The following is a 144179-nucleotide window of genomic DNA, read 5'->3' as shown; positions in this document are numbered from 1 at the left end:
TGTCATTGCCATTCCACTGGGGTCACAGCTCTGCCGCTGCGTACCCACTGCTAATGCCTCCCCCTTGTCCCTAGGGCTATCTGAATTCATGTGCAGCTGTTTGAGATGGGCTGTAAGTTGTTCTGCTTTTGCAGGTCACACTGTCATCTGGACACCTCTGCTCTGCCCTGGTGCTCTCATTGCTCTTGAGACTGTGGAAACCATTCCCATGCATAACTAGTTTAAAGTCCTCCTCACTATTTTAGCAAGCTCATTTGCAAAGACATTCCAGCCCTGCTTTGTCAGGCTTATCCCAGCCCTGCTTAGCAGCTCTTGCTCCTCAAAGAGGGTCCTGTAGCCAATAGATGCCAAAGTCCTGCCTGCAAAACCAGCCATGCGGCAAGTTGCTGACACAACTGATGAGCCTGCTTCTACTCAAGCATTTTTGCTTTGCTGGCAGCATCAAGGAAACACCACCTGGGCCCTTCACGCTTGCCCCCAGAACTTTCTAATCACTTTAGATGTTCTCCAGGCCTTCCATGGCAGTATCACTGATGCCCATGTGGAAGAGTAGCAATATAATAGTCTGAAGGTCAGGCAAGCCTTGGCAGTCTCTCTGTGGCATCCTGGATCATGGCCCCGAGCAGACACCAACCTCCCAAGGTATCGGGTCATGTCAGTAGATAGGTGCCTCCATACCCTGCAGGACGAAGTCTCCCACCACTGCTGCTTGCCTTTCCCCTTTTTGCAGATGCGAGGTGCAGTCTCAGCTGGCTCCGATGCACCCTTTGCTGAGTGTGGCACTGCGCCTATTCTGCAGTTGCAGATCTACAGGTGGAGCAGAAGCCTTCCCACTGTTGCCAAAAGCCAGGGCACTTGCACTGCTGGTGGCTGACAGCATGCCTTGCACCATACTGAGACCATCACATCGCAGTCTCCAAGCAGCCCCACATCAACCCCAGCAGCACACATATGCCCCTCTGCACCCTGCAGTTCTACTGTGACCATCAACACCATGTGCTGGCACCCTGCTTCTGGGGCCTGACCCTCCCTCACCAGGTGGCACACACCTCAGAACCAAAGTCCAGCTATCAGCAAAGGCATTTTCAAGAACTTTTCCAGATGGAGACAGGCAGCACAGATGAAGCAGTGACATGCAAACAGAGCTGCTGTGGTGTCTGAAGCAAGGAAGACAAGACAAAGAACATCGGACTCATTAACAGTTCTATCAACTCTATCTGCCAGTATTACAGCTGAACTTTGCTACTCCCACTGAAGGTTCAGCACTAGCTAAACAGTCCCAGGCAAGATGCCAGCTTGTACTAATGCTTCTTTCCACTCCTGAAATGCTAGGAAGAAATAAACTTTTTAATCCTTTTTTAATGCAGAGGAGTTTTTGTTCCAATGCCTGGAGCACCTCCTCCTCTCCTCCTTCTCTGACCCTGGTGTTCACAAGGCTGTTTCTCACACTTTTTTCCTCACTCCTCACACTGCCCTGTGATATTTTGCCCTTTATTAAATATATTTTCATAGAAGTGCCACCGTCTTGGCTGATGGGCTCAGCTGTGTCCTGCAGTGGGCCCCCTTAGAGCCAGCTGGAACCATCTGTGTCGTCTTCTCACAGAGGCCAGCCCTGCAGCCCACCTTTGCCAACACTTGGACACAGGCACCCAGTACAGCAGAAAATACCAGAATTTTTGCACAAAAGCCTGAATTAATAATGTCTTCTCTTAGTACTGCAAGGTAGAAGGAAAATGCAAACTTCCAAAAACACAGCCATCCTTGTTGCTTTCTCACTTTCTCTGGTATGAGCAAACACAGTGGTACTTTCTGCTTTTGAAAAATAACAGCTACCACAAGATGGTAGCACAGACAGCATTAATCAGCAGCAGGTGTGAAACATCACCTCTGTAATAAAAGACATTCCGTGAGGCACTGGTGTGGTTACTACCCAAAACTGTCTACCACCCATTTTATAGGAGTTTGCTGGATTGACAGCACTTTCTTTTCCTTTCAATCTTTGGACCTAGAACAACAGCTGTATGTTGCTTTCATAAGAGCACCATAAGTCCAATTATTTTCATGTGTGTAGTTTAAAAACAAGCAAGTTGTTGTATTAGGAAGTTGTGCTGTAACTAGAAATAACATAATCATTCAAGGTATTTGGAATTATTAGGAAGCATCCTAAATATCACTCATGGGTTTCATGTCTGTGTCCTCAGAGAGAGAGAAGTTAATTATTTGAAAAAAACACAGTGTGCATCTTGGGGAAATTTCAGTTAAACAGATGCATTCAGACAAAGCTTGCCAGTCACACTGGGAAATTTTGGAGAGCTTCACTGCAGTTTAAAGTATACATTGTAAATGTGGCTGCAATGGAGTTCCAGTGTCCCTAAGAGCCCTGGAAGAGTGGGTGTGTGACAGCAAAAAGCTTCGTACAAGGCTTTGGAGATTACCTTTAAAATGTTGCATAATTGCCAGTTGTAGTATACGTTTGTTAATTCTCCTGACTGGTATTTTAAATACTGTCCTTTCCTAGTTGGTAAGATCTCATTCTATTGCAATAGTCCAACTAACTATGGCTTGTGGAGATCCCAAGTGTTTTCCTCTGTGCCAAGTTAATATCTTCTTAGGATCAGATTTAAAAAAATGTTACGCCATGCCCATCACATCCCATTGCATAATACTGGTAAATACATTTTGCTGGTACCTTTTCAGAGAAAGTGATTGCTAACCTTTCAGAATATTTGTGCAATTCATACTGTGGATGACAGTACTCAACACAGGAAATGTTCATATTCTGAATTATCAATCCAGATGTGCAGGACACTTCTTAACCACAGAAGAAGTTGATGGTTCTCTACCCACAATTTGCAGCCTGAAGAAATAAGAAGACAGACATCATAGGACAGCAGATGACACAGAATATGGAGGAAGCTTTTGGTACGAAAGCACGATATTTATAAATTCTTGGGCTTTGCTCAATATTAAAAACACAGATTTCATCCTCATACTACCAGTGGCTAAATCCTCTCAACTTCTTCTACAGCCATCTCATCCAGTAACTCTGAGTCTTCCCAATTAGATGAGAATTTCAATCTTCAGATAAGGCACAATAATACCTGGTGAAAGAGAATGACTCCGTGATATCTTTTCTTTTGTCTCCTGCAAATATGGGCTGCTTGAAGGCTTTAAATAAGCAAAGATCGATCTGCACCAAAAAACTGTTTCAGAGAGAGGGACAAACATAAGATTTTAGATTTTCTAGGTTTCCAAACACATAGAAATCACATAGAAACTCTAGCACGGTTCTTTTTTCTAAAAATTGCTTGCCAGCTCTGCCTTGCTTTTGTAACATATTTTTGCAGGGAATTCAAGGGAATATCAACACCATTGTACAGTTTATTATCCCTAGAAAGATAAGAGTGTGCCACAGCTTTTAACCTCATTTCGGTCACCTGAACATTTAGGGAGATGTTGCTTCTACTTCAACAGCCCAACCTTTTCTTCCCCTCTATTCCTGGTAATTTCAAAAGAATTAAAAGAATTTGCTTTTATGACTGGCATAGTTTTTCAACAACTTCTATTAATTTGGGATGCACTTTGGACTCTAATTAAAGTTGTCTTCAGGAAAAAGACTGAAAATCAGATTTTTTAGATCCATACAAAACCAGTTTATGCAAAGTATATGCCTATAGATATTAGCAAGGTTTAATCTTGACAGATGTCACTTTGAATTCTATTACAACAGACAAAATATAACTAGTTAGGTTATTATTACTCTGCTTATTCTCAACTTCACACTGCATCTTCAGTTTTACTGCTATAAAATATATAGACAGTGGAAGAGAATTTTACAGCAGTAGAGCAATTAAGCTGTTTTTCTGAAATATCTGTATACTTCAATATAGAAGAAAAAGGAAAATAAACTGCCTGAGCAAGCTGATGGAGAGAAACTACATTCAGAAGTGAATGAGCAATGCATGGACACACTTAAATTAAAGCAGGAAAGGAACTGGGAAAACAGGGAAGAGAAACTTGCACTGGCTGTGCAGAACAGTTCACCGTTATGGAGGCATTTGTTTCCCCAGCCATTTTCGTCAAGGGCTGCACAGACAATGAGCAACTTGGGCTGACACAAAACAGTTCTTGTCACAATATTCCAACTTCTCCTGTTAGAGCAGTGCTAAGCAGCACCGGCAATATAATACTTCAGGACCTGGAACTGGAGCAGCACCCAGCCAGACTGAAGGCTGGCAGCACAAAGCTCAAGTAGCTGGAAGCTGAACTAGTTTGCATCCCCACGGAGTACTGGCCAGCAGCAAGAGCAGGTTGCTCGGCAGGGGAGCCGGGAGCCCGGGCACAGGGAAGACCCAGAGGGGCTGAGCTGATGCACAGTTCCCAAGCAATGGGAAGGCCCCCAGCACAGCCCTTGGCACCTCTGCTTGCAGCAGCCCGAACCCAGGCTACATGGCTGCACCATGCCAGAGCCAGCCACCAGCACAGTCAGCCAATTCCCAGGGAGAGGGCTGGAGTGGGGTACCCTCAGGGTCCTGACATCAACTTCACATGATTCATGCTCTGCCCATATTGCCCTATCTGGTCAGATATCTGAGATGTTCAGGGCACATACAGAAAAAAGGACAGGTGCTAAAAGGAGAAAAGGATGAAGAAAGAAGAGCGGAGGAGACCTGCCAGCTCTAGAGCTGTTAGGCATTTTGTAGAGATGAAATTTATGATTTATGAGCTTCTTTATGATGTTTCAACAGGCAGGAAGATGCTCCATGCAAAACCTCTGCTGTCCCTTCAGGCACACCTTAGCTAAGTGTAAACAAATGCATCTATATAACTGCATGTAGGTTTTGCCAAATATTATTTTTTGAATATCAAATGGTATGGCCTCCTTGCTGACATTTGTTTAGATTGGAAAAAATAGGCATTCCTGTTTCTCCAAGGCTGTGTTCATCACAGGACAAGAAAAGGAGAGTGGACCAGTGCGAAGACTTTCTCAGTGTCTCACTGACTGTGGGTGACACTGGATATTTGCAATGTTGTTGCTGCTGTGGAAACTGCTGTCCAATTCAGAGGAACATCGTATGCCTGTCAGGAAGCATGCATAGCTGAGATTGGATGCAACGTCAGCTCTGGCAGGGTCACCACAGCATCTCAACCAGTAGAAGAAAGCTGATTCTTCCTGGTCCCAGGGACAGATAATCCTACAGTCTCAGACAGTGGCTGGATGGATGTGTCACACTGCCTGAATCATGACCTTCACAGAAAAGAAATCTGTCAAATGCTATTAAAAACAAACAGCCCAGGCGGGTGATGTGCATACAACAGTTACTCAGCTATTTCTGTTTCATAACTCTGGCTTGGGATGTTCTTGTGCTAGATACCCAGGATACCATAAACTTTCTTCATTCTTGCATTATTCTCAGCTAATCAATTCTGGTTTAGTATCCAGGGAGACTAGGTAACCACTCTGGGGAACTGTCACAGCTTAGATTATGAACTATCATTTTATGTTTTTAAGATCACCATTAAGCACTCTAAGGACATGGACCTTGCAGAAGAGCCCATGATCTCCTGGCAAGAAGCGGGGCTTAGCTGCTGGTCTCCATTCTTTATCTGAAACTCCGGGATGCAGAAAGATGGCTTCACACTCCCAAACTGTAACAAGTCACTTCATGTAATGAAGAACCCCAGATCTTCTAAGATACGTATATAACTTCCACTCAGCTGAAAGCCTAGACACCTATATCCATCTAGGATCACACTAAACAGCACAATACTCATGTGATGACCACTCAAACAGGGGAAATAAAGGCAAAAGCAGGCAGTTAAATACAAGGCCATCATTCATCCTAAATCCACCTAAACTTATAAAACCTTGGCTCTCTAGGCCATCTTTTTAAGGAAAAAAAGGTACCCAAATTCATCTAGTTGTCCCATGGTGTGCATAAGGAAAGAAAAGTTCCTTCTTAGATCTACATCCTCTATATACCCACACCTGATCCAGATTCACTCCAGACAAGACATACCTTCTTCAGGTTTAGAAATCCAGCAGCCTGAGGACATGGGGCAAGGAGGAAGCACATCCAGAAAGTATGCTAAAGATGGCAAGGGATCTGGTTAAGCATGATTACCCAGAACAACTGAGTTGCTGTCACAGAGTAGTTCTTCATGGGAAAAGGTTGACCTTCTTTTTCTAAATTACATTAATATCGCTGGAGGAACTGTATATGGAAGTGGCACTGATAATGATAATCTCTAATTGGTGACAAGGTGGCATTGCTATAAGAAACTATCTCACTGGCATCAGTGGTTACAACATGGATAATATGCTGCATACTATTTCAACACGTCTGTTCAGTGCTGTGTGGGAGATGGCATCATTATTCTCCTGTTTCACCTATATGACATGGTATGGGTATTTTGTGACATTGATTTTTCTCTGGCAGTCTTCATTGTGGTGCCAGCTGTTAGCATCTGAATAAGGCTGGGGGTTTATGTATTGTATACTAGTATTGTTTTCCGCCACTGCCCTGTAGCAATCAGCAATCCTGTGCAAAAAGAGAGCAACAGTGCAATTAACTTCTGACAATAGTATAAATTTTGGCTTGTTAAAACAAGGATTATTAATATTCCCAGGGATAATCACCCCAACCCAGTTTAGCTAACTGTAAAGTATAATAAAATACAGCCATGTAAATCTGATAGCAAATATTAAAGCTCACATAAAGCAATAGAAAATTTGGAATGAAAATATAATAGATTGATGGTCTTTAATCATACTTCAGAGTGCTGGAATTTTTGCATTAATTTTAAAGCCAGCAAGAGCACCTAGTGTGTAATGATGATCGTAATCTCCCACACTCTGAAATCGAGATGCCAGCACAAAAGAACTTGCCATTAAACAACATGAGGTTCTGCTTTGTGGCTGAACTCTTTAACTTCATAGCTTTATTTTCTCCCCTTTTTTTTGGCTGGAAGGGACAATTTAATCTAATTCTTTACTATGACCCACTCCATAGCAAAAGCCAAAGAGCCTTACCTAGTTATTCTTGCATCAAACTTATAATTTGCCATGAAAAATGAACTGTAGAGATTTCCTTTTTTGTTCTTGAAAAAAATAATACAAAGGGATTGCTAAAATCTCTTTCCACCCATTAATGCCTCAGCCCAAAATTACTGGTTTCTTCTGTAATGATCCTGGTGATGTGGCTTGGAGCACAGCTGGCCCCCATGAAAAAACATCTATGGCTACAGGTGAAGCAGTAGAGATCACCTGTACAGTACCAAAACACAGCCTGATCACTAGCTTGTGATGATCCCTTGTATTTAATTTTCTGTGTGATTCCTGCAGAGTTTTAACCTGCGCCAATTCAAGCAGGAGTGCTGGAAATTACCAGTCATAAAGGAACAGCACCTGAGAAAAAGAAGGAGAAAAAAGAGACAAACAGTTCAATACAAGCTTCATAATGACCACATATTTTGAGATCCAGCAGGCTCCTCCTTGGTCCGTGCAGGAAAATGACGAATACTGTTTAACATTTTGCTTGAACAATTTTTCCTTTCAGAAAACTATTTGCAATACAATAATGAGAAAAGCAGAGCTGTGAAGAGAAGCATTTTATAAGGCTGATTACCTTTCTAGGGCATATCATTTGATACACACTTTGTTTATCCAGAGTGAATTCAGTGGTTAAAAAGATTAATTGAGCTTATTTTATGTTACTTGTACATGCTCTCACAGAGAAAGTGGCTTGTGTTTTTTCTTATTGACTCATGCCCAAGAGCCTGTGATACACCAGCAACGGCAAAATGACTTTTCTAAATTTAGCAGTTCATAAATCTTACAAGATGCCAGCCCATCCAGTGTATTTTTTTTTTTCCTCCTTTCTTTTCAGGTCTTTCTCACATGTCAAAAAAACAAATGTGCATGCAGGAGACGCACAGTATCTGCCTTTGCTTTTCTGCTCTGGTCTTCCAGAGTACAACATGCTCTCTCCCTCTCCCTCCCTCTCCCCATTAACAAATAATGTGCACAGGTGTGCAAGCACATGCATACATACGTACATATGTAGGTACATTTTTTTCTGCTTCAGCTAGTGGTGGAGAAGAAATTAACACAATTCAAGGCACAAAGCCCTGTGGTTTGAAGGAGTTGTGTGATCTTTTTCATGTAGGTAGCCAAGGATCAAACTGTTATTATCCCAACTACACTCACCAGGTGAATGATCTTAAAAAAAGTTATTTCACAGCTCTACATCTCTTTGCCCCTATGCACTTAATTTTCATCTCAATGCCTTGGACAGCAGCTTGTTACTTAGTTTAGGCTTGTTCTGTATGCAACATAATGGATACCTAATCTCTAAGGGCTACAGGTTTTCAAAGATAAATAGTAATATTGCCACACATACTGGTTCACATGTTTTTGATGAGCGGGCAGCCGTATTATTCATCGGGATTGAAGACTAACTTAGTTGTGCACTGGTTCACTCTACACCTCATGCAAACAATTCCCTAGACCCAAGCATTTAACAGCATCCCAAGGAGGGGGACATTTCCTCTGCTTTCCATCGGCCTTTGCTCATCCAGAAGACTTGCCTCAGTTAATTTAGTTCCTCTTTTGGAGAACACTGAAAATGTACCTAGGTGAGCAGGTTACCTAGATAGTCTCGGGTCATTTCCAGGTCCTCTGTCACTCCATGGCAAAGGCTGTGAAACCTATTGAACTGCAAACAGCCCCAGCCTGCTGGAAAGCGAGACTTGAAAGGGAGGCACCGAGTATCTCTGACACTGCCAATCACTGATCTACCAACTAATAAAATGTTCAACAGATATATGCACTAGCAGCACTGGTATTTTCTGCGGCCAGCCTTTGGATGCCAGTCCAGTTTTGAGGCAGGAATGTACACTGCAACATGCTTCTTCCCCAGAGAGTTTCTCTACAATATGAAAAATGTGCCCATGGAATGTCCCTTTGTCCCTAAGTACTCATTTGAAGCACAGCAGGTGGATGCTAAAGGGGCAGAGCCCTTTGCAGTGCAGCCTGGATTATTATCTATTCCCTACAAGACAGTCCTCAAACAAGATCCCAGTCCTGTATTGAAAGGCTCTGCATGCGTGCAGGGCAACAAATACCCTCAGTGGATTCATCTGCACACATGACTCTCCTGAGATTTCAAGGTACCCCAGGTCTGGCAGATAAGACACCTTTTTTCTCAAAAGGCACCTGGAAGCCAGGCAGAATATCCAGGGAATCTCAAATGGCCCCAGGTAATGTTATGTGGGCCACTAAATCTAGCACCACTGCCAGCAGAAGTCTTCTTGCCTAAGCCTACAAAATTATGCCAGGTGAACCTGCAAGAGGTGTAATGAGTCTCATTCCTACTCAGAGCCAATTAACGCAGCCCGGTTCTCTTCAGCAGAAGTAGGTTGCTTAATAGCAGCTGATGCCATGGACTGGCTTGCTTATTCACGCTTTGCAGGCGGGTGCAGTGGGAGTGTTGAGCTGGCTTACCCAAAGCAGCACTGGAAAGCCATGGTTGTCTGTCGCAGAATTCTGATTTCCTAAGCTGAGCACACTGCCCTAGACACGGAAAAAAATCCTTTGCATTTTAATGCTAATTGCCTAATAACACATGTTATGAAAAACAACCCCATGAAGTTTCCCACGGTGTAAATGTCTCTCTGAAATACCGATAATGCTTCTGACAGGCTGCTCTTTTCTAGTGTTTGCAGCACATCCCATGCAGCATGCAGCTCCCTGCATCACCGAGCTGTACAGGGCACCATTGCTGCTAGCAGCAGGGCACTGGCTCTGCTCTGAGTGTGCAAGGCCTCCCAGCTGGGGCTGCTCAGCCTTGTTCTGCCGTGGAGCAGGGCTTTCGCTGGGATTACCTGCCAAAAGCACTGGCAGGCGCAGCCCTGGTTTTACGTGGAGCGGCACCAAGCCACAGTGCTATGTACCAAGGCCATACTGAGCAGCGTGGGCTGGCAGGGGAGCAGAGCCCTGAGACGTGGGGGCAGAGGGCGAGGAGTGGAGGCGGCCAGGCAGGCCTGGGGTGATGAGCAATGGGGCGCAGGCTGGCCCTGGAGACCCCCTGCCTGCAAACACCTCCCCCGGGACCAGCCGCTGGGACGCAGCCCTGGAGCTGAGCAGAACCCCCCCTCAGGGGGAGAAACAAAGAAACGGCACCTGGGCTACACGGAAGGAGCCGTCAGCTTTAGCATCCCACCCCCGCCCCCAGCAAAGAGCTGCGTGGTTGTACCCCAGCTCCCTCCAGATGCCCCACCGACCCCCAGCTGCAATGGACACCGGAGGGGGCAGGCGGGCGCAGCACTGAAGGCAGCCCGGGTGGCGACAGCAAGGCCACCCGCACCGTTAGTGACACCAAGACTCCTCCTGTGGTCTTTATTCCTTTATTTTCTTTCTCCAGTAAGTAGGCTGAGGCGACTAAGGAGAGCCTCTTGGTCCACTTCAGCCCCCACTTCACCAGCCCCAGGTGAGGCCACCACTGAATGACATCACCGTCTACCACACAGTGGTATCACAATGGCCCATCTGCTACTGCAGAGCTCACCCAGGCAGTGATCCAGCCTGCTTCCAGGGAGGGACTGTTCTCACTGTAAAAAATTTCTTTCTTATGTCAAGATAAATCCTCTCCCAGTGCAATTGATACCCATTGTCCCATGTCTTGTCCATGTGGTTCCTTGTGAAGAGAGAGAATAGAATAGAATAGAATAGAATAGAATAGAATAGAATAGAATAGAATAGAATAGAATAGAATAGAATATTCAAGCTGGAAGGGACCTACAATGATCATCCAGTCCAACTGCCCAACCACTTCAAGGCTGACCAAAAGTTAAAGCATGTTATTAAAAGCATTGTCCAAATGCCTCTTAAATACTGACAGGCTTGGGCCATCAACCACCTCTCTAGGAAGCCTGTTCCAGTCTTTGACCACCCTCTCAGTAAAGAAATGCTTCCTAATGTCCAGTCTAAACCTCCCCTGATGCAGCTTTGAACCATTCCCACGTGTCCTATCACTGGATGCCAGGGAGAAGAGACCAGCACCTCCCTTTCCACTTTCCTTCTCAGGAAGCTACAGAGAGCAATGCGGTCGCCCCACAGCCTCCTTTTCTCCAAACTAGACAAACCCAAAGTCCTTAGCTGCTCCTCACAGGGCATTCCTTCCAGCCCCTTCACCAGCTGTGTTGTCCTCCTCTGGATGCATTCAAGGACCTTCACATCCTTCTTAAATTGTGGGGCCCAGAACTGCACACAGTACTCAAGGTGAGGCCACAGCAACACTGTGTACAGTGGGATAATCCCCTCTTTTGACAGGCTGGTTCTGCTGTGTTTGATGCACCTTAGGATGGGGTTTGCCCACTTGGCTGCCAGGGCACAATGCTGACTCATATCAAGCCTACTGTCAGCCAGCACCCCCAGATCCCTTTCTGCAGGGCTGCTCTCCAGCCACTCCTCTCCCAGTTTATACTTGTGTCTGGTGTTACTCCACCCCAGGTGCAGAATCTGGCACTTGGACTTTTTAAATTTCCTGTCACTGATTGCCCAATGCTCCAGTCTACCTAGATCTCTCTGCAAGGCCTCTCGTCCCTCAAGAGACAGTTAACAGCATCAGCACCTCCCAATTTGGTATCATCAGCAGACTTGCTAATGGTGCATTCAACTCCTGCATCCAGATCATTGATAAAAATATTGAACAGAACCAGCCCTAGAATTGTGCCCTGAGGAACACCACTGGTGACTGGTCACCAGCTAGATGTATCCCCATTCACTACAACCCTTTGACCCCAGCTGTCCAGCCAGTTCTTCACCCAGCACACTGTGTACTTGCTCATCCCACAGCTGGACAACTTGTCCAGAAAGAAGCTGTGAGGGACAGTGTCAAAAGCCTTACTAAAATCCAGAAAAACTACATCTACCATAACTTCTCTTTATTCAAGAGACAGGTGACCTTATCGTAGAAGGATGTCAAACTAGTTAAACAGGACTTTCCCTTTGTTCACTGTACCTGATGATTGCATTGTTCTTTAATTGCCTTTCAAAAGTAGCCAGTATCATTTTCTCCCTAATTTTTCCAGGAACTGAGCTTAGACTAACAGGTCTGTAGTTTTCCCAGGTCTTCCCTCACGCTCTTCTTGTAAATTTGAATAACTAGCTTTCAGTCAGCGGGGACCTCCCCAGACTCCCAAGACCTTTGGTTGATGATCAAGAGGGGTCCTGCCATAACATCCACTAACTCCTTCAGTACTCTAGGATGAATCCCATCAGGCCCCATGGACTTATGAACATTCAGCTGATACAGCCAATCCCTTACAATTTCAGCATCCACAAATGGAAAGTCACTGTTCCCGCACTCATAGTCCTCTGACTCAGAGGACCAGGCAGCCCAAGGTCTATCAGTATTATTAAAGACTGAGGAAAAAAAAACATTGAATGCTCCCACTTTATCTTCACCCCTATTAGTCAGGTGACCATCTTCAACAAGTATCAGTCCAATGCTTTCTTTACACCTCCTTTTGCTATTAACATATTTTAAAAAAAGCCCTTCTTGTTGTCAGATAGAGCACTGGCCAGCTTCAACTCTGAGTTTTGGCCTTTTGTGTCTTCTCCCCACATATATGAGCTCTGTAATCTTCCTGCAAAGCCTGACCTTGCTTCCAGAGTTCGCCCAATTTCTTTTTCCTCTTGAGCTCCACAAGGAGTTACCTGTTCAGCCAAGCTGGTCTTCTGGCCTGCTTGCTTGACTTTCGACACAGTGGAATTGCCTGCTCCTGTGCTTTTAAAAGGTGGTTCTTAAAAACTGACCAGCACTCGTGGACTCCTAAGCCCTCAAAAGCAGATTCCCAGGATGCTCTGCTAAGTAGCTCCCTGAAAAGCTACAAAGGGCCTCCAGCCTTTTTGTAGCCACCCTTTAAGTACTGGAATACTGTGATGAGGTCCCTGCTGAGCCTTCTCTTCTTCAGGGAGAAAAGACGTAGCTCCTTCAGTCTTTCCTCATAGGGCAGGTTCTCCAGCCCTTTGACCATCTTGGTGGCCCAGCTTTGGACCTTCCACTGTCTGTCCGCATCTTTCTTGAATCATGGGGACCAGAACTGGACACAGTGCTCCAGGTGCGGCCTGGCAAGCACTGACTAGAGTGGAATGATCACATCTCTATCTCTGCTAGTAATGCCACTGCAGATGCAGCCCAGGATCCGACCTGCCTTCATTGCTGCAGTGGCAGACTCAACGTTCACCTTGTTGTCCACCATGACCCCCAGGTCCCTGGCAGCAAGGCTGTTCCCCAGCCACACAGGTCCCAGCTTGTACTGGGCTCTGTGTTTATTCCAAGCCAAGTGCAGGACCTTGCACTTGTCACTCCAACTCCTCTGGGGGGTAACTTTGTCTTTCATTTTCTCTTTCTCCCTCTCTTTGTTTCTTGGCTGGCTCACTGTTTCCCAAAGGTCATGCCCATCACACCAACAGAGCAGACACAGCTCAAACTCTGTCGCTTCTGTGAACTGCCCAGTTTTTCCTCTGCCAGGTGTGCTGGTTTTGGCTGGACTGCGATAATTTTCTTCATAGTAGCTAGTATGGGGCTATGTTTTGGATTTGTGCTGGAAACAGTGTTGATAATACAGGGATGTTTTCATTATTGCTGAGCAGTGCTTACACAGAGTTGAGGCCTTTTCTGCTTCTCATACCACTCCACCAGTGAAAAGGCTGGAGGTGCACAAGAATTTGGGAAGGGACACAGCTGGGACAGCTGACCCCAACTGACCAAAGGGATATTCCATACCATATAATGTCATGCTCAGCAAGAAAAAGCTGGGGGAAGAAGAAAGACAGGGGAATGCTCAAAGTTATGGCGTTTGTCTTCCCAAGTAACAGTTACACATGTGATGGAGCCCTGCTTTCTGGAGATGGCTGAACACCTGCCTGCCGATGAGAAGTAGTGAATGAATTCCTTGTTTTCCTTTGAGCAGCTTTTGCTTTACCTATTAAACTGTCTTTATGTCAACACACGAGTTTTATCACTTTTGCCTTTCCAATTCTCTTCCCCATCCCACCAGAGAGGAGTGAGCAAGCAGCTGTGGGGTGCTTAGCTGTTAGCTGGGGTTAGACCACTACATCAGGTCTGAGCAAGCTCCTTGCCATGGCACTTCTGGCTGCAGGAATCAGTTTTGAAAACCAAAGCAGAGAGAGACACAGCAGATCTCTCCTCAAACAATGTCCACCCTCTCCACCCCTCCACAGGGAAAGGGACCCTGGGGATTGATGGCATTTCAATTTCTGTGAGCAGGCATGTGTCTGTAAACCCTTGCCACCTCCCTGTCCATCAGCACTTACCAGTCTGCCCGGCTGCCCCTCCGAGCGGTGCTGTGCGGGGGCTGCAGGGGAAACCCTGGGCAGAGCTGTCTGTGGGCAGTGATGAGCCAACAGGCAGCATTCTCTGCATGCTGCTCTTTACAGAAGGGAGCCCTCCTTTTTCCTCAGGGAATTTCTGTAACAAGTGGCAAAGAGCCATCCAGCTAAGGCTTGTCCTCTGCAGAGCTTGTATTTCAGAATAGGTGTGCCTTGTGTCTCAGGAATCCTTCCTCTTTAATTGGAGACTGCTTTTGTTTCCCCTCTCCCAACACCTTTTAGGAAACATTATACAAGGTTCTTAAATCAAATCCCCGGCTGTCTCCACTAAGTCTATTCCCACTCTTACAGCTTTGTAAAATACCGGTGGAGGAAGGTGGGGCCCGGGGAGAAAAGGCTTGTGTGTTTGGCAGGAGAAGTTGTTCCAGCCCCAAAGAAGAACCTGGCGGGCACCACGGGTGGCAACCTGGCCATTTCCTTCCTCAGCCATCAGGGTGAAAACTGCAGCTGCTTCCTCTCCTTTATAAATATGTCTTCATTCTGCATCGCTCCATCTTTTCTTTCATTTCTTCTTTCTTTGTCCTGATTGCTCCAATTGCTTCTCATGTGGGAGCCCCTTTTGCCTCCAGTGAGTTTTGCCACTGATCGTGTGTGACCTTCATTTTTCTTTTTTCCTTCTCTCCCCCTGCCCCCCCCCCCCCCTTTTCGTCTGGTTTAACAAGGTCTGACAGCAGGACAGCATGGACCGTATAACACTGCAGAGTCACTTTACCTCCCAGGCAAGATTGTCAAGTAGTCTGCCCAAAGGAGGGAGTCATGCTGTGCAGGACCTGTCCAAGCAGAGGGCATGCACATGGAGTGAAGAGCTGTCCTCTCCGATGCAGTCCAGCAGGCCCTTTTCTGCCCACCATTTCCCACAGACTTATCAGGGAGAGTTATGCTCCCATATCTGCCTTCCCATTTCTCCAGCAACAGAGGACTGCTGAGATGGAGGGACTGGAGAGTGCCCCATTGACCCCATGTCCTGGGTTCAGCTGGGGTAGAGTTAATTTTGATAGGAACCTGGGAAGGCGCACAGCCGGGACAGCTGACCTGAACTAGCCAAGGAGCTATTCCATACCATATGACATCATGCTCAGTATATAACTGGGGAGTGGGCTGGGGGGTCTCTCAGCTTTCGGTGGGGGAAGTGGCGGAGCGTCAGGTTCCAGGTGGTGAGCAGTTGCACCATGTGTCACTCGTTTTGTATATTCTTTTATTACTACCGTTGTTGTTGTTGTAACTTCTCTTTTTGTGTTGTCCAGTTAATTGGCCTTATCTCAACCCTCGAGGTTCCGGGTTTTTTTTTTCTTTTCTCCTTTCTGATTCTCCTCCCCATCCCACTGGAGGGGGGCGGGAGGAGTGAGTAAGTGGCTGCGTGGTCCTTTGTTACCGGCTGGGCTGAAACCACGACACCCCGCTATACCTATGTGTTAATCAGGCAGCGTGGTCTGCCTGAAATTGCCCTTTCCCAAATGAAATTCAAAGCCAAAGGAGGAATCCAGCTGGCAAGAAAAGCACAAAAGCTTTCCCCCAACGCTGCACTCAAGAGAGTGAAGGGTAGACTGCACTGGTATTCAGGCCACTTGCTGCTTTGCTAAAGAGTTGCAAGGCTGGCAAGTGGCACTGGCATCTTTAGGCTTCAAAGGTTACAACAGTCTGAGATAAATAGGCATGAGTCCACACCTGGATTTTTTTCTGTTTCAGAAATACAGCTGAATTGGGCAATCTCCTGACAAAGTCATGCTTGCACGTGCTTGTGGATACACTGTTCAGGGGGCAGGAACTGTTCTGCTGTTTGAGAGTGGGCAGTTGTTCTTTTAAAGGGAAGATGGAGATCTCGGGTTTGAAGGGCAAAGCCAAAATTCTGGGGAGGCAGCAGTAAGAAATAAAAAGGGTCTAAATGGCCTCCCCTGACATCTATTCTCAGGCTCCTAAGTGAACCAGTCCAACAGAGCCAAGACAGGCACTGAGGAAGGTGAAGCTTCCTCTGTGCAAATGGCAGCTCCCCTGGGCTCCACTTTGGCTGACTTGGCACCTCGCATACAGGCAGGGAGAGGGGAAAACCAGCAGAAAGCAATGCTTTCAGGAACATCAGTAGATATGAACCTGCTGCCCCAGAGCATCCCAGAACCAGCCCTCTGCGCCGAGCTGTCGGATAACCTCAACAAACAGTGCTGCAGTTTCTTCCTCTTTCTGAATCCTCTCTGTGGTCTCCAGTACAAAATCAGGTCTGAATTTAGACCAAAAGCACCAGCACACAGCCCTAGTAGTAGGGCCGCAGAGCATGAACTCTTTCCTGCCATCTCTGAGTCTGCTAGGAAGACACCCAGAAGGGAACCACAGTAGAGGGACTAGGCAAAGAGCTGTTGGACAGCCAGTTGGTCACCTTGCTCAGGATGGACACAGGGTCCAGGATGTTCAGGCTCTTCTCCTCTGCTGTGGTGGAAATGCTGGTGTACCACAACGTGCTGTCTTACGGGTGTGTGATGGCTTTCTCTGCTGCTTCTTTTGGCCCAGCCTTGTACCTGCACAGAGAAGACTGTGTCTGCTTCACATCACCTGCCCAAGGACAGACATCTGTCCCCGTCTCTCTCAGCCTGAAGAGCAAGGACTATACAATTGTCACAGAGGGGCTTCTCAGGGCATTTAATTCCAGTTGCATCCTGGGAGTGTGGAGTTTCACAGCCCACCAAATAACAAGGACTAAAAAGTGCCCACATGGGTGACTGGGAAGGAGGAGACACACTGCTGCTGCTGCTGCTGCTCTGCCCCTCAACACCTTATCTTTGTCAGCCCTGGAAGCCAGCCCTGAAGGAGAGTGGCTGGAAGTGTTGACCCTCAGCAAGCCATCCTGCCAGCCCCATCTGGAGGGTTACTGGTGCTGCCCACTCCCAAATTCTTTCGGGCTGCTGAAGCTTCTCAAAGGCTGCTGGAGCAGAACTGGGCACCTCTACACATCTAGCCCCAGGGAGCAGTTGCCCCTGGTTTACCAAGGAGCAGAATTTGACGATGATGAGGCACAGTGCCCCACTTCCTCAAGGAAACATGTCACGTTCTTTCCTTGAAAGGTGGTCCTCCTCTCTTCCTCCACTTGTCTGTCATTGGGCTAACATTGCTCAGAGAGCCCAAACTGACTCTTCTCCCTAGGGATACATAGGAGGGTGGACTGTAACACTGAGACTCATCCTTGCTCCTGCTTGCAGCTGCACAAGCGTAACCCCCGGCAGCAATTGCCTTTTGTTCACCTGGTGATGTGTTTGAATCTTAATGTGTCAATGGCTTTACTGGGGCACTCACTAGTGCTTCAGTGATGGGGCTCTCATCCCATTCACACATTTTGCATCCCATTGCAATTCAGGGGTGGAGCACAGACTCTCCAGGACCAGCAGGAGGGCGCACACACATTCAAGGACCAGAGGAGAAGGCAGTGCAGGCAGGCAAACTGTCCGGCTCTTTCCCAGGCCCCAGGGGACCTGACTTCCATGGTCTCCTAGGCCATGTTCCAGTGTTGGGATTGCTGTGCAAAAAGCTCTTTCACTGCAGCTGCTGTCCCATGCTCCTGCTCTCACAAGTAGGCATCAGCTCTTCAAAAAACTTCTTCTGTTTGCTTCACTCTTTCACTAGGCAATAAAGTCAGTCCCAAGGTTTGGATCTAGGACATCTTCCTGCAGCTGTCACCCAGGGGGATAACAAGGCTGATACAAACCACCTGAACTTCTGTCTTACTAAGAGCAGCTGATGGAGGCAGAGGAGCAGCATGGGCAGAGCACCGGGGAAACCAGAGGAAACACCTGCACTCACACACGCTTGGGTGCAATCCCACTCACACCCATCCTGGTGTGCGGGTCCCCAGCCAGCAGGACAGAGGCCCTGGAGAGGGTTCCTGAAGCAGGAGCATTCAGCCAAGGAGACACCCTTTGCCCTTGGACAGCTCATGGGCCACCAGCCTGCCTTCCTGCTGGAAGCTGCTGGGCCACCAGGCCAGTTGTCCTTTCTATCCAAAGAGCCGAGGTGAAAATGAAGTGTGTAGGTAGCAAAAAGATGCAGAGTGGTCAAAGAACTTTTTAAGATCATTCACCTGGCAAGCGTAGTTGCAAGAGATAATGGTTTGGTCCATGGCCACATATATGAACATGGTGCGCTTCCTGCCTGGGATGTGCAAATCCCTCTTCTGGGGCTGGGAAAGGCAGGGTGGTGGCCACACCCCACCCCAGGCCAGGTCTTGCTCCCTCCTGCTCCATCATCCTGGGGAGCTACAAAGCTCACCTCAGTCCATCCAGCAGCACAGACAGCAGCCATCTACGAGGACAGCACCTCCTCCATAATACTGGCAAGGTCCCCAATGGTGTAAGCTTAGGCCTGGGTATCAGGAATATTTTCCCCTCCCTCAGGTGTGGTGCCTCCAGTTCTACGCTCAGTGATTGGTAACGCTGGACAGACAGACCTTGGCAATGCAGAGCTTTGCACGCATCAGTCACAGTCTCTTCCTCTACCAGCCCCAAAGATTGATCTTCCACACCATCCTGACCTTCTGTGAGAACACTCATTCTCATGCGAATCCTTCCATCTCTGCCATTGCAGTGAATGGCTCAAAAACCTCTCAAAAAATCCCCCATGTTCCAGAGAGAATAGCACCCTTGGAAGGGAGGAAAACCTTAGAAGGTGTGGTGTCCCCTTGTTAATCCAGAATGGTTATGAAATCGCCGTCCCTTGCAGGGAATGAAGGAGACTGCAGCACATGTTCAGTAGCTTGCTGAAATGACTCTGTCATGGTTTAAGCCCAGCTGGTAACAAAGCACCATGCAGCCGCTTGCTCGCTCCTCCCTGCCAGCCCTGGTGGGATGAGGAAAAAATATGAAGAAACGCTCATGGGTCGAGACAAGGACAGGGAGGGATCACTCACCACTTATGGTCACGGGCAAAAAGCAGACTCAACTTGGGGAAAAAAAAAAGAGCACTTTAATTTACTACCAATCAAATCAAAACAAGGATAATGAGAAGTAAAATCAAATCTTAAAACAACTCCCCCTTCTTCTTCACTGACCTCGGTGTCTGCACAGGTGTATCTCTCACATCCCACTTCCCTCTCGGCTGCAGGTTTCCCCTTCTTAAATCTGTTCTCCCAGAGGCGCTACCACCGTCGCTGATGGGCTCGGCCTTGGCCAGCAGTGGTCCAACTTGGAGCCAGGGAAGCTTCTGGCAGCTTCTCACAGGAGCCACCCCTGCAGCCCCCTCCCCCAGTACCAAAACCCCGCCACACAAACCCAAAACAGACTCACTTTGGGATTTAGATACCGAGTCTTCACTGCTGCCAGATGTGCTCATCACTATCTTTGCACACACAATCAACTAACAGCTGACATGTGGGATCCATATCTGTCAAGCTAGGGTGTACTGGGTTTATGTGGCAAGGTTTTGGTAGCAAGGGGTGCTGCAGGGTGGCCTCTGTGAGAAGGGACCAGGGGCTGCCCTGTGCCAGACACAGATGGTTCCAGCTGGCTCCAAAACAGACCCAACACAGGACACAGCTGAGGCCATCAGCCATACTGGTGGTGCCTCTGTGAAAACGTATTTAAAACAGGGTAAAAAACGCTGCAGGCAGCTCTGAGAGGAGTGAGAAAAACATGAGCGAAACAGCCCTGCAGGTCAGAGAAGGAGGGGAGGAGGTGCTCCAGACTCCAGAGCAGAGATTCCCCTGCAGCTCCTGGAGACCAAGGTGACTTAGGCTGTCCCCCTGCAGCCCATGGGGAGACCACAGTGGGGCAGATATCCACCTGCAGCCTGTGGAAAAAGCCACACTGGAGCAGGTGAAGACGCCCTGAAGGAAGGTACAACCCATGGAGACGCCACACAGGAGCAGGCTCCTGGCAGGAGCTGCAGCCTGTGTTTAGGAGCCCACACGGGAACAGGTTTTCTGGCAGGACCTGTGACCCCGTGGGGGACCCCCACTGGAGCAGTCTGTTCCTGAAGGACTGAAAGCTCTAGGAAAGACCCATACTAGAGTGGAGGAACAGTGTAAGGAGGAAGGAGCAGCAGAAACAGTGTTATGGAGTGACCACAACCCTCATTCCCCATCCCCCTGCGCTGCTGGGGAGGGGAAGAGTCAGGAATGAAGGAGTGAAGTTGAGCCTGAGAAGAAGGGAGGGGAAGGTGGGTTTAGTTTTGTCCTTGTTTCTCATCATCCTACTAAATTTTTAATTGGCAATAAGTTAATTGTCCCTGAGCCTATTTGGCCTGTGACAGTAATTGTTAAGTGACCTCCCTGTCCTCATCTCAACCCACGAGCCTTCCCATCATATTTTCTCCCCCCCACCCTGTGGAGGAGGGGAAATGACAGAACACCTTGGTGTGCATCTGTCAGGCAACCAGCCAAGGTCAAACCCACCACTCATGGAGGCAGTAATACAGGAGAGACAGAAGGCAATTTCCTGGTTCAGCCCTGAGAGCTACTGCTGTACAGGCAGAGAAGGCCCAAACCTGGAGAACAAGACCCTGCCCGAGCCCTGTGCCTTGCATGTACATGCAGCAGGACATCTAGGGTGAACTAGGCTGGGTGAGTGTTGCCTAAAGCAAAGAGGTCAGGAGGAGCTGCTCTACTGCCAAGGCTACAGACAAGACAGATGTCTTCAAGTATGTAGTGGTAGGGCACACAGAAAAGGAAAACAGGCTCCTCGAGAGTTGCACAGCAACAGGATGTGAGGTAGAAGACATAGATTGCAACAAGGAAACATTAGAAGAGGTAGCACAGAAAGGCCATCCAGCCTTGGGAATATTCAAAACTGAGCAAATCCCGAGCAATCTGATCAAAGTTGTTCCTGCTTTCAGTGAAGGCTGGGACCTGATGATGTCCAGAGGTCCCTTTCAACCCAGAGTACTCCTGACAGCATGAACATCCCATGGTCTGTACTGGTAAGACACCCAAAACTGAAAGATAAATGTTCTGTTTGCAAAGTACACAGTCCACGCATTTAAATTCATTTTTAAAAAAAAAAAGTCTTATTGCTTTATTCAGATTTTGACATAGCTCACTTTTACGTTACTGGAAGTCCTGTTGAAGATCTATATAGAAATTGCTGACTACTTTTTAGCAGAGATCAGCTTAAACCAAATAGATTAAAATGATGGTAGAATTCAGCCTGAATAATTTCTTATGAACTAAGCAATTTTTCCTATGTCTAAGAGCAATCTTCATAAAATACATGTTCTGGCTTTTGGTTTGGGCTCCTTTTTTGTTATTGGTTTTAAACAAAACTTTGAAATATTCTGTGGATATATTTTACATACGACAAGAGTACAGGATGGCTTTATGAAATTAGAACTTCCAAAGTGTCTTCTGAGAAACTTTAAAAGTTAGGTACTAGCAATATTCTATCTTCTTTGACTTAAAAGTGCATACACATTCCAAGGTTTTACACATTTCCCAGACATCTTTTAATATACACAGATCATACCAGGTGTTTTTGTTCTCAAGGGGAAAAAAGTAGTTAAAACAAATTCACTATTTTATGAAGTGTTCCATGGAAAGAGTGCTACATTTTTTCTTCTGGGAAATCAAACCAAGAGGATCTGTTGACAAGACTCTTTGGCAGTCTTAGTATCAATGGTCGTCTCTCTGGACGCTCTAGGAAGGAAATCCTGGGGGAAGGCAGTTGACTGGAAGGCGCTGCTGGTGCTTCGTGAATGTAGCTGGTTACACTTTCTATGTGAGGGCTGTTACTGCTGGTGTCTGGTATGGTAAGACTCTGATCAGCTGTTGTTTCTTGAAGTTTGACATCAGCATTTCTAATGTCACCATCTAAGTCTCCCCTTCTGGTAGGAATACTGTAGCTTTTGGCTGCTCCTCCAGTTTTCTCGCCAACTCTGTAAACATCTCCATCTCCTGTCACTCCCAGAAAAGAAGAGGGAGACTCGTTTTCCCTCTCATTTATCCGAGTTGTGCCTGTCCAAGTAATACTGCTGTCACGTTCAGTACTTTCTGGCTCCTTGCTACTGTCACTATCAATTGTAATCACCACTGGAGAAGAATGTGCCGAGTTACTCATGTGATGTTTCCGGTGTTTCTTCTTATGCTTTTTCTTTTTCTTTTTAAGATGCCTTGTTGTGTCTGTTGCTTTTCCTTCATAGACTATCTCCACACTTGGACTCCTCATCTTTTTTTTCTTTTTCTTACGCTTTGTCTCACTGCTTGCTCGATTGTCTGAAAGGCTGTCTTCATTTTTGTAGCAGTCACTGAATTTTGAGACAGTTTTCTTGGGGTCATTTTCTCTTTCTAGACTTGTGCTCTCCATGAATGCATTCTCCAAGTGGCGAGTTTTGTACTTCCTTTTTCCACCAGGCTTTTCACTTTTCATTCTGTCAGTTCCTTCAGAAGGGGTCCTTGACCTGTTGCTTGATCGACTCCTTGACCTGCATCTTTCGTAACAGTAAAAGTGTCTCTCCTGGAGTCCCCTCTGGCTATGCGGATCTGTCCTTTCAATAAATGATCGTATCCTGTATTCTGGACTAGCAGATTGCCTTGAATAGAAAGCATTAGACTGTGTCCTCCTCCTGCTGGAGTATTCATAGCCATCTCCGAACACCTTTCGACTACAGAAAGCATAACCCCACTGGTATCTACTTTGGTAATGGTCTCTTGCATAATAACGATCACTGTCTCTGCTTCTTGATCTCCTTTTGCCATGGCCTTTGCTACGTGATCGTGATCTGCTTACTTCTCTGGATGAAGTGCTCTCACGACTTAAAGAGCCTCTCTGGCTTTTTAGAGAGGCTCTGGTGTCATGAGCCCTCGACCTCCTGCTGCTTCTTTTGCTCCTATGTTTGCTACTATCTCTGCTTCTTGATCGTCTCTTTTTAAGTTGGCTTTTGCTACGACGCTCCCTCCTAGACCGATAGCCATGACTACCTCGACTGTTTCGTGAACAGGATTGTGGACTCCTGGACTTTCCCTTTCTAGACAACCTGTGATTCCAAGGGGAGCATATTGTGTCACTCCCCGGAGAGGGGCTCCAGCTCAAGTGCTGTGGAGACAGATCTTTTACCTTATGTTTGTTTTTCTCATCATCTTTTGACTCTGTCTTCTCAACTGCAGGAGATAAGCAGCTTCTACAACTACGTACATCCTCCTTACATGTGGGGGAACGTGGCGAGAAGCTCCTGCTTGGTTCACTATCACTCCAGCTGCGACACTGGATTGGCTGCTGTTTCTTCACGTCTTCCCTCTTCTCTTCCCTGATGGGCTCCTCAGAGTCCGAGGACAGCTCAACCACTTCTGGTGTCCTCTCAGCTAATGGCTTAACATACCCAACAATAACACAATTGTCTGAGGAAGAGTCACTGTCTTTTAAGTCAGCATTAGCCTGTAACTGAGTTTGCAGTTTGGTTCTTTGACTCTTTGTAGCAGAGTCCTCATCAGAACTTTCTGCCATCTCCAGAGGAGAAGCTATGGTTGTACGAACCTCTTCTGAAATGGAATAGGAAGGCCCTGGAGTTTCGTCATCCCAGGGGGCCTGACCAAGACCAGTCACAGACAAACTGTTATCTGGCCCTTGAGAACATGCCGTATCTGGAGATATTGTAATAATTGACGAGTCCGAGTGGCTTCCTTCGTCATATGATGGCGCAGGACAGTCATAATTGGCGTGTTGATCATATGCTTCTAAGTTAAAAGGACAACGGGCAAAACTGATGAATTCATGTAAGAAGTGTTCAGTCCGGTTCAGCAAAAAAGGCTTTAAATCATCAGCAAAGGCCTGACTTTCCAGGTCATACCTAGTCACATTACTCATGATAATGTGCTGTACAATATTAACCAAAGATCCATGGGCACCAAACAGCACTGTAAGTTCTCGCTTCAACCAAGGAACCAACCTGTGAAGGCAAGCAGGGTTGCGGCGGAAAAACTCTGCTGAAATGTCTCGATAGCGGCCACCATCCTGAATACTACGAATACGCACACCAGTACGGTACAGAGCTCTGCGGAAGTTGATCATGTCCTCCTCCTGAATCTGCCGCAGAGATCTGCCCTCTGCGCTAGCCTGCCTCCTGGAGGCCAGCCTCCTTATCATCTGCTGAATCTCGCCATCTCTCTGCCGCACTGGTTCGCTCGACAACCCTTCAAACAATATCCCATTATCTGGAGGGGACAGCGTCCTTCGGGAAGGGGAACTGCCAGTGCGGCGTTCTCCTGTTAAGGTGGTACGGTAACGAAATCTCCGGCCATCAGGGCTGGCAAAAGAACTATTTTCTGAAGGGCTGATTATGTACTCCTTAAAGTCATCTTCAGCACGGATTGTATGGAAAATAGAAAAAAAGGATTGCTTGCAGAGGGGGCATTCTGCTTTGTTTTTTGACCACTCCTGGACACAGCGGAAACAGAACCTATGCAAGCAGCGATCTAGATATGCAACATTGTCAAACCTATCCAAACAGATGGGGCATTTAGAGTCAGGAGATGCATCTGTTAGCAGTTTGCTGGTGCTGGCTTTTGGCGAAAAGTTGCTATCTTCTGAAAACTCCTTATCTGCTGAAGTCATGTTCTACAAAAGAAAGAGACAAAAGATGATTGCTATCTCAGAGAGACAAAAACTTTAAAGTCTAGACACAGAAACCCATAACAGTGGCCTTTAAGGTTGGAAAACCCAGCATTAACACTGAGAGAACACGGAACAAAGAGGCAGCATGACCTAACTACTTTGCTTGGCTTCTCTTCACAGTGAGATCTGGCTCTTCAGAGTTGCAAATTTTAAACAGAGCTTGAATCACGCTGGCATGTATGAAGGTAACAGGCAGGACTCTTGTGTTCTTCTCCACTCATAAATAACTGCTCCAACATGGTCAGTAAGTTTATGATTAACACGGTGTCCTCCGAAACACACTTCCAAAAGAGACCAGCGTTTACATAGCAAAATAGCAGAACAGTTAGTTCTGTCTTTTAAGAAAAAAAGTCAAAACAAGCAATAATTGCACTCGAACTAAACGGCCTGTTTCCAAGTTCTGCTGGACCTGTCCTGTTCCTGCACCCTCTGCCCACGTTTTGCTGGGCACTCACGCTGGACCACACACGGCATGTTGGACTAGACACCTCCAGGGATGTGTTCCGGTCTAAATTAGTCTTTGTTTCGATGACTGAATCAGAAACAGCCAGGTGTCATTCCTACGCCCATCCCCAGGTACACGCTGCCTTTGCATCTAGTCAGGCCGTCGAGCACAGTTAGCAATAAATCCACCTATTTTAAAGTTATTTTAGGAAGCGGCGTTATCCTCAGGCATTACGGTTCGCCGGAAACCAGTTACCTCGCTACTTCGAAACTCACCCGCCCACCCTTTGCGGCGAGCTCACGGGCAGGACGCAGCCACCGGCGGGGCACGGGGCACGGCGTCTGCCGCGCAGACCGGCGAGACACGCACAAGACACGCACGAGACACGCGCACGGACACGCACCGACTGAGGGGCACGGACGCGCACGCGGGGGGTGTCACCAACGCGAGCGGCGGTGGCGGCCGCGGCGGGGGGGGTGTCACGCCACCTCCCCCCACTCCCCCACCCGCCCGCCCGCCCGCTGCGGGACGCCTCCCCGCCCAGCTCCCGCCTGCCCGAGCCTCCCGCCCGCGTCTCCGGCCTCCGACCCGGCGGCCTCCGCCAGCCCACCGGAAGGGTCCGGCGCCGCTCCCGGCCCCCTCGCCCGCGCTCACCGATGCCGGGCCCTCGCTGCCCGCGCGGGACGGGGCCGGGGCCGCGGCCGCCTTCAGCCTGTGGCGCGTCCGGCAGCGTCCGGAGCCGGGAACCTCCCGCCGCTCCTCCCCCGGCGGGCGGCGGCGGCGGCTGCCCTCCGCCAGGCGCCGTAACGGCTCTGCCATCGGCGGCGGCGGCGGAAGCGGCGTTGCCACGGGAACGGTTGCCCACCGCCACCAGCGGGGCAGCGCCGGGCCGCCGCGCTGCCTACCGGGAGCGGAACGCGGGCGCTATGGTCTGGCGTCACTTCCGCTGCCGGTGGCGACATCTTGCCGGCGGGCGTAGGCGCTGCTGGGCGGAGGCCGTGGAGAGGGCGAGGCCGGCATGGCTGTGCCGGGGCGGCGGGACCCGCGCCCCATCTGCCGCCTGGTGCGGGCCGGGGCCGGGGGTAACGGCGGCGGGGCGGCAGGCCCGGGCGTGCCAGGTCCGAGGCCGCCCGGCCTGCAGGGCAGGTTTACTGCCCGGGGCGGGCGGGGAGCGGGGCTGGGTGTACCTCTCGGTGGAGGCAGCGGATACCGGCACCTGGGCGGGTAACGGACGGGAGGGTCCCGGTGCTGCCACGGCCAGCGCGCAATGTTTTGTTCCGCAGGTGCTAGCTGCCGTGGTGTTGCTTTCCTGGGGCTTCGTCCTCTACGGGTCACGGGTGGCCGCCCAGCGGCAGCTGGAGAGCGGCCTCCTGGCCCAGGGGCTGCCCTAGGCGATGGCAAAGCCCGTGGGACACCGCCGGGAGCTTGGCATTGTCTCTGAGAGGACGGAGGAATCCATCTGAAGGCTGGAGGAGCCCTGTTGTCAGTTGGGTAAATAAAGCACAAACAGTTACCAGAAAAGAAAAAGATCTTTCCTTGCTGATCTGCACCAGTGCGTGCCTGCAAGAGACATACATAGCCATATGCATAAAAAAAAGAGACTGACATGGTCAGCTCTGCAGACTGCCACAGACCAAGTGCTGTCTTCCACAGCACCTGCATGTAGTACTACTACCAGAACTCGCATAAAACGTGAGCGCAGCCTGCCATGTCCCTTTTCTTCCTTATAGGCAGAAAGGATTGACGTTCACTAGTGGAAGCACACATGGGTTCACAGATCCCCCGAGTACCAGCACAGCCCTTCTGTCCATCTAGTAACCCTGCCCCGTATCCTGAGCCCTCTTACTCACTCCTACACACTGGCTGGTCCAGCTTCCTGCTTACGAGCAAACACGCATGCACTGACACGCTTAACCCAACAAGTGTTCCGCACCTGCAGATCTCCTCAGATACCAGCATGGGCCTATGCCTGATACCCTGCCTGGACCCAGGGCCTCCTACTTGCCACCTAGCCCACCTTGAAGTGTGCTGAGTTACATCCCCAAAGCCAACACTTTTTCCTGGTGTTTGGAGGAGGTGCAACCACTTTGGCTCCCCAGCAGGCAGCACCAGGCACGTGCGCTGCAACCCACAGTCCTCTGCGTGCTGGTGCCGAGACTCGCTCGCTTTACTCACCCTGGTTCCCCCAGTAGCTGCACTGGGGGCACACATACTGGTCCTGTCACAGTGACTGAAGCTGAGACTTTCACTGTCACCTGCTCCCTTTGCTGGCACCAAGACCCTTACGCACTCCCATCGCTGGCACGGTAGGAGCGATCAGTATCCAGAACGGTCCTACTCAGTCGACTTCCTAAATGCTGTGTGCATGTGTTGGCTCTTAGGTGAGGTGGGATCCACTTTGAGAGTCCATCTCTGGAACTCCCTGAGTCACCAAAATGGGAAGATGGAAGGTGCCCCAGGCTCTTCACAGGAGGATTTTCATTTATGAGCTGAAAAGAAGCAATTCTGGAAGTTAAATGGATCTGGTTTGGGGTGCTGGTTTTCCACACAGCTGGGAAGAGCAGAAGTCTTGTGGCTCCCCTCCCACAGCCCGCGCAGGCCAGCAGCACCTCATCCCACCCACAGACCTCTTGAAGCTGGGGAAGAGCCTTCCCCTGGGGAGGTCTGGCCCTGCTTCCTGGGCTGTCGGGTCCTCTGGAGTCCCTTGGTCAGTGAGTGGCAGGGGTTTTCCCCACCAGCAGCTTTGTGGGAGCGAGAGTGTAGGGGGGCCTTGGTCTCATGTCCTGAGCAGCAGCCACAGCACCGGCAATGCCCAAGCTGTTGACAGTGGGACCCACAGTCCCCAGGGAGGGGACAACCCCCAGCCCTCTCTCTGGCTCGCCCTGGCACCAAGGACAATGCCCTCTCGGGCACAGCAGCAACAGTTCCTCTGGAGGAAGGAGGTCAGCAGGAGGCTCAGGCTATTCAATTCCCAGGTTTTTTTAGCATCTCCCTTGTTAGCTGCATCACCCTGCGAATATATGACAACTGTCATAGACCCCAGCAGTGCCCCTACAAAGGCTTCTGTGCTGACAGAGAGGCTCTCTGCCTCTCCACTGACTTTATCTCTGAGCCAAAGCTGAGTGGCCAGACCGTCCTTTGCTGTCCACGCCGTAAGAACTTAGCTTTGGTGCACTGTTGTCCTCACTGTGGTGTTCAAGCACTCTCCCGGCACAGTTATCTTCTCCTTCCCCTGGCCAGCTGGCCACCTCCAGCAGCACGGTGCCAAGAGCAGGAGTGACGGGTGCTGGGCCGGCCGGCCCTGTTAGAAACAGTCTCTGACCACCAGCCTGCCCCACGTTGTGGCCTCTCACCGTTTGCTTCTCAGCCTTCGCTTCAGGTGCCACCGCAGGCACGCACCTGGGGCTGCAGGTGGGCAGGTGTCGGTCACTGCAGGGTTTCGGGTTACTCCGCTCTGCTGCAAACCTTCTAAGTGCCATTTTGCAGCCACCGCGGCGGAAATCGCCCATTCTAGCTTTGTTCCTTCTGGGTAGCGAGTGTTCGTGACCACGCAGAGCTGGTTTACCTGCGAGCTGCCACCAGATGGCAAAATACTCCCTCGCATCGCTCCCAAGCCTGCTTGCCAGCAGCGCGGGCTGGAGCCGTGCAGGGCTGCAGGGGAGCGGCAGCGCCGGCTGAATTTGTCTCCCCTCGGGTTAGCTGCTGCTCGGCGTGTTCAGGGGTGCCTCCCCAACAGCCTCCGGAGGGCCAAGACCTGCCCGTTGTCTCTGGTCCCTGGAAGTCCAAGGCAGAGCCTACGACTGCTCACAACAGAGATGAAACGACCGAAAACGTCCCTGCTGCTGACCAGGACTGTGCACAGTGACAGCAAGGAGGCAGAAAGAGAACTTGCTCTTTTTATGGCACAGTCCTTAGCTAACTGAGAAAACCGTGTGATGGTTCTGCAGATATTAAGAGAAATGAGAGACTCAAGAGCTTTTTCTTCTTTGCCCTGCCCTGACTATTCTCCCTCTTCTCTCTCCTGTGCTGCTATCGCAGCACCATGCCAGACTCAGTGTCAAGGGTCTAAGAAACATCCTCAGCTCCACATCCTGACATTTGCCTGAAGCCATGCCTGGATGATGGCAGCAGCAAGAAGCAACTTTTTTCTTCCGGGTAGCATGGGAGTGGGAACAAAACCCCCACAGAAGTTGGGAAATACCTCCTTCAAGTCTAGTGGGAAGCACACAGTTTGCAGCTTCTGTCTCTGCAGCTCACCCTTCTGCTTGCCTGTGCTGCTTGCCCAATAACAGTAGCTCTTTCAGGAAACCAAGAATTAAAATCATGTTCATCGCAAGGATTTGAAACTGCCACCTCAGCGAGAAAAGTCTCTGCATTGTGCCACTAAAATCATCATAACATGCACTGGAGAGCTCCAGGTAACCAGAGGAATCCTAGAAACTTGAGACTCAGCTCAGTTTCCCACATTGGAGTAAATCTTCACTCTGATTCTTCTGCCCAGAAGTTATGCATTGTCTTGAAGACAAGGTCGTAAGGATCATTGTCCAGGATCAAGCTCCTGAGACATGGATTGAAAGTAATTTAAAAAGATCTCCAGTAGATATCTAGTAATTAGAAATAAGAGAATATAAGCTCAGCATATCATCAATAGCAGTATTAAAAATTTACTTCCTATGCAGTTTTGATGCCAGTTGTCTCATTTCTTAATACTCTGAGCTACCTCTCTCTGAAGAAGCTGCCCATGAAGCTGCTCACTTACAGGGTTACCACCTGTTACATGTTCCACCTCCTCTTCCCTTTCAAACTCTCTGTTCACCTTGTGCTCATGTGCTTGCTCATGGAAGTCAAGAAGAACATACAAACCCCCTCAACTTGTTTCTGGGATGTCACAAGAAGGGCTTGGACCCACTGCTTAGCATCCATCATCCTCTCCTCACCCACAAATATGCAGTGCAGAGCAGAATGCATGTGTTTCCTGTCACATTCAAAATGGTACAGCAAATAACTGTTTAAGCAGCATTAACCATTCAGATGAGATCACCACAGATGCCTATCTTGCCAATGCTATCATCCCTAAAGGAATATATTCATAATGCTGATGAAATCCCCCTCAGATCTTTATTTTCTTTTCAGTCCTTTTTAATAAAGCATAGCTTATTTATCAGAGCAAGGCTGGTTTATTAGTCTTGAAGTGTTTTGTTTGTTTGTTTAGGTTTCAGGGGGTTGTTTGGAAAAATTATGATCAGCATGCTTTTGATTAGCATAGCTAAGAGGACTTTTGCTTAATGAAATGATTAATTGCTTCAGCCAGGTATGCAGCCACACTAACAGCTGCTTCAACACATACAAAAGATTCTCCTTCAAATACAATCTTGTCTTGCTAACACAAGACAGTACCCATGGATACATGTTAATTATAAGGTTGATAAGAATATGTAAGGATAGCTAATGTTGTGGCTGAATTATTTAATGAAGGTTATTGAAAACAATCAAAAATGGAAACAAAATCATTAGCCAGGCAACTGTGGGCTGGATTCGGCTTTAAATCACTTTAACATACTGATGATAATCAATTTCTCCCAAATTACACCAGCAAGGAAGCTGGAACGTAATTGCTTCATTCCTGCATTACATGCTGCCTGAAAATGGAGGAATTACGCAAGTTCTAGAGTCCTCTGCCTGCTTAATAATAATTACATGCTATCATTATCATCTCTATTATTTATGCAATACCACCTGTAACCTAAAAGCTGTATAAAACCAGATTTTTGGTAAATACACACAAGTTCATGGTAAATGGAAACCTAACAATCTTTTAAAATCCCAATGGTGACCAGACATAAAATGCATATATACCTAAAGACAGTACTTCAGACCACAAGTAGCTCCCAGGTCATCACAGAACAAGAAGCAAAAGCTACAAATTTTGTGGTGAAAGAGGAAAAAAGATGTATGCATGGTGTGAGACACAGAAGGAGAAGGGTAAGTGAGAGATGCAGGAAAGCAGAAGACAACACTCAGCCCAGAGGAGGGTGACATGTCAGAGGACCCTGTCCAAGGACATTACCAGTGCTTTGTGATTAGAAATACTGAACAGACTTAGGACTGGTTTGTCTGAGTTATGGTGCTACCAAAAATCCTGCAGGAGTTTGGACAGACAGGTTTCAGTTCCCTATCTGCAAATACAGGCTGGGAATTCTCCTGCTGCATGGCCGCTTCAGGTCTCCTCTATTGTTTGCTGCAGCCATCTGCCATCACTCATCTCATGCTGCGACCACTTCAAACATTTCTGTGGAAAGGAACACATGTATCTGAACAGAATTCAATGCTACACGACCTTGAGTGCCCATCGGAGTCTCCACAAATCTTTTTAACACATAAACACGAGCAACTAAAGCAAAGCAAAAGCATACAAAACCTTTGCAGAAGCTAGACGGCAGTGTTGGCACATGCTCTGAGGCACAGGCAAGCTACTGCTCGGATTTTGCACAGAGGGCTCGAATTATGGGTCCTCCGTTTACAGGAATCAGTTTCGGACCTCCTTTTTTGTCATCTGAAGAAAAAAATGGTTTAGCATCTCTGAAACTTCAGCCTCAAGACCAACAACCACAAAAGAGGTACTCAGAGTTCAGGGGGGAAAGCAACAGCCCAAAAGACTCAAGCAGAGTTCCCAAAGCAGAAGGAACGTAAAAAGTAAAACGCAGTAAAAAGGCATTTCCTCCCCCAATTCACATTTCTGCATGTCAGTAGATAGATTTAACAGTGACACACCACCAAATAAGCTTGTCACTAAAAGGAAGTGGCAGTTTTTGAAATGGCTATTTACAGTCAAATGAGATAAAAAGAGACGTGGCTCTGCCACAGATGCTGGAAGAGACGAATGGTGAAAAAGATAAAGACCTTCAAAGACCATATGTTGCCCCAAGCAGCCTTTAATGAATTTTATTGTGGTTCAGTGAGTCTGGTTTGCTTTTAACAGTTCATTTAGCAAGTTGTTGCTGCAGCAATTTCTAATAATAATGTCACAATAATCTTTTAACTGGGTACAGCTTTGTGACTATACAGGATTGTTCTGGAAATGATTTCTGGACTTGATAAGATGGAAAAAACATATGCAGTAAGTCCCTTTAGTTTCTTCCTCCGTGGCACACATCACACTGAAGGAGGACAACAGTCACTCCAAGGAAAAGCAAAAGGAATTCTATTCCACTCAGATGAGGATTATTTTGAAATGATAACAGCAGCTGAGAGCACAACATTGCCAGCAGATAGGGATAGCATTTACTTCCTTCACACTTTGGGTGTTACTGATTACAGCCAATACAACAACATATTTTTACCCAACATACTAGTTTCTTGGGAGAGTTATTTTCCTAGTCCTCTATTCCAAATGATATTTTGACTCTATCCTTGTGCTGATTCAAGTAGCAGAGTAATCAAAATTACTAACATAATGAAGTGATAGACTGTAATTAGGACTAAATATATATTGTTTTTCATTATGAACCAAAAGCTTAGTGCCAGCAATAGAGCCCAAACGGAAAAAAGATTCAAACCCAAACTATTGAAATAATTTGCTAGCTATGCAGCTTCATAACCATACCTTATCTTTTGTCATCAGCTGCAGTCACCCTGCTGTCACTCCACATTTCTACAGAGGTTCTCAAGCACAGGATAACACACTCTGTCTTCTCTATTGTCATTTTTCAGATGTAACTGTGGGTGGACAATACATTTAACAGCAGGTAGAAATGCCTAATCCAAGTAGAAATTTGTAGAGCTGGAAAAGGGGAAGGAATTGAAAAGGAGACTTCCCCTAGGAGGTTAAATCACAGATCATACAAACAACTCACCATGACTTGGGGCAAATAATCCTATCAAAGTCAATGAAAGCATGCAGTTTAAAAAATCATGCTCTGTGTAAACATCGGCAGTGGGCTTCAGATCAGTGGCAGACATGAAGCTTGCTACAACCTTGATAGTTGTTCCCAGTGATTTCAAGGGGACTATTCACATAGAAAAGCATATGCTGAACTTCCAGAAATGCAACGTAAAGCCAATTAATTGAGTCTAGCTACAAACAAGCTCCAGACTAAAATCCTTGCTGGGCTGCTATTTATTAATCAGTATTTGTGTATCCCTTTGTGGTACCTTCTAATCGGGTATCTTAAATTCACATACCATATCTTGTTTGCAGGATCAGACCATAGGGATGAGATTTACCCAAGTACTGTATCTCTCCAAGAAGGTCTAGTATTCTAACACACAGTACTGCACATAGCAGTGGGCCATGAGGTCCTGACAGTGTGCAGAGTTCCGCTGGTCTCTGCTTGCAGCAAACCCACTTCAAACTGTTTCTTTACAGTATTTGTGTTCCAAAGGCTTGTGGACCACATATTGTGTGAAATTTGCAGCTGGATGCATTTGCTCATTATCTACCCATCACTGATTACACTGATTAAAAGAAGGAAGTCCATGGCTTCAAATCAACAACCCCTGCCTTGGTAATGCTGAGGTTTCTTCTCCAAGGAGAAAAGCTGTTTGGTTATTTCACCTCGACAGAACTAAACTAAGCAATGTTAACATTTCAGTCCTTGTTTCCATTTCTGTACTGATAGATGGCACCTATTAGGAGTTATGTACCAATTCAAAAGGTAATTAAGCTACTATGCTTTGCTTCAGACATGCAGCATGCAGCTACAGCCTACAGATTTTACAGACTGCAACCAGGAGGGTTTTGCCTCAGTAAAGAACTGAGGGATTTGGTGTAGTGATAAAGGTGTCAGCTTAATAATAAGCCCTTCTTCAAATAATTGCAGCTCATTAGGCCTTGAACCAAAGCACGGTGCAGGTAATGACTTCAAGGAGGTCTGTCAGCACTGTTGTGTTGGGGGCATGTGTAACTGTAACACTGAGAGCCAAATTTTTGTGGGACTGTAAAAGATAGCATACATACCATGGAGCTTACAGTCTTATATAGAACTGTTGGGAAACGAACAAGTGAAGGGAAATACAGTTGTGCCTGTTACCCTGAGTGGGAGCTGAAGAGAGAAGTGCTGATAAGAAACTTGTCTGTGCTCACAAGCAAGCTGAGAGCTAGAAAACAACCGCAGTCTGCCTGAGGGTCTCATGCCAGAGCATCTTTCCAGGCCAGATAGGGTTTCAAAGAGCCTTTAAAAAAACAGTTAACATATACTTATTACTAAAGCCTTCTGAAAATCTTCTAAAACAGCCCAGCTGTGATGGGAATGGTGGGCTACAACTCGGCAGCAGTGGAGGAATGCAGAGACTAACAGAAAAAAACCCTGTAGTGTCACAGTGGACTGCCCCAGATTGAAAGGTTATGAGTATGATGTTTAAAAACCTGAGGCAATGGTTATTTGATGGCTACCACTGCAATAAACTGGAAGAGCAAAGAAGTAAATTTGTTCCCTTGAGATCTGCAGTCATCTGCCTCTTTCTGCAGAAGAGCTCTTTGCGTTACACTTGTCCAGGAGACAAATGCTCATGATCGCGCCATCCAGCTCTCACGGAAGTAGGCCCAACAGAAGTGGAGCAGGACCAGCTTATATCACAGCTTATGTAGGTTTTGCTCCTGAACCAACAATCTGTAGCAGGAGAGTCATCCTGCTGTCCCAAGACCAGTATAAGCATTTTCTCGAACCCACTGACAAATTTTTCCTTTTCCTCAAGATCATCTGCAGATTTTTTTACAACTGCCAGCTCACCTGCACTTCACGGAGAAAGGAGCAAATTTCATCTTTTGCAAATGCTTGTTCTGCATTCCTTTTAAGTAGTCCGTGAATCCTAGGTGGTTATTACAGCCACTGACATTTCTGTCAGTCCCTGGTCTCTGAGGTGCTCTCTCTGCGCCCACTGAGACTTTTCCTCTAACTTTTTCCTTGCCTTTCATTCTGAGCCTGGAGTATGCTGGAGAGCAAGACAGACAGAGGAACAATCCTGGTCTGAGGGGTAGGATAGGAGGGAAGACAACTCCACCCAGCAGGCAATGGCAAACTCCCTTCCTCAGGATGAAGCAGGTCAGCAGAGAAGGGTATTCTTCCATCCGCCGTAGGCTGCCCAGCACAAGTGACTGTGTGGGGACATCAGCCACTCACAGATGATTGATTTGCATCTTTCCTCACAGAGATTGTTTCCTTCTGAATGGTCCATTAATTCTTCCTTCTGGGGAGGAAAGAAAAAAAAAGGGGGGGGGGGAATACTACTGCACAGGGAATTTTGCTTCTGGATAAAAAGAAAGGTTTTGCAACAAATTTTAGCAAAGAGTTGAGAATTCAGAAACAACTATTTCATTACTTTTGCAGATACAACAGGGTATATTAATATGTATTAGCACAATGTCTATGTACAGATATGTAATTTAATACGCTTTACAAAGTGATTGTATCTCAGATCACTAACTCTTCATTTGAATGGATAAGAATATGATTTTCAATTTTGTCAAAATAGTAGAAGCTCAGAAAAACACAATTTCTTAACACAGATCTCAGTAGACTTTGGTATAAACTCCTGGTTGTGTTTTCTGTGCCAGATCCATCCACAGTTAGTCTGTGAGTAAGTATATTGATTGTTCTGTCAATTTTTCTTTAGATAAATTCAGATTAGGAAGTCTTTATCCAACAGGAAGAGATACATAACTACCTCTCAAAACTACTTTGCTCATACTGCAATCTGTCATTGGCCAACATATCTCTCAGCCACATTAATGTTGATAATAAATACTAACTGGCTCCTTCTGGGAGAAGAGTACCCAATACTCATTTGAAGAATGCATACTTCTAGTTTGGGAAGCAATTTTAGAGATAGCTTAGTAGGATTCCTCTATTACTGCTTAATAAGCATATGTTCTTTTATTGCTTCTTTTGAGTTAAACATAGCTCACCTATGTTGTTCCTTGCTGTTGAAGTCAGATAATGAAACTGTAAGTGACGCTTTAGAAACCTGTATAAAACTCCAGTGCTAAATTAAATGGACAATGTCAAATGCTAAATAAAAGTGGGTTACAATTAGTTTTAAAAGAGAGCAACCTATGCCTGCAGCCTGCTGATAATTTATGTTTTCACAATCACATTTTTCACTAAAAGAAATGCTTCTTTCCCTGCTAGTGTTGTGTGAAAGGCCCAAATGAAGAAACAGTAAGACTGATGGTATGCATACGAATGTAGAGAACTGTCAGCATTAAACCAGACGTGTCTCCCTGTCCCTGCCAGGGGACAAAGTGCACCAGTAGCAACTTCTGAAACCACTTGCCCCTGAGAAAATGAGGCCATCTCTGCCAGCTAAAGTTTAACTGTCTTTCCTGACATGATCAGCTGAGCACACACAAAGTCACGCATTTGAAAAGAATTAGAAAAAAACCTGTTCCTTACTTTGCTGCATTTATGATAAGTGTAAGCATATCTTAGAATCATAGAATCGTAGAATCATTTAGGTTGGAAAAGACCTTCAAGATCATCAAGTCCAACCATCATCCATGCCTGCTAAACCATGTTACTAAACCATGTTATGGAGTACCCCATCTACGCACTTTTTGAATACTTCCAGGGATGGTGATTCAACCACTTCCCTGGGCAGCCTGTTCCAATGCTTGACAACCCTTTCAGTAAAAAAATTTTTCCTAATATCTAACCTAAATCTCCCTTGCCTCAATTTGAGGCCATTTCCTCTCGTTCTATCTCCAGCCACCTGACAGAAGAGACCAGCACCCACCTCACTACAATCTCCTTTCAGGTAGTTGTAGAGAGCGATAAGGTCTCCCCTCAGCCTCCTCTTTTCTAGACTGAACAGCCCCAGCTCCCTCAGCCGCTCCTCATAAGACTTGTGCTCCAGGCCCCTCACCAGCTTGGTTGCCCTTCTCTGGACACGCTCCAGCACCTCAATGTCTTTCCTGTAGTGAGGGGCCCAAAACTGAACACAGCACTCGAGGTGCGGCCTCACCAGCGCCGAGTACAGGGGGACAATCACCTCCCTACTCCTGCTGGCCACACTATTTCTGATATAGGCCAGGATGCCGTTGGCCTTCTTGGCCACCTGGGCACACTGCTGGCTCATATTCAGCCGGCTGTCAACCAGCACCCCCAGGTCTTTCTCTGCCGGGCAGCTTTCCAGCCACTCTTCCCCAAGCCTGTAGCGCTGCATGGGGTTGCTGTGACCCAAGCGCAGGACCTGGCACTGAGCCTTGTTGAACCTCATACAATTGGCCTTGGCCCATCGATCCAGGCTGTCCAGATCCCTCTGTAGAGCCTCCCTACTCTCGAGCAGATTGACCCTGCCTCCCACCTTGGTGTCATCTGCAAACTTGGTGAGGGTGCACTCAATCCCCTCATCCAAATCATCGATAAAGATATTAAACAGAACGGGGCCCAACAAATTCAAATTGAAAAACTCAAATTGAAGTCAGGTTTTTGCTAAGTTCACACAATATTCCTTTGAAAATAGTAAAGTAAAAGTTTTGAAGTGCAAGTAAGAAGGACAGAGGCCACAAACTCTTACTCTACAGTGTAGCTAGCAGTCATTATATTTATCTCACTCTCAGCAAAGGTGATGATGTCTTTTACTGCTATTAAAAGCCTTGAATGAAGCATTCAAGCAGCACACAGAGCTAACACAGCAATTAAAAGTCACGAGATAGCACCTATTTTATACTCCATGTTTACAAATCTTTAACTATTTAAATACCTCATTCTCCTCTCACACCTGCATGGATAAGTTGAATTACTCTGGTATGAAACTGATTAGGCCAACATATGAGAACCAAGGCAGGCATTATGTCTCATAACATAAGCAATCCAAGAGTTAGCTATCTAGCTTAAATGAGCCAGCTAGGTTTCCCACCACATCCCAGGCCATCTAATTTTTACTGGATGATCTGGTGTCTTGGTGTACACCCATGAGCCAGCCTCAGCAAGCTTATGGCAGGCAGCTCAATGGATTATTGCTTTCTTCTCTAATTTCTTGGGAGTGCCTTAAAAATGTGAATCAGGCATAAATCATTTGTGCATTTATGCCTGCATGAGAGTACAGACATCCAAGGGCAAGAGTTATAAAGGGATCTCGCTACACTAGAGCAATGCTAACTCTAAAATGCTATCAGTGATTTCAGTTTAAGCAGTGGTGGGAAAATATTTGTTAATTTGGGACATAATCTGTACGTTTTCTCTCTGAAATTGCCCACCATTGCACATACAGAAGCTGCAAGAGGGTTGTATTGTGACAGGCAAAGATCATGGACTTCTCCTTGCACAGGCTCAGTGTGGAGGTTTTATGTCTTCTAAGACAAAAGTTCTACCAAAAAAGCAATTTGAATTAATTACTTTTTCAGAAGGAACATAAGGCAGAGAGATGCCACTGGGATGGGCAACCTCAAAGCCAGAAATAGAAAGTGGCATCTCATCTGTTTGCTGCTCTTCATCTTTCCATGGCTTCCAAGATGTGTGAAACTATTTAACCTTAAACAATGGCCTTCATTAAACAGAATATGTGAAGAGGAAGCGACCAACATAGAATTTAACCTGTGCATGGTGTGAGAGTACAGATATTTTTCCTGTTCGTGTCTAATGCCTTTTGTTTTTCAGAACATTTGACATATGAAATATAATCAACAACTTAGCTCTCCAGTTTGCCTTCTTGACTCACCCTAATTGTTATGCATCAATGTACTTCGTGTCCTCCTACTGACCTTAAAAAAAGGCAACTGGCAACAAAACTGTCTAAATGTTCCAAAATTATCAGGTGTCGTGGTTTCAGCCCAGCCGGTAACAAAGGACCACGCAGCCGCTCGCTCACTCCTCCCGCCCCCCTCCGGTGGGATGGGGAGGAGACGGAGGAGAGAAAATTAAAAAAAAAAAACTGGAACCTCGAGGGTTGAGACAAGGGCAGTTTACTGGGACAACACAAAAAAAAAAGGTTACAACAACAACAGCGGTACTAATGAAAGAATATACAAAACGAGTGATGCACAGTGCAACTGCTCACCACCCGGAACCCAACGCTCCGCCACCGAAAGTCGAGAGCCCTCCCCCCGGCCCGCTCCCCATTTATATACTGAGCATGATGTCACATGGTATGGAATAGCTCCTTGGCTACTTCAGGTCGGCTGCCCCGGCTATGCCCCCCCACCTCCCAGGTTCCTGTAAAAATTAACTCTATCCCAGCTGAACCCAGGACATCAGGTAAGCTTCATTGTTCAAAGACAAACTCATCAACTACTTTATAATGAGAGCAAAGGTAACAAAGAATCAAGAAGGTATTTTTTAGCACTAACCAAGCCCAACATATTCCAACATGCTAAAGTACCTGCACAGGCATATTTATAAAACATGTTCAATTTCCTGAACAGAGTCTGAACTGACAGTGCAGAAATCAACCCCCTTGCTTTTTTTACCCTCTCATCAGGGTCTGCTGATGCTATAGCAGGACTGTAAGTTGAAGAAAAAGGCATGTCCTTAGCTTCTTGGTCTTGTCCCACACCTCTCTTTACCAACACTGACTGCAGCTCCCTCCGATCCCAAAACCTCCTGTGCACATGAAAGGTGCCATGTTTGGCTTTTCCTCTGTAAGGACAGAGCTAGCCTAAGAAGGAAATATCAGGAGTGCTTATCTGCAATGAGTTGCATTTGCCACTAACCATTCGCAAGGGACAGCTGGCATGTGAATTTTGTGTATCTAAATAAAACTTCTGAGCACACAGGAGTGAGGAGATGGGCAAACTCCATGTGAGGTGGGTTTTTCTGCTCTGTTTTTTTCACCCAGAGGAGACCAACACTGTAACAAACTCAGATTTTCTTTGTCTCTGAAGACTGGGCAGCATCCCCATACACCCTCATGAATTATAGAAAGAATGAATGTATTAGTACTTAAGTAGCAGGTAGAACCACATCTCTGCTTAAGAAAAGGTGCTTTCCAATGGCTTAACCTTGCTTGCTGAGCTGATCTTCCAGGCTGCACAGTCTGCCAGACCAGGCAACATGACTTCTAACAATGAGATCCAGTCATGCAGTGAAAAGATTAATCCACATCAGTTGTAAATACCTATTGAAGCAACTCATTATATCAGCCAGGTTGTGGGATCCGGCGCACCTTATGGGCTTAATCTAATGTCTCACCCTGGCCCTGGGGTTATCAGTGGGCAGCTGTAACTATAAGTGATTGAAAAGATGTTTTCCCAGGGGAGTTTCTGTTTCCTGAACTCAGACATTGCTGGTTATTTTCCCTGTGTTGCCCATTCCAATCTTTCCTTTCTAATCTTCTTATCTCCTAGAGGGCCTATGCACCTTTTTAGTAGCTTGAAATCAAGGTATGAAATCAGCAATATCCTGATTACAGGCAAGCTCTGAAGGCAGCACATGTGGGCTTATAATGGCACCACATTAGCACTATCGATCTACAAATCTGGTATTGCCTCTGCAAGCATAGGAGCTGATTCATCTAAGAGGTCAAATTTTGCTTCCTTATTCCTGCAAAGCCTTGAAGTGTGTTACACTTGGAAGACGTAAGGACTTTCAGGAATGCCAAACTAATGCATTTTTGCAGAAATTATAGACTTCTTTAAACATGAGTCTTTTTCAAATAAAATTGAGCCACCAGTACACATCTTTAAGCTAACTAAAACCACCCAGCACCCACCACATTTTAAGATTACCATTTGGCTCATCAGGTCACCCCTGCTGAGAAGCACCTTGGAAGATGAGTAACATCCTGACCTGTGAAGGATGGGGTGAGTTCACTCACTGAGATAAGGATGGTCTCCAGGTAGAGGTCGCCATGTGTGCGTCTCCCATCTCTGTTCTTGGCACTCATCTGAGGGTGCGCACAGGGTCCCAAACTGCAGGACAAATTAGAGGGGCTTTTTTTGTTTTGTTTTCCTTTGGTTTCCCTTCAGCCTTGAGGACTGGACTTGAACCACCATCTCATTTTGATGGGAGCTGCAGGCAGCTGTCAGATGGCAACATTGCTCACTAATATATGAATGGGAATTGAGTCAGCAACTTGGAAAATAAAGCTTTCACTTCTATAACTGCTCCCTTAAGCCACCCAGTCCCTAGAATCTAGTGAGCTATTTTACCTTTATAAATAATCATGTTCTGCGGGGGAAAGGATAAAATGAAATGGATTTAGAAATAGAATTATTCTTTAACTTTAAAAATTATTGTTCTCTAAGCAAAACCACACAGGTTCAGTCTCCTGGACATGAAAGGACGTATACAGTCTAAACCAGCATCACAATCAAAAAGACAAGATGTGTACAGAATGCAGTCACTTACAGAAGGGATTGAATGTTTGCAAAATTACGTGCTGGCCTTGAGGAGTTCTCTGGGTAACAACCGGAAGGGAAGATACAGACAAATACCTTTCAGCATGATAGTATCTGCAGAGTTTTATTTCTGGACATGGAGTAATATTTAATATTCCCTGGCACTGGCTCTCCTATGCAAATCCTTCAGGCTCTCTGAGATCAGCCGCCTTCTATCAGTAAGATGTACATCCTCCTGTCATTCCTCATGCTGCTGTAGAGACGCACATGCACTGGCTAAACAGTGCCCACATTAGCAACCTGCTGCCTTAAACATATTCAACACCTGCCCTTTGGCTGGCTGATCGCAAAGAAGCTATGGAAACTGGAAAGGTCAAGCGGAAATCACTGAACAGAGTGACCCATACAGCAGACACCAAGTAAAGCAGGCAATGAGTTCTCAAGCCCTGGAAAAACTGGGTCAAATGGGTCTGAAACAGAAGCTGTTAAGCAAAGTGAGAAACCGGGGTTGTTATTTCAAAGCTGCTGCATGAGGCAATATTGCTCTGTGGCCACGATGTGCTTTGCTTTTGATTGTGCTCTGCTCAAGACCGAAGGCAGTTTTGAATTGCAAGACAGCAGGGATTGTATAAAGTAGACACAAGCTGCATCAGGAGCAGCAGCCATATACAAAAGCAGGAAGGGAAGGAGGAAACAGCAGGAGCAACTAACCTGGTAAGGGGAAGAAATTAAATCACATGCTTTCAAAGATAGGCAAGGACAGCAGTGAAAACCTTCCACACCCACTAATAGGTAAAACCACACATATAGAACTTTTCACCTTCCAAGAATTTCATGCAGATTGTCCTTTTAGGTCACAACATCTCAGCTTCCAGCCTATCCACACAATGACTGTGCCTAGTGCCTCAGAAGGAGAGGAATAAAACCAGAGATGACTCCATACTGCTCAGAGAGAGATGCTAGCAGGATGGTACTTACAAGGCTCCTTGAAATACCCTTTCAGAGGCATTTTGCAACTTACAAGGCATCTCTGTGTGTGATCCTGGGCAGCATCAGGTGCTTGAATGCAATGTGTTCAGAGTGCATAGCCCTAAGTGCAGAAACAGAGGGCCTTGGAATAGGACCTGCATGGCAGGTGTGAACACCACTGAGACACCCATGCTTTCCCTGGTGGGGTGAAGTCAGAAAAAGCATCCCATCCCTGGGACTGCAGGAACTGGAGTAAGATCCTGAGGCAAAAGCAGAACTCTGCATGGAAGAATTTACCTGGAAATTTGAACAGAAATACAAAGGGTGCAATGATTTTACCAGAAGCCTTAGCCAGAGTCATCCTAAAATTATCTGTCTTTATGTCTTGATTATCTCACAGCAAAAAAACCCCAACCAGCAACAGTGAAATAACACCTGTGAACAGGGATTGAAGTGACACCCTACTGTAATAGCAGCTCCTTATAGAGAGGAAGCACCAGGGTCCAGCAGAGACCACAGGGTAGAGAATAACAAAAGTGTGTGGCCACTCGCATCCTCTCTCGCTTCCATGACAGTTGAGCCCTGTGCACAGCAAGGCTTTTGGGGCTCCCCCCCGGCTCCTTGTATGCAGTGGAAATGCAGATTTTTGTATATGTCACCTCATTACATTGCAGCTGGAGAAAGTAAAAAATAAGGCCTTTTCTTACCTATCTGTGAACAGTTAGACTATGACAGAAATAAATTGCAGTAAATTATGATGTCCCACTCCAACCGCAGCTCTCTATCAGCACAGAGTATCTCCAGGTAAGCAGCAGAGATCTGCCACCTGCCCAATTATTTGTTTGGTTGGTTGGTTGCTTGGTTGGGTTTTTTAAAGGAAATATACTTTAGACATCTAAACAGCTAATTTGGAACAGTGCAGTTTTGGGAGCCAGCATGTTCTGCAACTGTGGCAAGTTCTCAGAGTCAGGCTGACGCTGCAAGGCATGAACTGTGTTGATTATATATGTTTAAGTTATGTAAGTGATTTTCACTGGAGAATATAGTAAATGCCCAAATCTCGTTCCATGCCTTATGTTCCTCTGCCTCAGAATTTGAGCACCCAAGAAAAAAACGGCTGCAAAAAATGAGTTTTTCAGTCATACCAGTACAATCCACAGGCTTTGAGCTTTAAACATTTGAGAAGCTAAGAAGGTCTTTCAACGTGACATGTGGGGACTTAAGAAGGTTTCAAACTTCAATTTTTATTTCATTTCAAATTTTAACTTCAGAATTCCTGGATTTTGGAAAGTTAGGTGTCCAGCTGGATCCCACAGTGTTAGACTTTTTTTAATTCTCAGGCAAAAATAACTTATTTTGACATTCACAACAATGCGGTTTACAAAGAGTTTTGAAGCTCCATGTGCTTCGCATTGGAAGTGCTGGACCTTCAGTGCCTACAACAGACGTCATTAAACTGGCTGCCAGCACAATGGCTGGTAAATGCTGAGAAGGTTTGCAATCAGCCTGCAAGATAAAACAAACTACAGCCCCCCCGCCAAATTTATATGCCAAAGTACTACATGAAAGGCTACCATTATCATTGAGCAGAAAAGCAACCACCTGCAATAAATGCAGTAAATATTTGCTTATCCAGCCATTAAATAAGGAAAATACAATCTAGATTGAGAGAGGCAAAAATGGAGAGTCCTTTTTTTTTCTTATGATACAAACTATTATCAGGCTCTTGCTTAAAAAAGCCATGCGAACAAGACAAACTTACAATGCACTGAGAGTGGAGCACAAGCACGCTCATGTTGTACCACACCAAATTCATACTGTCGTAAAGCAAGTGATCTCACTTCTTGAGGCATTTGTGAAAGCAGAAGGAGAAAAAATAGATGAGGGTGGGGGAAGAATGGAATTTGAAATGCAGAAACAGAACAAAACCCCATACTGTCCTTAAATTTCTCAGCATCCTATTTGCATATGCATATCTGAAAATGCAAGTTTCCTCCTATCCATTTTAGAAACAGCATTGTTACAAGTTTGTAGTGGGGCCACAGTCTGAACAGACACAACCTGGAGTCCAAGCTATCTCTGAAGCACTGGCAGGATAAGACTTGTGCAGGGACACAACAGCCAAGATCAGGACACAGCAGCGGGTCAGACCTCCTCAACTTGGTCTGAGGTGCCTGTAGTTCAGAGAGGCTAAAAATAGAAAGTGGCATGTTTTTAAGAAAGTATCAGCCTTCTGTAGTGCTGCAGGTCAATGATATTCTTTTAAAGCCATATGGATCTTTGTCATGCAGATGCTAAGGAGAAGAGGACAGAGGGATGAAGAAAACTGAGACAAAAGAGTGGGAAAGCTGAGAAAGAGGATGAGGGGAGCTGCACCTCCACTGGACTCTTGTGACTATTGCACAGAGTGGGGGGAAGTCATCCTGAAAATGGCAATTTTATATCCCCACACCATTGGCCTAGGGGCAAAGACTGGTTCCAGTGTCTGCTCCCAACAGGGATTCCCTGTCTGGCACAAGGTAAAGAGTAAATGAAGCTCTAGCTGAGCAGCCTGTAACCCAAAACTAAGCTCTCAGTAGCTCCTCTGGGCACCATCCAACTTCTGTGGCCAGAGAGCTGCCAGCTCCTGGCATCAACCCCAAGCACCAGGGTACTGCAGCATCAGGTCCTTATGCCCCTTTCTCCTTTGCAGAAGAAGACCCCAGTGGCTACCCGTGCTGGGGCAGGTGCTGGTGTGTGGAAGAGCCCAGCAGGCATAGCCTCACAGCCCTCCTTTAATGAGATGCACACCCTTTTGGAGGTACTAGGTAAGACCAGCAACTCGGCTCAGGTGGGGCACCCCCTCTGAAAAGGTTTGAAGTCATGTGCAAAACTTTGTCATCATTTATGCAGGCATCTAACAGCGAGGTGAAAAGGTCAGCCTACGTGCTGGTTTTGACTGGGATACAGTTAATTTTCTCCATAGTAGCTAGTATGGTGCTATGTTTTGCATTTGCACTGAAAACAGTGTCAATAATACAGGAATGTTTTTGTTATTGCTGAGCAGTGCTTACACAGTCAAGGCCTTTTCTGCTTCTCAGCCCACCCCACCAGCGAGTAGGCTGGGGGTGCACAAGTTGGGAGGGGACACAGCTGGGACAGCTGACCCAAACTGACCGCAGGGATATTCCAGACCATATGGCATCATGCTCAGCATATAAACCTGGGGGAAGTAGAAGGAAGGGGGGGATGTTGAAAGTTATGGTGTTTGTCTTCCCAAGTAACTGTTACATGTGATGGAGCCCTGCTTTCCTGGAGATTGCTGAACACCTGCCTGCTGATGGGAAGTGGTGAATGAATTCCTTGCTTTGCTTTGCTTGTGTGTGAAGCTTTGCTTTCCCTATTAAACTGTCTTTATCTCAACCCATGAGTTTTCTCACTTTTACCCTTCTGATTCTCTTCCCCATCCCACCAGGGGAGACTGAGTGAGTGGCCGTGTGGGGCTTAGTTGCTGGCTGGGATTAAACCACGACAGCCTGTCACAGAGAGAGACCTGGTAAAAGTCACAGGATGCTGAGGGCTCTTGGAGTTGCCCCCACAAGGACAAACTTCCATGAGACTCTGGGAGTCTGCATGGACAGAAATCAAACCTATGGATCAAGTGGGGAGGAAACAGGAGTCAGGGAGCAGCGAGGGCCAGCCTCCCTGCAAAGGGGGGTGAGCAGGTACCAGGGTGCAATAGCAGGGCCAGCACAAGCATGGACCTCCTTAGCAGGCGCCAGCATGCAGAGTAGCAAGTGTGGGTCAGGGCTGGAGTCACAGGTAGAGGTCAGGGTCAGAATTGGGATCGAAGAGGTACGAGACTGGGCAGAGATGTATCTGCCTGCAGCTGTAATGCAGTGTGGTGGGGGGAGGGCAGCAGTAAAGCTCCGCTTTAAAGCATCTCCCCAGGGAAAGGAGGAGCAGGTCCTTCCTTCCAGCTTCCTTCACAACCACTGCTATCAGCAAAGGGCCTGACCAGGACCTGAACATGGGTGCGTGCAGACAGCCAAACTTCAACCTGGCCAACTTGCCTCCTGGCAAGGAAATGTGCTCCTGGCCTGAGAAGTGCTGGTCTCGCACTTCGTGAGTGCTGAGGCAAAGCTCTCCAAGAGCAAACAGACCACACCCCTAGCACCAAGAAATCAGAAACATTTTGACTTTGCAACATCATGGTACCTAAGTGCCATGCACGTGTGTTTATGAAGACAGGCAGATGAAGAAAAAGATGGTATGGTTCCACTTTTATGCGTAAAGAACTCTGGAGAGAGTCAATTTGCCTAGTTATATGCATGAAATGAAACCTGTTTTCCTAACGGCTTTAACTAGCTCTCTACCCTTGGGTCAGTGGCTCCATGTCATGCTTTGAAAGTCAACAGGCTTCGAGGAAGCAAAGTCTCAGGGCCGACAGCCTGTCCCCAGGAAGGACGTGTGCTGCATATGTCCACCTCCAGACCTAGCTCAGATGAAACATGAGCTGGCTAATGCCGGCAGCACACGCAGGAAAGGCAGACTCTCCGGTGGCCGGGCACACGCCACTTCCGTGGCTGCAGCCCGTGCCCAGCGCTTCGTGCTGTGGCCGGAGGATGTCAGTGTCACCGTCGGAAGAGGGGTCCAGCAGGATGACGGCTACCCCTGCCAGCCGTACAGGAAGGAAGCTGTAAACTGGCACAGAGTGAGACCCCAACGGACATCAGAGACAGACCGACGCAGGATGCCCTGCACAGAACCATCTCCCTCCCAGACCTGCTCCACCTGCTGAAGACAGCCTGACCCAGAAGCTGCCAGCTGAAATCCTATCCCTCGAGAAATGCAAGAAGGTGAACTGAGCCCCATGTGGGCTGAAAGATAAAGGCATCCACAGGCATAGAAGTGACAGAAATGTGGATTATCCCGACCTACTGCAGCTCCACAGAGCAAATTGCCCCCACTGTGTCTTGCAGACCTGGGCGCAGATGCTGGGGGCTGACATGCACAACTGGAAATCCTACAGCGTGTCCAAAAGGATCCCTGAAGGTGATAGCACATGGTAGAGAAACTTCCCCCCTCTGATCCTTCTCATACTCAGCTTTATTTTCTCAAGACCCTCTCTCGTTGCAGCCCTGCTGCCGTGAGCTGCTGCCCCAGAGGTGCAGAGGTCCCACCAGGCAGCTGGTGCGGCCTTGGGGTTACCTTTGGGCAGCACATTGCTTTTCAGCTGTTCAAACTAACAGAAGCAAGAGGCTGTGCCTTTCAACTCTGATGTTAAAACAGCCTCGCTACCACAGTGGTTATGACAGGGTCAAGCTTTCCAAAGCTGGGCAAGGCCTGGAAAGCTCTCCACTCACAAGCTCTGAGTCCCTGCTGGGACAGCTCCTCCAGTCTGCCAACAAGGGTCAGGCATGAGCACTGCAGCTGATTTTACAAACCATGGGAGTCGCACCAGATCATTAGAGTGGGGAACTGGTGGGCATCAAAGCAGCACACTCCTGCTGCAACAATCTCACCGAGACCTGGCCAAAAAAGCAGAGGTAAAAAACACTTTCAAAAGAAAAAGCAGAACAGGCACTACTGCAGCTGTAAGCTTCTCATGTCCACTAACTCTCTGGGTTTTTAAAACCCTTTCTCACTATAGATGGACAACAGCTAACCCATCGGTGTAACGTGTCTGTTAAGCAACCTGGACATAACTAATTACTTCAGCAGCGGGTGCCCTCTCAGGTACTCAGAACAACATGTGCCATGTGAGTAAAGCCTCCCAGTGTGCCCGGCACCTCTGGCAACATGCCACCCTTTGCTCTGAGAACTTCCCCACCTATGGTGGTTCAAGATCCAGAAGCGAGTTTAACCAGCAGGACTTTTTGCCTCTTCCCATCTCCTGTTCTGAATGAGAAAGGACGAGCAACAGTAGCAGGACTAGGAAGACCACGATGAAAGTATGTGTAACCAATGTGCTTTTTCTTGGAGGACTGTGAGCATTGAAATCATTCAGGCACACCACAGCAGAGTGAGGTAAGGGAATCAGTTCACGCACCGCTGAGATGTATTCGTCGTTGGGGGGAAGTACAACAGCTGTTTAGCCATGTACAGTAGCAGCATGTAACAATTTTATGCTAAGAATGCCTGAATTAATTGGACCTTTGGGGGAATTGAGGAAGGCAGAGTGTAATTACTTGAGCTGGAATTTATCCAGCCTGAAAAAAAAAGCTTATTGCTGGAAAAATTATTATGGGAACTTCCATAATGAAACCCATTGTCCAAAAGCACCCAGAATGCTGGGTTGATATTTCCTATTAAAAGCTACCTACTGCTGTAAAGAAATAGGCCAAATTCACTTTTCAATGACAAGATAATTTCAAGGGGTTAATCTTACTCAGGCAGGTCTGATCAGTGGAAGATGCAAATCAATATACACCAACTGACTTTATCAGAGGAACAGAGCTATTTATACTGATTTATACATGCTGCACATCTGGCTAAGGTATGTTTATTAGCTTGTTTATAACATGAGATGGTTATTTAAAATAGGATAAATAAGTGTCCTGGTTTCAGCTGGGATAGGGTTAATTGTCTTCCTAGTAGCTGGTACAGTGCTATGTTTTGAGTTCAGTATGCGAAGAATGTTGATAACACTGATGTTTTCAGTTGTTGCTCAGTAGTGTTTAGACTAAGTCAAGGATTTTTCTGCTTCTCATACCCAGTCAGCGAGAAAGCTGGAGGGGCACAAGAAGTTGGCACAGGACACAGCCAGGGCAGCTGACCCAAACTGGCCAACGGGGTATTCCATACCAGGTGACGTCCCATCTAGTATATAAACTGGGGGGAGTGGAGGTGGGGGATCGCCGCTCAGGGACTAACTGGGTGTCAATCGGCAGGTGGTGAGCAATTGCACTGCGCATCATTTGTACATTCCAATTCTTTTATTATTACTGTTGTCATTTTATTAGTGTTATCATTATCATTATTAGTTTCTTCTTTTCTGTTCTATTAAACTGTTCTTATCTCAACCCACGGGTTTTACTTCTTTTCCTGATTTTCTCCCCCATCCCACTGGGTGTGGGGGGAGTGAGTGAGCAGCTGCGTGGTGCTTAGTTGCTGGCTGGGGGGAAACCACGACAATAAGCATTAATTTTTTCATTCCCTTGGCTACCCTGCAGGAGGCTATCATGTTGTGGATGTTCAGAAGCCTATTGAGAAGTGACCTAGAGCTAATGTCAGACCGTGAGCTACTAAGCAGGCCCACATCTCAATCACTCAGCAAATTTTGCCCCAGATGTGGTTGGTTTCTTACTTAAATTGAGTCAGTTAAAGAAATATTAAGGTAATGGATGAAGTTAAGCCACTATTAGGCTGAAAGAAGAATATCATGCAAAAATTTAACTAGTACAAACCAGGTAAGTGAAGTAAGCTGAATTGATCATGCTTGTGTGTTTAGACAAAGAGAAATATGCCCAACTTCAGTCCTGAGACTTTTCTTCCAGTAGCAGGGTCTCTGCAGACAACTCATCTGAAGCGCATGGTGTTTCAGTTATCTAGCTGTCTATGCAAACCTGTGTAAATCACGAGCTGTCTGAGCTCCATAAAGGGTTTGGCAGCCCATCAGCTGCCTGCCACGTGCAGACAAGACAGGCTGATGCTGATCCTCCCAGCAGAAGTCACCTGGGAGCTGATGCAGCTTGTGCGTTGCTGACCTACCAGCCCTGGGGTCTTGTTGCCTTGTTCGGAAATGAATTCAATTGCAAAGAGCAATTTAGGGCATGCCCTCACTGGAGGAGGCTCTGCTGTTAGGTAACAAGAGGCCATCTTCCAGCACACAGCGTCCCACATCTAAGACGAGTGAGACATTTTTATTATTAGAAAGCTACGATATATCTTTGCAAGCTTCCACCAGGCCATTTTACACTTGCTCTGTTGATCTGAAACCCTGATATTATTCATACTGATCTTTTTGTGATACATTTTTCACAAGCACAACCTGACAATTACAGGCTTTATTAAAAAACAAAGCAAAATTTGCAAAGAGAATACTAAAATTTTTCTTGTTCTTTCACACACATTCATATACAGGCTAGGCTGAGCATGGGACAGTCTTTCAGAGATCATGTATCTATGGATAGCTGGAATTCATGGAAACTTTCAGCTTACATCAATGAATTACAGTTTTGTTTGGTTAATGAAAGTTGGTGCCCCATTCATCGCTTCAGATCTCAGATGTACATTTAAGAATTTGATCCAGTTAATGTGCACTTAAGATTTGATCCAGTAAAAACATCCCTGGGACATATGGATTGACAAAGCTGATGACACTGTCCCAAAATTGGCTCTGTAGTGACAGTGGGCAGCTGTTACACAACTCAATGCTGAAAGCTGATCTCGTTTCATCTGCGGGCAGCCAGGGAATCGCCTGCCCTCCAAACATTTCAGCAGAAAGAAAGAGGGATCCCAGCCAAAGGAAATGAGAAGGTGATAGGCATAAAAAGAGGAATCAGCTCAAATGCCACAGAGGGTGATGGAATCAGTCTAAACACAGGCACAGCTTTGCTCTTGTAAGGGGCTTAGTGCTTTCTTCCCAAAGCTAACTTTCACACAAGGGACCATTTCGGCTCACTCTAAAGAATGAAGTGTTTCAAGGCATTTCAGGAATATCAGAACAAATTCAGGGCTAACACGAAGGGGAAAAGAGCTACCACCAGCAAAACATTTGCTCTGCTAGTGCAGTCATACTGCTGAATTTTATTCCTTTTCCCTAAGTACATTTGAGACGTATTCCAGAAATATAAATCTCGGTGGCAAGACAGAGAAATCGTCTCAACGCCCCTTTCTCTACCAAGTATTCTAGGAAAGAATAAAAAGAAGCGGAAGTTCAAAGCTGGGTTCTGCAGCACCAGTGGTTGCACACACTAGAAATGCACAGTTACAATCATGGACATAACGTTAGCTGAGCTCTGTCCAGTACGAGCTATCTTCCAGACTCAGGGATAGATATATGATGATGAGAGAAGTTGCCACAGCACACTCCTGTGACACATGCTACACCCGCTACTGTCTCAGATAATTGCCAGTTGTGAGAACAGGCATCATCCAAAGAGGAAGCATGATACATGCCTTTCCCCACCACCTGAAGAGTAGGGGAAGGGATTTAATTTCTCCCAGAGCTGTAATGGTCTTGTCCACAAACCAGGGAGAGTCAGATCCTGGTCTCCCAAGGTTATTAGCAAAATGTCCATTAAATTCAATGGGATCAGGACAGGGCCTTTGATCACAGTGGATGAGTCTGTCAAATAGAAGTTGCTGAAGAATTTTTTTATCCAGTCTTTGTCCCACTGCCTGATGACATGTGTTGCATCTAACACCTGGGTAGGAACTGTGGAAGAGACCCTGACAGAGACACAGGGTCTGAATGAATGCTAAAATACCATTAGAAACTTGCTTTGCTGAAGGCAGCGATACTGCAACAAGCCATGGGATAACACGGCAGCTGGTGGTTTCTGTTGGGCAGAATAGAGTGGGAGTTATGACAGGGATTTACAATAGAAAGCAGTACCCTTACTAGAGAAATAGGATTATACTCTCCAGTTCAAGCCCAAGAACTACACGCCTCAAGGCCTGTTTCCAGCATGTTTAGCAGGAGACCACACTCTCCCCGAGATAGGCTTGCTCCTGAAGGGAGCCAGGAGTACAGAACAAACTGAATTCAATTGTCTGGGACCTGGAGACAAGATAGTACCTAGCAAAGATGCATATTTGGGCAGAGTCTCAAAATGACAAAGCTGCATAATTGGGTGCACTGCTCAGTGTTTCTGCTGGGGCTGAGCAAGTCTGTGCAGAGAAATATGTAGCACAGTGGGTTGTGGTCACTTGGAGTTTAGACCTAGCTCACCCACAGGACCTTGCCTAGACTCATGGTCCCATGAAGGTTTTCTGTTCTGGAAAATCAGCGGTAGACATCAGGTCAGCTTCACAGGCCAGACAGACTTGCACACACTGTGACATGACGAAGTACCCCATCTGTTAACACACCAAAGCACAAAGGACTTGTGAGTTTACAACCTGGGGGGGGGGTGGGTCTTATGCACACACCATCCTTAGAAGCCACCCAATATTTTTGGAAACAGCTATTTAAAGTTGAAAAAAGAAAACCAACCAGCTGATGGTTTTGAAAGGAGTGACAACTGCAGCTCTGCCAGCTGCACTCACCAGTTGACATGAGTGCCCCTGGTAGACAAATTTACAACTCTGGCAGGCTGAGTTCAGCTAAGGGAGGAGCGCGCCAGGTAGGAGTTAGCACACCAGTGCCAGTGACCTCAGGAGGCCACAAAGAAATGCTCAGAGTATCGGCCAGAAAAGGATAATGGTGCAAATTACATCAATGTGGCACAGGCCACTTATATAAAGCTACTCCTCAGAAAAAAGTTCTAGAAGCCCCTGCTTAATAGGGTCCTCAGAGGCTTTTGGCAGAGAGCGCAGGGACAGCTACTCAGCAGGAAGTACCTGAAGCTGGTAGCGCTGAGCCAGTTTACACCTGCGAGGAGTATGGCCTCGTGAGTCAGGAGCACATTTTGTCACACAGCTATGGCAGAAGCATCTGCTGAGGAGAAGTGCGCAGTGCGCATTTCAGAAGCAATTGTGTTCAACCCTTGCTGCCTCCCAGCTGTCAGCACTCAACTTCAGCAGAGCTGCTGGGCGCTGCAGCTACCCTATGCTCCGTGATGCCTTCAGACTCGGGAAGTGGGTCACCAGCATCCCAGCGTCCAGCCGCGGAGGAAATCATCAATAGCCTTAAGGATTAGGAGGGGGAAGGCAGATAGCTACAGCAAACGAAGTCAGGTTTGATATTCACTGTAGCTGCTTGCAACCCAAAAGGGTCACAGAGGACTGGGAAGGAAAAGCTTACACACTGCCAGCCTGCAACAGGGGATAAAAATCTTAATGCATGTGGCTTTGTGGAGCCTCCACAGCCTAGCTCTGTTGCCATGAAACAGGGGAAATGTTCCCATTTCTGCTCACGTAGAACTGCTGGGGGTGAGGGGCAGTAAGGCAAAAATTACACACAACTAGGTGCTGAGAAATGTAAATTGATAATACCACTAATGGTTTGAGTTTTCACTTTCTATGAGTTAAACTAGACAAGAATCTAGGGATTCTATTCTGGGACAGTGTTTTAGGAAGAAAGGCTTGAAAATGCTCCCCTTCATCAACAAAGATGATTCTGTATGCCTCTGAGCAGGTGGCTCTGAGCAGATGACTTGTAGGGAGGCATCCCTAGCTTTAGCGATTTTTCCAATGAAATTGTTCTGTATGCAAATCCACAACACAATTTCAACCAAATGTGGAAGAAAAATGCATCTCTGAAGCTTTAACATAAGTTTCTACCGGTGTTTGAAAACAGGGAACTGGCTAGTATCCCCACAGAGGAAAAAGAAAAGATATTAGATGCTCAAACATTCATTTCAAAGAGACCTTCTCAATTAATTCTAGTGCTGACGGAAGTACCTGCAATCTCAGTTGCCTGGAGAACTGTACCCTGCTGAAAACCACACAGAGAATTTCATTGCTGCCACAGTGCTGCCCTAACCCCCACCAAGGCCTTCCAGCTCATGTTTGTCCCTCTCTTCTCCTGTCCGAAGCCCCAATTCCCTTCCCAAGCTGTGCGACCCCTTTCTACATAAGGTCCAATCTGTCATCTTTACTGTCATCCACTCACTCTTGATCTGGGGTCGAACTTAAATATTTCATACTCGCAGCTATACTTTGTAAACATGAGGCAGTGCAGAGGCAGTGAGGGAAGATAAAATCCTCCTGCATATGTTTTCCTGTTAGGACAGATCCTGGAGCAGAGATAACCGGGTTGATTCTGGGTTCACTGTCAACCCACATCCCTACTCTGGTCCAGACTACATCTGAGAGTCCTGCAGCATCCTAAAGACAAACTGTGTTTGTGCAGTTGTGAGGCAGGGTCAAGCTTAACATTTGAAAGCCAACATGGAAAGGAAGGACACTCCTGCCTGCCATTTGAGGGACATAAGGCCCTTTTCTGATTCTCTTAGTGTTTGTGAGGGATCCTGTGAAACCCCTGGAGTTGCACATGCATCAGTGTTTCCCATGGTTGCAGATGCAGGGATCATAGGGGTAGCATGAGGTTTGGTTCCTCAACCTCCACCAAGATGCTGAAATAGATGACACTGATAACGGGGTGCACTTAGCACTCATGGTGCTTGGTCTGCAAGCACCTCAAATGACTCTGCTGGACAAATGATGTAGGAGGGTGTTGGGACATCAATCTATTCCTAAGAACCAGCACTTGCAAAGTCACCTTCAGTTTTCAAAGCCTCTGGACTTGGGCTAAGGTAATGTCTGAGAACAAATGATGTGACACAAAAAATCAGAAGGAAGCAAGTGTTTTGCCTTGATAAAATTAGAGCACTCTTCAGCAAAATTGTCTGGGCTTTTTAGTGGCTGGGAACTCAAAACATCTATTCAAGTTCCTGCTATTTGTCCCATAAATTTATCTAATGAGTTGCCTGTGAAATAAACCATTAGAAAAGCCTTTTGTTAATTTGTGCCAAAGTAAATGGTTATCTAAAATAGACACCACAGGGAAGTTCTTAATTAGTCTGTTGTCAGCTGGGACTGGAAATGCTTGTGGCAGCACAAGGCTAATTAATTACTCATCTTGCCACATTACAGCTTCCTGTCAAAGCACGAGGTACTTCTCAGCGTACACCGATGGCTGGTTGCTCCTTTTCAGAGATCATGATCACAGCAGACAAGGGTCCCAGACTGACCTGTGCTCACTCTCTGTAGGGAGGTGGGTTGAGGGGGTGTCCAAAACAAGCATCTACCCTTGGGATGAGCTGTCTGTCTAGACAAAGAGTCTCTGCTGCCCACATCCCGTGGCTTCAACTGCAGGTTGCTTCCTGAACTGAAAATGAAAACTAATCTTGGGAAGTGAGCATTTGGGATCAACAGGAAACCCAAGGATGTGCTTACCTAAGAGTCCTTACCTGAGACAGAGTGACACTGCACGAGCTGTACCTGTCTGCTTGCAGTGTGGCAGTCGGGGAAGCGGGGACCACACCAGCTCCTCCTTTAGCAGCGTCTTCACCTGCATGTCTTGGGGCTGGACCTCCAATAGCTGTCCCACTGTAACAGGGCTTCTGGGACTGGGGATGTGAAAGCCCAGCTGAAGAGAGAGTGCCCACATGTGCAGTATACTGGGAACTCAAAACACAGCCAGAGTCTGCAGAAAAGGCCTGCGCTTTGCAGGAAGGAGAAAAAAGCCTGTTACAAAGCTTCAGTTACCATGTCTTCCCTACCACCACACCACTGAAAGATATATTCTTTGGCAGGAGTGAATTAAAAAATTTTGCACACATGCACTGCACAATACCTCAGAGCAGCCTTCAGAGTGAGAAAGGAGCCTGCCACATCGCCCAAGCACTTTCTTTGCAGGCTGGAGATCCCTTGACAGAGGGCATAGGGCACTTCACACCTGATGCTGGATCTGGGGATGGGGCCTCACCAGCGGGTGGCTTGTGATGGACTGGGAATGGCCAGCAATAGTAAATGCACTGGGTAAATATTCACTGGTGCCCTCCAAACCCAGTGGCAACATTAAGCCCATCTGTGGGGGACAGTAAGCAACATCCTTGTCCGAAGGGAGCTGCCCCGGGCAGTGCGGGCTGCCTCCGCATCAAGCAGAGGGCAGGGGAGGCGAGGGTGGGCAAAGGGTCCAGGTCTGGCCATTTTGAGCCTGTGCTCGGAGGCTTGGTTTGCACCAACGCCTCACTCCCGGGGACTGGCTGGAGACCTTCCTGTGCTCTGCTCCTCCTCCGCAACATATGTAGCTGTTTTTACAGCATCCTTCCCTGTTTCTTCGGAGGCACAGGTCTGTTCTACTGAAAGGGAGTGAATTAGCAGTGTATTTACACCCACGCTTGCAATCAGGAGCCATTTTCTATCCCCTGATATTAACATCCAAGGTTTTTACCAGCTCTAAGTGTTCCAATCAGTCCAAGTGTACAGCAATAAAAACTTTAATACACCCACCCCTGCACCGAATGCCTTTGAAGTACAAGAACAGCCTATTACACTGAAAGGTGTATAACACTGGCAAAGTCCTCCCCCACCACCGTCCTTCACCCTTTGTGGTTATACATCTCCTCATCTAGTAAACACTGTAATGTATTTTATGCCTAAAGCACTCACACAGCTGCGCTCCCAGCACAATGAACACATAACCCTACCTTTAAATACTGCTCCCTGACACAGGGCAGTACCGTGACTGGCTCACGGTCGTCATCATCTCACCACCTGTGATGGCTTAGTTGTTAGCTAATGGATACTGTGGGTACAACTTCAGAAAAAGGCAGTGAGTCAATAGAAAGGAAATACTAAAATCTGTGAAGCTGCCTCCATAACTGCCCAATTAGTCGGTAGGACACTAAGGTCAATCAGGAACACAATTAGCCACTATTGAGGCAATGAGAGCTCTTATGAGTCGTGTATGTGCAAGTCAGCTCTTGATTTTTAGACAGCCAATGGTCTGCAAGAGCCATGGTGATGGCAGGCATTTTACTTAGGACAACAGAACATCTCCTGATTTTTCCCCACTCCATCACAGAGACCTTATGGCTACTACCCCTTCCCAACCCTTTGGTGTGTTATCCACAGAGGAAAACAGCATCTTCCTAACAACCATTTCCTCCCCTCCTTCCCCTAAAACTCCTCATGGCTGGTACCTGTGGGTACAAACTCAAATAGCATTTCTTCTGTAGGCAGTCTCCAGCAGCTCACAGTGTGGGAGGGAAGCCTGGACAGAGTTTTGTCACTCCCTGACCTCGGTCTCTGGTGCACCTGCAGGCCAAACACAAGAAGGGGAATTGCACAGCGTGTATATGCTGTTGGTTTGATCCCCAGCTGCCCTGACTGCCAGCACTGGGTATCGTTCACCGGGACCAGCGGAGCTGATGGATACCTGTCTTCTAGCACATCACTCTCCCCTGGGACTTCAGAGAAGGCCTGAAAGCTCTTCACAGTGGTCACCACCAGCAGGTAGCTGGGACGAGGTGAGACATGTCCCCTAAGGAGCCTCTGTGGCCCTGCAGCTGCTGGAAGGCATTGCTGGAGGAAACCTCTCTGGGACACTTGGCTGGCGGAGATGCAGCGGGTGAAGTAGCAGATATTGCCCAAAGCCAGCGGGAAGGAGAGCTGCCAGGGAGGTGCCTGAGAGCTGGGGATCCACCATGGGACTGCAGCAAGCAGCTCTGGTGCCTCCAGGCACGTGACAGCAGACAGTCTCGGTGGAGCAGATGGGAGAGGGAAGCTGTCAACATTTGATGGGGATCAGACAGGCTGCCTCCTGAAAAAAACATATTTCATGTTATTCAGAGACACCGCTGTCCCATCCTTGTGCCACACTGCACTCCTCCCCCCAGAGAACTCCTGGTACACCGAGCGGGTTTCACACCCTTCAAAGAGAGCTGCTTGCATCCCTTTCTCCAGTAAAACATGCCTAGCCCCTCTCCTCCAGCCAGTGCCCCTGCACACAGTGCTGAGGGGCAACTCAGCCCATGCACGCGCACACACTCACACTCATCCGTCCTTTTCTCTGCCATTACAGAATCACAGAGTGGTGCATGTTGGAAGGGACCTGTGGCATTCATCTGGTCCAACCCCCCTGCTCAAGCAGAGTCACCTACAGCAGTTTGCCCGGGACCACGTCCAGGCAGCTTTTGAGTATCTCCAAGGATGGAGACTCCACCACCTCCCTGTGCCAGTGCTTGGTCACTCTCACAGTGAAAAAATGTTTCCTGAAGTTCAGAGGGAACTTCTTGTGTTTCACGTTGTGCCTACTGCCTCTGGTCCTGTCACTGGGCACCACTGGAAAGAGCTTTGCTCTGTCCTCTTCGCACTCTCACTGTAGGTATTTATATACATTGATGAGATCCTCCTGAGCCTTCTCTTCAGGCTGAACAGTCCCAGCTCTCTCAGCTTTTCCTCACAGGAGAGGTGCTCCAGTTCCTGAATCATCTTAATGTCCCTTCAGTGGACTCCCTCCAGTATGTCCATGTCTCTAGTGTACTGAGGAGCCCAGAACTGGACACAGTACTCTAGGTATGGCCTCACCAGCTCTGAGTAGAGGGGAAGGATCACCTCCTTCAACTTGCTGGCAACATTCCTCCTAATACAGCCCAAGATACCATTCACCTTCTTTGCCACGAGGGCACACTGCTGGCTCATGTCCAGCTTGGTGTCCACCATGACCCTGAGGTCCTATTCTGCCAAGCTACTTTCCAGCTGGGCAGCCCCTAGCATATATTTTGATGTCTGGAGTTATTCTTCCCCAGCTGCAGGACTTTGCACTTCCCCTTGCTGAATTTCATCATGCTCCTGTCAGCCCATTTCTCCAGCCTGTCTAGGTCCCTCTGGATGGCAGCACAGCCCTCTGTTATCAGCCACTCCTCCTGGTTTTGTGTCATCTGCAAAATTCCCGAGGGTGTGCTCTGCTTCATTATCCAGATCATTAATGAAGATGTTGAAGGACCCAGTATTGACCCCTGCGGTACACTGCTAGTCACTGGTGCCCAACTAGATGTTGTGCCACTGATCACCACCTTTTAGGTCTGCCCATTCAGCCGGCTTTCAATCCACCTCACTGTCTGCTCATCCAACCCACACGTCAACAGCTTGTCTATGAGGATCTTACGGGAGACAGTGTCAGAGGCCTTACTGAAGTCCAGGTAGACAATATCCACGGCTCTCCCTGCATCTGCCAGGCCAGTCATTTCATTGTAGAAGGTTATCAGGTTGATCAAGCATGACTTCCCCTTCATGAATCCGTGGTGACTGCTCCTGATTATTTTCTTGTCATTCATATGCCTGGAAATGGTTTCCAGGATTAGCTGCTACATCTTGGCAAAGATGTAGATGTGGCACAAAATAATCAGAGGGCAGGCAATCAGGACAGTTATGACAAAGATTTCACTGTTTCTTTCACATCCACAGCATGGGATGATTTTTGAAAAAGATATTTGCATTGTTTAAATGACATATAGACTAGGGATTTGACAATATCCATCCCCATTTTCATTTGCTTCAAGTTTAGTTGGCTTGGGAGGTTCCAGTCTTCTAGAGCCTGCAAGTAACATGAATTGCTGGTATTCTTTTGATCAGTTCCTTTAGTTTTTTACTAACTTTTCCTAAACAGATAGGAAGGGTGTCAGCAAGCTTCCCAGAGAGAATTAGTCATTTCAGTTGCCCTAATATGTGGTCATTTCTACACGATTATGCTTAAAACTCTTTTAAAGGTGTTTCAGCACATTGGAAATCATTAGCTTCTTCTGCAGAGTTAGGTCAAGACAACCTGACATGGGTTATTTTTCCTTCTCTCTCCACAAACAAGAGACTCCAATCAGATGCCTTTTAAGAAGTGTAGGCTTCAGTTTGCTGTGTTCTTTGGGACAAAGCAAGATACCTATTATTCATCATTATGCATAACACACAGTACTTGTGGGTGACTCCCCTGAGATTATTGCATCATTTGTCTGAGTACTTCTAGATAGAAGAAATAAAGTATATTTAATCAGAAGTATCCCAAAGGGAAAAAACGCACCAGGCAGAATGATGCAGATAGACAAAGTTGCCATTGAATTATATGGGCAGGGTTTTGCTCCTATGGTGCGTATTTACTGTCTGATGCTGTGACTCATACAACAGCCTGTACCTCTTCCACAGCAACCCTGCTGAAGTCCCCAAGGTCACCTCAAGACTGATGCATGACTCATTACCAGGGTTTCTGAATCCCACTCCTGGTATGATGGCTCGGTGGCAAAGCACAAGCCCTTCAGGCATCTGCTACTTCCCTTTTGCCACTTGTTTCTTGATCGGACTCTCTCATCAACAGAGTCCTTCCACATCTGACCTATGGCCAATCGGCCAGCAAGCAGCAGTCAAGCACAAATGATGCCTGCAAAGATCCAGACCCAGGGGCATTAGTGAGCAGCCAGAGACCAAAAATCCTCCCTCAGGTGAACTTCTTATGCTTGAGGACTTGAAGAGACAGAGAACTGCCTGGGGCTTTGAGAGCAGTTAGGAGCCATATGGAAGAGACATAGGGTCTGGCTAGACAGACCCCCTGAGAACTACAAATGAGGGAATTTTGGTATGTGGAGCTGGGTGAAAGACAAGTTTTTTGAAATGGGAAAAAAAAAATGAATCTGTTTATTGAAGCATATGAGGATCACAGCACACATTTGCACAGCACAAAGTAATTGGCCTTTTGTGGATATGGCCAAGAAAACACAGTGTTAAAAAAGGCTTGGAAATGGATGTGGCATTCAGTACCCACCTTCAGCAAGGAGTACTTGCTATAGATAGCAAACTGGAAGGACTTTGTGAAGCAGCTCTTGAGCAGGTTTGAAGTGCCAGTGACCTCAGCAGAATGCCATAGTCTACTCAAGCTAATGTGGTGGCTCAAATGTGTGCACAAGAGCGCTGCTGTAAAAGCTTGAAACTCGAGCATTCCAATCCACACAGAACTTGTCAGCAAAACAGGTCCTGTGTTTCATATCCAAATTATAGGTAGGACTTACATGATCCCACACTCAGAAGTAGTCAAGTTGTGTCAAGTTTTAGCATTGCCATAGAGCCTGGAAGGTAGAAAGGAGAGTCTAATTTTAACTGTGATGTTACTAAGGTCTTGTGGAGTCTTTGTATGGTATAGCTGAGACGTTATAGATAGGCCAGCTGTCTGTTGCAACATATTAATTCAAAACTCCACCTCCCAGATCTATCTCCCTTTAGGATGCTAAAAAATATGCTACACACACTTTTCCATGGTTTTTACCATACTGCCTGGTCAGAGAAAGGCTTTGCTTTGACACAAAGCTACTGACTGAAGAGGACAATCAGATCTGCAAAACAAAAGGTTCAGAGAAGAGTTTAAGAAAAAAGTGCCAGGAAAAAAAAATGTCATTCAACCGGTACCCTTTTCACCACATCCATCTTGGTCCATTCTTTTCTGATTTGTACAGTCAAACCTACGTAAAAACAGAAATTATGTAGCAGATCTGAAGTTGTTTATCTAGATAGCTGTTTTGGTTTCTCCATGGTAATTAAGAAAGCTCAAAGAAAGTGTACTCCCCCTGATGAACACGACTGGCAAACTGGTAACAACAGACAAGAAGACTGAGGTACTCAACAGCTTTTTTTGTCTCAGTCTTCACTGGCAACCTCTCTTCCCACACCTCTCAAATGGATGAACTGCAAGATGGAGAATGGGGGAGCAAAGTCCCTCTCACTCTAAGAGACAATCAGGTTTGTGACCACCTGAGGAACCTGAACATACATAAGTCTATGGGACCTGATGAGACACATCCCAGAGTCCTGAGGGAACTGACCGATGTAGTTGCCAACCACTCTCCATAATATCTGAAAAGTCATGGCAGTCAGGTGAAGTCCCTGGAGACTGGAAAAAGGGAAACATTGCACCCATTTTTAAGAAGAGTAGAAAGGAGGACCCTGGGAACTACTGACCTGTCAGCCTCATCTCTGTGCCTGGGAAGACCATGGAACAGATCCTCCTAAAAGCTCTGCTAGGGCACATGGAGGACAGGGACGTGATTCAAGACAGCCAGCATGGCTTCACCAAGGGCAAGTTCTGCTTGACCAACCTAGTGGCCTTCTATGATGGTGTGACTATATCGGTGGACAAGGGAAGAGTTAAGCATGCCGTCTATCTGGAATTCTGTAAGGCCTTTGACATGGTCCCCCACAACATCCTTCTCTCTAAATTGGAGAGATATGGATTTGATGGGTGGGCTGTTCAGTGGATGAGGAATTGGTTGGATGGTCACATCCAGAGGGTAGTGGTCAACGGCTCTATGTCTGCATGGAGGTCAGTGACAAGTGGTGTCCCTCAGGGGTCCATATTGGGACCTGTACTGTTTAATATCTTCATCAATGACATAGACAGTGGGATCAAGCGCAGCCTCAGCAAATTTGCAGACAACACCAAGCTGAGCGGTGCAGTTGACACGCCTGAGGGACAGGATGCCATCCAGAGGGACCTGGACAAGCTGGAGAAGTGGGCCCATGTGAAACTCATGAGGCTCAACAAGGTCCTCCCCCTGGGTCAGGGCAACCCCTGGTATCAATACAGGCTGGTGGATGAAGGAATTGAAAGCAGCCCTGCAGAGAAGGACTTGGAGGTACTGGTGGATGAAAAGCTGGACATGAGCTGCCATGTGTGCTCGCAGCCCAGAAAGCCAACCAGCTTTCTGGCCAGCAGGTCAAGGGAGGTGATTCTGCCCATCTACCCTGCTCTGGTGACACCCCACCTGAAGGCCTGCATCCAGCTCTGGGGTCCTCAGCACAGGAAAGACATGGACCTGTTGGATCAGATCCAGAGGAGGGCCACAAAAATGGTCAGAGGGATGGAACACCTCTCCTGTGAGGAAAGGCTGAGAGAGTTGGGGTTGTTCAGCCTGGAGAAGAGAAGGCTCCGGGGAGACCTTATTGAGGCCTTTCAGTACTTAAAAGGGGACTTATAAGAAAGATGGGGACAGACTTTTTAGCAGGGCCTGTTGCAATAGCACAAGGGGTAATGGTTTTAAACTAAAATATGGTAGATTTAGATTGGATATAAGGAAGAAATTTTTACGATGAGAGTGATGAAACACTGCAACAGGTTGCCCGGGGAGGTGGTAGATACCCCATCCCTGGAAACATTCAAGGTCAGGTTGGATGGGGCTCTGAGCAACCTGATCTAGTTGAAGATGTCCCTGCTCATTGCAGGGGGCTTGGACTAGATGGCCTTTAAAGGTCCCTTCCAACCCAAACCATTCTATGAATCTATGATTCTATGAAATAGCCTGCCATTGATTTAAAACATTATTTCAAGTTGAAGCGGTAACAAACCAACTGGCTGATTCTTAATATTTCAGCCTCAATATAACTGGTCAGCAAATAAAGGCTAGACGACATTTGCATTGTGAGGTGGCAAGTGCTAAAAGCAGTGGAGATAAAAAAGAGGATGGGGTCATCCCTATCTGAGGGATCCGATCCTTTTGGAAGGATGAGTTATTCCTATATACATGCACTGGGCTCAGACCACTGCATGAGACCACAGCTGCTGAAGACTTTCAGATCTTTGATATGTTAAAGTTCCCACCTTTCTAGTTAATGCTCAACAGGAGCCATTCATATTTATGTATTTTACATTTGATGGATAAAGATGATAAAAAAGGAGGTTGAGCACCCTTGATATTTAACACAACTAACACTACAATAGTCAACAGTACTTTGAATTAGCTCTTTTTTAAAAATCTTTATTTTCAATTTGAAGCCAGCTCTAATTTGCAGTTCTCCAGCTTCCACACCACAGCCATAAGGAGCTTGGGGAGGTGACACCTCTGTAGAAGCTTTCAACCTGAATAATGCTTACATATTTTAGCAACAGTAGTCACTGCTTTCAGTTATGAACTTCAAACAGTGAGAGGATGGCATACACTACCTGATTATCCATTACATTAAACTGTTATGTGGGACAGGAAATGGGGTTTGTATCTAACTTTGTATATAGGGGAAATGCATGCTGAGCAAGCTGAAATTAGTGTCCCAGTCCAGAACATACTGGTTTACCATTTAATATCCCTATTTACGCATGACACATACCAGTGTCCAATAGCAGCATTCTGCCTGCCCTGGTAAGGGATGTCCATTCTCAGCCTTCTCTTAATGAATCCTAGATCTTCCCAAAAGTGTCTTCCAGAGATTAATCCAATTAGACCAATCCTAAAAGAGCTGACAAAATCACAGCATAGAATAGGAACACATTTTTTCCCCTAAATTCAGCTCCAATTTTGCTTTGAGTGAACAGTTTAAGTTATGGGTAATAGCAATAAAAGATTGTTAATCATCATCACCATCTGTTCAATTAAAACTTTGGATTTTCCAAAGCTAGCTAATGCAAACCTTTTGTGTAAGGCACCACAACAGAAACATGCTTCACCTCAAAGAAGCAATTTTTTTCTCTAGTAATGAACAGGATGGAAAATTCAACCATTTGCATTGCTGCTCAGTTGTGCAAGTGGATACTTGCTGATCTCTTGATTTCTAGCTTGGAAACACAGTTGTAACAATTGTAGCATGCTTTCCTGGAACGTGGTGGTTGGTTTCCCTTTTCTATCCCCCCCAGGAAGCATACAATCTTCATACTGTTAGTCTTGGAAACCACTCAAAAAGGGACAAATTGGAGGCATTTAGTTCCACCTTTGTCCTGACATTTTCTGTAAGTATTTTTCTGCCCACTAACAGCTTTCTGTTCCAAAGTAGATGTTTTCTCTTCCAGCTCAGTAACCCTGTCGTTTAAATTTGAAGGGCCATTTTTATTTCTGTTAGTTCTTCTGACATGTACTGCAGTTCTTACAGTATTTTTTCCCCTTCACTGATGCCACTAATGATATTTACATTTCTGTGTCATCTACTGATGCAGTTTTCCATTCTCTGAAGGACTGTTGATTAATACGGCTACAGCTAATTGCTATTCCCAAGCAACATTGTTTGTTTTTCAGCAAAAGACCAATTTCCAACCCAACAGGAAATCTTAAAGACTATTCAAATGTATGAGCGGAGGTGAAGGAAGGTCAGGGAGCAGGAACAGTGAGTTTCACGGCATTAGTTATCAACATAACCCAACTCATAACATAACCTTTACAATATTTTAGCTATGTGGGACAGACTGGCTGAAGGTTGATCACTTCCTTTCATCCAGAACTTAGCAGATGGGTGAAAAAGGCATTATTCATTCTAATGTGAGGACATAAAAGCTGTATATCTGAATAACAGCAGATGGAAAAAAGCAGCAAATTCTCACTCCAGAAAATACAAGCCGAGACACTACAGTCATTTCTCACCCTGCTAAATCCTGCACAGTGACAAATACAGACATTAACTTGTGCTGAAATATAACTGGAAAGTCTGATTTTGAAGTCTTTCAGTCAAGACGGAGGGTATTGCTAACAGAGTCCAAATTATTCCTGCTTCAGCCTGCTCAGCAACAGATGAGAGGCTCGGTGTGGATTTTGCTGGACAACTTTCTGTAGGACGAGTTCAAATGATGATCATGGTCCATTACAAACCTTTAATCTCAAAACCAGGCCACTGCCACCAACTTAAACACTTCTCGCAGTATGTGTAAGTCTGTTCCCACACTTACTCTTCCATCAAATTAAGACAGCAAAGGCTATCACTTGACACCCTGTTTATGAAGAAAGTGCCCTGTAAAGCAGGAGTTGTTGCTGTTAATGACAGGATATTCTCTGGTGTTCTTGGGCTTGCTCTCTGCAAGCCAGCTTGGAACTCTACAACACAGAGGTGTTTTGTTCATGTCGTACTGTAGGAAGGATGTATAAAAACCAGGAATTTTCATGGCTGAAATACAAGGGGTGTTTGGGTGTTTTCTAAAATGGCTTCTCTGAGCTTTCCAAATTTCTAGTCTGAGGAAAAGGAATCATGTTAATGGGAAAACTTACAGAAAACATGGTTTTACAATTTAGTTCAGGATGTCCTTTTTTATTCTCTTAATTCTCTTGGATGCTTTCTAATATCACTCCTTTTTTATGTCTCAGTATGTCTGCCCCAGGTGAAAGCATTTACTCCTTTATGTTACTGGCACATTAAATGCTGAAGCAACCTGCCCGAAAATGCTGCTGCTCATAAGGCTCCTCCTGCCTTTCCACATTCCCACACATTTCAGATCCTATATTCATTCAGATGGTGGGGCTTAGTTTGTGTTACCATCACCCACGTGCATCAAAACACAGAGGCTGATCATCACCATCACAGCCGATTTACGGCCGGCCTCAGACACCAAGGGAAACCCTGCGGGGTGCATCCCAACAGCCAGATTTGTTCTTGGGGTCTTGGGGAGATGACAACGCCGTGAGAAGCTTTATCTCTACGGGCCTCCTCCGGGATGAAATTCAGCAGCAGCAGCACAGCACCTCCTAAAGCCTTGTTCCCCACTTGCACCTAACCCGGGAGAGGAGAGTCTGGGGCAGGACTGCTCTCTGTCCGGAGGAGGATTTACTCCGCAAATCCCAGCCCCGCGAACGCAGGGGCTTTGGGAACGGGGGCGGGGGGGGCGGTGTGCCGTGCAAAGGGAGCACTGTCCCGGCTTTCCGAAGCGGGGGCCGGTGCACCCCGGGAAGGTCGCCCGTCGGTGGGGTCCGGCGCCGGCTTCCCAGACCGGGTCCCCTCCGCCCGGGGGGGGGAAGGCTGCCCGGGGTGGCGGCAGCCGCCAGCGAAGCCGCGGTGGCTGGCCATCGGGTGGGGGGAACCTCCCGAGCCTTCCCCACCCCACCCCACCCCCGAGCCCGCAGCCCCCCGCGCCGCGGCACCCGTGGGCGGTGCACGTACTCACGGCTGCTGCGGGGCTCCGGCGGGGCTGGGCGAGGAGGAGGAAGGAGGGAGGGAGGAGGAGGGAGGAAGGGCAGGTGTCCCTGGCGGCCGCTTGCCCCCCGTCCGCCGGCTGCTAGAAACCGCCGGGGTCCCTCTTCAGTGCCCCCTCCCCCGTCCCCCCGGCCCTTTTGCTGGGCTTGAGCCCCCCCCCCCCCGCCGCGCCCACGGCTGCACGGCCGCGCCCACGCGTGCCTGCCGTCACACGTCGGAGGGCGCGGCGGGGCTGCCGGCGGGGGGGGCCGCTCCCGCCTTAGCGGAGCCGTCGGCGGAGCGCGGCTCAGAGCGGCTCGGAGAGGGAGGAGGCAGGACGGCTCCCGCCCGCCGGCCCGGCCCGGTGCCTGCCCGTCCCCGTCCCCGTCCCCGTCTCCGTCCTAGTCCCCGTCCTCGTCCCGCCCTCCGGCTGCGGCTCTGCCGAGGGGAAGGCGAGCGGTGCCGGCCGTCGGGGGCCTCCGTGCTTCACCGTCCGGGAAACTTCAGCCACTTGCCGGGGAGCATCCAGCCCCTGCCCTGAGGGGCCGCTTCAGTGAAGGGAAGTGGTGCCTTGCACGCCGACAGGATGGTGCGGACCATGAGACCCGACGACATCAACCCCCGGACGGGGCTGGTGGTGGCTCTGGTCAGCGTCTTCCTGGTGTTCGGCTTCATGTTCACTGTGTCCGGCATCAAGGGAGAGACCCTGGGGGACATCCCTCTGCTGGCCATTGGGCCGGCCATCTGCCTGCCGGGCATTGCCGCCATTGCCCTCACCAGAAAGACCGACGGCTGCACCAAATGGCCCAAGAACAAGTGTCCATGCTGCAAGCAAGTCACGGACCGGGACGTCATGGAGCTGCTGAGGACCCCCTCAGACCTGGAGTCTGGCAAGGGCAGCTGCGACGAGCTGGCCAAGAAAGCGTATCAGAAGGACAGGAGAGTGCTGCGGGGCGAGGACTCTGTGTCCATCTGCACCACCACCACCACCACCATGGGAGAGTGCAAGAGCCTCATCAGAAAGGTGGAGCAGGAGGAGATGCTGAGATACCTGGAGACCTGTTACCCAGAGATGCCAGGGAATGTGTTCGTGGGAGATGGCTCCACATACAGTGCCTTGGAGAAGAAGAGCTCTTCTCCCACCAGGGACAGCATTGCTTGCCCAGACATCGAAGACAACATTTTTGTTGCTCCTAAAGACAGTATCATTGTCTGCTCTTACAAGGAGAACAGCCCTTATGACAGATACTGTTGTTACATAAACCCTACTGGAGTCAACTCAGACCAGGAGACCATAGTGTGAAAGATGCATACTTTTTATATATATATGTATGTATACAAAAACTACAACTTCAACTTCTTCATAGGGGATAATATAGCTGACTGCACTGCATGGGACAATCCTGATACTATTACAATTTAACCCGGTATGTGACTGATACTGAAACCTTTTGTGCCTGAAATACTCTTCCTGTAAGTAAACAAGCATGTTTAAAGGTTAAAGAACTCAATTCTTCATTTTGGGAAAAAAGAAATTACACTTTTATTTCCTCCTTTTCCTTCCGTTTTATTTTCCTGCTGCCTATTGCACCCAAGCCTGTAGACACACTGGCAGGAGGGCAGCAGTGGCTGTCAGCTGAGATCCATAGCTGAATCAAAACTCTGGAGCTGTCTGTAGGAAAGAATGTGGTGCTCTATGGCTGAATGGGACTTAGCAATAGTGTCACTTCATTTTTGGAGGGCTTGAGAGATGTCAGCATGCACTCCAATAGCTGGCTGATGTTAGGGAGTGTAGAAGTGATTTGCCTCTCTTCCTTCTTTTTCCTGGCAGGATTTTATTTTCCTCTGTTTCAAGGAATTGATGTGCTGACCCTCTGGGCTCTTCTGAAAATCTAGGAGCCAGATAGGCTTAGGGGACTTTTCAAAGGCTAATCCATCATCAATAGCATGCAAGGTACAGGTTTTAGCTTCATTCCCCACTGGTATTGAGTTCACTGGAATGTTTCTAATGCTTTTGGATTTTATAGGCATACTTGACAAGTGGATTACAACATGATCATGACACAGTCCTTGCAGGGACTCTGAGCAGATGTCAGTGGACTCGGGTCTTAAAAATACATTTCAGTACCTCTAAAGTCACTTAGGGAATAGACTTCTATGGGTTGTGTTCAGAGCTGGATCTGACTCTTCCGAAAATGTCATTTTCATGTGCCTTTTCTAAAATGCCAGATGTTTCTCTATGGGTGATGAATGGTTACAGTCCACTCAGGGGTCTCAAAGCCATGCTTTGCTGAGGGGGAGGGAACAGAGGACCTGGCTGACAGATGGTTTTGTTCACAGCTTATGGATACATAGCAAGAGAAATATGAAGTGAGTATTGAGGATTAACCTTTCAAAATCTGAGCCTGCAGGTTAGATACAGAAACGCAAATCCTGGCTATTCTGTCCAACAGTAAACTGCATATTCTGTGCTGTGTGTAAAAATCTTATCTGACCTGTACTGTGTAGGTAACAGAGATGTGGTATAATACGATGTGCATGCTAAGCAGCTGCTCTAAGGGTTGAGCTCTTAAGGTAATGGTTACTAAAGCAAGGAGTAATTTACTAGCATCTCACAAAGTCCCAGTTCCTATAACTAAACTCTCACAACTCCAAAAAGTTCCTCTGTGATGGAAGTCTTAATAACTGTTCTTACATAGCTGGTTTTTGTCAACCATAAGTTGTACCAGACAAATGTATTGAATTACCGGGGTAGAAGAGAAGAAAAACAGCCTTTCTTTTGTAGCAACCTGAGATGTTGTGGAGAAAGTGGCAAGGAATTTTCCACTGAAATGAGCCATTTTTCACTGCCCGTGGAATTGTTTGGAAAGTGAATGGAAACTTCATGCATCTGCTAGTTTGTTTGTTTGGAAACCTATGTCAAATCGTTACAGACAACCAGTTTCTGAAGAGGTTTCCTGAAGGAGGAAATACAATTTTTTACAGAAGATAGTTTGGTTTCTTTCAGACCAAAAAATATTTTAACACTTTGGCCAGTCTTTGCTGGGGCATCAGGATGCTATTAGGATAAATTAAAAAAATACTAGCTAGTTTGAATCAGGTAAAGCCTCTTGATAGGTGGTTACAGGGAACTTTGCTGCTCTGGCATGCAGCGAAAGTACTGTGGGAGTAAATAAACTTATACTCAGTACAGCCCAAGTTTTATCCACTGAGCAAAGGAATTCCACAAAAACAGAACCTCTCCCTGACATGTTCAAATCCCACTTCCACATAAAAGCACTCTGTTGTTGTCAGGCAGATTGTCTCCTGCAGGCTTAGTCACTCCAAGACCTTATTCTGCAAAGTACAGAGCAGCTCTTTGATGGCACTGGGAAGTCTTATTTCATGACCTCTGAAGCCAACAGCTAAAATACTGCTAATGAACATGATCAGAAGTAGGGTCTTTCATTGCTTTCTGTTCCTGAGGGAAGCAGATGAGGGTCTCAGCGTGTGCCCATGCGTGTTCAGCATCCCTGAAGATCAGACCCACCATGAGAAAACAGGCTGCCAGGTAGCTGCATGCTGCCTTTGCTGGGGTTGTGAGCAATCGCTTGCCTTGCATAAGAGAGCAAAGCGTCAGCCCGCTGGGAACCTAGATTTGTACAGCTCTGCAAATATATATAGGAAGAGGTCAAGTTTTCCCATTTTGTGTAGGCTTAGATGTTCCCTGTCAAAAGTTATATGGGGTTTTACAAGGCAAGACAGCAAACTCTAGTGACAAATAGAACGGTAAATATATAACCTGAGATACAGCCATGCAGATCTGAGTCGTGCTTTATTCCATTCTTAGTGTAAAAACAAGAGAATTTTTGTATGAAAGCAAGTTTAATGGGAGTGAGAATTTCCCACAATATAGGAAGAGATATAAAAAATGTATGTTTAAAATGTGATATTTACAGTCAATGCCTTCCTCCGTTCGTTTAGCTGAGGTAAGATTTCATAACAAAATACAAGTTAAGCAATATTTCTAGGCTAATCCACCATAATCCACTGAAGTTTTTTACTGAACATGTGGGAATTTGAAGTTAAATAAATATATTAGTACTGCCCCTGAAATCTCTTTCTCTGTGATCTTTCCTTTCTTTTCTGCTAGTTAAGCAGAGAATGAAATGGAAATGGATTATTTTGGACATTTTAAAAATAAGAATTTGTCCACTTAAAAATGAAAGTTTTTTGTGTGATGGTTTGGGTTTTTTTTTAGATAAAGTGAGATTTTTCATACACTATAGTTTTACCAGTAGAAACCTACTGCTTATTTGATCAAAGACGGCGTGACAGCAGCTTCAAGCTTTTTATGCAGGTACCATGCCCAGGCCTGAGAACTACTGGGGCTTATTTTCATTCAGCTCATGTGGTCTCTTCTGATGGCCACTAGAACTCGTAGGACCAGTGGTGGTCTTGGAACAAGCAGGAATAATCACATTGCTTTTCAGAGGCAGCTTCTAGTCTTGGCTCTGAATTTGACTTCAGGACACCACAGCTTGGGATGTGATTCCAAGCCATGATCCAGAGATGAGAGCTTCTCTCCTTGCTACATTTAAAACACCTCTGGGTAAAAATGCCACTCCTGTCCTCAATGCTATCCTCCAAACAACGCATGCAGTTGTAGAGGAGCTCTGTTTGTGGGTTTAGTGCCTGGTCTCATTGAATTCAATTGCCACACATTGCTTGGTCCTACAGTATGCGTGGCAGGGCGTGTATTAGTGTTTGAAGAAAACCAGTGATTTGGACATTCACAGAAGGTTCCTAAGATACATAAAATTTATTTTTAGAATAGTATTTGTTATAGTGCTATGGTGGAGTTTACCTTCTTTTAAGAAACAATGTAATACACAGATCAATAGTACACCGGGCAATTTTGTGTTTCTTTGTTTAAATTCCTATTGTCACAGATAGCAGTTTTACAGTCATACAAGCTTGGTCATTGCAAAGCCTTTAACAGAAAATTTGGAGTTTTAATCAGTGTGCAGTTTGTCCTCCCAGGGCACTAAACAATAGCTGGTCCTTTCTGCCTGGAATGGAACGAGTGGGAGGTGAGTGTGCTCAGGGTGTGTGTCCCTCGGGATCAGTATTGTGTTCTTGATCTGCATTCTGCAGAAATGTGGTGCTCTTCCACAGGCAGTTCCTCCACATCTGATCCAACCTCTCCACAGTCCTGGCTCCAGTAACTGTTTATTATGTTGTAATTAGCAGAGTAAAGTAACAGCCACTATGACCCCCTCTCAGCATTTCTCCTGGTACATATCAGACTGCAGAATGAGCTCCTGCTCTTGACCGAGGTGGTAGAATCTGACCCTATATCATCCATTCTATGGAAGCTGTTGTGTTGAGACATCCAACTAAATTGTCAGTTCTTGCAGCACAGGCCTGGGATTTTGCATCTCTGTGTAATACCTTTCACACTAAAGGTGCTGTAGTGATGGGTTAGAGACGGGTAACTGTCAGGTCTCGAAGGCACTTCCAGCCTGATTTTTATGAGCATTTAGGGACTGATGTATTTATATGCAGAGCACAATCTGCGCTCAGAAACTTGAATCTCAACACGTTGCCTGTAAAGCCATACTGCTAGAGAATGCAGTTCTGACATGGGAGATTTTCCAAGTCTTGAAAGGTTTCTGTGTAAGTTTCTAGTATCAATCATATTAAACATTGCAGAGGAGTTTCCTAATATGTAGACTAGAGGGGTTTTCTTGACACATTCTTATGAAACAGCATGGGGCATCAGCTGCAAAGCAGCTCATGCTGAGCCCATTTCAACACTGCAGACAGCCTAAACATGCAATCCCTACTGGGACGACTGTCAGCAGATTTGTTACTTCCCTGGTACTATGGGCCCTTTTATGTCTGGTCTTCAGAAACAACACAGAGAGCAGATCTAGAATTCACTTTTTATCCTCTCCGGCAAACTTTCATCAGCAAGCATTACCTTTAATATAACAGTCCTGTCAGTGGAGGAATTCCAGACCTTGTCTTTACTAGGCAAGGAGATCCAGCTATCATTGCTTTTTAAATCATGGTCTATTTTCTGTTCAGAACAGTTGCATGGATTAGCCCTGACTATCCTATTGTCAGATGCATGCAGAAATGGTTATGCTTAATGTTGTTACTTAAAAACACCGCACCATGCATAGGTGTGTTTACAGTACACATTTGTTCGCAAGAGCAGGTCACAGAAGGCATAAGCATAGCAATATATTAATTTGAGATCTGCTCAGAGGACCCCTCTGTCTTTCTGAGACCTCACCCAAATTTTCTGCCTGAAGCTTATTGTTGCAATTTAAAATTCCTTCCATCCTTTAGGAGAAGACAATTTTTCTAAGAAGAACTCCGTTGTGGCTGTTCAAGGACAAACGGTTCTTCCAACAAGATACACAGAGTTTAAATGTCCCAGGACTGTTTCATTGTAACCACTGTTACATCCTGACTGTGAAATCCTGGCTCTGTTACCTATTGCAACGTGAAATTCTCCAGTGCTTTGCTAAATGCAAAGCATTTCCCCAAACCATTGGTAAAACCCTTGAACCCTTGGTCAATTCTGATAGATTCAGTACTAGTACTTTTTCAACCTACAGTTTCATTACTTAGGGAGTGGAAAAGGGTTAAATACGTTGAAAATCTGGCTCTGTACTTTGTTCTAGTGAGGCAAGAACAGAAAAAGAGATATTATTCACGAAAGCAAAAGGGACCAAAAAGGCTTCACAGACAGTATTTCATTACTTTGTTAGATTAACTGCGTTATATTCTAGTCGCATAGGCAATATGTTTAGTGCATTCTGCCATATGTGCAGCTTCTCTTTGGTAGCTTACCCTGAACAGGCTCCTCAGGTAGGGACAGAGTGTTTTTCTGCCTGGAAGCAGGATGCAAGAGCTACAGAAAAAATTGGCATGTAGTAGGGATCTGATGCCAGAAACTCAGATCTCATCAAAACACTTATTTGCACAGCACTGTATTTTACTATGAAATGCAGTGAATCATAAGCAATTATGTGCACTCATGAACATAAGGATGCTACTACAGTAGCTTTGTATTTGGCATTCACTGACTAGGAAGTACCTATTCTACTGCCATTGAAATCCAAGGCAAAATTCACAAAGGCATAATAGAAAAAAATCATGTGGGGCTTCAAGGTCAAACTTATTGCTGTATGAAAACTGTTAAATCTGGCACTAGAAGTTAGTTCTAAAAGGGACATATGCACTTAAGACCTAGTGCAGTATGAAGGTGAGGTACAAATACAGAAGATGAGGTAGCTTTGTTCCCTGTCTTAACCTGAGGACCATGGTTAGTATACCATGGGACAATAAATAGTATCATGTAGACTCATACATGCTCATTGGAAGGTTTCAGTCATTAGGGGTCCCACGCAAACAAATTCTACAAAACACACTCACATTTCAAACTGGTTGTTTTATATCTCTACATCAGAAAGTGCATTTTAGCAAATTTTAAATTAGGAGGAGAGGGAATTTTCCCCTATTTTCTTTGGAGAGAACATTGGATTGCAAATGATTTTATCTTTGAATTCTTATTTAGAATGTAATAAAGTACAACCCAATGTTTTACACTGACTGGTGGGAAGTAGGGGAAAATTCAGACAGGAATTAGGAGGACAGAGTACTTATTAGCTGAAAAGCAGATGGTAGCCAGCTGGAGAATAATCAGAATAATCTTGCATAGCCTTGTCTTTTTACTAGTCTGAAAGGACAGCCCCAGAAAGACACTCTTAAAAAACCAAAGACTCTTACTATTGAGGTCAATTCAGATGGAAGGGCTATTAATAACTTTTGGGGATCTGAGTGGGGTGGGAGAGAGAGATGTTCTACATGCTGGGGAACCTCATACCAATCTCTTCTTCAGACATAGATCTTCAAGAAACCCTGCATCCTCTGACTGCACAGTCAGGCTCAACACTCATACTATGCCCTTGCGCTGTTTGCAAAGAACACCTGACTTTGTTCCACTTTTCCTTAAATACACTCATTTTTCTCATTTGACTAATTACCTGTAGGAGGAAGCAGATAACTCTTCTGTTTACACAAAAAGAACCATGGAACTGAAGACCCTCTGCACATGTCTATAACAAGCTAAACAAAAGATGTTTGCTACCTAATCTAGGGGATAAAGACTAACTTTTTGGTGGCAAAACACAGTCTTTTTCCAATGCCAACGGTTTGAATAAAATCTGGGAAGTTTTACACCTGGAAATACATTAACCATTTTTTTTTACTTGTTGGGATTTTTTTAAATATTGTGGTTATTCAATCTGTTTCTCAATGTTCAAACTGAAACAATATAGTGAAGGATTATCAATCTAATTAAAGACTTTCATAAGTCAGTTTTTGCATTGTGTGATTTATTTAATGTACCTGCATGCATCCTCACCTGTTTGTAGATGGAAATACAATAAACAATAAACAAAATGCACAATCTTTCCATAGAATCACCACATCATGAATACAGTATTAGTATCCTCTGCATTGTTTTGCATGACCATAAACAATGAATGGCCACTGAGTGAAGAACTGACGTGATCTATAAAGTACATATCATCTTCAGTTCTTCAGCTCTATTATTAGCTTTCCCATTTTCTGGTAGGGATATAATCTTCTATGAAAGGAGGAATACATCACATATTTATCTGTATAGAGTGCCATTTTAGAAAAGAATACTTGCTAGATGAGCTGACTAACTGCACATCTGGGATGTGAATCTCTGTGGATTTACAGTACCTCACAGATGAGCACCATGCTGGTTATCATACTTCAGCTTTACCAGCTGGTAAACGCTTTCCCGCATTGCCAAGGCCATCAGGACTTTAGTCAGCAGCAACAGTGTTAGCCACAGCAAACTTCCTTGCTACATTTCCTGGACAGCAAGAGATACCAGGAGCTATAACAGGACTCTGCAGATCTGAATTTGCAGTATCAGTCACAAGTGCTGCCTCACACAACGATATAGATTTAGAGTGGTGAAAAGGGACAGCATTTTGGTTTGCAGGTACTATAAAGACCACCTGCCCTTGTATATGAAGTTCTGTGCGGAGCAGCACTCTCTGTTCCCTTGGTGCATTCAAAAACTGATGCTTGCAGAGTTCAAGCCTGAGGCAACAAATGTCAACAATTTTGTGTCCTTACACCAGGTATTGATTTGCACAAACCTCTCCTTATACGGTTATATTTATAGCCAGACATGTTTTACATATATAATAATATATAATTATCTCTATATTGTATATATTCTATAGATACATTATTACATGTATGTATGCCTGTGTGGCCACAACAATACGGAAAAAAATTATCTCTGCAGCTATGCCATCCCCAAGAGGTAAAAGCAAAGCACATCTCACAGGCTTTATGCTGCAGCCACCTTTGCTGAATTTGCTGTATTATACAATCTCTAACAATTGCTGCATTGTGTCTAACTTCTAGAAAAAATCTGTGTAACCAAATAGAGCTCATGTTGCTGAAACTTGCCTATTGCTTCCGTCGTTGACAATGAAATAAGGCTGTAGCCATTTACTACATCTGTCAAAATGCCTGAGATAAATCTTAAATACTTGCCAGTTGACTGAGGACACTCCTGTTTGCATCTATAATGTTCATTACCCTGTACTTCTATCTTGTGGAGGAAGAACATTCATATTATCACAGTCATCAGACAAACTGACATTAATAAGGACTACGGCTTGAAGTCTTAGGAGAGATACCACAAATTCAACAGTCCTTAGACAATAATCTAGTTCTCATGCTGGAGATGGTCTGTTTGAGGAGAGGATCAAGAGATAAAAACAAAACAGAGAAATAGGCTGACACTGGTGTTCTTCAAGCTGTACCTCTTTTGTGGACAGCCACCAGACTCTAAGCCTCCTGAAGTCAGCAAGAGTCTCTCTACTATCTCCAGCAGAATTTGAATACTACCCAAGGACATGTCACTGGTGAAGGCTGCCAATCCAACAAGCTTGCTAATGGTCACTCATCACTCATTTATATTCAGAAGACTTTAAACTCAGAAGACACTCATTTTAAAGCTTTTAATTCTGAAAATGATACTAAAATAAAGCAGAACAGTTAAAACTAAAGTATTGCTACAGATGAACATATAACAAAGCACATGCTTTCACATTCACATTTGATAAAAGACCCTATGATATGCACCTTTCTAATAAAAATGTAAAAAATGCTAACTCATTAAAAGATTAATGTAAAACTATATTATAAATCATGCAGCACTATAATACAGCAGAGAGTTTCACAGCATCTAAGAAACATTTGGATAAAGGAAATGGTTGTATTAAAGGACATCTTTGACCTCTGGATAACTGAAAGATTTATTTTGCTAAGATTACAAATAAGGTAACCATACTGTACCATGTACTAATATGAATTTAAAAAAATAGAGAAAAGGATCTTTTAAGTTTAGAAAAAAATGTGAAACCATTAAAAATTTTAATTTCTAAAAATTTGGCTGGACTCTCTGTTGGCATCTCATGTGACAAGATCAGCTATGTGTATGTCCCTTGCTAAGATTCTGGTCCCATTCAAGTGGCAGTATTCCCACAGACTTCTGAGACAGAATGTTCTGTATTTTTTTGTGTATTTCAAATAAGTCTTCCATAATTCACAAGGATTTAGCTTTCTACCTCTATTAGGCATCTCTGAGAAATCTAACATTATCACTGCATTTACTTCCCACAGAAGCTGAAGAAGCACTGTAGTGTGAGTCTCCTATTACTATCACACAGCAAATATTCAGCATTGAAAGTATGCTAGCTACATGGGAACATGGACAACTAGGCAGCTGCTTGTTTCAGCTACACAAATTTATACCAGAAAAAATGCATCTACATGTGTGGTTTTGTACTTGTACCTAGGACTGGGGACAGGCTGGAAGGTAAGGGAGCAGAATAAGGAGGAGTAAATGGTGCCATGTCACTCATAGTCCTTCCTTTTCACCTCCTTCCAGTTAGCTTTGGCCAGTCCAGTTCACATTATGGTGGAACTGCTGTGACTCTTGGTATCCTTCCTTCCTCTATTTCACGTATCTAATCCTGTTAGACTGTTTGTTAAGCAGTTCAACAGGAACTGGCTAAACTCTTCAAAATAGATTAGCTCTGAAAGGTAAGTTATTGCCATAAATAAAACCCTGAGAAGTATAAAGAGTGTTCACTGTACATATGCTTTGTCTTTAAAGAAAGTCAACACCAGCAATGCTTACAGAACCATACTTGACAACAGATAACTCCACTTGTAGTGATGGGTCTCTCTTTACAGGAAATGCTTGCTCAGGAATGACATTTTCTAAACTGTATCCTAAATTACACAGTGACTCAGAGGGCTGGCTGATTTCACAGTCAGACAGCTAGCCAGCAATAGTAGGTTCACTGCCACTTTAGTCACAGCAATTCCATAATATAAGCTAACATTTTTCAGAGAAATCCCAGAGCTGCCAAAGACAAGAGCAGCTGTAATGGACTCTCTTCTGTTTAACAACAGCATGCAATGTCTTTCATTTCTCTTCCAAGATTTTTGACCTCTGTACCAAGATGGCAGGTATCACTAAGTGTTGACTCTATGGAAATACCCTGGATTTTCTTCTTAATTCTTCTTTCTGTGCTCCAGACAATGGAGATGAAACGGAAGCAGGAGCACAGATTCTCATTTCAGTTTATATCCACTATGATTGCACTGCTTCATCCTCCTCTTTCAGTGGGCCTTGCTTTTTAACACAATACACAACTCATTTTTCCTTTTCACAGAACAAAACCAATCACACCCACAAGGTTTATCATACCACTAAATAGCAACACTACACTGTCTCCTTCTTTCCTGTGGGAGCAGCTCACAGGCTGGAATGTCCAGGCACCTGGTTTTGAAGTGGTGGAGGCTGCTGGCAGGGCACTACCCAGCAAAACCAAATCTACAGGTAACACAGGGAGCTACCTTCTGCCGTAGTAGCTGGTGTGCCAATCTTATGTATCATTCCTGAAGGTGAGTTTTTGGTTTTTTGTATTTTTCCTGCCACTAGTGGGAGAGAGATACCTGTGAATAAAGTCTGAGCTAATACATCCCCAAGGCCAAAGGGGCATAGTATGTATCTCTTTTCTTACTTTCTAATTTAGGAGGATGACCTAACAGACGGAAAGCAGGATGGGTGCTGGAGTTGGTCGGTGGCTAGTAAGGAGAACTTGAGAGAGGATCACTGGGAAGGACACCTGGTATCAAACTAAATGAAGCTCTTTTGGGGTCTTGAAGAGTGACAGAAGTGCTGGTGACTGCCTTCTGGGTGGCAGAGACTTTCTTACCTTCAAGCCAGTATGTTACCATGTCTCCTTTCCCCTAAGGAAGAAAATGAGTCACAGGGTTAAAATACTACCCATAATTTGTTTAATAACCTTCTTATTACAACTCAGACCAAGTCCCAAAAGGAGACTGATGCGCCTGTCAGCCATTTTACATACAGGACAACCGAGGCATAAAAGTTTTCCTTAAAAGATAGCAGCAGCACTATTGATTAAAACAATTCTTTGAAGTTCCATCCAAAACTGGGTCCAGAAGTATGTTAGTCCTCTTATGGAACTCTTATGAAGATTTCTGATGTCTCTGAATGACCTTCTTTGACTGCAAGCAGTTATGGCAAAGTGACATGCCACGCAGTACTTCCAAGTTTGGCTAAGTCCTTCATCTCTGAATTATCAGGGTTGTCCCATGAACAAGCCCGTGGAATTTGTCCTGGTTTAAAACTTGAGCCTGCTCTCTTCAGGGACAGGAAATAGACTAACCCAAGGACTCTGAGACATAGAGGACTGCATGGGTTAAAACTGAGGGACTCCAGAGTACTTTCACACTCTCCTCTCTGAAAAGCTGAGTATAAATGTTGCATACACACCTTGACTTGTAAATTCCCTCGGCATACTAACACATACTCTCCAATCTGCTCCAACAGCTGGTATGCACTTGAACTGCACTGTATTTTAAGAGCTGGAAAGAGAGACAATTGTCATATTATCATAATAATTTAAACATCTAATCTAAGACATAATCTAAGACAGACCCATCTGCCTCTGTGTCTCAAAGACTTCAAGACTGATTAATGAATTCCACTTCATGTTTTTCATGTCTTTGCTTTCATTCCTCTGTTATTTGAAATGTTCACACACAAGCTCCAGTATCCTGGCCTCTTTGTGAGAGCATCTCAGGACAAATATGTGGCTGTCAACAAACACTACTCTTCACATTCTGCATCTAATATTATTTGTCTACTCTTCATAGCTGCCTGGCTGGAGTTACTGACGAGCACCCTTTTCATCTTGCAAAGAAAACCATACATAGTTCTACCTCGTGGTCAATAAAGAGCCAGTGCTTTCTTTGCACATACAGTTCTCAGCAAAGTCTAAACATTAATAAAACTGCCATCCTTGCTCTGCCTCCAAATCTGTAAACAAAAACAGGGGGACAAAACCCTGTCTGACAAAACCAGACAATATTAGCATAATTCTACTATCTTTTTTTCTTAAACAATGTGATTTTTCCTCTGTTAAGAATTTATCTTCCTGTAAACCCTGGCTCTCTTGCCGTCTGCAAATGATGGAGGAAGGACCAAGGAGGAGGACAGATAGAATAAATTCTGAATACTCCTACTTTTGCCCAGGAAAGGGCAAATCTTGCCAAATCTTGCCAAAAACTGGAAAATCACCAAAATATCCTTAGGGTTTTTTTGCCTTTATCATTCTGTGACACAGAGTAAATCATTATGCTTCTTTGTTTGAAAAAGATCCCAGATGATAGTAGGGCTAGCTAAGATTGTCCTATTGTTTTTTCTTATATCAAAAAATGATGGGTTTGTAGATCCACTTTTTCTTTTTTAAATGTTTTTCATTGAAAGTCTCAAAATACTCCCTGTAGACCAGGAAATATATGTTTCAACATACCCAGATACATATCTCTGAAATAGTCTTTCCAGTAGATACCTGATATTTTAACTGGTAATCCTGCTTGGGAACAAGACACTAACACTCAGATTCCAGCTGATAGCAATTTTAATTTACATGACTAGTAATTAATTAACCTATTTTAAAGTGATCATCTTAGGGTTAAAGTATGTTAATGTAATTTGAGATCCTCAAATGTACTGGTCGGAAAAAGAGGGAGATAAAAGAAAAGCTTAAAAGATAAGAAGCTCTGTCTATATACTTAAGTTCATAGTGTTGATGTGCCATATAAGAAACAGACTGACATACAGAGCAAAAGATGAAATATGAAGAATGATGAAAGCAGATTTTGAAGGCATTAGTTTTAAAGCAGTTCAGATGAGATGATAGAAGGAGCCTGAAAGGAGGAAATGGAGAAGGAAAGGAGTTATCTGGGAGACTGACAGAAGGAATATAAATTTATATGTGTTCCACTCAGGCTAGTATTTGCTTTGGAAAAATGTATAAAATAGTAAGAAGGAATGGATCATGGCTGATTCTCAAATCCCCAGGCTAAACCTTCAAAGCCATAATGTAAAACCACTCCTCTGCCTTTCTGCCTTTCTTTTAGTGGGCCATGATAGATGTTGAAAGCATGACTTTTCATGATGAAATTAAACTTGAAAACACCTTGGATTTTGCCTAATTCAAATCCATTTACAAAGCATTGCAACGTGTGCCATAAAACTATTCAGCTTCATTTCATGAATGAAAGAAACAAAAACAAGCCACCAAGGTTGTTTGACCTTGAATCACTCCCTCATTCTTCTTTTTTTTTTTTCTTTTCCAGTTCTTGTAGATCAGGCTAAAATATTTCAGAAGTTGAGGTTCAAATGCTCATACTGGCTAAAGACAAAACTTGTTAACTAAACATGGAGCTCTTATGTCCTGGGAAGAAGTGACAGTGAGGATATCTCCATTATTTAATCATTAGAGATTTCTGCCTAATCTCTTTGCTGGAGGACATATATATAATCTTCTATACTGGTTAAAGACCAACACAGCTCCCATGGTGTCCTACCATCTCTAGTGTTCTCCATTACAGGAAGTTATCAGTGAAAGAGAGGAGTTATGAAAATATTTTTACTATAAATTCAGCTGGGTGCCAGGAAGGGATAGAAACAGTTAATATATCCACTTACCTCTCATTTTATCTGATTCTTACCTTTTTTTATTATAGAGAACCTCAAAGCCATGAAAATTCCTATCTGAGACTTGGGGAATGAGGGCATCTTGTTACAAAGGTTGTAGAGAATATCACTGGCATAATTTGCCCATAGGCAGATTGGACCCAGAAATCAACACCCTTCTTACGGGACTTGCAGTCATTTGAACAGGACAGGACTCAAAACTCAGCATAGCATTTTTTTCAGAATTCATTAAGGGATGGTCAAAACCACATCTACAGTTTGTTCCTTGTTACCTTCACTGGTAGATTCCATCCTGGAAGCTGTGTTCACGGTATCTCCAAATAAACAATACCGTGGCATTTTGGTCCCAACCACTCCAGCTACAACTGCCCCTGTTAAAGAAAAGAAAACAATATATTTTGTGGTTTTAAATCACATAATCAGTCATACAACCTCATGGTTGCTTCCTACCTTACCTTATATCTCATTCATTAACAAGATAAAGACTGATTGTCAGTATTGTCTTATATGGGTTATACATCTGACTTACAGATGGCTTCCAGAGCCATGGAGGGAATTGCAAAAGGTCATCAGAGGAGAATGGTGGGGGAAGTGATGATGGGATGGAGTTAGTGTGCATGAGTTAAGGCACCTGCAGAATCATGTTTCAACACAACAACAGAATATTTTGAGGGGCAGTGAGACAGGAATGCTGCCAATAGGAGTTGTGCACACAACGCTCACTAATGACAAGGAAAAGCAGGATGTGCTGGTTTTGGCGGGTTAGAGTTACTTTTTTCCATAGCAGCTGGTATGGGGCTATGTTTTGGATTTGTGCTGGAAACAGTGTTGATAATACAGGGATGTTTTTCATTGCAGAGCAGTGCTTACACAGAGTTGAGGCCTTTTCTGCTTCTCACCCCACCGCACCAGCAAGTAGGCTGGGGGTGCACAAGAAGTTGGGAGGGGACACAGCTGGGACAGCTGACCCCAACTGACCATATGGTGTCATGCTCAGCATATAAAGCTGGGGGAAGAAGGAAGGGAGGGAGGACGTTCAAAGTTATGGTGTTTGTCTTCCCAAGTAACTGTTAGGCGTGATGGAGCCCTGCTTTCCTGGAGATGGCTGAACACCTGCCTGCTGATGGGAAGTGGTGAAATAATTCCTTGGTTTGCTTTGTTTGCATGCACGGCTTTTGCTTTACCTGTTAAAGTGTCTTTATCTCAACCCACGAGTTTTCTCACTTTTACCCTTTCAATTCTCTCCCCCATCCTGATGGGGGGGAGCCAGTGGTTGTGCAGTGCTTAGTTGCCGGCTGGGTTAAAACACAACACAGGAACAGGAAGTAACATACTCCTGCTAAAGGCAGAAAATGACCATTTTGATTCCTTCATGTCAGCCCCAGGGGAATTAAAATACAGAAGATATGATCTCTTGCTGAGACAATGTAAGCTGCTTAGTTTGCTGATGCTGGGCTGCACAGCACATGCCTAACTCTGGCTGGCTATCAAGAAGGAGTTGCAATCACACATCAGCTTAGATCGGGGAGCTAGGAGTCTGAGATTGAAGGCTAGATCAAAGAGTCAAGAAGCAACTCATTATTTTGTGAAGAGAACAGCTGAAAAGGACAATTAACAGAATGGCAGTCCTCACTCACATCAGCAAAGGTACTGGAGCCATGTGGTGTTTCCAATGTTGTATTCTGCATTGTGTTCCAAATATTCCAGGTATCCAATAATTTATTCTGTTGGGATGACCTCTATCACGTGTTCCATCCCATGTCAAGAAATTAACTTCACTTTTAATGGAGAAGAAATGCCTACAGAAACATTTGTTAAACCAGAGGAGGACTCTTTTGTAGCCCTCTTAACATACCTGAATGGATTCCTGCTCTTATCTTTAGGAGTGTGTTGGGCTTGTGTGGGATCTTAAAAGTCTTGCAGATGTCCAGAAGGTCTAAAGCCATGCTTGCGATCTGACCAGCATGAAGAATCCCATTCTCTTTGGGTACTCCCGACACCACCATATCTTAACACAACAATGCAACTGTGTTAACCTGTGGCGTTACACACAGATTTACAAAGGATGCTGCCTAAGTTAAAAAAAAGTAAAGCCCTATTCCATCTTATCCTGTGGCACAATTTGAGCAGAGAAAGCCAGAAACGAATGAAGGATAGGGCTACACCTCATGTGTGTAGTTACGGTAGCTATGAAAAATGTTGGATTTCCTGCTTACTTTTCCATAAGATTTATTCCTTCCCACCCTTTCTTCCTCCCTCCCTTCATTGAGGATGCTTGAAGTGGGACAGGTAGTGGCAAAGTGGCGGTTAAATACCTTTTGTCTTTGGGCAGATATTATAAAGAGAGACAATGATTCCTACTAGGCATTGTCCTATGCTTTCTGCACTGACTCTTACTGTGTAGGACAAAAGACTAGTCTCTTCAGGATCCCTCAGGTGCATTTGTTCAGGAATTTTATGCTCCAGAATGTGCTCAACCACGCCACAGAAAAAAAAAAGGTGGGTTTTCTTTTCCACATCTCTTACAGGATTTCCTCTCTGTCTCATGCAAAAAACCTGCTAGATTCTGCTAGGTTTTTGATGGAACTCAGTCTTAATGGTAGTCAATCCCCAACAGATTCCCACGGTAGTGAATAGAAAGCCATTTTCCTAAAAAGCCAAAAAGAAGAGGCAGACAAGCTCCTACAGAGTATTAGGAGAGAGAAGGCTGTCATGGTCTTTGCAAAAAAGAGAGAGGTAATAAAGCTTATGGAATGGCACCTATGCTCCCATATAGAAGGTAAATTTTTCAGTTGTGTTCCTGTGAAACAGAAGTTGTCAACTGGGATTAATCTGTTGCCAAGGTTTAAAGTCAGACTGTATAGGACATAGGAACTAAATAAACAGCAGCAGTAGTTTACTCAACTCATTTGTCCCATCCACAACATTCATCAATTGTAGAAATGATGAAAGGTATGCAGGAAAATGTTCCTAAAGTTTGCTAGGGCTCTGCTGGGACTTCTCCCCTATTTGTTTTTTGTGGTCTTCCCAGTGGTAATAAGATTTCCAAATCTCCTTCATCTGTTCTTCCTTGCCACCAAGTCAGTACCTATCCTGATGAAATACCCATGACACATCATTGTCCACAGCTCAAGGAACTTACAGGCATCTCCTATTGTCTCCACCTTATAGACATCATAGTTATCTATGATTTCATCAAAAGTGGTATAAAGCTTGTTCAAGAGATCTACCACTTGGTAAGGTGTGCTGCTGCTGGACAGCTGAGTGAAGCCAACAATGTCGCTGTTAAAACACAACAAAAAGAACATACTCATCCACTGTCTTGACCATTGCAGATTGGTAATCCTAAACACACAGTAACAATTTCTCAGTGGAACTACCTCAACCCTCTCTTTTTCAGTATTTCTTTCACGAAGGATCTTACAGAATAGTTTTGTCTTCAAACATTTACTTAAACTGAAAACAGACTCCTTCCACTTAAAAGGACTGCCTGACTTAAGCCTTTTTGCTTACCAATGCAGTAAACCATTTTTTACAGCTAGACTTTAATCTGCGACAGACTAAGTACTCTTCAGGTTTGGGTTATGTACAAATGAAAAAAGGGAACTTAATATCTGTCCATTTATGGCAAGTGAAGAAATGCAATTTGTATGTTGCTTCATGCACACATAACAAGTCAAAGACTGTAAAGCCATGTGGATTCTAAGGATAGACAAGTTTCCTTTACACAGCTAAATGCTGGAACCTTTAGTTAGGCCTATCTTATGAAACATACATGCATGTGTGTGTAACACACATAAAGTGACATGCTGCTGTGTGTTAGAGCTCCACAGTAATCTCATTTTTTATTTAAGTAATTGTAATGAAAAATGGGGAGGTGTGCAAATTTTGAAAGGCACTCATTTGCAGAGTCAAATGTTGCCACCTGGTACGATAAATGACAGTTTAGATAGAAACTCTGCACTCAGTTAGGAGCTTCATCTCCACTAGGAGCGTAGAAGTTTCTTCTGTAGGAGTCAGTTCTAGTCCTATCTTTCATTTTTGTTTACCTGAAAAAGATGGTGGCACTTAAGTAACTTTGAGCTTGTGCATGTTTTCCCTGCCTGAGATCATCTGCTACTTGCTTCGGCAACATACCTATTGTAGAAAGTAGAGCCTCGTTACTCTTTTGACATGGATAAAAGCAGACAATAAACAGAACACGTTTGTTTAAAGGTATAAAAGCAATGTTCATAAATGTGAAATATTCTGAAGGTGAAAGCAGTCTTTAGCATCAAAATCTGCTCTGCTGTAATGTGAGAATTCACAGCAAATCTCACTGATAAGAAGTCCAAATTTTTCAGATGACCCATACTTTTAGTTCAAACAGACCAGTATCCATACATTCCAAATCAGAGTAAGGTTAGATTCTAATAGTGTGACTTGTGATATTACTAACTCTTTCTTTGTCAACTCTTTGCTAGTGTTTTCTTCCTGTGTTAGGTTTGTTTACTATCTCTTCTTTGATTTTTTTGATCTTCTTTCTTTCTCCTATTTTGCACTTTCACAGCCTTTTCCTTTTTCTGCCCTCTGTGTTATACCTGTTCCTTTATCCTTTTTTTCTTGTGGAATTCCAGAAGATACACTGCCATCAAAAGTAACCTCAGTCCGAAAGCAATTCCCCATTATTTATAACTATACAGAAGGATTGCCAAGCAAGATCAGAGTGAGAGCACTATGGATTCTGGAGTCATAGCTCTCAGAGGAGTGCACTGATTTTTAGGGGGAAAATATAAAAAGTAGCTAAATATCTTTCCAGCTTTGCAAGGAACAAGTATATTAATTCATTGCTAACTAAATGTTATCTATTAAATAATCAACTATCAGAGGGTTTCTGTTTGTAATTAGACAGTTAAAATCAAATTATTGTTATTATTATTATTATTGAGAACAATATGCAGTATTTTTGCTGTATGACTTACTATACAACAGACGATCAGTCTTCTGTTTTTCATGCATTAAATCCTGGGTTCTCTCAGAAACCAATATCTCCAGATGTTTGCTGTATTTCTCCATCTAAATAACATTGAGAATTGCATAAAATAATCCATTTACTGAAACAGATTCATAGTTGGATAGGATTTAAGCATTTGAATAGTTCTGCTTTGAAAACATTCAGATAAGCAAAGGCTCAGGTCTGAGATAGCTAATTTTTTCTTACAAAATTCAAAGATCAGATTTCTCTCTAGGTAAATGTATGATTCTGGATTTGAGATTGTTGCTTACAAGTAAGAGGGCAGAAGCCAATTCCAGACTTTTCAAAGTCTGTGTAAATATTGGGGGTCAAATCCAATGCAGAGACCAAGCTGCAGACATGGATTAAAATATTTTACCAAAACAAAATGTACCTAAGTCTCAATCTTCTGTCAAAGACTCACAATGCTGTTTCATAGACTATCCTGCTATGCTATACTATGCTTTTTACATCCTCGCTCTGTGTGAGACAACAGGCTGTGGAGGCAGGAGTCTCTTTTCTCTGCTGATGGGCTTAAGATACTCTGTTCAAAATGCATCTATAAACATGCTAGTTGTGGCTTGCAGGGATTCTATATCCCCAGTACTGTAAGACCACCACCAAGCCACTGGAAAAGGGGAATCTAGTTTCCTGCAAGTGCATTAAAAAACAAACATTTCACTGAAGAAACAAAAGTGTTCAGCCCCAAAGAAGCTGACAAATTTAAGAAAAACTGACAGAAATGGAATGAGAAGGAAAGCTGGGTCTCAAGCAGAACTGCAGCTACAATCACCCCATCAGAGGTGAGTGAATGACTGGATTTCCTCATCAAACAAGGGGTATGAGATCAGAAAACAAACCTGAAGGATAGACGTGAAAGTTACTGCAGGTGAGCAGATTGACTTAGAACTGATTAAAAACCTAAATTTACCAGAGTCATCATCATGTCAACAGGGCTAACTTTATTAGGATTCATCTTGTACAACATTTTCTTGACTTGTTCAAATGTAGGCCTTTGGGCTGGATTATTTTTTCTGCACCTTCTGATTAACTGCAGCAGGGAAAGAGAGTGAGAAAAGCAAACAGCCTTTTGTCATTCCAAGCACAGGCAGTGTTTCTAATTAATACTACTATTTTCTTGGTGCAAACTGTGGATGTGAAGCCCTATCTGCAGCTGGTAAAAAGTGGCAGAGCTATACTGAGGTCTCTGGAATTCTACAGATTTATGCTGAATGAAGAATGTTAGTTCAGGAAAATGCTGCTGCAGGATATCGTGAATTAGATGCTCATGTTCCTTCTGCCAAACACTGCTTAAGCTCTTGTCTTGTGGTTTAATTAAGTGTTATGCTGTTGGAGTCACATACTGTTTTCAGAGGACTTGTCTGTACACAAAATTCACAAAAGATTAAAAACTCAACTACTTAAGAATGTTGATTCCTGACTAAAATACAGTCCTGCTTATGAGAAGTTTGTTACATTTATGTTGCTACAAACCACCAAAGGTGAATTATATAGGTCTTAAGCTGAAACAAGGATGCTGCAATCTTGTTCAGATTTAATTGAACTGGGAGGTGGTGTACTCTTTTATCAGGCCGTTTGAGGCTACTGAACACATAGACCTTTTGCATGAGAATCAAACCAAACTCATACTTTGTCTGAACACATACTTCACTATTTGAAAGTCCTTTGCCAGTAAGCTATATACATATTACTACTATAAAATATGTATGGAACTCAACACTTTATAATAAAAAAAAATGCACAAAAATCAATGATTGAATATTAAAAATGTCATTTATTACACTGACAATTTGAGGGGACAACTGAAACTTTCAATTTGTCAGAAAGACAGTTTTTTTATTAAGGGTATTAAAGCATTTCATTGTGCCTTGTTTGAGATGTACTTTTGGACTTCTGGGTTGTTTACATTCATCAAAGGTAGTATTGCCATAAAACTTCTGTGACATGTCTTAAATTCACTTTAATAAAGAATTTTTGTACACAATGTTGTATCTTACTCACCTCTATGTAGTCTGTGGGACACGGACAAGAATTCTCAGCCGTTCCTGAAATTAATTCTGCCAAAGGCGGGCACCAAGAATATTCAGCTGAATGCGCATTGTCTTTCTAGAGAAAAAGTCATTAAACAATGTTGAAACAAGTGGTGTGTTTTTCATACCATCCATTGAAAATATATTACTATAATCATCATTACTTTTATGATGTCCTCCCTATCACATCCAGATCAGCTTTTTTACATGAGTACAAGGAAAAAAAAAAGGTTATAGCCCAGTCTAAACTGGGTGGCCTTGTTGAAAAGCTTTGTAATGGCTGAAAGACTTTAATCTGAGTGTTTATATGAGGTAAACAACTTTTGAAACAAATTAATAGCTGGCAAGATATTGGGAAACTTTTGAGAAACCACAAGGCCTACATTGGTCTATCATCACAAATGGTCAGAAATGGAAGAACGGCAGTTTCAGGTCTTCGTTCTTAGAATTCTTGTCCAGAAAATTACTTCAGACAGAACATTGTTACATATTCAGAACATCTAGTTTCAATGTCAAGGTGCATTTTTTTTGTGTTTGCCATTTAGCACTGACAAGACACGTGCAAAGACGACATTTTCCTTATGGAGAGCAGCTCATTTGCTCTTCTAGCATATTCTTACCACTGCAAGACTCCACTGAAAGGGCCCGTGCATGGCAGGAAAGGGCAGGAACAACAGGAGAAAAGGGAAAATGTTATGGCATACCTTCCCCCTCCCCCCCCCCGCCATTAAGCCTCATAGAGCTAACCAAAACGCAATTTTGGAGCTACATTATTTTTGTCATACACTCTTCTTCAAAGTCCTGAAGGGAAGTCTGGTAGATGCATGAGGAAGCCCTGATTGCATGTTCCATTGGAACTGAACTTGCACCCACAAAATCAAAAGGAAAATGCATGCTCAAAAAATAAATCAAAGGTGCAGTTACTCAGAGTTTGGTTTGTATCTTTAGCAGAAACAGAATCAAAGTTGTCATGCAAACTTCAAAGTTCATTTTTACTTACTGGCATAGGGTCACTTCTTGTGGCAATTTCTAGTAGAATGATGGCATAACTGCAGAATAAAAGCAAACCAAAATCTTAATGAAATAACAGTTAATGGAGTCAGTGATTTTTTCTTTCCATGATTTCTTATTCTTCCCTATTTTGTGACTGAAAGCTCAGTATCCCAAAAGGAAGGATGGCAACAGTGCTGTGTTTACTACTCTGTGCTTTCAGAGATCTGTCACTGATCATTTCATAGCAGTCTCCTCTCACAGTTATCAGTCTCAGAGACAAAGCTTTTGAGTTTGATGTCAAAGCAATTTTCTCTGGAAGAATTGATGGAATCCAGAGGGGATATGTACAGAGACTTACATGATGCCTACCAATTAAACATACAGGGCAGGTTTGTGCTGTAATCAATGGGTGGAAGCAGGTTCATCAGCTGGAGGAGTGGCTTCTTTTCTGCGTAGATCACTGTTCTGGAAGATCTCCATAAAGTCAATGATGAGACAGAGCAGATCTTTTATAGTAAGCATTTTTGCTCATTCTTTCTGAATTCTATTTTCATCATCACCATCTTCTGTAGATGAACCAAGGTCAAACACATTCATCAAGGGCAAAGAATGGAAAAAATGGGGTAACAACTGGGTGTCCAGTCTCCTTATTGAACTCACTAGAGATCTTTTAGAACAGTGATCTCTAAGAAGCCAGCACCTCCTCCAGCTAGCAATCCTGATAAAGATGCTCTTGCCTCTTTATGTATTGAAACTGTGTAATAATTAACTCCCCGCATGCATCTCTACTTGATAACATTTATTTTAATGGGGAATACTGGTTTGCAATCTGTTGTATTGCTAATGGTTGCTCTGTTCTGTAAGGCATTCTAGCTGTATAATGGGGTATGTCTGTCTATCATTCAGTCCACTTGTGGACCACCACTAGCAAATAGAATAATGCATATAAAACATGCTGAACAATGTAGAAATTAATCTGAACAGATTTTTATGTTAATTTGGGGGTGATTTGATAGTAGAAAGGAATACCAATCCTGGTGAGACAGCAAAGCTGAAACAGATTTTCAAGGAGACTAATTAGTTCATGGTAACTCCGATAAAGCAGTATTGATTTCATTCAGCTTCAGCAACACTGCTCAAAAAAGTCCTAACATAGTGGATAGTGAAATTCACATAACTATTACAAATCAAGAGCAGCCAATCTAGGAGAAACTGTGACTGGAAACAGCCTCTTCAGCTCAAACAGGAGCTGCTTTCATGCTCCCGTTCTCATTTCCATTTTAGCTTTCCCATCTGACCAACACATTCCCTGGAGAACTTTAAAAGCAAGTGATTCATCTGTAAAAGCACACAAAATTACAAGTCCCACTCCTGCAGTTTCTACCTATTTTTTATTTGGGCCACACCTTCAGGAATAGTAATGGAATTTTTGCACAGATAAAAACTGAAGATTCCAAGACTGGGATGTTGCTCCCTGGCCAGCAAGCCCACATACATGTATGAGGAAGGCTTAGCACCTGCTCATATCATCAAACACAAACTGTGTTAAAATGCAGGTTATGAAGAATAGCTCGGTTAAAAAGACAACCCTTTCAACGCTACAGGGTGCATCTCTATCTTTCTTCCCTGACTGCACGTTGCTCTTCTCCCTTTTCTGATTTCGTCTCTTAACTGCTTTTTCTTTTTTACGAAGAAAGGATTAACTGCAGTATAACAAAAGAAGTCCTGGATTTTGCAGACATGGGCACTGAGAGCAAGATAGATTCAGCAAGCATTCACTGAATCTGTCAAAAGTTCATTGTACTCATCTATGATATGAGCAAATCAGCTAATATTTTAAGGGGAGTCCTTGGCAAGTAATGGCTTCAGGAGGCCAGGTTGACTGCAAAGTCAAGTAATGGTATCTAGCCTGAACAGGGGCAAAGTGTGAACCAGACAAGCACCAAGGAAACGTTTTCTGGAATGTATTTTGGCTGTGGGGCAATGATAAACTGCAACGCATAAGATAATCCTAAAATTACTGCTTAGTTGCAGCACCGTACTTTCTAAGACTAGTCCATGTTGAAAAGTAAAGACCAACACAGGACAAATGACAATAGCCAGAAATATCAACACAGTGACAAACTGCCTTTAGCTGAGCTATTTTCAAGCAAATTCTAAGGGCATGTTTAAACCTATAGATAAAAATACTACTGAGACCTCAAATTCTTGCTTACATAATCTGATAGAATGGATTACAATTAGTAATGTTGTAGCACATTGTATATGCATACATTTCTTTATAAGCAAATAATGTGCATTAAACCAGTAAATCTTATGTATAAAATCATGTCATCAGTTCATATAATTTTTAATTAATCCTAATTGAAGAAAGGGGAAGACTTAAACTACATTCTCTGTTTCTGCAACTCATTTTTCAATAAAAGGCCCATAACAGTCACTTAAGGCAGTAAGTATTTGTTGTGGCCTAGAGCAGGCCAGAGTAAAAGTCAGACCTTTTGATAAAAGGCAATAATAGCTACTCTTTGGTAAATGTTGTCAATAAACAGTGCTAATAACCATGACACCTTCTGCTCAACTGTGTTGCACTATCAGCATTTCAATCTCTAATTGAATTCCAGTTCTTTACATTCTGCTAGCTACCAAAGTCCCCAGGAAAAAGAAGACTTCTGCTGGGCTGGGAGTATGGCAAGAAAAAGTAAGAGAAAAGGGACACAAAGTATCTTGTAATACCATTCTGCATTTTCCCTTTTCAAATGCTTTCAGCAAACTATTGGGAATAAGCAGACAGAAGAAGTATAGTTATGAAATAGAATACACCAAGAACACAGGGATTTTCCTATTTAATACAGAAAATTCACGTAAGAAACAAGAAATAAAGGTAGTTTTTTTAAAAACCTAGTTCAATGGCTTTTTCATTGCATTATTATTCTCTGAAAATTCAATTGTAATCCTGCTTATCTGAAAAGCAGTTGGATAGAAGCTATCCATCACTGTCAAGGCTAAACCTAATAGCCAAACAAGCCATTGCAAAGTGATCTCCTATAAAGGCTTTTGAAAGGAAAGGGATAGAGCTATTCACTAGTGCATCCATTTCCTTTTCCTACCTCTATTTTTTCTCTGCAAACCAAATATTGTCACTCTGCGTGTATGCAGCAAAATAATATATTGACACTAATTATAGAATTATGGGATGCATATGTTCATTATGACATCCTGGAAAACTGATGCTATTAAATTTTATGTTGAAAATAATCTACTTCTTCATAAGAAGCACAACAAAAAAGGATTACTAGATAATACCAGATCTTTATACCTTTTTTATCTACCAGTCCAGAGTAACTCCTCATAAATTATTAGACTAATTCTGCATTTATATAATGTCAGTGAATTCAGTATTTGAAAGAGAAGATCCTATATATGCTGTTCTGTATTCTAGGATCAATCCTTTTTAAAATATAATCAAACTTACATGTGGGGTGACCACAGAATTATACTGAGCCTAACTGTGGATAAAGAATACTCACCTTGAGATGAGATTATTAAGTGCGAGAAACAGGAAAAGTTAACTACCTGTAGATGTCTGTCATAGAATTGGGTTCAAAGTCTGAAATGGAATGTATTTCAGGAGCTGTGTAAATCTGTCTCAAACGCTGCTGGTAGGAGCTTGACCCCTCAGGAGAATCTTCTTTTCTGTATGACTGCAAACCATAATCTAACATGCAAGAAAACAGGAAGCAAACTATTCAGTGGGTACTCCTCTGAAATATGTGCATTAGTAGACAGTAACACAACTAGTCTAAAGGAATTAATTTTCCCTATTTGAAAGTCACGTCTTGGTCTAAAAATAGTGTAGGTCTGGTGGTTTTGTCCCTCTAAACCAATTGCAAATATAGGATCTGGAAACCAAATATTTGGGTGAGTCTGCATGACAGCAGGAAAGTTGAACTACACGGCCCTTCCAATCAGAATTATTTTATGATTTTATAAAATTATATTCAGAGAATAGGCTCACTTCGGTGCAAGAGTTAGCATGCAAATGCAGGTTTCTGTTCACTCATCCCCTGATCCTTATCTGTGGTGGAAGGTTGCTAGAGTAATTATAAGTTAGACAGACTAGAACTACTGAAAATCAGATGGTGGCCTTTACCTGCACACCACTAGCTTCAGAACAAAGGCAGCATAAACGTGAAACATCTTTGCAGTTATACTTTTAGCCTAACATAGAAGAGATTCTCAGTATGTGACTCAGCATCGGAGAGGAGAAAAAACCAACTGACTTCAGTTTTCTTTCTGATAATAAACAGCACTCTGCTGAGTGTATGGGAAGGCAGGATGCAGATGTCTGGTTTTGCCCATAATGACCTATAATTAAGATGGTCCTAGAGCTTCATTCTTTATGTTGGATATCATTGGAGTTTTTCAAATAGCTCCCATATTGGTTATTTGTGAGGTTTGTTTAGTGTTATTGCATCCACATAAACCATGAACATTTGAAGTCTCTACAATGCTACCAGTTAACTTCTGAACAATTTCACAGAGATCCCATTTAATTCAGAGGAGCTGTGCTAAGGTGATGCAGCTGATGTAATCAACTACCTCCATTTTTTATGCTTCTCTCCAGAACAGGCTCTAAGCAAAGTAGGCAGTTCTGAAGGCAGCAGGATACTAAACGAGTTGGAGAAGCAGGCATGGCCCTGTGTAGGAGCCTTAGTCATAGGATGAACAATTGAAAGACAAATCTGTTGCTGCTGTTTTTAAGATGGCTGTGGGTTATAGAGTGTGATAACTACTTTGGGGAGGAAGTAGAAAAGATGATCATTGCTTTCATTCCCTTTGGAATCTGCAAACTAAACTAGATTCTCCAGTGTTTTTCCACAGGCTGTCTTCCTGTACCAGGAGCAGACCAGACCGATGGCTCTGTCTCTGAGAGAATACAATTCAGTTTTGTGTACAAGACTGAAAAGTTCTGAGTTGAGTCTGCTTTTCTCCATGAAACTACCTTGTGTTTACCAATCAGTCAGCATTATTCCATGTCTTTACAGCACTGTCCATGGCTCAGGTTTTCTCTGTATCAAAACTGAGAATGAGACAGTCTCTGCTCAGACTGATGTTGATAGAATCCATCATTTGTGGGATCTGATGTGTGCATCAGTGACACATTAAATGGCTTGACATGAGAATGTAACATGAAACTTGCTTCAGCACGGGGAACTTTAGCGAAGGCTTGTATAGTCAGCATTTCCACATGAAACGTCAACATGGAGGTGCTTGGGAGGAGTGTTAAGTGTGACATCTATATGCATTGGTGGGTTAGCTGAACAGTTTTGAAATTTTGTTTGTTATCTGCTCTTTACCTGCAATTTTACAAACCCATCGGTCATCTATCACACAGTTACTAGACTTCAACCGTCCATGATACATTTTGTGGTGGTGAAGATAGGCCATTCCTTGTGCAATATCAGTAGCAAAAGAAAACCTGAAAGACAAAAATCAATGAGCTAGTATTTCCACTAAACCTTCATTCAAGAGTGGCTCCAAAGCCTACTGAGGTTGACAGAAAGCCTCTCTATGACTGCAATAGCTTTCAGTTTGTGTGCTTATTTTTCCAAAACACTTACTTAATGTGGGTTGCTGAAAGCCCTAAACTCCCAACTCAGTTATCTGAGTCCACAGGTCTTTAGCATCTTTTAAGACAGTTGAGTTTCTTCTAGAAATCCCCAGTACCTTTGTATCCTTGAGAGTACTTTCAAATGTTTACAAGAGAAACAATTTTTTATTAACTTTCTCGCTTGATTTGGAGGGTTTCCTCCCTTACAATCCTTTTCTTTGCTGAAGGCAAACATAAGGCAGAAGTAGAAAGAGTGTGCCAAGAAGATTATTCTCAAAAACCAATGTCATTGTTTTGTGGAAGTTTCATTGACAATGTGAGCTTAATTTCTGTATCAGTAAATATAATACTGCATTTGTAGCTATGCTAATCATTTCACCAATATGTGCTCACAAACAGAGATGCAGTGATTTTTAATTAAATGGAGATGCCCAAGATACTTGGGAACAAAATGAAGTTACATGGGAAGAAACGTTTAAAAACAGTTTTGCAGTATAACTAGAGGTGGATTGAAAAGTCATTGGCTTAGCATGACCAGCGCTAAACATATGATTGCTGAAAAATCCAGAAGACAATTTGGGTTGGATATTTGAATTCGCTTGCTTTCTTTCTTCTTCATTCTCTCCATATCACATTGTAGGCCTGACTATCCAAGGACTTTATCTAAAATTAAAATCTTGTCCTAAACAGCACATAGCACAGTTTGTGTCACGCAGCTTTCCAAAAGTTTTTTTCTACCTGAAGCCCCAGTTCAAAGGAATGTCTTCATTGAGTAGAACATCACTCAGGCTGCCTTTGGGGCAGTACTCTGTCACAATGGCAACATTTGGCACTTCTATGCAACCTCCAATGAATTTGCAGAGATTGGGATGGTCAAGTTCCCTGTGAAAATCAACAGAAATTACAACACACCAGCAATTTTCATGGATGTCCCTCCTGCTTTTTGTAAGATAACTGGAAGACCAAGTGCCTTGTCTCACAATGTAGACAGAAGAGTAAAACTGGCATAAGGAGATTTTGATCTGGTGTCAAAACAAAGTTTGAAAGAAAGAGGAATATGAATTTACAGTCACATTTGGACAGATTGTAACCCCTAAAGAACCAGCATAAAAATAGAACGACATAGACTTCTCAGGTTTCACTTCTTACCTCACTTGCTTTACTTCTTTACGTATGGATTTGGACAGCGAGAATGCCTTCTTCATTATTTTCTTTATGGCCACTGTTCTACCATCACTGAAACAGAATGAAATGCTGTTCACAGAGTTTTAGGCCAACTTCATAATCCATCCAGGCTACAAAAATGGGCTGGATTTTTTTTCTACAGTGGGCAGCTTCATATCTCTCAAGATGAGGCACAGAATTTAAACATGTCCGTATGTGGGTGTAAATCTGGATCTGAGTACCTGACAGGCAACAGGGCCCTGTTTCTATGATAAGGGAAGCATTAGCATTTATATTCAAGCATTCTTGATCTGTGGGTGACATTTGGAACATATGAGGTTAGGGTCAGTTGAGGCAGTTGGATGATGGAATAGTATTATTACTACTACTACTTTACAGGAAATGTCAGAGCTAGTGAAACACATCCCTGCTATCCCTTGCTTCTGCCTACTGTTTTGGAGAACCACCACTGATATTTAACATCCTTTTGTTCTCATGGGATGAAGCATTCTCAGCGATGAAGCAGCTGAGTTTGATAGACAGCAAAGCAATTTTCCATGGAATAATAAAGGAATACAGTGGACATACATGCAGGAATTTAAGTGATACCCACCATATAAATACAGAGTATGGGGTCTGTGGTGTAGCAGATATAGGTGCTTTGCCAATGAGACTGAATGCCCCATTCTTACATCTTTCACCCTTGATGAATGTGTTTGACCTTGATTCATCTGAAGAAGAGGATGATGATGAAAATATCATAATTCAGAAAGAAGCAGCAAAAATGCTCACTGTAAAAGATCTGTGCTGGACACAGTGTCTCTCAATGTCACTCAATGAAGTAGCTGTGATTTTCCAGAACAGTGATCTGTGCAGCTGCTTGCCCAGCCGATGACCCTAAGCTCCTCTATCCTGCAAATCACGGATCCTTCCCTGTGTATTCAAATGGTAGGTATGACTTCTATCTTCATACATGTTCTGCCCCTACCCCCTAATTGTATTATTTCTATGGGAAAATTGTTTTCTGGATAGCAGGATATGGCTATACTATTTGCTCATATAGTTATATGATGTGCACCTTTATAATGTGATCCAGAGGTGAAATGCTCTGTATCTTCAGCCACATCAGCTGGTTTAAGGACAAGATTTCTAATGTGCTATTGTATAGGATGCCACTCTTTAGTGCAAAGAACCTAGCTGTGCTCTGCCTGCATTTTAGAAAAAAGGCTGCATAAAAGCCTTGGTTCCAAATATATTTGAACAGTAAGGGCCATTCATGGACAGATACAAGACACATTATGCAGCCACAGCCTTTTAACAACCCAAGAGAAAAGAGGAAATGACAACCACAACAGAAGCCTGGCATATAAGATATTCCACAGAATGTATGTGGTACAGAAGTCAGGTGATGATACTAACTTACTGGATTTAGCCTAGCAAGAGAAATGGAAGCTTTTGTACTACCTATCAACAGTAAAGTGGCAAGAACCAGAAAGCAAGGTGAAACTATGGTGTAGTAGGTACTGCAGTAAACAAGTAATACATTGACTTACTATCTCCCAGTCTGGGTGAAGTACTGTTTCCTGGACACACTAGCAGCTGCTGTGCAGGAACTCAGAGCAGTGATACAGCTGGCATTGGAGTCACTGTGTGCTGGGGGAGCACTCATCATGCTTCCTGTTGCTGTCCGTACTACGTGATCTAAATGGGATGTGGGATGAGAAAAGACACCTGAAGATGCATATTATTGCCCAGCTAGAGACTCCAGAGGCAGAAAAATATAGCAAATTCTCCAAATCTTTGCATCTTGTCCAGTCTTGTTAACACTTAGGACAGAAAGCCATTGCTTGGAACGTGAGTGCTCCATAAAAAGTAAAAAAAGTTCCAGAGGTGATTCATTGCCAGAGATCTTTCTCACTAATCCCCGGGTTTCAGTGTAAGTTTCGTATCTCTGTTCTTGGGATGATTAGCCCTTGCTGCTACTTAGATGCCGAGGACAGAACCCAGGGAAGCAGAACAAGCCCTGTGCCATACTTTAACAAGTCTATTTGGAGCTCCTAGAAGACTGTAAAGTACAAGGATGTGGGAAGTGATTCTGACACTAGAGGGAAGTCCGAGAAGAGCAACAATAGTCTCAGATGAAAAAAAATCAATGATCCTAACTTCTGTTTTTTCATCTCTGTTGTTGACCAGCTCAAGGTAACATCACATTACATCTCATTTCACCATCTCCAGTTAAAACCCAGATTTAGCCAACTAGACTCAGCATTGCTGAAACCTCTCAATTCTCCCTGGTATGAGTATCCAATAAAGTGTTGCTGAGGAAGTTCAGCATCTCACCTTGCATCAGGACTGCCATGTTCCCATACCACAGTATTATCCATATGCAGTTCAAAATTGCGTTGACATTTGGAGTCTTTCTACAGCATTCCACCCAAAAATATATTAGAGATCCCTGAGATAGCTTTGAGAATAAGAGTGTACACATATACATATATATATATATATATATATGGTGCAATGCACCAAAAAAGGAGTTATCTTGAAAACATAAAGCAAATTTTTCACAGTACAGGCTACATACCCTGGGTATAGCACTGCTGATGTGTTTCAATTTAGATAACTGTACATTTCAGGCAACTATGGGTATCTCTGGACAGCTCTGTCCAGAGGATACATACTGTCTGTTTCCAAATCTCATCACATTATCAGTGCTTATTAACCTTAAGTTGTTAATTACCACTCCTAGGTCTTAAACAGTATTGTTGCTTCATAGGCTCCTCTCCAAGAAAACTATGTCTTTCATCTTAGATTTTTCAAATTAATTTTTAATGTGCTATTTTTTGATCGTGCTTCTAATTTCCTTCAGTCTCTTTCCATTGTTTATCTTCTTCTGTGATTTTTATGACCTCTTCTAATTCACTATCAGCTGAAAATTTTCTCATGTTTATTTTTGAAAGACACTTTTCCTTGAGTGTTCCATTTCTGTTTTCACAAATTTGGATTGAAATTTGGTTTGGTTTATGTACTCAAATTAATTTCTAAACCAACATCTGTTCTTTACAGCAACGCGGATATCATATCAAAACTACACAGAAATTAATATTCTAGTCCAAAGCTGAAAGTCTCTCTACTATATAATAACACAAGAATGTCTTGACACTTCCACTAGCAACACAATGACATAACACAGCTAAAGCAGACACCTTTCTAGCAATTCCTCACAGAGACAAAAAGTGAGAGAGTATACACCAGCACAGACCTATCAACTTAAGCAGATTTCTGCAGATTTACCCTTTCAGAGGGTCTAGGCATTGTTTTCCTTCTGAATGCTAAAACAATGAACAGCAAAGTAAATAATCTATACCTATTTTACAAGCAGCATAGTAAAGCATATAATAATATCTGATTTTATTCTTAACATGTTTAATTAGAACCAATTAAATCATATTTTATATCCAGAAGGTAAAATGAAGAAAACTCCGGCCACAATGAATTACATTTTGCAGCAAGTCTGTCACAGATAGCATACACTGAGAGAACTGAAGATCTCATTATATCCCTCATTATATGTGTGCAACTTAATGAGACCAATTATACAGAATGATACATCCACTGAAGCAACTGGAATTTATTTTGTCCAAGTCCAGAGCTTAGCTGTTTATTTTGGGATAGGCCTGTCCTTTTTAATTGACAAATCACCATTAAAAAGAAGGAAACTATTTAAAATAACTTTGACATCTAAAGTTTCAATAAACAAAAATATCAGTGATCAGCTCACAGAGGTTACAGGGACGAAACTTTGGCTATGTCTTTCACAAATTGGTTCACCTTTTATAAGACCCTTAAAACATGAAGATGTACTTATGACTGAGATTATTTCTCAACATGATTAAGGAAACTGGTTTTAGTATCAAAATGACAAGTTACTAACCTTGTTTGATGCAGGCGAAGTCTATAATCCAGCTTTCATCCCAAAACATCTTTTGTTTCTGATATTGAAACCACTACAAAACCCAATCAAATTAATTCCTGATGTAGCTTTACTGTCTTCAAAGGAATTAAAGCAGAGATTATTTTTTTCAAATATGAAAGTTTATAAGTATCCAAACAAAATCTGCTGTTTAAGCATCCAACATGTATCTTATGAGTAATATTAGAACCAAGAGTATTAATAACAGGCTTAAAAGAAAACAGCATCTGATAAGTATCTTAAAAACTGTACAATCTATGTTCTAGAATCTAATTACATGTTATATTTTGCATTGGCTACAAACTCTCCATTATTGTCAATACTTCTTATGCACTACCTTTACATGTCAGCCTGGACATCAGATGAGTGGTTTACAACAACTCATGTCACGGAAATGTCCTATGCTATGTAAGTGCATGACAAGAACACACTACATCCCAACCCCAAGGTAAGGAGCAGTACATCTTATATCCTGTAATAGAATTAGCCCCCGATCCACAAATGAGGTCATATTATGTCAAATACTCTGGCATAAAGAATATTAGTAGGGATTCTGTGGTTACTTTGCAAAGAAGGCATCAATCTAATAGCTGATTTCCTGTAGAGCTGACATGCAAAACTAATGTAGAAAGTGTAAATATATGCTTTCAAAAGAGGAGCAGCAGATTAAATTATACAGTTGTTATAGCTGCAGTCAATGCCAAAATATCAAACCAAAGCAGAATTTTACCATCATTATACCATTTTTTATAGTGTGGAATTTAACATTAGGAATTATGCATTCATTGAAACAGGTAACAGGAGCCCAGATAATATGCAAGGAACATGGTGCGGAGATTGTGTCGATATTTTGGTAGAAATTTATGACAAATATAGAGCTCGCTGAATGAAAATTAAGTAATCCCATTTATTTTAAAATGTTTTGGAGAAAAGACATCAGCTACATTTTGTCTTGCAAAGGTATGACTGAAAAAAGACATATTAGCTGGAAGTGACCACTAGGCTTGCTAGAGACACTGATATCAAAGGAATCCTCTCCTCTGCTTGAATGATTAAAGAAGGCATTAGTTTCCCACATGGTTCTTTTTACATTATATTAATTACTGAATTAGATAAAAGGATCTTTCCTATCTTGTTTACTTATCACCTAAATAAAACATTAAAAAAAGAAGATGCTACTGCAGAATTTGGCAGGAAGAAGTATACAGAAATGCAAGAAGAAAAAAAATAAACCTCAAAACCTACAAAAATAGCAGAAATAATAGGTAAATTTTGCTAAAAGACCTTTAGATAAACCTATGCAAGGCCAAGAAACTCCATTGCTCTTTCTAAAATGCCAATTGTTTAAAACTGTCTGAACTTCTCATCTGTCCAATTATACATTTCTATCAGATCATATGGTTTTACAGGACAGTTACTATAAACACATTGTCACAACTGCCCTGTGGATTATAAATGCTCAAATAGTTTTCAACAGTGCTTCCATTCCTCACTCACAAAGCCACACAGAGAGGCACAGAATAGAGAAGACACCTAATTGTGATTCAGGCCTCCTGTAGTACCTTACTCAGTGGGCCATCAGCCTTCTCCTGCTCATTCCCCCTCAGTGCTCTTGCCTACCTCAGGTGCTCACTGCAACTGCAGTACAAGATAGAAAGAGAGGGAATCCCTGAGGAAAGAGGAGCCTGTCGATTTACAGGATTTATAGGCCAAACAGCAAATAAATTATCTGTTATGTACATAGTCAATATAATGACTCTAAAACTGCCATATTCATCTGCTAAATCCTTGTTATGAAATTCAGAAACATATTTTTTTTCAAGATACAGACCCATATGGAATGTAGATCCTCTTTCTCAGAAGCACTGTGAAGTAATAAGCCATAATAGCATGCTGTCTCCTCTTTATACAGACATTTTCATTCAAAGGTATCCAAAAATATTTCTCCTATATTCATACACTCCTCTCTCCTCATTCCCTTTTTGTTTTTCCTTCATGAGTCTGTTATAATAATTGATAACTATTATATAAAATTAATCACTTTATACTGAACCAAAATGGTTCACTTACACTAAGTAAATTAGCCTATTAAAAAATAAAATAAAATTAAAAAAAAAACCCACAGAAAAAAAGGAAAGATCCTCTTATTATTATTTCTTTTGAGAATATCCCAAGTTGAATGTTTTCCATTATAAGTTGTATTTGGACTCTGAGATTTAATGGCCTCTGGTGGAGTTAATCCCTTTATGAATTTGCCAAATTATTTTTGAATTCATTTATACTTCTGGCCTCCATAGGGTTTTGAAGCAGTTAATTTCATAACAGTTTTATTCTGAGCAAAAAGTGCTCTTACTTTACTAGCACCGCCTAGTTCCTATGCTGTGAAAAACCTCTTATTCTTTTACCATTATATATCCATCTCTCTGTTACATTCCTCTTCAGGCTTCTGTCTTACAGGATGCAAATTCCTAGCCCAATGAGCCTCCTCTCATAAAGAAGCCAAAAATGTTGTTTCCCTTCCTTCTGCTTTTTTACATAGCACACAGGTTCTGGATGCAGAAGAAAATCTATCCCTCTACTAAAACAGAGCTCTACTCTAGCTAACCAAATCATGGAAGTAAGAGAAAGGAAATAGAGGAGGAGAGACAGGATACTTACCATTACTGTCAAAATGAAGCCAGTGCAGACTAAACATATTGGTAAGGCAATTGCTATCCTAGCATCAGCAGAGAGTGGGCATTCCCCACAATCTGCTGGACAGATAGAGCAGCCTTCTTCTTCCTCACAAAAACCATCTCCACAGACTGATAAGAAAAGGAAACACATATCAGAATACTTTAAGGCAGCTTCATCCTTCCACAAGGTTGTATTCAGATTTAAACACATGGTTCTTGATCTGGGAAACCTCAGAGTACCAGAAAGAATACATTTTGAAAAATCCAGATATAGCACCCAAGCAGCTGAAAGAATAATCTGAATTTTTAAAGTGATACAGGATCTCTTTGATCAGATTAAATTGTTAATGATATCAGAGCCTTTGACATGTTTGGTGTATAAATCACTTCATCATTACTCTGTTTCTCATTGTCCATCTGTTTTTTCTGAGACTTAAAGTTCCTCAAGGCAGGCATTGTCTTTTCTATTCTTTGTACTTAATCCAGCCCTTGAGATCCCCAGAAGCCAGTGACCTTTCCTCAGCAGCAGCAGAAGGCACTGAATACTGAGGAATGAAACTCGTACTTCAAGAAGGTTTCTTTTTTTCCAAGGTCTTAAGAAAATTACCAGCAGTATCAAGTGTGATTTAAAACAAAAGCCCTAAAGGACAAAACTCCTTCTCCCATGTCCTGAATGGTGTTTCAGTTTTACCTCTATGACTAACTAATATCATGCTGTACTGCAGCCTTCTGAGATGAACTGAAGGTATTATTCTGTCATTATGTAATACCCTTTTTGAAAAAAGCCTCAACAACAACAACAAAAATGCACTGCTCAGTAATAATTTTACCTCAGTCCATTTGATTCCAGGATAATACCAGGATAATCACAGAAGTCTTTCTGCCTCAGGGATAGAGCTGCATATTTTAGATTTCTTTTCTGATAAATTGTAAGTTTCCTGGAAAACTCAGCTGCAGCTGTCTTGAAATGAATAGCAAATTCTATAGCTAAGTATTTCCATCCACACTGGAGTTGCTTTGGTTCTTTTTTTTTTTCATAACATTGGGAAATATATTCTCAAACTTCCAGAAGAGTAACTAACAAGAGAACTGTGATGACATTCCTATTTTACCCAGTACTTTTCTTCAGGTTGTGTGTTTAACTTATTAAATAACTACAGTTTTTAAATTTTACATTGCTAAGAGAATTGTTACAGTTATTTCTGCTTCCCTGCATACAGCTATACTAAAGTGAATGAAAGACTGATGCCTCTGGGAGCAACTGAATTTTAATGTGAACAAGGGAACCAAGATGGGTTTCTACCTTTCCAGTATGCTTAAGGCTAGCCTGGTCCCCTTCAGATGAAGAGTGTCCAGATCGTCACAACATACTAGCTGGAAGAATATTTTCACATCCCCATCAACTGCAGCTAAGCCTTGTAGTACCTGCAGCCATTTGGCATGGTATTTGACTTTACCTATTTGACAAGAGTGGCTTCCTACTGTTCTAGATTCATACATAAGTTAGAAGCTCAAACAGTTTTACAGATGTTCAGTGTTATGTGAAGAAGAATTTTAGGAAGATTTTTGTGCATTTTCAATGGTAAGACGGGGATAGGAGTCCCTTTTGCTCTTGGTAACCATGCATGAATGATAAAAGCATTGGGATTTGCAGTCAATAGGCAATTCCCTCACATCTTCATTTTATGTCATACCTACTGCGGGAAGGACTGTGGTTTTTGCTTCCAGAGCAACTTGCATTCTCCCAACTCTGACATGTGCGATGAGAGAAGTCACACCCACATGAACTAAAACAACCTGCCAAACAAGTGAACAAAGCAGAAGCATCAAAACTTCACTTGCATACAGTAGGCTATTGTACCAACAATTGTCCAATTGTGGTGTCTTGCAAAAGAATGCATGCATTTTTTCAGAATCAGGAAGGACAGGTATCCTTGACTGGGGAGACACCCAGAAGCAGGAGACACAACTCTTGTGGGAAAGGCAGGTCTAATTCCCCTCCTGGTTTGTATTTTTTCACCAAGCAGGGCTATCAGCCTGTGCATTCTGTCACATTTGCTTCCCTGTTACTTCTGCTGGGTAGAAGCCCCCTAATGACCATATTAACCTGTAACACCCTCCAGTCAGTAGTGCAATATATTGTTAGTGTAGGCCTTAAATGGACAGATGAGGATATTCTCTACCCTCCCATCCCCATTACTTCTACTTACTACCTAGGGAGTAGTAGTGTGAAAAACTGTTACTTCCAACTCAAGTCAGTTGGGAATCGATATTACTCAGCCATATGCATCACTTACACACATAACACTGACAAATAAATGAGATGGGGAACACGTACATGAACTGCACTAAACTACTAGCAAGTAAGTTCTGAAAAGAGCAAACTAGGTAAAATCCTGTATGCAATAAATATACCTTACCTTGGCAGTCCAGTTTCTTTGGCTCATTTTGCCAGCTGTAGACAAAGTGTGAGTAAATATCTGGCCATCATCTGGGATCCACGGACCACATATTCCTCCTCTACCCTTTATCAGACATATTGGTTACGTCAGTAAACCATGACACAATAAAATACTAGCTCCTCCTCTTTTGCTTTCTTAAAATGACTTGTGTTCTCTAAGAACAAATAATGTGATATTTTATATCCAAATCTATTAAAATGACAAAGCACAAGCAACACTGTTCTGTGATAAAAGATAAAATAAGAGAGAAGAAATTGTGCCAATACTGAGTTAAAATCTCACAAATATTGTTATTTTTAAAAATACATGAGCCAAAATGTGGTCCCAAATTTTAAATGCAGTAATTCTATGAAGCTAATACACTTTTTCAGGATTTGCTATATTAGAACCAGAACCACAATCATATCCCATTTTTAATATTTTTCTAAAGGGGGTTTATTGCAGTTTCACTTTTGACAAGGCAGCTTTTTTTTTCTTTAATGAGAAAGGAAGGCATCTCTTCTGTGCCTGTTTGCAGAGCATTTCTCAGTAAAGCTGTTAAGATGTGAACCTCCCAGGAATTGCAGCCATAGAGCATTATTTTGGCTGTCTGAAGATCTTGCATTTTTTTGTTTGTTTGAAAGGATTAAGTCTGTCTCCTAACTCCAGATATTTCTTCATGCACTTCTTTCAATGCACTGTAAGACATAGACCAAATCAAAAGAACTGGAGTTCATGTTAACCAAGATAAAACATTTAAAAATCATGACACTGCAAAAAAAACCCCAACAAAACCTCCTCTCAAATAATGGAAAAACCTTGCTTTGAAGTGTGTGTTCAGTCTTATGCAATGATACTCATGGCCTTTTTGCTGCATGACAGCCAACCTGCTTAGACTTCTCCTAAGCAGGAACTGAAATATTTACAGTATTGCAAGGAAGCCAGATGATGCATGTTGGCTACATGCTTTCACCTTTTCCAAACCTTAATTCCAAGCAGAACTAACTGTGAAAGTAAGAAATAATGGAGAGGTTACTGCAGTGGTGGGATGTTGAAGTTCTTTACTGTGGTTCTAGATAAAAGTTTTGATGTGATGGTTCCAGCAGGGATTCCTCTTTTAAACCAAAGTTGTGGTATCAGCTAAGGCCCCCAGGGAGTTGTTACTAAAACAGCTCCTTATGAAGAGACTGCCAAGAAGTAAGCTAGAGCTCTTGTGGAGACATTAAGCCTTCACACAGAAGGGTACATGAAATAGCCACAAGACGTGTACACTAGGTTTTCTATTACACCATCTTTGATCACAAAGAATGTGTCAGGTTGCCAGAAGGGAGGTCAACTAGAAAGACTAAATATTCATTCAAAGAGGGACAGCCAAGTTAAGAATGGATCCTGCTTACATTGCATGAACAAATTTTGTTATCATGTATTCGGATTCCTTTTTTTTGCTCTGATATAATACAGAAAAATAATTCCTTCTCAGGACATGTGTATACAGGCTTCAGTTCTACAAGTCACAGCCAGTGATACTCACCGCACTCAACTTCAGTAATCAGTGATACTTACCCCACTCAACTTCAGTAATTCAAGCAAATCATTCAGGGTCCCTCTATACGCTGCAGAGACAGTAACACTTCCAACTGACAATTCACCCTGCTTGCTTTAGAATGAAATGATATGTCTTTCTTTCTCTATTAACTGTACAGAAATCTAAGTCAAGTAATTGCAAAGAGATGAAACTGGCCCCACTAATAATGAGAGACTCCGAATACCGCCTTGTCCAAAAATCCAGCCATTTGCTTTGGAGCCTCAGCATCCAGTGCAAAAAATTCTAAAACTGACAGATATCCCCACAGTGGTTTTAGTGAGCTATAGATTTGGTCTAATTGTAATCACAGAAAGACTTCATAAACTTGAACCTGGTTATTACAATGATGTCTCATTCAGTAGCAAGAACAGAGCACATGATGCTGCACCATTATACTAACCATGAAGGCCAAAGGACAGGAGTGAATGTTGGCATGGTAGACACAGCAGTTCTCCCCGTTTGCATCTTTCCAGCTGGCAGGGCATTCATGCTCCTCACAGAATTCCTTCGCAGCAGTAGCATTGCTAGCCAAGCAGCAGAAAGAGAAACTTTTATACTCATTCCTCATTCCCCAAAACTGCAACAAGCACATGAAAGCCTGTTCTTTATCCTGCACAGAAAAATTAGCAGCAAAAACATATGCAGTGAAATAAACATAGTTACACCACTTCTTTCTCTTTTGTTTTGCTTCTGGTTGAAGCGCTTCTAGAGCAATGAAGCTTGCTGTCAACTGGATCACTGTCTACTGCCATGTGGTAGGGACTTCTGGCAGATACTATGCTGCAAGCAGGTACTCACCTCCACTTCTCTCCCCAGACTGACTTGATGACCAGATGGGATTACTTGGTACCACTATATCTGGCACAGAACAAGATACCATTACTCTACTTCCACTATCAGAAATATATGTCCCTGGCTACTTTTATTCTCAGTGTTTTCAATTATATACATTTATCTATGCAGGTGATTCATACATATCATTGAGCTCCAGTCTTTGCTCTACAATGCGAACAGCCAAGGAGAATAACTATATTGGACAATAATATCAGATACAATTCTGCAAACCAAAAATTTATAGCAAAAAGTGGACTTTATGAACAGACTGTTCTGCAAAACAAGGTGGGCCTTTTGAAATGTCATCCTTGAAAGACTAACGTAGTTACCTGGAAATGTGTGATGCAACACTTTTTCCCACTGTATCCTCAGTTACACTTTCAGTTGGTTATCACCCTAATAAACTTGGCTTTAAAATAAAATAATTTTCTGCAAACATGGTTTACTCAGTAGATACAGCCAGACGTAGTTGTAGCTTTTAGTTGAAATGTTATGCACTTGTGATGGATCTCTATAAAGCAATGCCAGAGCACCAGGATTTATTTTTCAGTTTGTTTTTAATGAAAGAAGAACTAGCCAGTAATGAGCAGATTTAAGACAGAAGACTGTATTATAAGAAATAAACACATACATGGGGGATCTGGTTGACACAGATTGTGTTAATGGCCAGATTTACAAAGGCATAGACATACTTGAAACTTGAGATAAGCAAATTTGTCAATCCCCAAGGCATCTAAACAGATAAAATATTAAAATCTATTTGCCTTTGACTCCATGCTGGGAGTTTAAAAAATACTTAAGCAAGCTGTTGCCTAATTCCATCACATATTTGTCCTTACGGCTGCTTTTTAAAATTTATCCTGTATTCTCTATTTTCTATTCAATATCTTCATCACGGCCTTCACCCGATTATGCTGACACCCATACTTTGACTTGCCAGCCTCAGCCATATTTGGGTCAGCCACTGTAAGCTTATGAGTCAACCAGATAGTCTTCTAGTTAAAATGAGGTGCAAATTTGATCCCTTTGAAAAACTGCTGCATAGATTTCTCTCTTTTAAAATATTTACCATCTGTTTCTGTGTGCAAGATATGTATGAGTACACAAAAAGCAGAATTTTCCAAATTCCTTACTGATGTAAGGCAGTGGGCCTCCCTGGTAAGACTAGAAAAACAGATTCATTTCCAAGCAGTGAAAAAAACTGCTTTATGGTTAAGTTCTTGGAACTATTACTAGCCATAAATTTCAGAAAATGTGATAAACAAATTTTGCAAAACTGTGTAACCACAGTACATAGATGATCAAAATCCAATATCAACTTTTTACCATTGCAAATTGATTATAGGTCATCTTTCAATATGAAAAAAAAATATCTCTGGATAACAGCTTTTACAATCTGAACTTTGCAATGTGAACACTCAGACTGGCAGAGAAAAATATGACGTTTTCCATAAACCTCTCTTACACTAACCAAGCACATCACAGAAAGTGGGGAAATACAGCTGCAACCTCTGTCCCAGACATTGCTGTATATGGATGGAGAACTGCTATGTACAGACAAAAGTGTAAAATCAGGGCTTATTAGCCTCTAAGTGATCTGGAGTTTATGGGTACCCATAAACATTCCATATTTAACCTCTGTTGTCTACAGTTATCTACACAATCTCTGAGTTGCTATATAAGCTTTTGGACTGATTTCAATCCCACAGAAATCAAAAGAAGTTCATCACTAAATTCAGTGGATTCAGGGTTGGGCCAGGCTCTTTTTCATATCCATGTTGTGCACTTCAAACACACTTATGATTAAAATGAGTATAAGACATAGTTAATTTGGGACTTGTGCTTAAACTTCAGTTGTAAATTCCTTGTGATGTTCAGAGTTGCACTGAGACAGTAATACAGGTACAGGATGATGTGCCCTATCCTTGGCCATGCGGGCAAGCATGCCATGATGGCTTATCTGAGAGCAAAGCCAATGCAGAGGGGAAAATGTCAGGGCAAACAGCACTAAAAAAGACCTAAAGAGATGCAAAGAATTAGCAAGGAGCCCCAGAATATGTGTTCCAATTATGTAACTGAAAATGTACATACAGAATCCCCATGTAATCATGACAATGAAAGCATTTTTATTGGAGTTAATACCTGTGAGAAAGGATTCCATTTTGCACTGCATATTGATAAAAGCTGTCTGAAGCAAAAACTGCATAGGTCACATTGAAGAATTCTCCACTCACAGCCTTTTCTGGAGGCCTTTGCACCCATGCCATCTCCAGGCCTAGAAACAACACAGTGATGGGCTAACACATTTGCTATACTTTTCTATTTTACAGATGCACACAAATGTAGAATTTTCTCTGTAGTGATTTTCATCAGTTGTTCCTATTGCTTTTTATGAGCCCAAAACAGTCATCCATTTTAGTGGCTGTATAGGTAAACACAAATGCACATTAACTGAACAATTCTGACACTCGCTTTAAAAAAAATCAAGCAATTGGAGAAATATGACAACGAATCTGGTCATCTTATCTGAAGTGTCTTTACTCCCAGTATAATGCAGTGCTGCTTGTCCTGATATATTTGTTTTCCTCTTTGATGAGGCAATAAACACTTCTCTTCATTCTTAGCTGCTTTCACTGTGGCATACCTCATTATGGAAGAAGAACAGACAACTCTAGCACACAAGAAATTCAGTCAAAACCCTTAACCTCATGAGACATGAATTATTTATACTAATATATTTACGAAAGCATTCTCATTTTGTAAAACCATACCACATCTAGAACAGAGGACAGTGGAAGGAGTGCTACTCAGACATGTGTCATTTTCCATTTCCACATTCTTATTGGGAAAGATGATTTATCCCAGTCATCTCTCTTGTCCCTGGGATACCATATTACCTGCTCTGAGGCTGGGAATGAAGTGACATAAGAGACGGGAGGTTTTTAATCCATATTCTTAAACAACACTATCAAAATCTTCCCACTCCATTCACCTATCTCTTTCCATACTGTTGGGTGAAGGTTTTAATTCTCGCCACATCAAATTACTTACATCATGCAAGTGTGTAGCTCTCAGTTTGTGAGGAAGTTTCAAATCCCTTATGCAGAGGATGGGTAAACCTGCCCTTCAAGAGAATCTCACTTTGTTGTTGGTTTTGTTCCATTTTAAACTCTTTTATTACTCTGGAGTTGTTTTTACAAATGTATTCTTCACTTGCACTGTTAGTGAAGCTGCTATTTTTTCCCCTAAATGTAATTACCTTTCAGATATAAAGAAGAAAATTATAAAATAACCTCTTGATTTCACATCTTCCTCAATAAATGCTAACACTATGAGAGAAACAACAACACAAAGATTTACAAAATGCTAGTGTGATTTGCCCTAAAAGGTAAGAGAGAGCTGAGCTTCAGAGAATGTGTGAGAATGAAGGGAAAAGGTCAGCATAAATTTGTTTAATTACTTTCTAATTCCCTTTAAGGTCTCACAAAAATAAACAAAACTCTTCTTTCAATGATAGATACTCCCACATCTAAATGCTTTGAAGATCTTGTGTTAAATCCACAGCAATCAGGCTACAGTATATGCCTCTTGCTTTGCTTTTAGCAATGCCCAGAAGATGACAAGGAAGAACCACAGAGAAAGGTAGGATAGAGCTTGGAGTTCATTCCAAACCTGTTTGTAAAGAATATATGTTAATTAAACAACCTCCTCATATTAATTTCCCTTGTATTCAGTTCACACTTTGATTATTAGCAAGAATAGCTTTAAACAAGTAATCTTTTCTGGTAAATAGTTGTTTCAATGTTAAAGTAATAGTAAATTCGTACAGGGATAAAAGTCTTAGTTGACAATCACCTAGATAATCTTTGAATTTCACTGTTCCAACAGAACTCTTTGGAAAATGTTTAATCGTAATATTGAGCTCAGGGTGTGACCCAGCAGTGTATTTCCTGGAGTGTTTTATCAGTATTAGTTTCACAGGTGTTCTTATTTTTCCTAAAAACCATATTGAAACACATTGTCTCTGGTCTTATCTTCTACAACAGAAACAAAAGTGTTGCTTTACGTCAGTCATTTATCAGTTACAGAGTCACAAAATCACAGAATAGTTGAAATTTGAAGGCACCTCTGGAAATCATTTGGTCCAACCCTTTGTTGCTCAAGGCAGGATCATGTAAAGCAGGTTGCTCTAGATCTTGTCTAGTAGGGTTTTGAAAATCTCCAAGGATGGAGAAACCACAACCTTTCTGGGCAACCTGTTCTACTGTTTGGTCACCGTTACAGTATAAAAGTTTTTTCTCATATTTAAATTGACTTTCTCATATTTCAGTTGCTCTTTAATTATTTTTAAATCTCAAAAAATCAATTTCCAACATAAATAATTATTCTATTTTTTATTATCTCATCATATAAATTCATTTGTGAAATTGACTGGAATAAGTGATTAAAGATCTTAGATTTTTTTTTAAGTATTTATGGAACACAGTTTTGAGCAAGGTGGAAAAGCATGACTTGTAGAATCAGTGATTTTGTTTACTGGCCGGAGTGTTTAAACACAGTCCACTTTTGAACTGATACTACAAAATTTCAGCAGTGACTCAATAAAATTTGCTGCAATGCAGAGCTGCCTGCATGCTTTGTTTCGATTAAGTTGCATTTGGTTTTCTAAAGAGAAATAAAATGTTTTCAGTTTCTTCCAGGACGAACGGATTCAGCTGTTGCTATTTCTTTAATCTTTCAGAACCAATGAATATTAGACAAATAATTGCTCTGAAGTATCTTTTGGTTGTTTTCTTTCACTTATTTCTCTAGAAAGAGACGTTGTCACCGATTCAGATGCTTTCCACCATGCATAACATTCATCATGAGTTAGGTATTATTCTGAGTACTTCAATTTTGGGGTTTCAACCATTCCCCAAGCAAGAGATGCTCTTTCTTGAGCAGCTTTAGGACTCACTCACCTCCACAGTCCAGCATGTTATACTCATCTGGTTTTTCCAGGGGCCAACAGTCATAGTCTTTGTTATCTAAATCATGCCACCCCTCCGCTAATATCACCTGCCAGAAAAAAAGCATATGAATAGACTCCAAAAAAGACAGTATGGGAACAAGGGAAGGATGAGTTCCTTCTCCGAAGTTTGTATTTCTTCTAAAGAAATCAAACCAAATGCAGAAACATAGCCTGGCATATATCACTCTCTTCAACTTCTGGAGAAAAAAATGACAGCTTCTGAGGGATATACAGACTCGATCAGTATATTATTTTGATCTACCCAGAAATTATCCATGAAACATTGAGGGGACTTAACTAATCTGTGTCTTGCAGAAGGTTTTCTCTACAAAGAGCAGGTGATTCTAGGACCATATGCAGAGAGACATTTGATTTAAAGATTTTTTTTGTTTGCGTTTAAAATGGCACCCCCCTTGCTCCAAACTGCTGTTTCTTTTAATCTTTTACACCTAAACTCTTTGAAAGAGTAGGTTTTTGCTATACTTTTAATAACACAATACAACTGTTAATTATATAAATGTTAATATATAATTATAGGTAATACTAAGACTGCATAAGACTATTACAGGTAGAATACAGCATCAGAATAGCTTAATTACTTATCACAGTATGCATGGAATAAGATAAAATTATACAACTGATTTTTCCAATATATTCTTCTATTACTCGTTTTCTACGTTACTAAAATAACATTCAATGATTGCCTCGTATAAACAGCTGTTTCACTGCAATAAGCCATATACAGTTCTTTCCGTATGCACAGACCACAGGAATAAGTTCAGGTAAGCAGATCTATGTAGTTTACTCACCAATAAACTGAGGAGGCTTCGGAGCCCTAAGGCTGGTGTTTTGACAGCTCTCATGCTCCCTAACATGCACCCAGCTCATCAAGTGTCAGGGCTGCTTCTGATGTTGCTGTTGCTACTGAATTACATGCCCTTGCCTAAGAAGGGGGGTTGCTAGGCAAGCTGAACCTGGCAACTACAGCTGCTGCAGCTGTTCTGCCTCCTCCTTCCCTCTTCCCCCCTACCCCACTTCTTCTTGGTGCAAGGTGGAAACATCCCTATGCGCCTCTGCTGAACCTCTCTGAAAAATCATCACTTGTCTTAGGGGCAGCCCTGCTCTCAGACCATTGAATTTTGTGCCCCTGTCAGCTCAAAGCTGGAAAAGCGACAGGAGGATTCCATTTCATTGCCTTGTCAAGCTTGAGCAGCATCTGATCCTTAGGCAGTTGAATCGATACTGTGGAAATAAACACAGAGACATGGCTGGGCCTGGGGGAGGAGAAGTGTATAAACTCCAAGGCAAGAAACGGTCACCTATGTAAGATAACCTTAGAGCCTGGACTAGGTGATCTCCTGACATTCCTTCTGACTTGAATTGTATTAGACCCTATGACTTCAATTTCTCAGTCCCTGGAGGTGTAGGACAACTTCTGCCTGAGAAGTGTCCTGCTACGTACACAGGTGAAACAGACCTCTGCCTAGCCGTGCTGGTACAATAAAGACATAGATGTGTCCATGACTATGTTTGCTGAAGTCACTGCCAACACAGAACTTCAGTTGTGATTCAGGTCTCCTGAATATTTCCCTGTGTTTTCTCTGGAATGCTGGCTCTCAGCCCAAACTGACATTAAGAATCTTCATCAAAATGCTTGGACTTCACTATTTATTGCATCAAAATCGCAGGAAAAAAATGCAATGTGTGCCCAGTTCATCTTGAAAGGGGTTGTAAATCAATTAAAAAATCTGTTTGGATTCACTCATAAAAGAGATACTTGTATAAACTAATACAAACATTTTAGGTTGGAATTTTATGTTTCTAGTGAAAACCTAAACCTCATTTGTGTTATGTCTTCCTGTGCTTCACTATGACCATTTCACCCAAATCATAGGTTTCAATATGTGGAAGCCTTTACCGTATTTCAGCTTGGCTACATGGCAGAAGGAGAAGAGAAAAAAATGCCTTTTTTTGGCTGGCATTGTCTGCTTAGAAGAATGCTACACATACTAACATCTTGGAGAGGTTTTACTGGTGATTTGTTTTAGGATATCTTGTGCTCAATGAGGAATTTGCTGGCAGGGAAGGTAAGGATTACAACTTGTTAGACCCTACAGCAGCCAAAAGAATACCAGACTGATCCTATTTTCTTTAACAGGACTGTCAAATATTCACATGACATTAATATCATGATTCAAAGACTGTAAAGATCATACATTACATTTATAGTTACTTGTCTATCACCAAGTTCAGAATTCCTGGAGAGTGGCCATGTACAAGAAGCTGGCCTGGAAATCCTGAATTAAAGATGGATGGATCGGAATGGCTGGTGTTTATCTGATTTAACAATCTATCCCAGCTATTTGAGAAGCACATTACCACCTCTGCATTTAAGCACTGGAAATTTTAAAAAGAAAACCAATGAGGACTATTTTGCAATATAAATATATGAACCTCAGTAAAAAGAAAGGATTGAGAGCTTAGTGAGTAATACATTCTTCAGGTCTATCTACAACGCTCTGTATATAAAGGAAATCAGAAACAGATCTGAATAAAGTGTGATGATAATCTCAAACCTAATAATCTTTACTTACATTTGCTTCTTTTTCTCTCTGTAAGTTATACACAGTCACAGAATTTGCATTACCATACATCGTACTACAAATGAGTTTATTAACACAGTCAGACCCAGTCTAGCATAGATGAACTGAATTCTGCCTACTGCCACTTGACTGGCTTAGTGCAATAACAGTTCTTTGGCTTCTTCTCTTAGAAGGATCTCTTCATCTGAAGAAAAAAACCTCGTAATTTCTACTGATTGAAATGAGGCTTATCAAATAACTTTATGTTTACAGATTTATTTCTGTTGTGTTGGCTGTGCTTAGACAGTCCCTTAAGCTACACCGTTTCTATTTCATTCGTTAACTCAGTAATAACGTCTACTACAAATCAGAGAGAAAATAAAGATATTTCAAAGTTTTATGAGCAATATCACTGTAGATATTAGTAAAACCATGCTTTTTCATTAATGTTTTGATAATAATAACTAAAATATAAATAGGCAACATTTGTAGAAAAAAATAGCAATGGTTAAAATATTGCTCCATAAGACTTGCTAATTATGTGCTTTCAAGTATTTTAGGAAAGCAATTTCCAGCAATATAATGAAATAAAAATAACTGTGATGAAAGCTTCAAATATCCTTGACAATATTTATTTATTCTGGCATTCAGAACTTCCAGATGGTTCTTGTCTTGATAACAAGCTGAAGTTCAAATAGAGATGTCAAACTACTTCATTTTTAAATAGGTTATATTTTCTAGCAAGACACTTTTTCAACATTTACTTTCAACAAAAAACAATCTCAGAAATCATTGCCAGGGCTCATTTGACATTTCAAAATGATGGAATTACAAAGATACCATTTATCTGAACTATGCTGTCATTTGTGAAATCAGTAGTTTGTCCTGGTTTCAGCTGGGATAGAGTTAACTGTCTTCCTAGTAGCTGGTACAGTGCTATGTTTTGAGTTCAGTATGCGAAGAATGTTGATAACACTGATGTTCTCAGTTGTTGCTCAGTAGTGTTTAGACTAATGTCAAGGATTTTTCAGCTTCTCATGCCCAGCCAGTGAGAAAGCTGGAGGGGCACAAGAAGTTGGCACAGGACACAGCCAGGGCACCTGACCCAAACTGGCCAACGGGGTATTCCATACCATGTGACGTCCCATCTAGTATAGGAACGGGGAAGTGGGGGCAGGGATTCGCCGCTCGGGGACTGGCGGGGTGTCGGTCAGCGGGTGGTGAGCAATTGCACTGCGCATCATTTGTACATTCCAATCCTTTCATTATCGCTGTTGTCATTTTATTAGTGTTATCATTATCATTATTAGTTTCTTCTTTTTCTGTTCTATTAAACCGTTCTTATCTCAACCCACGGGTTTTGCTTCTTTTCCTGATTTTCTCCCCCATCCCACTGGGTGGGGGGGAGTGAGTGAGCGGCTGCGTGGTGTTTAGTTGCTGGCTGGGGTTAAACCACGACATAGTTAAAACTTAAGTTCTTGAAATATAAACTATCCTGCACGTGGGTTGGCATCCTGCTCAATGCTACACTGCTCCATGCTCCTAGCATCTAAAGGGATGTAAGATTATCTATCTTATTCTCATTTTATAGTGTTAGCTCCAATAAAAAGCATTTTAAATGACAGAGAGTCTGAGTGCCTTACTTACTGGGATCATAACCGACCAGCAAAGCTTTCTATAGTCACCGTGTTTGCAGAGGTGGTGAGCAGGCATGGCCAGCGCACTCTGACACTCCCCTCTAGTGGTTTCATTGCAGAACAACAGCAGAGAGATTCTCCCCTGTGCGCAGTTTGGTTTAAGGATAGTCTTCTCTTGATGCACAAGCTGCCACAAATAGAGTGCTTGCGAGCAGTGTAGCAGAGAACCTGCCTGACCTCAGGTTCTCACCTGGGGGTTTGGTGGCAGCAGCTGGTGGCCTTCTACCCCTCCCCTTCCCACAGCAGAGTGATGCACTGGACTGCCACGAGAAATTCCCAGGGCTCTGGTATATGGCCATGTTACCACAGCACAGCAAGTGATCACACCTCCACTGGGTCGCTGTAACCATTTGTTTCTGCATTTTTAGCCTGCAGAAAGTGCTTTGCTGTCCTGCATAGAGCCCCACGGACAAAGGATGTTGATCTTGTCTTGTAACTCCACACTGACACAAGCAAGCATATGTATCAAAAGAGGCCTTCCAGTGTGAGCTTCTTGTGTGCTCTCCCTGTGGTGCTGGTACTCCAAGCTTTCTGTTGCTTATGAGATGAACTGGACAATTGGATCAAAAATCTGATCCAGTTACAACTGCTCTTTTTTAAAATTATTATTATTATGCTGCATTAGTTTTAACTAGGTCACTGGTTTTTTCCTCCCACCCTTTGCCTATTCTCACCTGTTCTAGGTGCAAACTCTTATTCAAGTAACACACACGTGTGTTCATGTGGTTCAGTGAGACTCAGACCTCAGCTGAGCCTGGATTAGCAAGATCAAAAAGCAACATCTGATTTTCTCCAGAATTCTTGGTAATTAAAAGACTAAACATTGTTGTAAGTTTTGTAGTAGTTCAGTAGCTTCAGAAGTACTGAGTGCCCTCAATTTGCTGAGAGTGCTGAAGAGGCAACAGCTGTGGGTCCGGTGAAATGCTGGAGAGCAGTAAGCAAGCTCCTGAGCTTTGCACCCATGCCATCCCTTAACTTCGTTGTCTCTCTCCATTTCTTTCACACACTCTCCCAAATATGAGAAGTTTGAGAGAATTCCAAAGCAAGAGGCCTTGGGCTAAAAGAATAGTAAGCATAAAATAAAAAAAGAAGTAGTGACATATTTGTTGCTAAAGATCTGAAAGGTTAATGTTAGGTGGTTAATCTTTGATGACAGTTTAACTCAACTGCAGCAGAAGGAGCAGTTACATAGTTTACACAAAGGAACAGAGCTGGGAGGCAGTATGAAAGCATGACACACCAGAGAAAGAGTTTTGTAAAAAGGTAATTAGGGACATTGAAAACTACAGCTAAGTAGTTTAAGTAGAAGATAACTGCTTCTGATGTTATACACAAACTCACAGAAACCTCAAAAATGCAAATGGTATTAATTAGTAAGGTGGCAGATAGTCTTCACTAGACTCTCAAGTTACTGCAAATGCTGAACAAATTTATGCTTTTATAGATGAATTCCTTAGGTCCACTCTAGTTCATGGGGCATCACAGGAAGGCTTGTTCTGTTGCTGTACTTTGGGTTTGATCTGCAGCACTAAATAAGATTAAATGTTTAATTAATTTGAAAAATGTTATAAAATCTATCAAAACTTGAAACTAAAAGTATCATGTATACTCCCTGCAGGATGTATGAAGACTTTCATCTGGGATATGTCACAGACTTGAAGAAGAAATATTTCTCTTTAAAAATATGCACTATTCTCTGTTTAGAGAATTGACCAGTACATGAGCTGTTGTGGAAGAAAATCAACATTCCAGGATTTTCGTCACGTAAAGCAATCTGTAATTTTTCTTCTTCTAAAGAGAACGTGGAAAGAATGACGACATCTGGAATTTTGCAAGGAGAATAGTCACAGCTAGAAAACTAATGGGTTACAGTGATTACCTCTCTAGCTGAAAATGCTGTTGGTCTTAATAATTTGATATAACATATGACTGAAAACCCCTAAAGAGACTGGATAAAAAAAAAATGAACTCACAGTTCCTAGAGAAGCCAACAGGAATGTCACTTTCAAAGTGATCCAGGTTAAGCTTTAGAAAATCCTAGCCTAAGTACATAACTTAAAATATTTCTGCATCAAGGGGTTTGCTTGAATAAACCATTGGGTTTCTGTTACTATAATGCAGGATGTCAATGCTGTAGTTGTTCAAAGGGCATTCAGCAAGTCTGAGAATGTGAGAATGAATTTCAGTTTGATAGGATGGCTGTCTGAGAGGCTTAAGAAGAGCTGGTCCCAATTCAGCACAGAATAATTTGAGTTTTCTGTTTGGGAAGAAACTGAGCAGAACATCACTGGTGTTCTCAAATGCCTCCCATCTTTCAGTCCTCCCACACAGGCAGAAATGTTATAGATGTCTGCAGTGCTTAGGAACAGCAAACTTGGCTGCTCTTAAGATCTGCTGTGGAGGATGTGGGTGTCAGTTACAGATGGCAGCTGAGGGACATTTCTGTTCTAACCTGCAACATGCTCCTGCGATCCATTGGTCACTCCACTGGTTGTAGCAGCATTCAATTAAAATCTGCATTTTGCTTTAATGGGTTTTTCCTCTCCTTCTCACTTCTCACTGCATGACTAATTTATGTTTTCAGAATTCTTGAATTATTTTCTGTCTATATTTTTATGCACATTAGCACTGCACGTTTATTGTCATTGCACACACCCTTTCTCACCCCTTCCCCCCTCCCAAAAGACACCCTCATAACCCATAATTGCTTACACATTTCTAGGGTCTCATGCGATCAGGAATTCCTAAGAGACCGCTGAGAACTCACTGAGACAGGGGGTCTCTTGGCCTTTTGTAACTGAAGGATCATTTAGCGTTTTGGATCATCTCTTTGGACCAGCCCCAAAATGAAACAGAGGTCCAAACTATTTCCTTTCTTCCAGTCATGATCATTACTGCATATATCAGGCTAGAGAGTTGTTTTCCTAACCTGTTTTTAATGACCTTCAGTAGTGGAGTCTCTAGCCGTTCCTTTGTGGTGTATGTAGTACAAGCTTCAGTACTGTTCCCTGTTAAAAAGTTTTCTCTATGGTCCCACCTCCTTCTATCTTGCTACAATTTCACCTCAGTACTTATGCCAGCTACACAGAGAACAGTTAGGATGTTCTGTATACTTTTTACATGCTTGAAGTCTTTAGGATTCTGGCTTCTGCCAGTTACTATGCATCAAGATGCCTTACACAAACGTATTCTCACATTTCTTTACAGGGAAAAAGGATTATCCTCGTTTCAGCAACATAATACAGGAATAAAGAGTGATTAAAGAAAATGAGTAAGTCCAAGTAGAACAGATATTTCAGCAGTAGGAGCACTTTCTCCTTGGATCTTTGGATGCAAAGAAGTGATCTCAAGTGTAGCCCAGGATCATAATCAAGAGACCACTGTCACACTGCAATTAAAATAAATGTCACTTTTCCAGAAAGAAGTGGAAAACAGCCTTTGTTTAACATCCCAGTCTTTCTATTGCTGATGGAGGCTTTGTCTCAATGAGCTTTTTAAATCTGTGCCTCAAGTGGAGTGAACTTTGTAAATGTCCAGTTTGGCATAATGCCCTTTCGCAGACTGTTTTGTGACTGACTAGTTGTCAGAACTAGTCTAGTGGGAGAAGCTGAGGATTTTCAGATGCTACTGAACCTGAAAAGATTTCTCTGCCATTCAGGATTCTCTATTCTTCGGTACATTACTTTCTCTGCTGAAGTCAGACATGCCTTCCTTCTGTCAGAAAACAGTGGGCAGCCAGCAACTTCTTTTCCTGTCATGTTTAGCATCCAAACAAAGATCAATCTACCATTTGCACTGTAGCTTTGACACAAGAAACAGTGGCTCAAATGCTGACAGAGAAGAAGAGACAGAAAAGAAAACTGGTTTGAATTTGAAACCGAAATACCTGATCTGACTTACCTGTTGGGATAAAATAACGTATCCTTTTGTAGCCACCTGCGGCTATCACCTGATTTAGGGCTCAGCCTCACTTTGACTGAAATCCCTGGCACATGTCTTTGCTTTTTCCAATGATATGCTAGTCCCAGAATGGAGAGCTTGAGAAGACACTCAAAAGGTATATGTAGGCATAATAAGTCAGTATTTATAAAGATGATTTTTATTTTCCATTATTTCACTTTTGTATTGCCTAGGGCTACTAACTAATTAGCTTTTTCTTCTGTCTTTTGATATTTCTCTCCCTTCAGAGAGCACACTCCAGAGTGCTATCCTTAACAGCTTCTAGTGCAGCCTGGTTATCAAGAAGTGTCAGTATGATTCTGCCATGAAGTATTTCATTGCTCTGCTCTGACAAATATTAGTTAGGAGTTCAGGTGTGCCTTCTCATCTTGCACTTCCCTCCAGACCCCTCACTTCTCTTATAATGTAATTCCTATTAATAATTTCTTGGGGTTTAAACTTCCAAAAGGAGGGGATTCTTAAAGGCATAAATAGCAGCCAGAAGCCTGATGCTCACTGAGTCTCCCAATGCTTTACTGCCACTTACTTCTTGGAAAAATCTCTATTTTTTTGTGTAAGTATGTGTACAGTGAGTAAGAAAAGGAAACACTCATCATCCTGACACAGGCTATCAGAACCCTGACCATACCCCTCTCTCCTGGAAGCTATGCTGCCTGGTCTCAGGGCCAACACTGATAGTGCAGCTCTCCAGCCTTGAAGCTATGTGAGGGAGAGCTGCCTGAGCAGCCCTTGCAGGGGCTCTCCACCTTTCTCTAGCAGCTGCTTTTAGGCTGGGCTCTCACACTTGCTTTCTGCCAGAGCTACATTGCACCTATGCCCATACCTGGCCAGGTATCCTGTTGATCTGAATCCTGACTGTGACACATGGATTTGACTTCCTGGCTTGACCTTGGACTTGTCTCATCACCATGGACTTGTCTCTCAATCCCTACTTTTGGCTGACACTGTTTACTATCTCCAGACCTGTCATGCTTGTCCTCTTCAGGCACTGTGGACCTGGGCCCTGTTTGGGGTGACACTGCTCTTCCTGTCTTGCTGTCAGCCTGGATCTCCTTCCCTTCTGGAGCACTCTGTCCTTGTGCTCTCTGACAAGGACACCTCAGCTGTAATGCTGCGGTGAAAAAAAAAAGAAAAAAAAAAATGTTCAGGAGGAAAATGTAAATGCTTTGCTCCAAACCACGTAGAGATACCTCTCTACAGCATCTTTTGCTAAACTGTTTCTAATTCCAAGTATGAATTACTGTAAAGAAGTTGTTTTTACAGTAAGTAGGTAATTATCAGGACAGAATTCTATGCATAGTTAACTTCAAACACAGACGTTATAAATATCTTGGGATTTTCTGGGGTTTCTACAGTATTTTTAAATGAACAGTGTTATCACTGATTTAGTTTGTTTTCCAGGCACACTCCTACTTCAAAATATCTGCTTCAGACTGGCTGTGGTTTTAGAGATTTTTATTAAATTTATATAGGCATTTTAATTTCTTAACAGTGATATCTTTTTGTTAATGCTTGACCACCGATTGTTGCATTGGTTCATGATATCACTCTTTCCCTACTCATAAAAAAGACTAGGTGTGTCCTTTCCTCATGCCCCAGGTGCTTATCCCATTAATAGGAGATGATTTTTAACTTGTATATATTTTGTTCTCTGTACTTCAGTGGGAATAAAAACCCCCACCTTATTAGCGCCACCTTTATATCCCATGGAAGCTGGATAAGCAGCTTCATACTTGATGGGAAAGTTTAGAGATGCAACTAATTCATTTGGAAGAATGATACACAAAATCCTTAGCCCTTCAAGCATGAAGCAGGACAAATCTCCTACCGTTATCAAGACAACAGGGGATTAAAGAGCCAGGCTACCTGCAGAAAGGGTAGGGAAACTAGACAGGTTGTATAAGCAAAACCAGGAAAGAAATTGCTCTTCTCCCAGCTCCTGGAGAAAGTGCTGCTTCCCAGGGATCATGAGGCTTATTCACTTTTCTTTTTGTGAATAAACACCTGGGCTGTGAGGACTGATTTGTACGGACCCTGAAATGAGACTGATGTTAGTACCTTCCACATTTAAGGAGAGAAGGGGTGCATGAGAACCTGAATGTCCAGGGAACTGGTGTACTTCTGTGCTGGTGAGAAAGGATTGTCATTTTAAATGGTGGCTTGTGACAAACTCATTAACACATTGAGTGACTCATGAGGACTGTTATAGAATATCTTAGGCAGTTTTTTTCCCTTTACATTTGAGCAGAAGGATGCTTTTCATCTCTGGCTTGGCTATTTCTGATACTAGCTAGGGCATGTTTCAAGGCATTCTCCGTGCTTCATGCAGGGCTTATGAAAAGACTATTTTTACCACATGACTATTAGCAAGTCTCTCCAGTACTCCTGCCTCCCTCAGGGTCAAATTCTCCCCTGAAACTGTGCTCTGATTATGTAAGAGATATAAATTGAAATTCCACTGGGGAGCTGTGGCTAGCATAAAGGTGAAGAGAAGATTAATTGCAGGGCTTTAGTTAAACACAAGTGGACCATTCTCCTAAATAACTAACTCAGTGGTTATTTTTGTTCCCTCTGATGTACCAGTGGTTCAATAAATACCCAGCACATAAGTTTGGTTCTTGAACCAACTGACACCCTGTTCTGCTTCAAAAAAACACCACAAATCTAACAGAGTTAGTGAGCTTTTGTGAAACAGCTACATCACTGTGTATTACGACTAGGATATATTAAAAATCTCATCTTTCTGGTCCCACAGAGAGGATTCTCTTCTCTCTTAAAAGCAGTCTGAGATCACTTTCACTTCCAACCATGGAATGAACATGACCTATCATTAGCAGCACCATTTCACTGCATTACCCTATGTCCACAGCATGTAGCCAGTGGGCCAGACTCCGACTTTCTCAAGCAGCAACACTTCTCATTCCATTCTTGTGTGCTTGGGAGGCACTTCTGTTTAAAAAAGAACTTATGATGTGTAAAAGAATCATATCATATACTCACACAATATATGGAGCATTGCAATGTATGTATTGTAACTACGCACAGAAACCTGGGTTAACCAGCTTTGGTAAGTCTGCCCAAGTAAAACTTTGGGGGTATAGATGTTAAGGCCTGGGAAGAAGAGGGAAAAAAAAATTTATTTCAGAGTTGCCTGGACTTATGACCAATAGGACTGTGTGGAGGAGCCTGTTCTACAGGCTATATGCATTCTAAAAGAATTTAAATAGCCAAAATGTTTGTTGTTAAAGGAGCAAGGAGCAGAGCAGGAGTATCCAGGACAACAAGAAAAGTAAAGAGCAGCAGGCAGGATCAAAGACCAGAACTGTGAGGACAAAGGTTTACAAGTGCCTGGCATCACTCAGTGAGGAAGTGCTTGTACCTCTGTGTTGAACAAGCGTGTTTCACTGGATTTCTGGCCTGAAAGTGATCTTGATGGGATGCAGACAGACTCCAACTGCTCTGCTATGCTGTCCTCTTTTTCCTGACTGGAAATCCTGATTGCTAGATGAAACTAGCTGAGAAGCAACAGATTTGCTGAATGCTGGCCACTGGCACAGCAGAGACTGCAAGATGGCCCTGTGATTTCATAAGTACTGGGAGACAGCAATGAGAATTCATGCAGAATGACACTTGACAGGCAAGCAAGGAAGTAGGTAGAGATGCAGGGTTTACTGGCCCTCCCTGATGAAGGGTGTCAGTAACCAGTTTGGCCTGATTTAGTTGAGAGGGACAAAAGGACCTTAAAGAAAGAATGAGTCTCGGTTGCTAGGGAGGAATGAGGAAGTGCTATTCAGAATTGTGAGTTATGTATTTACTCTTCATTAGATGTATGAAATGAACAATGACAAGAGCCAAGCATGTCTGGACTTACCTTGTGATGCCATTGAGGGCATCTCCTCTGTCTCACATTAGAACAGTCATCAATATTTGTTACTGCTGCCTTCTATAACGAATGCAGATTCTCCATTTTTTCTTTAGAGTGTGCTGAAAGAATTGGCTTGTCTGAGATCTACAAGAAATAGTGAAAAAGATGCTTGTTGATACAAGAGAAGTCTCAGCTCTCAGGGCAAACTGCCAGAATCTAAGCAAGCAACTTGTATTATTTAAATGTGTTTTAAGCAATGCCATTCAAATTATGTTTTCTTATGGGTACAAGAAATTCTAGTCACATACTTAACATAGATTTTTCACTTGTGTTTATAAATCCCTGGCTCTGTCTGTGCCTTGTATTCTTACTAAGGGATTTGGTTTTAGAATGGAAGAGAAAGATCCAGATTCTCACCAGAAACATTTAGACACAACAGGAAAAGAGCAATGCAAGCTTCTACCTGATCTGTAAAGAAAAATCAAAACTGTAAATACAGATGATAATGACCATGCATGATTAACATGTCACAGTGGGGAACTCTGATAATGCAACATTTTTACAGATATATCTTCATCAATTTTCTGTAATAATTTTTTGAAAGCCCACTAACTTGGATTTAAGCAGGGTAAATCTTACTATTTTTAACATAGTCAATTTTTTTGTGGTGTTTTCATTAGCCAAGATGTTGCTCTTCTATTAATACTTACTTTTAATAAGTACACTCATTTAGTAGAATATACTTATTTAACTCCTTTAGTCCTAGGACAGCAGCAATCACAAACAATTCTGTATATGTGACATTCATTTACTGGAGAATCTCAGTTCTGCCTCAGTGGTGAATTGTGTCTCACTTGTTAGAGGTAACAATACTGATGGTTAAAGCCATACAAAGAAACAACACCGAACACACTTGTTTCTTTAGAGACAAGTTTTTTGTTCTGGCTTTGTCACAGTGTTGAATGAAAGGAAATAGATATAAGGAATAAATTTATATTACAGCAGTAAATTTATAAGATGTGGATAAATCAGAATGGAGAAACTTGTAAGTTTTTGTATATTTCTATTGGGTTCACAAGCCTTGAGTTAGTGGTGGCTGCAGAAGTGTAACCTGAATTTCTCCCTCCCTAGACTGCATTAGGCATTCAGCACACCAAAAAATATTGCAAGCAATTTCCTTCAGAATTGTTTCCTACTCCATGAGCTAATCAGTTTTGTCAAAGCTGTCCCAGAATGCATCATTGTGCCACTATAATTATTTCAGGACTTTCTAACTTCTTTTTTTATTAGCAGTTGGACTTTATTACTCTGCTAAATTATGGGAAAAATATAGCCTATCTCAATTGCCAGGATTAAATCAATTTTCTTCTTAGTATTTTTTTCACCCCCATTTAAAATTTGGTAAAAAATACTTGTAAAATTCATTTGCCAGTACTTTTCTCTCTCTAGCTTAATTGCCTTTTCTTTGGAGGATGCATATATTTTTAAAAGACCTCAGTTTTCAGCTTAGGTCTTATGAATTTCACTTACATCTTATTTTTTAATTGTTTCATTTAAAGCTGAGAGAGAGAGAGAGAGATTTTTAACCTGCTTAAAAGATTGTCAACAGCACTTACTCTAAGAGCTATTTTCTTCAGAAAAGAGGAAAATGCATTCTAGAAGATGGGCACTAGTGGAAGGGACATATTTGTCTGACTTTCTTTTCAAGGGAAAGTGAATTTACAGAGGACCTAGGAAATGCTGGGGTACCTCAAAAAATGAGGGTGTTGTCAGTAACTAGAAGAGACAGGAAGGTGGTGACCCTATATTATCTGCTTTGAAGCTCCTAGGGCATCAGACTGAAAACAAACAACAGACAAACCGCTTTGTCCCAGAGGAAAAAATCAAACCCAGGCTTATCACATTTAATTACAGAAAACAACAGTAATTGGAGGGGTTAATAATTTGGCTGCTATTGAAACTGTGTTATGGCATGTCCCACCTCTCTATGAGCGTAGCTGAGTGATAGCAGTACAGTTTTACTGAATACCTCCTGACACAATGCCAAGAAGGCAGTTTATAGCAATCATGCAGACATTTAACATAAACTTACTTACGATGGTTGCTTAAAACAGGACTCTTAAATGCCTCATAATTAATGGATCCTGATTTACAAGTAGGAGACCTACTCAATGCTCTTGTAAAGCAAACTATTTTTTTATCCGAGTATACACACTTGACTTTTTCTTTCTAACTAAATGATCCAGGTATTTCAATGCCTAGAGCTGCCATTTCAAAAGCACGAGTCTTAAAAATTCCATATCCTAGTCTCAGTTGAGGGGTCTGTCAGAGTTTATAACTAAGGGAAGTCTTTAATGGTGGACAGACCAAAACTCGTTAGAGGAAAGAAAGAGGGGTGGGGAATGGCATGTCAGTCCACAGGCGTTTACCACTGACTCACGTGACTGAAACTAAAATGCTCCAAGGATACCACTGCCAGTGAAAACCTAAAGGAGACTGATATCCTTATAAGAACAGATTTTGAATGCTCTGGTGGGCTACCTCTGTGGCTTCATCTAGCTCAAAAATGTAGATGGCATTGTGCTAATATAACATTATGGGCCAGCAGACGTGAGGAACAGTTCCAACTCTGCCATAGACCTGCTCTGTGTTAGTGAAATTTGTTGAACTTTGCTTGTCTTCAGCTTTCCTATTTTTGAAACAAAGCTGCAAGTAACTGACAAAATAACAACCTAGAGATTAGAAAAAAATGCTTTACAAAGGTGAAAGGTTGATTGCTGCCGAGCTGTACTGGCTTCTCTGTTTTTAACTAAGGTGAGATATGATATACAACTATAGTATGTCTTTGCCCACCGAAATTTTTAAAATTCATAAGAAAACTTTAGTGTTCAACATAAGTCCCACAGGACAATGTTCAGGTAAGAAATCCTCATTAATTGTAAAAAATGGCTATGTATTTGACTCTTGATTGGCTCTCCAGAAACTATTTGTAACAATACATTATTAATTAGTAATGCTCTAGAGCAAGAGTAAGAATAAACAGGACTCCTTACAGGTGTGCGTATGTGTATTTATAGACAGTGGTTGCAAGCTGACATTAAATAAAATTCAGTATCCAGTATAACCTCTTGGCCTCTTTCCTAAAAATGAGCTCAAAAACCAGACATTCTGAACACAATTTTCAACTTCTAGGATCCCAAAATTGGTTTTAATTCAGGTGTTTCTGCTTCCAACTAGGCTATGATTAACACAGATACCAAGTGTTTCTTCTCATCTATTCTCCCTCCTTCTTAGAAGCCAATTTTTAGTGCCTGGGAAACACATCTTTTTTCCCCACAAGGAGTCAAGCTGCAGCCCTAGACATTTTCCAAGAGCCCCGTTCAAAAACCTACTTTCCTCAGGATGTTGTATTATCTTCGTAATTTCCTATCAGTTCTGGTTCTTGCTTTTTAAGCAGAAATGATACAGTGTGAGCAGTCCTGCATTAAGAACAAACTCTTCCTTGCATTTTATAGGGCTTTACCTGTAACATTTTTTGGCCTTCTAATAATGGCTCTAGTGTCACTGTCTCCTTTAAAGATACAAAATAGCAAGGCCCCAGTTATCTATTTTGGAAGAAAGTTGAAGTTCCTTCATAAACAACTGACAGTATCAGTTAAAGGCAACTGATCCCACCTTTCAAATTCTTGGCTGGTGTGACTGCTTTGATAACCGCTTCTATTTTAAATCAGGTGGCTCCAGATCATAACTCTAGAGTATGCAGTTGATTTAGCCGTGCACAAGGTAGAGTTTGTCCTTCAAACAGAATACTTTCCACCTTATAAGGCATTATCACCACATTAAGCCATACCTGCTAACCACTGCTCAGACACTGTAGTATCTGGATGATGTCTGTGTCCATCCTAAGGTGATTATTAATGTTCTGCATGTCTATGCATGAGGTAACATTTTGAGAAAGTCTTCTTGAAAACTGGCTCTGTGATATGATTCAAAATAGTCTAACGTATTAAAGGACAATGCGTAATAAAATTTGCCTTTTTTCAGGGTCTGTGCTAAAAGATGGGAAAATAAGACATGGAAATGTTCAGTGACTTGCTAGAGATCACGGTGCAGGCTAAGGATACATGGTGAGTGCCATAGTTCAGTCCTTGGTGAGCAAGCCACTTGCTTGTGCTGAAACGGACTGGAATTCTGCATAGCTTGAACACTTGACAACCAGAAGACTTGGAAGTTTAGTCTTTTGGTCTAGTCAACAGAAGTCCACTGGCTTTCTTAACACACCCTGGTTTTCCATCTATGAAAGCTTCACTTTCCCTCTTGCCATTTTATTTTTCAGTAGTAACTAACACAATGGAGAATCACATACAAAACTTATATGGTATTCTGAATCAACAGCACACTTTCAGCTCTCACTGATATGCTTAAAATTTGAATACCTTATTCTAATCCCTTGATACTTTTATTTACTCATTGGGAAGAGTGGAAGGAATTAAAATTTATACATGGGGGGTAGTAAGAGCAACTATCAACTAAGCCATTGCAGATAGTCAGATAAAAATTATTTCAATAAACAATGTGAACATGGAGTCATGAAATAAATTTTATGCAGTTCTGTTGGAGATGTGTAAAAGTGGATACAGAAGCAGATGCATTGGGTTTTTTTTACACATAACCAAAACATGCCACTAAGAAATAAACACCATCTTCTGTAGTAACTGTGAAATACAAAATATTGAAAAAGCAAAAGTATAAGGAACATATTTTGGTGACACCAAATATCTCAGGATTCCACACACCCATTAAAACAGGACAAACAATACCATCCTACCATAAACACAAATACAAATGCAGTTCTTTCCATTAAATGCAGCTTTTGTGAACTATCATGAGAAATGCCTAATAAATTACACAAACCAGCTTTGTAGTGCATCAAAAATGCAATTTGTATAATTCACTGCTTCTTTAATCAATGTGATGCCTATGAGACTGGCAGCAGAGTACTTGTGATGAAAAGGTTATTCCATTCATACAACGTCCATTCTTCTTAGAGATGTGGTAGCATGTTGAATTAATTTAATTTAGTTCAGTACAAATTAATATGCAATTACTTAAAATAACAATGGGACTGTATTTATTATTGATGAAGCCAATTTTGCTTTTAATGGACAAATCTCAGCATCACCAACAGCCAGCATACCTGGAGCTAAAGGTCTGCAGAGGGGAGCGCCAGCAGAAAGACTGAGATGTGATCAGTGTATTTCCTTTCCTTCTCAGAGGTACAGTATTTCTTCAGGTTAAAAATGAGAATGGCTTGTGGCAAAGGCTTTCATTAAGCTGAGGAGCTAGGATCTCAACTTCGCAACCTCAAGCAAAGAAGAGAGAGAGTCACAGACAGCATTTTTCAAACAGTTTGTTTTGCTGGACTTGAAAATTGTTTCGCCTTCAGTTTTAACATGCTGCCCTGTGATAAAGGGACAGGATCTTGCCCAGATTCCAAGGGCTTGCCGTCGTCCTCCACGGTTCTCATGCTGACAGCACGATGGCAGCCAGAGGAGAAGACAATGTGGGCAGCAGAAGCCCCAGTGCTTGCAGGGGTCCTTGGGGGTGCAGAGGCCTCCAGGCAGCACCAGGGCCTGCAGCCCTGTGGGGCAGAGAACAAGGTACTTGGGGGGGGGGGGGGGGGGGGGGGGGGGGCGGGGACTTTGTGAGACCCAGATCCCTGTGGGGCTCCCAGGGATTTTATGCTTCCCACAGGCTATGCCTAGGTCCTGCCCCACGCTGTAGCCCCTGCTGCTGCAGGGTTTTTCCCACTGACAGCCCCTGACGGAGCTTCTGAGCTCCCTGGCCAAGCAGGTAGTCAGGAAACCGTGGGGTGCAGTGCTGCCAAAGAGAAGCCAGCAGCTGCGGAGTACTGCTTTTGCCAAAAATGCCGAATCCCATGGATTTGTAAGAAAGGTGCTGCGGGCAGGAGAAGTCGTGGGTGCTACATGAAAAAGTTAAGGGGAGAGCAGGGAGTGAAGCCGGTATTTTCGTATTTATTGCTCTGTCGGAATTTGCTCAGGCAGCACGGCTTTCCAACCCATCCCTTTACCCCACATTCACCAGAAGATGGCAGATTTGCATAACGTTTGGGCTGCCCCGGGCTTCCTGAGGGCCGAAGGAAGATGGCGGCCTGTGGTGACCCGGGAAGATGGCGGTGGGCGGCCTGAGGGGAGGGTCAGGCAGGCAGGGGATGCAGCGCGGGCTGCCTCCAGGCCCCGGGGCGGCCGGTGATGGCGGGCAGCCCGGGTCGGGGGACAGCTGCCCGCAGCCGTGCGGGGCAGGAGGACGCATGGGGCCTGAGGCTGGGCCCCCGGCGGGCGCCCGGCGGCCCCTCGGGGGTTCTCCCCCCCCCCCCCCCGCCCCGGCTGGCGTGGAGCAGCCGGGGGGCCGGCCTGCCTATTTTCCGCAACGTGGCTGCTGTCCAAACGGACTCTCCCCTCCACCTTCCTGATGGCCTCCTCACCAGGGCAGCACTTGCCTTTCTGGGGAGCTTCAGCTGTGACACAGCCTTGCCTGCAGCTGTCCTCCATCCAGCTCGCCCTGTCCACCCTTATTTGCGGGGTCCTGGCAGCTGGTCCTGCCTCTTCCCTACCTACTACGTACAGCAGAGAAGTGCTAATTGCCTCACTTTATAAAGGGCTGGGTGAGCTGCAGGCATTGTGGGTGCTAAGTGCTCGCCAGCTTCTGTGGAAGACTGGTGACATGCCCAAGGTTGCCAAGTCCTGTGCTTGCTATGGAAACTGCCAGACCAGCCCTGCCGGCCAAAGCTGTTCGAGGTCTGAGTAGGGGACAAGGCTAGCTGCAGAAACCCTGGACCTCTGGCTTGGTTTCCTCAGTTTTTTTGGTGCTTTGCAACATAATTCATGGCATGACAAGTCAGTCTGTGGTCCGACGAGGTAGTAGTTCCATAGGCTATGTGGCCATGTCTGATAGAAAAGTGAAAAACACATCCTTGTTTTCGTTGTTTGCTCTCTCTGTTGAAAGACAAGCTGATGGAGTTTACATGAGCCAAATGCATAGTGGTTATTATCAGGCAGTAAAATTTCCTCAGACAAAAAAGTTGTACTGCGTGTTGTGGTCTAACTTGCAAGAGCTTTCTCAGAAAAAAACAAACGCCACAGGTTCAGAAGTTCTCTTTTTCCTGGAATTTCTGGAGCATTAGCAGCTATGGCAGTTCCAGTAGACTAAGCCAAGTAGGAAAAAATACTAAATCAGGAACATGCACTTCACAGGAAACAAATATAAGTTGAGTACCAAAAATACAGTAACTTATCCCAGATGGCATTGCTGAACTGAAGTAATGTGACATGACAAAAACATCAGCGTCTTCTGTCCAGTTCCTTTATAAACACATTTTTTTACTAGCACACCCATTAGAGAGTCCTTTGGCTCTCTATTTTCTGGCCTTTTTCCAGAGAAATGTCCCAAAGAAGAGAATTGCTCAGTAAAGCAAGGATCTCAACGACAATTCTTAAACCTCCCTGGTTGTGCCATGCTTCGGTGTCCCACAGCTGTCCCATGGATAAGCCAGGCTGCTCTGGGGACATTGTTTCCTTAAACTAGGGCTGGTGTTTTCCTGTGTTGGTGTTGTAAGGATAAATTACTAAGCTGGGTTTCACATGTAAAATGCCTCACCACCCTGAAGTGGTGTGAATATACTGCTCTGGGAAACTCAGAAAAATGTTATTAAAATGAATGGTCTTTGATTAGCAGCAGTGATCTGTCTGACACTTTACTAGTCAGTAACAGTGATAGATCAGGATTGCTAAAGGCAACAGCCATCTAACCATCTTTAGGTGCTTCTACTTGCTGTCATTTCTTTTCTGGAGTAAATTTGACATTCTCAAGGCAGGGCTGTAGGCTGTGGTACAGGGTGAAGAAGATTAGTGCATATGGTAAATCGAGGTTTCAGAGCTGTGCAGAGCTACTGGGAGTCTGTAAATCATGGCTGCATGTCCCCTGCTGATTGTGTGATACAAGTAGAACTCACAGATAGCAACTGCATGAAGGTCCTGGGGGTCAACGTGAAACTGCAAGGCTTTTCTAGCAACTGGACAATACTTAACTAGACCTAAGTTTCATACTCTGTTCTGAATGTGCAATTTTCACATTCACATATTCTGTGTTTTCAGTACTATATAGATAATATTCTTTACTTCTTAAACCCATAGGATTTTCTAAATTATATGCTGATGATGTATGCACTGAAAAGTATGGATTAATAGTTAGAGAAGTGCTAAGAAAACAGTCTTTTCCTTATTTGCTGGTAGCTGGTATAAAGTCCCTATACATCTTTTGTAGAAGCAGAAGATCAAAGAAGGAAAGAGACATAAGCAGTTATGGAAACACAGCTGCCATATTGATGTTTCTGTTAGCCATCCACACAACAAATGGTTTCTGACTTACAGTCCTTCAGCATTGCTTGAATTTTACTGTAACACAGCCTCGGTTGTTACGTAACTTCAGAGATGTGACTAATATGAGTAATGATAAGTACAGAAGTGTGTAGTGCTCCTTGTATTGCACTTTCAAGATTAATATTATTAATCCCAGGAGAACAAAGTTAAGAAATTTTCCATGTCAGGTTAAAGCAAAGATTTCATTGTCTGTCTTATAACCTGTTTTCTCTTTTGCCAATCTCTGATCACTGGAGTTGTAAGAAGAATGTAAAATATAAAGAACTGCATGCTGCGTAGTATTATGCATACATTACTAAGCACCTCCTTGAAAGTCAGCTAATACGCCTGGAGTATAGAGAGCCTGCTGTCTGCCTGACTAGTGGAAAGAGAAAGAAACTCTGTTGAGAAATAGATCATTTCTGTATCTTAATAGATGCTGTTGGGATAAAGCGAAACAGTTCCAAGTGTGACTAAACTTTGTACAAAAGATCCCATTGTACCATTTGGTGGAATTAAGTATGTGACAATAGCTTCCTATGATGTCATTTGTAAACATGTGAATGTCAGCTAAATTTAGTTTGTAATTTCTCACTTTCAAAAATGTGAAAATCAGTACTGGACAAAATATTTCAGAAATCCTTTAGTGGAACACTTTAAATGCCTTTGTTAGATAGATACTGACCCACAACTGCACTCCAGGAAGGAGTTACAGCTGGTCACCTGTCCTTGTGCCCTATTTAAGGGTAAAAGGTATTCCAGTTTTCTTGAATCTAGGCCTGTGTGGGTCAAGCTAACTGTGTCAGTTCATTTCATATGGGCCGGTAAGTAGCTGTAGATAATGGCAGCTTTCAGTTCTTGCTGAGCTAGACTGGATGCAGCCTGTTGCCTTAGAAATCAAAGGGCAAAAGTAACTCCATTTAAAACGCTGCTTTGAATCTGTTCAAAAAACTTTTTCAGAAAGGTAAGGTTTCATGTCCAGTTGCCCTGTTAGTTATGTCTAGAAAATGTTTGCACTTCCTACATGCATGAGACATGCATGTGTCCATGCAGATGTATATTTCAACAGTTGTTTAATTTATACATCCAAGTGTAGTTAAAAAAACCCCAAACAATGAAACTTAATATAATGAGTTTCTTGGGTATGAGCAGCTTGACAATTTTGTCACACTAAACAGTGGGTTAGTATTGATACTATGAGCTTCTGCAGGCAGAACTGTTACGTACATCAAAGGGAAGTCATACATGATCACGTGTTTTATATGTATGCATACACATTTTTATGTGCATCTTCTTTCTTTCTGCAGTAGGTCCACTGCTTGCTTTTCCTTTTCCTTCCCTTTTCCAGGAAGGGCAGGACAGAAGAAATGTCTTGAACTGATAGGCATGTGGAACATGCTATGCGTTGTGCACCTTTGAAGGGTGTCTGAAACAGCAGACATGAATAAATGATAGATAAAACCAAGGTTCTCAATTTTCTCTTGGGTGCTGACTTGAGCACTTTGGGAAAAAACAGATGTATTCACTTCTAGTGAGCCTTGCACTGAATAGCAGCTACCAGAAAGTCATTCTGAATATGTGGTTTATTTTGAAAGAGGGACTAGAGTGTTCAGAGGTGTTCTTTACAGATGTGTGAATATTATAAAACTAGTATAGCAAGTTATTTGAATAGTGCTTAACCAGTTTATGTGTCTTGCACATCATCTGAATTCTGTTTCTTTACAGGATGTGGCAGCCTTGGAAACTCTCAGATTATGATTTTGAATTTTAAAATGCAGTCACTTTTTTTTATTTCATATTAGTACATTTGACTGAACCACGTAACTTTAATTCAAATCTATGGCACAGTGCTTGGCAGAGATAACTGACATTGCAAGGCTCAATGAATTGCCAGCATGTTGCCTTTCCTGCTGAGTTGCGTTGAAGATCACGAGAGTGACCTGAGTATAGATTTGTTTTCTTCCTATGTGCCCATGGCTTGCAGGAAACATGGGCTGCAAAGTATTTGGGCTCCAAGAGACAATCAGGGTGAAGAAACACAGAAAGCCAGAAAGACGAGAAAGGCCAGGAGGTGGGCTGGGATCCACACAAGGTTTGTGCTAGACCACTTACTGCAGGACAATTTCAGCCATCCCTGACCTCAGATCTGGCCACCGCTCAATTTAGAAACATGAGGAGCTTCTCATTTCTGGCTAGTTGTGTGATGCCCTCATTGGCTGCACCTGACTTAGCACCACGCAGCTATGCCCCATTGGGAGGATGTCTTGAGAAAGTCTCAGCCCTCTGAGCTGTTCCCTTGAGTCTCCCGTCTCCATCTCCTGATGGGCTGTCACTTTCCCAGAGCGTGGAGAGCATTGACTGCCTACATTGCCACTGTATCTAACCAAGGCAGTACTTGCATTCAGTATGTTAAATTGTTTCCAGGGAAAAGGGACTGGATTTCAGAAGGATTCAGTTTGGAGTTAGGGCATAGAGTGGACAAAAGACATGTTAAAGTAAGGCTGTGGGCCACTGAGAGTCCTGGCACAGAGTCATCATTGTCACGTCACTGAGTCCAGTTCCCTGCTATTGTAATGGTTTCTGTGAAAGCAGGTTTCCTTCGATGACTTTTTTTCAGCATGTAAAGCTTTCTTCTCCAGCTCAGTTTGTCTGCTGCATCAATTATTGCTGATAGCACATTCAGTACTCATTTCATAGTGAGCTCCTGAAACTGCCGTGGTTTTCTAAACAGCAGCCTTCTGAATTGTGCTCTTACAAGATTCAGCAATAAAGCCAAGTTTCAAATAATGAACAAGGAGGACCTGCCTTGATCAAAAAACGAGCAACAGAAGCAACCTGTGCATTACAAAATTAGCAGTATTTCTGGAAATCTGTATTAAAGATGTCACCATCCTTAAAAAATAGCCATGAGAACTTTGTACAATATTGCCTGAAAAATACAAGGTCTCAGATTTGCTTGCTTGAATTTAGTGTCTTAAGGGAAAACAAACAAACAAACAACCTTTACTAAGTTCTTACTTATGGATTACCAAAGTCCCAAAGTAGGTCCCTCAGGCCTAAAAGGATACGTCACAAGATTTAATTTTAATAGAGGTTTTTATTTGCTTTTGATTTTAAGTGAGATATAAAATATATCTTACTTAATATAAATATTAATATTTACTATATTTATTATATTTATGATAGTTATAATATTCAGTCAATATAAAGCAAAGCTATGGTTTTCTGTAACAAGAGTCAGAGCTAAGGGAATGGCAAAGAAAAAAAAAAAGGAATACAAAACAAAACCTTGTTTTGCTCTTAGCAACACTTGTGTGCCCTCCTCATGAATTTAGGGTACAATTTCTGGACGTCTGCAGCACAAAGAGTTTTGCCACAAGAGCAGGACTGATTCTGTCTGTCTTGGTAATTGCTGTGACTATAACTGGAAATATATCTTAAAGTTAAGAGATTTCTTAGGAAAAAAACTTAAGCTGCATGAATAACAGAGACTTCAGGGCTCGTGGCATCTGTTTAATCACTTGATTTGTTTAGAAGTATAAATGCTCCAGTAAGATTATAGGTTGTCTCTTAAATTCAGGTGTACAACAGCTCTCCATTCTGTTAATCCTTGCAAATTTACCTCAGGTACTGGCATTTTAGCTTTAATGGCCACATCCTGAGGCAACAGTAAGACATGTGTTCCCTTGAGAGCACTGACTTCTTGAATCCTTGTTTTGAGCCACACCTTTCTATCAAAAAAATCACTTTCCAAGCTTCTACAACAAATATACAACAAGTATAGAAGACAAAGCTGTATTTGAATGTTTGAATCTAAGAAACAAAATCCTACATTTATAATTATCACATCCACTCAAGCCACTAAGCACATCCTGTTAAAGTCTAGTTTTCCCAGCCCAATTTGTGTTTCTTTTCCCTTCTAAGCTAAGGAATTTTTCTTTGCCTGTCAGTTTTATGTCATTTTGAATTCATTGCAAAACTGACCTGGAGAAAGTAAGGAGGGATAGTGAACCTGTGCCATCATAAGAATGTATGAAAACTGCATAGGTGCCTGCTCAATCAGTTAACAGTCCTCCAGCTTTCTCTGCAGGACACTGGAAGCCTTAGTAAAGGCCAGGGTGAGCATGAGCTGAGGCTCCTTCTCACCTGGGAAGACGGAAATGCAGCATTTAGTGAGGGACATGCTATGGTGTTGTATTTACTTGTCACCCAGAACCGCGCCCAGTGTCACCTTGGGAATTGAAAAGGTTTCTAGCAGTGCTCTTCCTTAACCCAAGTGAAGATAACCATTGTTCTTCTAGTGCTGCCGTGTCAGCCCTACAAAAGTGAAAACAGCACATGAGTTCAACCATTTCATTAAGCACCTGCTTTAACTAGTACAATTAGGTTCTCCTGGGTATAAAAGGAGTGAGAGATAGAAGCTAAACTAGCATCTGAGTTAAAGAATGTATTAGGATATTGTGATCAGAATGGACCCTTGGGTACTTAATTTAAAACTACAAGGTTTTAAACTGTCTGGGCTAACAAAGACACTGAAGGCCACTGTTGTGGTTTAACCTGTCAGGCAGCTAAACACCACACAGCTGCTTGCTCACTCCCCTCCAATCCCCAGTGGGATGGGGGACAGAACTGGGGGAACAAAAAAAGTAAAATCTGTGGGTTGGGATAAAGACAGTTTAATAGGACAGAAAAGGAAGGGAATATAATAATAATGATAAAAGAATTAGAATATACAAAATAAGTGATGCACAATGCAGTTGCTCACCACCCACAGACCAATGCCCAGCCAGTTCCTGAGCAGCAGCCCCCAGACAGCTTTCCCCCTAGTTTATATATGGAGCATGATGTCATATGGTATAGAATACCCCTTTGGCCAGTTTGGGTCAGCTGTCCCAGCTGTGTCTCCTCCCAGCTTCTTGTACCCCCAGCCTCACTGGTGGGGTGGTATGAGAAGCTGAAAAGTCCTTGACTTAGTGTAAACACTACCTAGCAACAACTAAAACATCAGTGCGTTATCAAGATTATTCTCATCTTAAATCCAAAACACAGCACTATACCAGCTACTAGGAAGAAAATTATCTCTATCACAGCCAAAACCAGGACAATATCCACCCCTTATTCCATACCATTTACATCACACCCACGTCCCACACTTTCCTATATATCGCTTCCTGTCTTTTGATATATGCACACAGATATCATTCCCTTAGTCTATAGGCCATCCCTCCAAAACATCCGATGAGTTCATTTAGTCCGTGACTCTGGGCTCCATCTGTCATAACAGTCCTTCAAGGCAGGAGAGATGGTGTGTGGGGTTGGATTATTGCATGCTGAAGCCAGTTCTGGTTCTATCATCGCTGCACTTTGCCCATTTTCATCAAAATTCATTCTTCCTTAATTGGTAATTTTTATTGTAATACTGTTGATATGGCACATAGCAACCATAGTGGTGATCGCATACAGTATTATATAGCAATTAACATCATACTATTCAAATCATTGGCTATTCTCATCTAAAATCAAATCCCCTTGATTTACACATTGGACTTCCCCATCCTTCCACATTACCCACCAACTGCACCCAGGTCCTTGAGCAAAAGCAATCCCATGACTGGGTTTGCCTTGGCCTGAGGCAGGAGTGAGCCAGACTTTCTTCCCTAATATATTCTTTATGTGCACTACAGGGACTGTATCCCCTTCTACAGTACGTAAAAGTTCTGATTGGGCAGGGCCAGCCCAAATGGCAGATCCTCTGGTGTTGACTAACCAGGTGGCCTTTGCTAAATGTGTATCCCTATGAAGGTCCCACCTCCCATTGCTCTCAATGTAGTCCTTAACAGTCCATTGTATTGTTTGATTTTCTCGGAGGCTGGTGCATGGTAGGGGATGTGATATACCCACTCTATGCCATGGTCTTTGGCCCAGGTGTCTATGAGGTTGTTTCCGAAATGAGTCCCGTTGTCTGACTCAATTTTTTCTGGGGTACCATGTTGCCATAAGTCTTGTTTCTCAAGGCCCAGGATAGAGTTCCGGGTGGTGGCATGGGGCGCGGGATATGTTTCCAGCCATCCGGTGGTTGCTTCCACCATTGTAAGCACATGGCACTTGCCTTGGCGGGTTTGTAGGAGTGTGATATAGTCAATCTGCCAGGCCTCCCCACATTTATATTTCTCCATCGTCCTCCATACCAGAGAGGCTTTAACTACTTGGCTTGCTTGATTGCAGCACATGTTTCACATTTATGGATAACCTGTGCAATAGTGTCCATGGTTAAGTCCACCCCTCAAACATGAGCCCATCTATATGTTGCGTCTCTTCCTTGATGGTCTGTGGTGTCATGGGCCCATCGGGCTATAAATAATTCACCCTTATGTTGCCAGTCCAGATCCCACTGGGGGTGCAGGGAAGATGGAGGAAGGTATCTCCCCCATGGACTGGCTTTCTGAGAAGGTAAAAGGTGTAATTATTAATGGTTTCTGAGAGACAGTTCCTGAAGTATGGAGATGACGGCAGTGCTGAGTACAAATACCAGATTAGTCTCACAACCAGTGATTTTATCATATCATAAGCCAATGTTACACAATACAGCAAAATGATAACCTTAATCCAGCCCCCAGAGATGATAAACAGCACAATGGGGAACATATATGGCAAGTAAGGTGTTACAGAATGCAACTCTGAGAACAAGCACACCAACTCTGAGAACTGTGACCAGTGATTATTAAACTAATATAATGAATGCTTATTCAGATTTTCCAAGACTGACTGTATTTTGACAAGCTGTGCCAAAAGAATGTGTTATAAACATGAAGACATCTGGTCTCATGTTTGAATGATATTTAATACAGTGGAATTTATAATCCTGAAAACCAGTTAAATGTGAAAAAAAAAATACTTTATTCCATTGTTTTTCCAGTTTAAAAAACCCAACTTATCTCTGTCTGAAGGAAGCGTAACTGCTTGAGCAAAAAAAGGAGGAGATAAAACACACACTGATGAAGTAGGCCTTATATTCTTCTGCCCAGTGGCAACTGCATTATCTATTGTAACCGAGGTCTGAGTCTGAGCTGTTTTCCTGCAGTGCACCTGGGTGCTATTGTATGCTTTCTTTCCTTATGGAAATAAATTGGAACACTGTATGTGACAGAGGTGAGGCAAATGTGAGCCAGTGTGCAAGTGCTTCCTAAAAACTCTTGAGTAGATAGATAGAGGGGGATGTTTCAAGCTCTAACAAGCCTCATCTTGTAAACTGTGCTCTCCCATCGTTCTCTAACTCAACAGAACCATGCAGTCTTACACTGTTTTGCCAAGCAGACTAAAGTGATAATTACATCTGTCTTTTCTCTGTTTTGGTGTAAGGCCCAGTTATTTTAGGATTTGACAACTGTTGTAAAGACAGGAACATCAGTGAAATTTACAGGGTTTCTTTCTGCAAGTTGTGTAATTTTATTTGTATTGCTGCTTCAGTAAAGATTCTAGTCAAGCTAAGTATGTGTTTACATTTGTGAATAAGCTTAAATGCATTGAGGGATTAGAATTTTAAACCAATATGTTATTGGGAAGTTTACTTTGAGGCAGACATCTAAAAAGCCAGAATTGGGAGACAGGATTGTTAAAAACAAAACAGAAGAAATATATAGCAGAAGCCCATTATGCTGGTAATGGTCTGCAGAACCTTTTACAATCATGTTGATAAGTGGAGCCTGGCTCAGGTCTGTAGCAACCAAAAGATGATGCTGTGGTTGGATGGCAAAGTATCACAAAACCCACTCATCTGCCACTTCAGTTGCCCACTATACCCCAAAGGGCAAAAGCATAATCTTGAATGAACTGTTTTCCCACAGTCCTAGGTCAGAGTGGCAGCGTGAACAGCAGAGCAAGTTCAGTCTTCTGTGGAGTGTGTGCATGCATGTCCAAGACCTATATTTGCTGTGGACCAAAGAAAAGCTCCTTTCAGAGTTACTATTGCTAGCAGATTTCTCCAAGAGCCTTTTCCTGTGCCCAAGCCATACATTATTCTACTGACTCCTGGATTTCCACTGCAAAGCCATGTGGTTTGGCCAGCTGTGTTCCCTGCTTAACATTGCAACTCTTTGCTATTGTGTAAGTCCTGCACAAAAAAGGCTGTGCCTGTTCCTTTCTCGCCCACACACTCCTGTTTGTCCCTTCACAAGATCTGTTTTCCTTGTCCTTTTGACTGTTCCTCTGTCTGAGGGGAGGTAGGCTTTGGATTACTTCTTGCAATGCAAAGATGCTATCACATGCCAACCATTTTCTTGACTCTTCCCTTGAGTCTCTGTAAGTGTAGGGTTTTCAGGTGACATCTACAGGCTTAGTGGGCTTCAAAGAAGTGGAAAAAATTTGGATTTTTTGTCACCACCTCCACTAAAGGGGTGAATGGCTAGAGCTTTCACCTGCAGTCTTCTCTAAATACCTCCCAGGTACAGCTGTGCAGGTGGTGGTCCCTGAGTCCCTGGATTTCATCTGAGTGGAGAACAGCTCCCCTCTTTATTTTCCATGTTTTGCCCTTGCTATCTAGATCTCTTCTTCAGTTTGACTGCTTAATTGGTTTTCTGTGACTGTACAGGTGTTGTTTGCATGTCAACCACTGCAGATGGAGAAAAATTGTTTTGCCACAACACTATGTGTTCTGTGACAAATAATGGACTAAAAGCATTTTTCCTATTCTCACTTACACTTCAGAGCTTTCCTTAGAATATTAATAGCACATATGCATAGCCCAAAGATAATCCACTCCTCTTAGCATAGCACCACGAAAAAGGTTTAGGGGACTGTGTTGTCTTGTGTTGAATACATTCTTAGGTAAACAATAATATGGGGCATGGCATAAATGTGAGTTAAGGATAGGACTACCAGCACAACAAATCCTCTTAACTCAGGGGGACATTACTGCAGAAAACCAGATGTCCTGGTGTGGGAACTTAGGCAGAATCAGAGGGGACTGAAGGACTCTGCTCTGCCTAGCTCTTGGTAGAGCATAAACTCTATTGGACTGAAATGCTCCTACATCTTCTTATTTCTTGCTGAAACAAATGACCTTACTGAGTACCAAGACTGAATAAAGAAAAGTTGAAACAAAATTTTCTGCATTCTTGTTTAGGAATAAATCACAGTTTTACTTTGGTCTTAGTTGACAAAATGTGGGAGATGCATCAAGAATCTGTTTCAAAAGGAAACGCTTCTTTACAGAAAAAAAACAAAACCAAAACAAAACAAGAAACTCACAAAAAAAAAAAAGCATGACCTCTTTTAAAAACCACTGGGTGCCAGTATTGTCTTATTATGGCAGTATCATTTCACTGCGTTTCTCTCCTATGTGAATTGTTGCTGTTTGCCCTTAGCAATGACACAAGTCCTTCCAAACAGTGGTTTGTCTGTTGCATCTGAAAAAAGATACATAATACTGAGCAGGGAGTCCCTTTATGTTTGCTTTACCTGCACATCTGGAGTCATCAGGAGGTCCCCTTTTTAACCCCACTGTTTCTATGATGCCTTCTTAATAACTAGCATCCAAAAGGACTGCTAATAAATGCTAATGCCTCAGGCACTGCTTTCCCATGCTGTACACCATAAGAGTGATGCTTCCACCCAGCAGTGGGGATTCCTGCAGCCAGGTAAAGCAGGATGGTCAGGGTGGCCTCCTGCCAGCTCAGCAGCCAGTTGCCAAGGCAAAGTGCCTAGCTGACTGCACCCAGGCTGCTATGAGGTACTTGAGACATAGCCCTACGTTACTTGCCGTTGCCACTGTTTGTCTTCTTCCTCATCTGCCTCAGCTTTCTGATTCAATGCTTGTACTACATAATGTTACAAAACCTACTTGTGGTTAAACAGTGATGTGGGTTCTTTTAAACCCATGCGACAGAGTGACTGTAAAGTGGTACCGCAACTGAAGTTCCTGTGACATGAAGTTGATACCATCACTCTGGCTCTGGCTTGAAAATGATGTTTAAAGATTGCAGTGTTTCTGTTCAGTGTTGTATTTTTCCAAATGCTGTATGTCTTGCCAGGAAAGAGCT

The 144179-nt window shown here is 43.1% G+C and overlaps 3 protein-coding genes and 2 long non-coding RNA genes across 6 annotated transcripts; 2 read left to right on the top strand and 3 right to left on the bottom strand.

Moving 5' to 3' along the window:
* Positions 1-21374: 21374 nt before the first annotated feature.
* Positions 21375-26366, bottom strand: TOPORS (TOP1 binding arginine/serine rich protein, E3 ubiquitin ligase). The gene is made up of 2 exons (XM_052778141.1): positions 26093-26366; positions 21375-24936 (listed from the first exon to the last, which is right to left on the bottom strand). The coding sequence occupies exons 1-2, from the start codon at positions 26255-26257 to the stop codon at positions 21931-21933; spliced, it is 3171 nt and encodes a 1056-aa protein (XP_052634101.1). The 5' UTR covers positions 26258-26366; the 3' UTR covers positions 21375-21930.
* Positions 26367-26375: 9 nt separating this feature from the next.
* LOC128137311 (uncharacterized) lies at positions 26376-26965 on the top strand. Its single transcript, XR_008233661.1, has 2 exons — positions 26376-26501; positions 26722-26965. It is a non-coding gene; the product is annotated as an uncharacterized LOC128137311 (long non-coding RNA).
* Positions 26966-55389: 28424 nt separating this feature from the next.
* LOC128137615 (uncharacterized) lies at positions 55390-67205 on the bottom strand. 2 transcript variants are annotated; one of them, XR_008233758.1, is made up of 4 exons: positions 67098-67205; positions 57655-58038; positions 57419-57533; positions 55390-55935 (listed from the first exon to the last, which is right to left on the bottom strand). It is a non-coding gene; the product is annotated as an uncharacterized LOC128137615 (long non-coding RNA). The 2 variants fall into 2 exon arrangements; XR_008233759.1 differs by having other exon boundaries at positions 55390-55930.
* Positions 67206-67364: 159 nt separating this feature from the next.
* On the top strand, positions 67365-75451 carry TMEM215 (transmembrane protein 215). The gene has a single exon (XM_052778765.1). It carries the CDS (start codon positions 67696-67698, stop codon positions 68410-68412), a length of 717 nt encoding a protein of 238 aa, XP_052634725.1. The 5' UTR covers positions 67365-67695; the 3' UTR covers positions 68413-75451.
* A 3798-nt stretch (positions 75452-79249) lies between these two features.
* On the bottom strand, positions 79250-114501 carry LOC128137353 (atrial natriuretic peptide receptor 2-like). Its single transcript, XM_052778210.1, is given in 23 exon segments — positions 79250-79487; positions 80038-80129; positions 82542-82640; positions 84125-84277; positions 85412-85551; positions 86319-86406; positions 87231-87324; positions 88194-88313; positions 89285-89370; positions 90292-90362; positions 93880-94021; positions 95664-95785; positions 96656-96799; positions 97067-97153; positions 98635-98782; positions 101016-101088; positions 103713-103858; positions 105424-105526; positions 106150-106254; positions 108156-108279; positions 110732-110864; positions 113551-113647; positions 114410-114501. Coding segments are annotated over 23 exon segments (2598 nt in total). The 5' UTR covers positions 114476-114501; the 3' UTR covers positions 79250-79322.
* Between the last annotated feature and the right edge of the window lie 29678 nt (positions 114502-144179).

Source organism: Harpia harpyja, chromosome Z, assembly GCF_026419915.1.
Source record: "Harpia harpyja isolate bHarHar1 chromosome Z, bHarHar1 primary haplotype, whole genome shotgun sequence".
NCBI lineage: Eukaryota > Metazoa > Chordata > Aves > Accipitriformes > Accipitridae > Harpia > Harpia harpyja.
This window is presented reverse-complemented; position numbering and strand designations above follow the sequence as displayed.

Bases quoted from the DNA above. Each gene is read 5' to 3' on its own strand.
- TOPORS (XM_052778141.1), bottom strand. From the start codon at position 26,257: ATGGCAGAGCCGTTACGGCGCCTGGCGGAGGGCAGCCGCCGCCGCCGC. The intron at 24,937-26,092 runs GTGAGCGCGGGC...TTTCTTTTGTAG, and splicing joins GCAGCGAGGGCCCGGCATCG to AACATGACTTCAGCAGATAA.
- TMEM215 (XM_052778765.1), top strand. From the start codon at position 67,696: ATGGTGCGGACCATGAGACCCGACGACATCAACCCCCGGACGGGGCTG.